A 144,179-nucleotide genomic window follows, 5' to 3' on the forward strand; every position below is an offset into this window, starting at 1 on the left:
ATAACTATACTGTGAGGATACAGAAGGGCATATCTATACTGTGAGGGTACAGAAGGGCATAACTATACTGTGAGGGTACAGAAGGGGAATGACTATACTGTGAGGGTACAGAAGGGCATAACTATACTGTGAGGGTACAGAATGGCATAACTATACTGTGAGGGTACAGAAGGGTCATAACTATACTGTGAGGGTACAGAGGGGCATAACTATACTGTGAGGGTACAGAGGGTCATAACTATACTGTGAGGGTACAGAAGGACATAACTATACTGTGAGGGTACAGAAGGGTCATAACTATACTGTGAGGGTACAGAAGGTCATAACTATATTGTGAGGGTACAGAAGGGTCATAACTATACTGTGAGGGCACAGAAAGATCATAACTATACTGTGAGGGTACAGAAGGGTCATAACTATACTGTGAGGGTACAGAAGGTCATAACTATACTGTGAGGGTACAGAAGGGCATAACTATACTGTGAGGGCACAGAAGGGACATAACTATACTGTGAGGGTACAGAAGGGTCATAACTATACTGTGAGGGTACAGAGGGTCATAACTATACTGTGAGGGTACAGAAGGGTCATAACTATATTGTGAGGGTACAGAAGGTCACAACTATACTGTGAGGGTACAGAAGGGCATAACTATACTGTGAGGGTACAGAAGGACATAACTATACTGTGAGGGTACAGAAGGGTCATAACTATACTGTGAGGGTACAGAGGGGCATAACTATACTGTGAGGGTACAGAAGGTCATAACTATACTGTGAGGGTACAGAAGGACATAACTATACTGTGAGGGCACAGAAGGGTCATAACTATACTGTGAGGGTACAGAAGGTCATAACTATACTGTGAGGGTACAGAAGGGCATAACTATACTGTGAGGGTACAGAAGGACATAACTATACTGTGAGGGCACAGAAGGGACATAACTACACTGTGAGGGTACAGAAGGACATAACTATACCGTGAGGGTACAGAAGGGACATAACTATACCGTGAGGGTACAGAAGGACATAACTATACTGTGAGGGTACAGAGGGTCATAACTATATTGTGAGGGTACAGAAGGGTCATAACTATACTGTGAGGGTACTTAAGGTCATAACTATACTGTGAGGGTACAGAAGGTCATAACTATACTGTGAGGGTACAGAAGGGTCATAACTATACTGTGAGGGTACAGAAGGACATAACTATACTGTGAGGGTACAGAAGGGTCATAACTATACTGTGAGGATACAGAAGGGCATAACTATACTGTGAGGGCACAGAAGGGTCATAACTATACTGTGAGGGTACAGAAGGGTCATAACTATACTGTGAGGGTACAGAAGGGCATAACTATACTGTGAGGGTACAGAAGGGTCATAACTATACTGTGAGGGTACAGAAGGGCATAACTATACTGTGAGGGTACAGAAGGGTCATAACTATACTGTGAGGGTACAGAAGGGTCATAACTATACTGTGAGGGTACAGAAGGGCATAACTATACTGTGAGGGTACAGAAGGGTCATAACTATACTGTGAGGGTACAGAAGGGTCATAACTATACTGTGAGGATACAGAAGGGCATAACTATACTGTGAGGGTACAGAAGGGTCATAACTATACTGTGAGGGTACAGAAGGGCATAACTATACTGTGAGGGTACAGAAGGGGAATGACTATACTGTGAGGGTACAGAAGGGGAATGACTATACTGTGAGGGTACAGAAGGACACAACTATACTGTGAGGGTACAGAATGGCATAACTATACTGTGAGGGTACAGAAGGGCATAACTATACTGTGAGGGTACAGAAGGGGCATAACTATACTGTGAGGGTACAGAGGGGCATAACTATACTGTGAGGGTACAGAATGGTCATAACTATACTGTGAGGGTACAGAAGGGTCATAACTATACTGTGAGGGTACAGAGGGTCATAACTATACTGTGAGGGTACAGAAGGGGAATGACTATACTGTGAGGGTACAGAAGTGCATAACTATATTGTCAGGGTACAGAAGGGCATAACTATACTGTGAGGGTACAGAAGGGCATAACTATACTGTGAGGGTACAGAAGGGCATAACTATACTGTGAGGGTACAGAAGGACATAACTATACTGTGAGGGTACAGAAGGGCATAACTATACTGTGAGGGTACAGAGGGTCATAACTATACTGTGAGGGTACAGAAGGGTCATAACTATACTGTGAGGGTACAGAAGGGCATAACTATACTGTGAGGGTACAGAAGGGACATAACTATACTGTGAGGGTACAGAAGGGCATAACTATACTGTGAGGGTACAGAAGGGGAATGACTATACTGTGAGGGTACAGAGGGTCATAACTATACTGTGAGGGTACAGAAGTGCATAACTATACTGTGAGGGTACAGAAGGGCATAACTATACTGTGAGGGTACAGAAGGGCATAACTATACTGTGAGGGTACAGAGGGTCATTACTATACTGTGAGGGTACAGAAGGGCATAACTATACTGTGAGGGTACAGAGGGTCATAACTATACTGTGAGGGTACAGAAGGGTCATAACTATACTGTGAGGGTACAGAAGTGCATAACTAAATTGTGAGGGTACAGAAGGGCATAACTATACTGTGAGGGTACAGAGGGTCATTACTATACTGTGAGGGTACAGAAGGGTCATAACTATACTGTGAGGGTACAGAAGGGTCATAACTATACTGTGAGGGTACAGAAGGGCATAACTATACTGTGAGGGTACAGAGGGTCATTACTATACTGTGAGGGTACAGAAGTGCATAACTATACTGTGAGGGTACAGAAGGGCATAACTATACTGTGAGGGTACAGAGGGTCATTACTATACTGTGAGGGTACAGAAGGGCCATAACTATACTGTGACGGTACAGAAGGGAATAACTATATTGTGAGGGCACAGAAGGGCATAACTATACTGTGAGGGTACAGAAGGGCATAACTATACTGTGAGGGTACAGAAGGGCATAACTATACTGTGAGGGTACAGAAGGGACATAACTATACTGTGAGGGTACAGAAGGGCATAACTATGCTGTGAGGGTACAGAAGGGCATAACTATACTGTGAGGGTACAGAAGGGCATAACTATACTGTGAGGGTACAGAAGGGCATAACTATACTGTGAGGGCACAGAAGGGCATAACTATGCTGTGAGGGTACAGAAGGAGCATAACTATACTGTGAGGGTACAGAAGGGGCATAATTATACTGTGAGGGTACAGAAGGGCATAACTATACTGTGAGGATACAGAAGGGCATAACTATACTGTGAGGGTACAGAGGGTCATAACTATACTGTGAGGGTACAGAAGGGTCATAACTATACTGTGAGGGTACAGAAGGTCATAACTATACTGTGAGGGTACAGAAGGTCATAACTATACTGTGAGGATACAGAAGGGCATAACTATACTGTGAGGATACAGAAGGGCATAACTATACTGTGAGGGTACAGAAGGGACATAACTATACTGTGAGGGTACAGAAGGGACATAACTATACTGTGAGGGTACAGAGGGTCATAACTATACTGTGAGGGTACAGAAGGGTCATAACTATACTGTGAGGGTACAGAAGGGCATAACTATACTGTGAGGGTACAGAAGGGCATAACTATACTGTGAGGATACAGAAGGGCATAACTATACTGTGAGGGTACAGAAGGTCATAACTATACTGTGAGGGTACAGAAGGGTCATAACTATACTGTGAGGGTACAGAAGGGCATAACTATACTGTGAGGGTACAGAAGGGCATAACTATACTGTGAGGATACAGAAGGGCATAATTATACTGTGAGGGTACAGAGGGTCATAACTATACTGTGAGGGTACAGAAGGGTCATAACTATACTGTGAGGGTACAGAAGGTCATAACTATACTGTGAGGGTACAGAAGGGCATAACTATACTGTGAGGATACAGAAGGGTCATAACTATACTGTGAGGGTACAGAAGGTCATAACTATACTGTGAGGGTACAGAGGGTCATTACTATACTGTGAGGGTACAGAAGGGCATAACTATACTGTGAGGGTACAGAGGGTCATAACTATACTGTGAGGGTACAGAAGGTCATAACTATGCTGTGAGGGTACAGAAGGTCATAACTATGCTGTGAGGGTACAGAAGGGGCTTAATTATACTGTGAGGGCACAGAAGGGGCATACCTATACTGTGAGGGCACAGAAGGGGCAAAACTATACTGTGAGGGTACAAAAGGGGATAGCTATTCTGTTAAGTCTCTAAGGGCTATAATTGGAGTCTCACTACACGGGCCTCTTCTAGTTATCCTTTGCCAGTACACTGGGTCATAAATGTCACTCCGGACTATACACAGACACTAACACATTTGCGATGATCTCTTATAATCTCCAGTGACTCCATGGAGGGCCTTTTGGTTCAGGACCCATCTCAAATGTCACCATATCTTGTCCTCAGCAGCATCCCGGCCTCACACTGTCTATGTCAATCACTTTTGTGGCCTTACCTCTCTCGCGGCCGACCAGAGTGCTCCTTGGTGCCTGCCTAGGCCCAGATCTCCAACCAATCTCACTCACACTCATATATAAGGAACCTCCATCCCGGCTAGGGTTGCCACCTTTCCCTCAGAAAAATACCGGTCATGGGTGTGGCTATGTGGGGGTGGAGCTACAAAAGGGGAGGGGCCAGATTGCACAGGGGCTGAGGGATCAGGGGTTTAAGAAATGGCATGGGGGATGGGAGGGGGGTTTAAGAAATGGCATAGGGGATTGGAGGGATACAATATATATGCGGGGGGGGAATTTTTCTATATCGCACAAAAAAATTTACATTTAGAGAATACCTACCAAAACCCTATTTATGCCGGCGGCGGCGGTAGTGGTGGTGCGCGACAGCAACGCTGGCTCTCCGTGATGACGAGTGACGTCCCCCTGCGCAACGTCAGATAAACAGGCTAATCAGACAGTATCACACATGACAGATTTAGATGCACAGGCTCAGCAGACAGTATCCCACATAACAGGATTAGATACACAGGCTCAGCAGACAGTATCACACATGACAGATTTAGATGCACAGGCTCAGCTCACAGTATCACACATGACAGATTTGGATATACAGGCTCAGCTCACAGTATCACACATGACAGAATTAGATACACAGGCTCAGCAGACAGTATCGCACATGACAGGATTAGATACAGAGCGCAGCAGATAGTTTCACATATTAAAACATTAAATCAGTGTTTCCCAACCAGGGTGCCTCCAGCTATTGCAAAACTACAACTCCCAGCATGCCTGGACAGCCAAAGGCTGTCTGGGCATGCTGGGAGTAATAGTTTTGCAACAGCTGGAGGCACCTAGGTTGGGAAACACTGCATTAAATACACAATTTTGCAGAGAGGTCTCACCAGTCTCTTGTCTTCACTTTCTCCTTTCCCCGGGCGGCTCCAGGATAAGGAATGTCCGGGGTTGAGGAGGAATGGGGGGGGGCAATTATTTATCCCATGGGGCCACATGAGAAACTAAAAATATTGTGGAGGGTCGGGTAGTTTTTCCCCAGATTAGGCAGCATAGTTGTCCCCCAGATTAGGAGCATAGTTGTCCCCCAGATTAGGCAGCATAGTTGTCCCCCAGATTAGGAGCATTGTTGTCCCCCAGATTAGGCAGCATAGTTGTCCCCCAGATTAGGAGCATAGTTGTCCCCCAGATTAGGAGCATAGTTGTCCCCCAGATTAGGAGCATAGTTGTCCCCCAGATTAGGAGCATAGTTGTCCCCCAGATTAGGAGCATAGTTGTCCCCCAGATTAGGAGCATAGTTGTCCCCCAGATTAGGCAGCATAGTTGTCCCCCAGATTAGGAGCATTGTTGTCCCCCAGATTAGGCAGCATAGTTGTCCCCCAGATTAGGAGCATAGTTGTCCCCCAGATTAGGAGCATAGTTGTCCCCCAGATTAGGAGCATAGTTGTCCCCCAGATTAGGAGCATAGTTGTCCCCCAGATTAGGAGCATAGTTGTCCCCCAGATTAGGAGCATAGTTGTCCCCCAGATTAGGAGCATAGTTGTCCCCCAGATTAGGCAGTATAGTTGTCCCCCAGATTAGGAGCATAGTTGTCCCCCAGATTAGGAGCATAGTTGTCCCCCAGATTAGGAGCATAGTTGTCCCCCAGATTAGGCTGCATAGTTGTCCCCCAGATTAGGAAGCATAGTTGTCCCCCAGATTAGGCAGCATAGTTGTCCCCCAGATTAGGAAGCATAGTTGTCCCCCAGATTAGGAGCATAGTTGTCCCCCAGATTAGGAGCATAGTTGTCCCCCAGATTAGGAGCATAGTTGTCCCCCAGATTAGGAGCATAGTTGTCCCCCAGATTAGGAGCATAGTTGTACCCCAGTTGTCCCCCAGATTAGGCAGCATAGTTGTCCCCCAGATTAGGAGCATAGTTGTACCCCAGTTGTCCCCCAGATTAGGAGCATAGTTGTCCCCCAGATTAGGAGCATAGTTGTACCCCAGTTGTCCCCCAGATTAGGAGCATAGTTGTCCCCCAGATTAGGAGCATAGTTGTACCCCAGTTGTCCCCCAGATTAGGCAGCATAGTTGTCCCCCAGATTAGGCAGTTTACCCCCCCCCCCCTACACACACACACACACATATATATACACAGACACATAGAGACACATACACAGACACATGTATACACACACACATATATACACACACACATATATACACACACACATGTATACACAGACACATGTATACACACACACATATATACACAGACACATGTATACACAGACACATATATACACACACACATATATACACACACACATATATACACACAGACACATGTATACACAGACACATGTATACACAGACACATGTATACACACACACATATATACACACACACATATATACACAGACACATGTATACACAGACACATATATACACACACACATATATACACACACACATATATACACACAGACACATGCATACACAGACACATGTATACACAGACACATGTATACACAGACACATATATACACACACACATATATACACACACACATATATACACACAGACACATGTATACACAGACACATGTATACACAGACACATATATATACACACACACATATATACACACACATGTATACACAGACACATGTATACACAGACACATGTATACACACACACATATATACACAGACACATATATACACAGACATATATACACAGACACTCACCCGCCCTGCGCAGCAGATGGAGACAGGATACACGGCCTCTCCCCTCCCTGCTCTGCCTATGGAGGGTTGTAAGACTGCACGGGGCAGAGAGAAGGAGGGGGAGGGGAGAGAGGAGACAGGAGGTCACGCCCCCTCCCCAGCACTGTACAGTCTCTTCCTGTCATCGCACGGAGCTCTCCCTGTCACAGGCTGGTGGTGTCAGACCTGGGCATTGTACGGCCGGTCATGAAAGCAGTGTTCTTCTGGGGATGCTGCTCCGTCCGCCCCTGTCAGTGAATGAAAAATACCGGACATTGCATGGCCGGTATTTTTCATCCAAACTTACCGGCACAGCCCGGAATGTAGATGAAAATACCGGCAGGGTGGCAACCCTAATCCCGGCTATAGGCCACACTTCTATTACCACAGTGTCCACCACCTTCTTCAGGATCTTCCTGACCAGCAGACCAGGAACATTGGGGGAGAATTAGCAAAACCTGTGCCAAGGAAAAGTTGCCCAGTTGCCCATAGCAACCAATCAGATCACTGCTTTCATTTTGCAGAGGCCTTGTTAAAAATGAAAGCAGCTATCACGCCCCCTCCCATAGGCTTGCATTGAGGGGCGGAGCGTGACGTCACATGGGGGTGCAGGCGTGACGTCACATGGGGGTGCAGGCGTGACGTCACACGCCGCCCGCCCTGTGGTCGCCCGTAATCAGACCCGGAGCGAACACGCTCCGGGGACTGATTACAAACGGGGTGCCGCGTGCAAGATCACGGGGGTCCCCAGCGGCGGGACTCCCGCGGTCAGGCATCTTATCCCCTATTCTTTGGATAGGGGATAAGATGTCTAAGCACCGGAGTACCCCTATAAGGCCAAAATGGGCCTGGTCCTTAAGGAGTTAAACTCCCCCATTCTTCTTAGTGTCATCAACTACAGACGCAGGACCACCAACTTGATTGTTGCCACATCATGTGCTACACCACTGACGTACATAGAGGAGCAGGGACTCCTGTCTGAAGCTGGACTCACATTAAACCTTTCACTGACATGGGGGTGAGATATAAGGGTCTGATTACTTTTCAATTCTTTCTTGAATTATTGTCTTGAACTTTTTGTCTGGTGATATTCCACAATATATATATATATATATATATATATATATATATATATATATATATATATAGTACTTTGACTCCAAGAAGCGGCAGATAACACAGAATCACTTAATTTACAAAGAGTGATGACTCCACATCTTCTCCACTCTCTAGTAGTGACCTCTGCACAAGCTACAGAGAACTCCCACATTATTACTCCTCCATATAAGCCAATGGATGCAGGTCACAGCCCACCTCCTCCCTGTACATTGACCTCTGCACAAGCTACAGAGAACTCCCACATTACTCCTCCATATAAGCCAATGGATGCAGGTCACAGCCCACCTCCTCCCTGTACATTGACCTCTGCACAAGCTACAGAGAACTCCCACATTACTCCTCCATATAAGTCAATGGATGCAGGTCACAGCCCACCTCCTCCTTGTACATTGACCTCTGCACAAGCTACAGAGAACTCCAACATTACTCCTCCATATAAGTCAATGGATGCAGGTCACAGCCCACCTACTCCCTGTACATTGACCTCTGCACAAGCTACAGAGAACTCCCACATTACTCCTCCATATAAGCCAATGGATGCAGGTCACAGCCCACCTCCTCCCTGTACATTGACCTCTGCACAAGCTACAGAGAACTCCCACATTATTACTCCTCCATATAAGCCAATGGATGCAGGTCACAGCCCACCTCCTCCCTGTACATTGACCTCTGCACAAGCTACAGAGAACTCCCACATTACTCCTCCATATAAGCCAATGGATGCAGGTCACAGCCCACCTCCTCCCTGTACATTGACCTCTGCACAAGCTACAGAGAACTCCCACATTATTACTCCTCCATATAAGTCAATGGATGCAGGTCACAGCCCACCTCCTCCCTGTACATTGACCTCTGCACAAGCTACAGAGAACTCCCACATTACTCCTCCATATAAGTCAATGGATGCAGGTCACAGCCCACCTCCTCCCTGTACATTGACCTCTGCACAAGCTACAGAGAACTCCCACATTATTACTCCTCCATATAAGTCAATGGATGCAGGTCACAGCCCACCTCCTCCCTGTACATTGACCTCTGCACAAGCTACAGAGAACTCCCACATTATTACTCCTCCATATAAGCCAATGGATGCAGGTCACAGCCCACCTCCTCCCTGTACATTGACCTCTGCACAAGCTACAGAGAACTCCCACATTACTCCTCCATATAAGTCAATGGATGCAGGTCACAGCCCACCTCCTCCTTGTACATTGACCTCTGCACAAGCTACAGAGAACTCCCACATTATTACTCCTCCATATAAGCCAATGGATGCAGGTCACAGCCCACCTCCTCCCTGTACATTGACCTCTGCACAAGCTACAGAGAACTCCCACATTACTCCTCCATATAAGTCAATGGATGCAGGTCACAGCCCACCTCCTCCTTGTACATTGACCTCTGCACAAGCTACAGAGAACTCCCACATTACTCCTCCATATAAGCCAATGGATGCAGGTCACAGCCCACCTCCTCCCTGTACATTGACCTCTGCACAAGCTACAGAGAACTCCCACATTACTCCTCCATATAAGTCAATGGATGCAGGTCACAGCCCACCTCCTCCTTGTACATTGACCTCTGCACAAGCTACAGAGAACTCTCACATTACTCCTCCATATAAGTCAATGGATGCAGGTCACAGCCCACCTCCTCCTTGTACATTGACCTCTGCACAAGCTACAGAGAACTCTCACATTACTCCTCCATATAAGTCAATGGATGCAGGTCACAGCCCACCTCCCCCTTGTACATTGACCTCTGCACAAGCTACAGAGAACTCTCACATTACTCCTCCATATAAGTCAATGGATGCAGGTCACAGCCCACCTCCTCCTTGTACATTGACCTCTGCACAAGCTACAGAGAACTCCCACATTACTCCTCCATATAAGCCAATGGATGCAGGTCACAGCCCACCTCCTCCCTGTACATTGACCTCTGCACAAGCTACAGAGAACTCCCACATTACTCCTCCATATAAGTCAATGGATGCAGGTCACAGCCCACCTCCTCCCTGTACATTGACCTCTGCACAAGCTACAGAGAACTCCCACATTATTACTCCTCCATATAAGTCAATGGATGCAGGTCACAGCCCACCTCCTCCCTGTACATTGACCTCTGCACAAGCTACAGAGAACTCCCACATTATTACTCCTCCATATAAGCCAATGGATGCAGGTCACAGCCCACCTCCTCCCTGTACATTGACCTCTGCACAAGCTACAGAGAACTCCCACATTACTCCTCCATATAAGTCAATGGATGCAGGTCACAGCCCACCTCCTCCCTGTACATTGACCTCTGCACAAGCTACAGAGAACTCCCACATTATTACTCCTCCATATAAGTCAATGGATGCAGGTCACAGCCCACCTCCTCCCTGTACATTGACCTCTGCACAAGCTACAGAGAACTCCCACATTATTACTCCTCCATATAAGCCAATGGATGCAGGTCACAGCCCACCTCCTCCCTGTACATTGACCTCTGCACAAGCTACAGAGAACTCCCACATTACTCCTCCATATAAGTCAATGGATGCAGGTCACAGCCCACCTCCTCCTTGTACATTGACCTCTGCACAAGCTACAGAGAACTCCCACATTATTACTCCTCCATATAAGCCAATGGATGCAGGTCACAGCCCACCTCCTCCCTGTACATTGACCTCTGCACAAGCTACAGAGAACTCCCACATTACTCCTCCATATAAGTCAATGGATGCAGGTCACAGCCCACCTCCTCCTTGTACATTGACCTCTGCACAAGCTACAGAGAACTCCCACATTACTCCTCCATATAAGCCAATGGATGCAGGTCACAGCCCACCTCCTCCCTGTACATTGACCTCTGCACAAGCTACAGAGAACTCCCACATTACTCCTCCATATAAGTCAATGGATGCAGGTCACAGCCCACCTCCTCCTTGTACATTGACCTCTGCACAAGCTACAGAGAACTCTCACATTACTCCTCCATATAAGTCAATGGATGCAGGTCACAGCCCACCTCCTCCTTGTACATTGACCTCTGCACAAGCTACAGAGAACTCTCACATTACTCCTCCATATAAGTCAATGGATGCAGGTCACAGCCCACCTCCTCCTTGTACATTGACCTCTGCACAAGCTACAGAGAACTCTCACATTACTCCTCCATATAAGTCAATGGATGCAGGTCACAGCCCACCTCCTCCTTGTACATTGACCTCTGCACAAGCTACAGAGAACTCTCACATTACTCCTCCATATAAGTCAATGGATGCAGGTCACAGCCCACCTCCTCCCTGTACATTGACCTCTGCACAAGCTACAGAGAACTCCCACATTACTCCTCCATATAAGCCAATGGATGCAGGTCACAGCCCACCTCCTCCCTGTACATTGACCTCTGCACAAGCTACAGAGAACTCCCACATTACTCCTCCATATAAGTCAATGGATGCAGGTCACAGCCCACCTCCTCCTTGTACATTGACCTCTGCACAAGCTACAGAGAACTCTCACATTACTCCTCCATATAAGTCAATGGATGCAGGTCACAGCCCACCTCCTCCTTGTACATTGACCTCTGCACAAGCTACAGAGAACTCTCACATTACTCCTCCATATAAGTCAATGGATGCAGGTCACAGCCCACCTCCTCCTTGTACATTGACCTCTGCACAAGCTACAGAGAACTCTCACATTACTCCTCCATATAAGTCAATGGATGCAGGTCACAGCCCACCTCCTCCTTGTACATTGACCTCTGCACAAGCTACAGAGAACTCTCACATTACTCCTCCATATAAGTCAATGGATGCAGGTCACAGCCCACCTCCTCCCTGTACATTGACCTCTGCACAAGCTACAGAGAACTCCCACATTATTCCTCCATATAAGTCAATGGATGCAGGTCACAGCCCACCTCCCCCTTGTACATTGACCTCTGCACAAGCTACAGAGAACTCTCACATTACTCCTCCATATAAGTCAATGGATGCAGGTCACAGCCCACCTCCTCCTTGTACATTGACCTCTGCACAAGCTACAGAGAACTCTCACATTACTCCTCCATATAAGTCAATGGATGCAGGTTACAGCCCACCTCCTCCCTGTACATTGACCTCTGCACAAGCTACAGAGAACTCCCACATTACTCCTCCATATAAGTGAATGGATGCAGGTCACAGCCCACCTCCTCCCTGTACATTGACCTCTGCACAAGCTACAGAAAACTCCCACATTACTCCTCCATATAAGCCAATGGATGCAGGTCACAGCCCACCTCCTCCCTGTACATTGACCTCTGCACAAGCTACAGAGAACTCCCACATTACTCCTCCATATAAGTCAATGGATGCAGGTTACAGATCATGTCCACATTACTCCTCCATATAAGTCAATGGATGCAGGTCACAGCCCACCTCCTCCTTGTACATTGACCTCTGCACAAGCTACAGAGAACTCCCACATTACTCCTCCATATAAGTCAATGGATGCAGGTCACAGCCCACCTCCCCCCTGTACATTGACCTCTGCACAAGCTACAGAGAACTCCCACATTACCCCTCCATATAAGTCAATGGATGCAGGTCACAGCCCACCTCCTCCTTGTACATTGACCTCTGCACAGGCTACAGAGAATTCCCACATTACCCCTCCATATAAGTCAATGGATGCAGGTCACAGCCCACCTCCTCCCTGTACATTGACCTATGCACAGGTTACAGAGCACATCCATATTACTCCTCCATAAAAGTCAATGGATGCAGGTCACAGCCCACCTCCTCCTTGTACATTGACCTCTGCACAAGCTACAGAGAACACCCACATTATTCCTCCATATAAGTCAATGGATGCAGGTCACAGCCCACCTCCCCCCTGTACATTGACCTCTGCACAAGCTACAGAGAACTCCCACATTACTCCTCCATATAAGTCAATGGATGCAGGTCACAGCCCACCTCCTCCCTGTACATTGACCTCTGCACAAGCTATAGAGAACTCCCACATTACTCCTCCATATAAGTCAATGGATGCAGGTCACAGCCCACCTCCTCCCTGTACATTGACCTCTGCACAAGCTACAGAGAACTCCCACATTATTCCTCCATATAAGCCAATGGATGCAGGTCACAGCCCACCTCCTCCCTGTACATTGACCTCTGCACAAGCTACAGAGAACTCCCACATTACTCCTCCATATAAGTCAATGGATGCAGGTCACAGCCCACCTCCTCCTTGTACATTGACCTCTGCACAAGCTACAGAGAACTCCCACATTACTCCTCCATATAAGTCAATGGATGCAGGTCACAGCCCGCCTCCTCCTTGTACATTGACCTCTGCACAAGCTACAGAGAACTCCCACATTACTCCTCCATATAAGTCAATGGATGCAGGTCACAGCCCACCTCCTCCCTGTACATTGACCTCTGCACAAGCTACAGAGAACTCCCACATTACTCCTCCATATAAGTCAATGGATGCAGGTCGCAGCCCACCTCCTCCCTGTACATTGACCTCTGCACAAGCTACAGAGAACTCCCACATTACTCCTCCATATAAGCCAATGGATGCAGGTTACAGCCCACCTCCTCCCTGTACATTGACCTCTGCACAAGCTACAGAGAACTCCCACATTACTCCTCCATATAAGTCAATGGATGCAGGTCACAGCCCACCTCCTCCTTGTACATTGACCTCTGCACAAGCTACAGAGAACTCCCACATTACTCCTCCATATAAGTCAATGGATGCAGGTCAAAGCCCACCTCCTCCTTGTACATTGACCTCTGCACAAGCTACAGAGAATTCCCACATTACCCCTCCATATAAGTCAATGGATGCAGGTCACAGCCCACCTCCTCCCTGTACATTGACCTATGCACAGGTTACAGAGCACATCCAATTTTACTCCTCCATATAAGTCAATGGATGCAGGTCACAGCCCACCTCCTCCTTGTACATTGACCTCTGCACAAGCTACAGAGAACTCCCACATTATTCCTCCATATAAGTCAATGGATGCAGGTCACAGCCCACCTCCCCCCTGTACATTGACCTCTGCACAAGCTACAGAGAATTCCCACATTACTCCTCCATATAAGCCAATGGATGCAGGTCACAGCCCACCTCCTCCCTGTACATTGACCTCTGCACAAGCTACAGAGAACTCCCACATTACTCCTCCATATAAGTCAATGGATGCAGGTCACAGCCCACCTCCTCCTTGTACATTGACCTCTGCACAAGCTACAGAGAACTCTCACATTACTCCTCCATATAAGTCAATGGATGCAGGTCACAGCCCACCTCCTCCTTGTACATTGACCTCTGCACAAGCTACAGAGAACTCTCACATTACTCCTCCATATAAGTCAATGGATGCAGGTCACAGCCCACCTCCTCCTTGTACATTGACCTCTGCACAAGCTACAGAGAACTCTCACATTACTCCTCCATATAAGTCAATGGATGCAGGTCACAGCCCACCTCCTCCTTGTACATTGACCTCTGCACAAGCTACAGAGAACTCTCACATTACTCCTCCATATAAGTCAATGGATGCAGGTCACAGCCCACCTCCTCCTTGTACATTGACCTCTGCACAAGCTACAGAGAACTCCCACATTACTCCTCCATATAAGTCAATGGATGCAGGTCACAGCCCACCTCCCCCCTGTACATTGACCTCTGCACAAGCTACAGAGAACTCCCACATTACCCCTCCATATAAGTCAATGGATGCAGGTCACAGCCCACCTCCTCCTTGTACATTGACCTCTGCACAGGCTACAGAGAATTCCCACATTACCCCTCCATATAAGTCAATGGATGCAGGTCACAGCCCACCTCCTCCCTGTACATTGACCTATGCACAGGTTACAGAGCACATCCATATTACTCCTCCATAAAAGTCAATGGATGCAGGTCACAGCCCACCTCCTCCTTGTACATTGACCTCTGCACAAGCTACAGAGAACACCCACATTATTCCTCCATATAAGTCAATGGATGCAGGTCACAGCCCACCTCCCCCCTGTACATTGACCTCTGCACAAGCTACAGAGAACTCCCACATTACTCCTCCATATAAGTCAATGGATGCAGGTCACAGCCCACCTCCTCCCTGTACATTGACCTCTGCACAAGCTACAGAGAACTCCCACATTACTCCTCCATATAAGTCAATGGATGCAGGTCACAGCCCACCTCCTCCCTGTACATTGACCTCTGCACAAGCTACAGAGAACTCCCACATTATTCCTCCATATAAGCCAATGGATGCAGGTCACAGCCCACCTCCTCCCTGTACATTGACCTCTGCACAAGCTACAGAGAACTCCCACATTACTCCTCCATATAAGTCAATGGATGCAGGTCACAGCCCACCTCCTCCTTGTACATTGACCTCTGCACAAGCTACAGAGAACTCCCACATTACTCCTCCATATAAGTCAATGGATGCAGGTCACAGCCCGCCTCCTCCTTGTACATTGACCTCTGCACAAGCTACAGAGAACTCCCACATTACTCCTCCATATAAGTCAATGGATGCAGGTCACAGCCCACCTCCTCCCTGTACATTGACCTCTGCACAAGCTACAGAGAACTCCCACATTACTCCTCCATATAAGTCAATGGATGCAGGTCGCAGCCCACCTCCTCCCTGTACATTGACCTCTGCACAAGCTACAGAGAACTCCCACATTACTCCTCCATATAAGCCAATGGATGCAGGTTACAGCCCACCTCCTCCCTGTACATTGACCTCTGCACAAGCTACAGAGAACTCCCACATTACTCCTCCATATAAGTCAATGGATGCAGGTCACAGCCCACCTCCTCCTTGTACATTGACCTCTGCACAAGCTACAGAGAACTCCCACATTACTCCTCCATATAAGTCAATGGATGCAGGTCAAAGCCCACCTCCTCCTTGTACATTGACCTCTGCACAAGCTACAGAGAATTCCCACATTACCCCTCCATATAAGTCAATGGATGCAGGTCACAGCCCACCTCCTCCCTGTACATTGACCTATGCACAGGTTACAGAGCACATCCAATTTTACTCCTCCATAAAAGTCAATGGATGCAGGTCACAGCCCACCTCCTCCTTGTACATTGACCTCTGCACAAGCTACAGAGAACTCCCACATTATTCCTCCATATAAGTCAATGGATGCAGGTCACAGCCCACCTCCCCCCTGTACATTGACCTCTGCACAAGCTACAGAGAATTCCCACATTACCCCTCCATATAAGTCAATGGATGCAGGTCACAGCCCACCTCCTCCCTGTACATTGACCTATGCACAGGTTACAGAGCACATCCATATTACTCCTCCATAAAAGTCAATGGATGCAGGTCACAGCCCACCTCCTCCTTGTACATTGACCTCTGCACAAGCTACAGAGAACTCCCACATTATTCCTCCATATAAGTCAATGGATGCAGGTCACAGCCCACCTCCCCCCTGTACATTGACCTCTGCACAAGCTACAGAGAACTCCCACATTACTCCTCCATATAAGTCAATGGATGCAGGTCACAGCCCACCTCCTCCTTGTACATTGACCTCTGCACAAGCTACAGAGAACTCCCACATTACTCCTCCATATAAGTCAATGGATGCAGGTCACAGCCCACCTCCTCCTTGTACATTGACCTCTGCACATGCTACAGAGAATTCCCACATTACCCCTCCATATAAGTCAATGGATGCAGGTCACAGCCCACCTCCTCCCTGTACATTGACCTATGCACAGGTTACAGAGCACATCCATATTACTCCTCCATAAAAGTCAATGGATGCAGGTCACAGCCCACCTCCTCCTTGTACATTGACCTCTGCACAAGCAACAGAGAACTCCCACATTATTCCTCCATATAAGTCAATGGATGCAGGTTACAGCCCACCTCCCCCCTGTACATTGACCTCTGCACAAGCTACAGAGAACTCCCACATTACTCCTCCATATAAGCCAATGGATGCAGGTCACAGCCCACCTCCTCCCTGTACATTGACCTCTGCACAAGCTACAGAGAACTCCCACATTACTCCTCCATATAAGTCAATGGATGCAGGTCACAGCCCACCTCCTCCTTGTACATTGACCTCTGCACAAGCTACAGAGAACTCCAACATTACTCCTCCATATAAGTCAATGGATGCAGGTCACAGCCCACCTACTCCCTGTACATTGACCTCTGCACAAGCTACAGAGAACTCCCACATTACTCCTCCATATAAGTCAATGGATGCAGGTCACAGCCCCCCTCCTCCTTGTACATTGACCTCTGCACAAGCTACAGAGAACTCCCACATTACTCCTCCATATAAGTCAATGGATGCAGGTCACAGCCCACCTCCTCCCTGTACATTGACCTCTGCACAGGTTACAGATCATGTCCACATTACTCCTCCATATAAGTCAATGGATGCAGGTCACAGCTCACCTCCTCCCTGTACATTGACCTCTGCACAGATTACAGAGCACGTCCACATTACTCCTCCATAAAAGTAAATAGACGCAGATCAGAGCTCACTTCCCTGTACATTGACCTCTATTCAGGTTACATAGCATGCCCAGATGCCCAGATTACGGAATATATATATATATATATATATATATATATATATATATATATATATATATATATATATATATATAAAAACAGATGAGTAAAGAAAGTTATTCAATATGAATGTATAAATGTTTTAAAAATTCAAAAAGGGCTATATATATATTTCTGTATTCTGTAGATCCAAAATTTTTAATAAAATAATTTTATTTAATTAAATAAATAATTTAATTATTATTATTAGTATTATTGTTATTTATATTGTTACTATAAATATTAATAATAATAATAAATAGATAAAAATGAATACTATAATTATTTTTCATTTTACCTAATGTTTATTCTAAACTGTATTTACTACAATACAGTGTTTTCCAAGCAGTGTGCCTCCAGCTGTTGCAAGGGTACAACTCCCAGCATGCCTGGACAGCCGAAGGCTGTCCAGGCATGTTGGGTGTTGTAGTTTTGCAACAGCTGGAGGAACATTATTTGGAAAAACACTGCTGTAATACAAGCTAAAAAAAACAAGAATTGGATTTTTAAATTTGGAATTTAGAATTGATATTAATGACAATAAATGTGTTCAGTCAGGAAAACCTGAAAAGTAAGAGACCAGAGTTAGTTGTAGGAGTGATATCACAGCTCATTAAAAATAACAAAAACAACAACAATTCACTGAAGACCATAAAAGAGCAGTTAAGATGGTAATGTGATGACACTGCTGATGGCGCCCTATGAGACCTTATTAACCCCCGTCACAGTATCATTAATGACCTCCCCCCTGACTGCTCAGTGTAGATGTCACTGTCAGGGTAATGAGGCTCCGTATTGGGACATTGAGCCTCAGGAAGCCATTTGGGATTATTTAGCAACGTTAAACAAAAAAGAACAAAACAATCTGCGACCTCCGATGATCATTAGCGACACTATTTCCTCTAACGTTTCCTAATGAGTCTTTATCCCCGGTGGAGGAAAGACATGACGGCCACAAGGGGGCACCGCGGCTCAGCAGTGTCAGCTGGTTTATTAGCTTTCTTTTAGAGTTTTGTGCAAAAATGTATTCCTCGAGGTGATTTCTTTTAGTATTTGTTATTAAATTGTACTTAGTATTTGTTATTCAATTGTTGTTATTTTTAGTATTTTGTTATTAAATTGTAATTTTTTAGTACTTGTTATACGTTTTTTTTTGTATTTTTTATTTAATTGTTGTTATTTTTTGTATTTTGTTATTAAATTGTCATTTTTTTAGTACTTGTTATACGTTTTTTTAGTATTTTTTTTTAATTGTTGTTATTTTTAGTATTTGTTATTAAATTGTTATTTTTTTAGTTTTAGTTATTAAATTGTACTTAATACTTGTTATTTAATTGTTGTTATTTTTAGTATTTTGTTATTAAATTGTAATTTTTTCAGTACTTGTTATACATTTTTTTTGTATTTGTTTTTTAATTGTTATTTTTTATTATTTGTTATTAAATTGTTATTTTTTAGTATTAGTTATTAAATTGTACTTAGTACTTGTTATTTAATTGTTATTTTTAGTATTTTGTTAATAAATTGTATTTTTTTTTGTACTTGTTATACATTTTTTTAGTATTTGTTATGAAATTGTTATTTTTTTTTTTTTAGTATTTGTTATGAAATTGTTATTTTTTTTTAGTATTAGTTATTAAATACATTTTTTTTTGTATTTGTTATTAACCTCTTAAAGGGGTACTCCATCCCTAGACATCTTATCTCCTATCCAAAGGATAGGGGATAAGATGTCAGATCGCCGGGGTCCCGCTGCTGGGGACCCCGGGGATCGCTGCTGCAGCACTCCGCTATCATTACAGCACAGAGCGAGATCGCTCTGCACGTAATGACGGGCAATACAGGGGCCGGAGCATCGTTACATCACGGCTCCGCCCCTCGTGACGTCATGGCCCGCCCCTTCAATACAAGTCTATGGGAAGGGGGCGTGGCGGTCATCACGCCCCTTGCCATAGACTTGCATTAAGGGGACGGGCCGTGATGTCATGAGGGGCGGAGCCATGACGTCACGCTGCTCCGGCCCCTGTATCGCCTGTCATTACGCACAGAGCGAACTCGCTCTGTGTAATAATGATGGCGGGGTGCTGCAGCAGCGATCCCTGGGGTCCCCAGCAGCGGGACCCCGGCGATCTGACATCTTATCCCCTATCCTTTGGATAGGGGATAAGATGCCAGGGGCGGAGTACCCCTTTAAGGACTCAAAACAATCTTCGTTTTTTGCACTTTCGTTTTTTCCTCCTCCTCTTCTAAAAATCATAACGCATTCAATTTTGCACCTACAGAGCCATATAAGGGCTTGTTTTTTGTGTCACCATTTGCACTTTGTAATGACATCACTTATTTTATAACATAATCTGCAGCGGAAAAACATTTTTTGTGGCATGAAATGAAAAGAAAAAAAGCCATTTTGCTAATTTTTAGGGCTTCTGTTTCTACGCAGTGCACTTTTCGGTAAAAATGTAAACTTATCTTTATTCTGTAGGTCCATATGGTTACAGGGATACCTAATTTATGTAGGTTTTATTTATTTTACTACTTTAAAAAAAATTATAACAACATGCACCAAAATTAGGTGCATGTAGTTATAATTGCGATGTGAAGTGTATGGGGTAGACGTTGTAGCCCAGGGGCAGATGGTGTTAATGCCTAATGTTCGTGATGCCAGGGCACGGTTTTAACGAAGAACCACCCGAACGGTAGCACCGCTAGTCCTAGTTAGGCAGGACAAATAAGAGTCCAAGCCCAGGTCAGGGTTAATGGTAGCTTTACTGAGGTAGACAGATGGTCCAGTCTTTACAGCTCGGCCAGGATCCCAGAGAGGTGACCAGTAACACAGGGGACCTCACAGCTTCTGGGACTTGCAGTGACTCTGACACATGTTAGGACAGCCACGCTGACTATAATAGACTTGACTTGACTGAAGATAGTGTGGGTTTTGTTTTTTGTTCGTTTTTTTGCCTATATCATGCACACTCACTATCATTAGTCTTACAGCGCAATCTGATTTACACCTCTCCTCCAGTTATATCTGTATACTGCTGCTATCTATGGGATCAGTATATATAATAGTTATACAACTCATCCCCCCCCCCCCCCCCCAGATCTATCTGCATACTGCTGCGTCTATCTTTATGGGATCAGGATATTCAGTAGTTACACACCTCCCTCCCAGATCTATCTGTATACTGCTGCTATCCCTATGGGATCAGCATATATAGCAGTTATACACCTCCCCTCCAACTCTATCTGTATACTGCTGCTGCTATCTCTATAGTATCAGGATATATTGTAGTTATACACCTCCCCTCCAGCTCTATCTGTATACTGCTGCTATCTCTATAGTATCAGGATATATTGTAGTTATATACCTCCCCTCCAGCTCTATCTGTATACTGTTTCTAAAAAAGCAAAGGAAAGTGAGGTAAGGCACAGTGGAGGACTTATAGTCCAGAGTGGGTGCACAAGCTCCAGGGGTCCGACTCAAGATCCCAGATAATTGAAGAAAACACGGAAGAAGCGGCACTCCAGGGATTGTAATCCAAAAAATTGTTTTATTCACCCATCAGTGAGATGCAACGTTTCGATCCACAATCCGGATCTTTATCAAGATCTTGATAAAGATCCGGATTGTGGATCGAAACGTTGCATCTCACTGATGGGTGAATAAAACAATTTTTTGGATTACAATCCCTGGAGTGCCGCTTCTTCCGTGTTTTCTTGTATACTGTTTCTATATTTATGCCAAGCCCTGGCTTAACAGATGTACAGTACCTCACATAAGTGAGTCCACCCCTCACACTTCTATAAATATCTTATTCTATCTTTTTATGTGACCACATTGAAGAAATTACCCTTTGCTACAATGTCAAGTAGTGAGTGCACAACCTGTTTTACAGTCAAGGCTGCCATCAGAAATTTTGGGGTCCCTTACACAGCTCAAGGCCTGCTTCCCCCCCCCCCCATAGGTAGTAATCAGTAGTCCCCTTAGGTAGTAATAGCAGTAGCCCCCTCAGGTACGAATCCATACCTCCCTTAGGTATTAATAGTAGTAGCCCGCTTAGGTAGTAATCAGTAGCCCTCTTAGGTAGTAATAGCAGTAGCCCCCTCAGGTACAAATCCATAGCCCCCTTAGGTATTAATAGTAGTAGACCCCTTAGGTAATAATCAGTAGCCCTCTTAGGTAGTAATAGCAGTAGCCCCCTTAGGTAGTAACAGCAGTAGCCCCCTCAGGTACAAATCCATAGCCCCCTTAGGTATTAATAGTAGTAGCCCCCTTAGGTACTAATTGGTAGCCCCCTCAGGTATGAATCCAAAGCCCCCCTTAGGTAGTAATTAGTAACCCCAATATGTAGTAATCAGCAGCCCCCTTAAGTAACTATAGGTCTAAAAAAATGCATATTTACCTGGCTCCGGCACGGTCCATGGCCTCTTCTCTCCTGTCTTCTCTGGTCTGTGCTCCGGCACATGATGATGACGTCATTCATGTGCCGGAGCGAAGAGGAAGGACGCCGGGGCCTCTTGTCGGAGCCTGCATATTGTGGGCGGGCCACAAGAATGACTGACAGAGCGAGGAACCAATGGCTCTTCACTCACCCGAGCCCGAGTGCCGCATTAACTATAGGTATGACTTTCTGTAAGACACACTTAATACGTCCTGGACCGGCCGGCCCTGAAAGCAGGAGATCACTCTTTAAACAGTGGTCTCCTGCTTCTGTGAAGCGGCGGCTGCAGGGGGGGTGCAGCGAGGGCCCCTTACTGGAGTACTGGCTGTACCCCCCTGATGGTGGCCTTGATTATAGTGTTTAATGCAGTGCCTCCTTAAAATAACTCAACACACAGCAATTAATGTCTAAACCTTGGCAACAAAAGTTAATACATTAGTGGAAATGTCCAAATTGGGCCCAAAGTGTCAATATTTTGTATGTCCACTATTTTCTGGCTCTGCCATAAACCTTTCGGACATAGAGTTTACCAGAACTTCATATGTTCCCACTGGAGTCCTCTTCCACTCCTCCATGACCACATGAAGTCATGGACCACAGGGAACAGGTGGATGTTAGAGACCTTGCCCCCCCCCCTACCTTCCTTTTGGGGATGCCCCACAGATGCTCAATAGGGTTTAGGTCTGGAGACATGCTTGGCCAGTCCATCACCTTTAACCTCAGTTTCTTTAGCAAGGCAGTGGTGGTCTTGGAGGTGTTTGGGGTCATTATCATGTTGAAATACTGTCCTGTGGCCCAGCCTCCGAAGGAAGGGGATCCTGCTCTGCTTCAGTAGGTCACAGTATATGTTGGCATTCATGGTTCCTTCAATGAACTGTAGCTCCCCAGTGCTAGAGCACTCAAGCAGCCCCAGACCATGACATTCCACCACCATGCTTGACTGTAGACAGGACACACTTATCTTTGTACTCATCACTTGGTTGCCACCACACACGCTTGACACCATCTGAAACAAATACGTTTATCTTGGTCTCATCGGACCACAGGACATGGTTCCAGTAATCCATGTTCTTAGTCTGCTTATCTACAGAAAACTGTTTGTGCTTTCTTGTGTTTTATCTTTAGAAGAAGCTTCCTTCTGGGACAATAGCCATGCAGATCAATTTGATGCAATGTGCGGCTTATGGTCTGAGTACTGACAGACTGACACTCCCACCCCTTCAACCTCTGCAGCAATTCTGGCAGTGCTTATACATCTATTTCACAAAGACAACCTCTGAAGTGGTGCTGAGCATGTGCAGTCAACTTTGGTCAGCCATGGCCGGTTCTGAGTGGAACCTGTCCTGTGAAACCGCTGTATGGTCTTGCCACCGCGTTGCAGCTTAGTATTAGGCACTTGACAATCTTCTTATAGTCTAGACCAGGGGTACTCAACTACTTTTAGGAGGGGTCTGCTTTTTCCAGGTCTGCCATCCGGTGAAGGTCCAATCTAAACGCTAAGACCTGGTTCACACCTGGTGGTCGCAGTGCAATGCCAGAAATAGACGCTGCCTATTTTAGAACATAATTAGTACTCAATAAGTCATAATCGTTCTTCAACTGCCACAGACTGTGCCCCTGAATATAATACTGCCACACCCTGTACTCCTGAATATAATATTGCCACATGCTGTATACCTAAATAGAATTATGTAAAACACTATGCCCCTGATATAATATTGCCACACATCGTGCCCCTGAGTATAATACTGCCACATGCTCGGTCCCCAAATATTATATTGCCATTGTGCCCTGAAGGGCATTATACATTATACCTCTGTGTCCATCAAACAGTGAATCAGGTGCCCCCCCATATGAACCCTCCAACTGTTACAAAACTGTATTATGCAGACAGAAGAAAATGATGGGAGCTGTAGTTTTGAAACAACTGTAGAGATAAAGGTTGGGAAATTCCTGTAATACACTTACTTCCAGGGCCGGACTGGGAGCAAAAATAAGCCCGGGCAGACCATTTTTTTTTTTTACGGTTGGTGTCGCAGAAGTCAGACACCCATTAAAATAAAATAGGCTGCATACTCTAGAAACACCTTGGTTTAAGTGCTCTCTAGCTGTTGCAAAGCTTCAGGTATTATGGGAGTTGTAGTTTTGTAACAGTTGGACAGCCACAGATTGGGGGTACAGTGTCACCTATCATCACTGCAGAAATTAGAAGTGACCCCAGCTCTGATGGGACAGTCAGGAGAATACACAACTGTATAATGACTCACAGGAGACGTCTTCTCTGTAGTCTTTACTTTTCTTGGCGTAATGTCAGCTTGATGCAGGCGCCACCAAACCCATTGGCAGTAGGACTGCACGGATGTGCGCCGTCTCTATAGATGACAATGCAGTCTGATGGAATTTCACCAGCAGAATGGACGTCCACCCAAAGAACAAACATGTTCGTTCTTGGGGTTTACGTCCATTCTGCTGGGGGAATTCCACTGTGGTGATTCCACAGTATGCACAGAAAACCATTGAAAACATTTGGACTCTGCTGCAAGGAGATTTCCGCTAGCAGAATGTCCTCAATGTGGATGGGCCTTAAGTCCCCCCAGATCCCTAAGTCCTCTTCCAGACCCATATTTCCCCCCTCCTTCAGATCCCCCCAGACTCCTTTACCCTCCTGACCCCTAATTACTCATCCAAACTCTTCTGTCCCCCTGACCCATAAGTCCTCCTCCAGACTCCTTTGCTCCCTAAAACCCCTGCATCATCCTTTTTTACATTTTTCTGTCCCCCCCAGACCCCTCAATCCCCTTCTGCCATAACACTCTCCACTCGCCAAGACCCCTGCATCATTCTTCTTTAAACTTTTCTGCCCCCTCAGACCCCTCTGTCCCTTCTGCCCTAATATCCCCCACCCCCCGAGACCCCTGCATCATTCTTCTTTACACTTTTCTGCCCCCAAACACCTTCATCCATTTCTAACCCTAACACCACCACCCTCCGCCCCCTCCACCAAGACCCTTGCATTGGGAAATATTCACAGAAGCGATAACTACTGACCAAACCCAGCCTATACAGATTCAGATTGCTCAACACTAATAAAGATGTCATAGAGGGAGCTGTAGGAGTCATCGCCTGGCAAAGTTCGAAAGTTCGGTGAGCAGCTGTCACCCCAAAGTTCTGAGCTAGAGCAGGTTCACCAGGCTTGACACGCTCATCTCTAGGGATGATGATGGCAACACAGATACTGTATTGCCTGTGGATGAGGCCTGGCTACCGGACGAATGTTAGGGACTGGGAGCTGCAGCAGCACTGAAAGGGGTCTCTGTTGTCGCATGAACTGCAGGTGACATCTTAAACAGTGTGAATTAGACAATATGCTCTGAACTTACAATATATATATATTTTTTTAATGATTATTCATCAACTAAAATTTACTTGTATATATACACTTAAGTCTGCAGTGGTGATTATTACGTAACCTGTTTCCTTAGTTCACAAAAAACACCATAGCACTTAAAGGGGCATTGTCAGATTTAAAAACTTTTTATATGTTGTAGATCTTGGCAAAAAATTTACCTATCTAACATACTTCATAAGAAAACTTTATTTTCGATTTAAATCATGGCTTGTAAAAAAAAGACCACTAGGGGTCCTCATACCATCCAGAACATAATCCAGTCTGGCTGCAGCATCATCTTTGTCCCAGCTGAAGCACAGGCTGGGACTAGCACTCCTCTGTGCTCATTCCTGTTCTATCAGACTGCAGCAGGGAGGAAGAGGGGGTTACAGAGCAGCCTGTAGTGATTGGCTGAAGAGACCCAGCACAACACTGCAGACTCAGGGAGGAAGATGAGTCATGCAGAGTGAGGACAAAATATAGGTGCTAGACACATAGAAATTATATGCACAAGATAGGGATGTGGTACTGAGTAACATATAAAACATTTTTATGGATATGACAGGTACATTTTAAATCTTTGCTTACACAAGTTTACGCAAATGTGACACAAAACCCATGTTTGCACACCTTCTTCACACAGTTTGGCATATAGAAAATGGGACTTTATGCAGATGCAGGAGTTGTTCTGTTGGCTCTCAGCAAGCACTGTTACTAAGTCTAACTGTCCCTCAGAGATCTTCTTCTCACCATGCTCTGGTAGTGTAAAAATGAACTGTAGCACTGGTCATTGGTCATACACTGTCCCTCACAGAGATCTTCTTCTCACAATGCTCTGGTAGTGTAAAAATGGACTGTAGCAAGGTCATTGGTCATCCACTGCCCCTCACAGAGATCTTCTTCTCACAATGCTCTGGTAGTTTAAAAATGGACTGTAGCACTGGTCATTGGTCATATACTATCACACACAGAGATCTTCTCACAATGCTCCGGTAGTGTAAAAAATTGACTGTAGCACTGTTTGTTGGTCCTACATCATTCTTTCATCAGCTTCTCTCCATAAAAATGCCTCTGCAGCTTTGTACATAGTTTTATCTGGTGCCTCTGCCCCACCCCTATATTGCCTCCCAATTGGCTGGGTGCTGTAGGCAATCCATTAATGGTTTGCCTGAGGTCATCTGATATTGCTAGTGGCAATGTTTTGTGGGCTACTCTGACGTCATATCTGTGACCCTTTTACTATGCTAAAATGATGCCAAAAAAATCCCCATGTGTTCGGTTCCCATCCCACATGGAGTTTGTGCCATGTGATACACGCTTCGACTGAAGCCAATTGGGAAATATTCACAGAAGCGATAACTACTGACTGAACCCAGCTTCTACAGATTCAGATTGCTCAACACTAATAAAGATGTCAAAGAGGGAGCTGTAGGCGTTACTGTTGATAGTCTGACATGGCTGCAGCAAGATTATTGCAATTGGGGTAGTCTTATTATTTTCTCTTAAAGGGGTACTCCGCTGCTCAGCATTTGGAACAAACTGTTCCAAACACTGGAGCCGGCGCCGGGAGCTTGTGATGTCATAGCCCCACCCCCTCATGATGTCACGCCCCAACCCCTCAATGGAAGTCTATGGGAGGAGGCGTGAGGGCTGTCACACCCCCTCCCGTAGACTTGCATTGAGGGGGAGGGGCGTGATGTCATGAGGGGCGGGGCTATTACCTCACAAGAACCAGGCGCCGGCTCCAGTGTTTTGGAACCCCTTTAATTGTCTCTTATGTCCCCTGATAAATTTTACCAATTTAGGATAAAAGATGTTGGGATATGTGTCTTGATAATAGGAATTTTTTTGCTAGGGCCACATTTTGTTAATTTTTGTGTGATACCCCCATTATGTAACCGTATATTATCTGTGATAAATAATTTTCACCCTATTGGTGCATTTTCAATTGATTTAGTATCTGAAATAGTATATTTCTAACAAATTTATATAAAGTGTCCCAGTGGTTCTATGTAACATCTGCTTTGTGCAATTTTCTAGTTAAAGAATTTTCATTATTTTGCATAGTTTACTTGACATTACTCTTAAAAAATTATCAACAATATCACAAAATAAGTTGTATCCAAAACGGAATGATTGGGACTAGTGAGATCACATAACACGAGACACTCAAGTGGTCAAGTGTGAAGAGGGTTCTGCAGAGTTTAAGGCCATAAACTAAACTAACAGCATCATGTACCAGATAGTTTTGTCATCTGCATTTGGCAGAAGGATGCCCTTTTGGCCCTCAATGGCATTGCCCGATCACCCATCACTCCATCTTCTCCAGCCCAATGAATCTACCATTAGATAATTTTGAGGGTTGTGCATCTCCTAAGGATTGGTTTGATTATCTGCCTAATTTCCTTGGTCCGTAGACAATATATTATAGGGTTGGCCACGTGGGGTAAGAATGTATACAGGCAAAGGATCAAAACATTGACATCGGCATTGAGGGTTAATTTGGTTTGGTTTGTTATATAGACAAAAAGTCTAGGAATGTAGTATGTAGCAATGACTAAGAGATGGGTGGTGCAGGTATAAAAGGCCTTTTGACCATTTCCCAAGTGGGTCGAAGAATGCAAGATCCTTATTATAGCAGCGTAGGAGAACACAATGAAACTTAAGGGTAGAAGCAGAGCCACCATTGCGTTGCAGAAACCCACCAGTCTTGGGTAAGTGACATCTCCACAAGCCAAACCATAGACGCTGCTGCTGGAACAAAAACAGCTATTGATTCTTGTCCGACCACAAGTAAATACAAGAGTAAGAATCACAGAAACACCAATTAAACCTGCAATGGATGATACAAAAAGACATAAAGTACAGGCTACCACCATCTGTTTGTTGGAGATTACGGTGGAATACTGCAGAGGCCTAGAAATGGCGACATAACGGTCCATGGCCATCACCATGAGTATGAAAGCATCGAGAGTCCCCAGAAAATGGACCCAGAAGACTTGGAAGAGACAGGCCGAGAGGGGCATTGTCCCGTCCTCAAACCAATACTTAGAAATAATTTTAGGTAACGTGATTGTATCAAACAGAAGATCGGAAGCTGCCAGATTGGCGATGGCCATGTACATCGGCTTATGTAGGCTTTCCTTTAGAATGATCAACAGGATCACTGTGCCATTGGCAGATAGGGAAGAGATGTAGACCAAAAACATTATGAGGGATACAGGAAGGTAGAACCTCAGCGGGAGACTCGGGAAACCCACCAGCACAATTTCAGAAGTTGTAGACTGGTTTGTCATCCTCTAATTAATATAACAAATGTGAGAAAATCCTAGAAGAGAAACAAAATGATAAAAAGTGTCAGAATTTTCATTTAAATAATAATCACCCGGAGTCCATCATAACTTTTATAAAAATTTAGAAGGGGTTGGCTGTCCAGGAACAAACTGGAGGTAACATAACAAACAGGTATTTGTTTCTATGGGTCCGGTCTCCACCATGGCCCTCTTCCTCATTACTTCAGGGGACATGCTGTGAGGACATGAAATGCCAACATAGCATAGACAGCATAGAGAACAGCCATTGAGCTGGCATTTCCTGTCTACACGGTATGTCACCGAAAGTAGTACAGAGGAGGGCCGTGGAGGGGGTGCAGGCAAGGTAAGTAAACCTGTTTGTTATGTTTCCTCCAGCCTGGGTCACATGTTTAAAAAGGGGTACTCCAGCCCTAAGAGATCTTATCCCCTATCCAAAGGATAGGGGATAAGATGTCTGATTGCAGGGATCCCGCCACTGGGGACTCCGTCTATCTCGCATGCAGCACCCACCTCTGGGAGCTGCACGCAGAGCTGCAGCCTCGGAGTCTGCCGGGTCACGACTACAGGGCCGGAGTATCTTGATGTCACAACTCCACCGCGTGTGATGTCACGCCCCGCTCCATAATGCAAGTCCATGGGAGGGGGTGTGACGGCCATAGTCGTGAACTGGCAGACTCCGAGGCTGCAGCGCTGCGTGCAGCTCCCAGAGGTGGGTGTTGCATGCAAGATAGTGGGGGTCCCCAGTGGCGTGACCCCCGCGATCAGACACCTTACCCCCTATCCTTTGGATAGGGGATAAGATGTCTTAGGGCCAGAGTACCCCTTTAATAACTGTTCTTGGAGAGGCGACCCATTTTAAGAACCCAACATTTATCAGTGTGCCCCATTATAGGGATGCACTATTACAAATAGAGAGGGCCGCCCGGGCAGGTACAGTGGTAATAATGGGAGATTTTAACTATCCAGATATAGATTGGGGTCCGGGGTTGGCTAAAACTACAAAGGGGAGAAAATTCCTAAGTTTATTGCAGGATAATTTTATGGGCCAGTTTGTGGAGGACCCAACAAGAAGTGATGCCTTGTTGGATCTGATCATTTCCAACAATGCAGAGCTGGTTGGTAATGTAACTGTGTGGGAAAACCTTGGTAATAGCGACCACAATATACAGACAGACGGGGAAAGCAAAAACATATAACTTTAAAAAGGCAAATTTCCCTGGGCTGAGATCTGCACTACAGGACATAGACTGGGGGGAGGTGTTCTCAAATACTGATACAGAAGGTAAATGGGACATCTTTATATCAACTCTAAATAACTATACAGCTAAATATATACCAAAGGGGAACAAATATAAACGATTAAAACTAAATCCTACATGGCTGACAAATGAGGTTAAAAGAGCAATAAACAACAAAAAAATAGCCTTCAAAAAATACAAATCTGATGGGTCAGCTATAACATTTAAACAGTACAAGGAGCTTAATAAAATCTGTAAAAATGTAATAAAAACATCAAAAATTCAAAATGAGAGACATGTGGCCAAAGAAAGCAAAACTAATCCTAAATATTTTTTTAGATATATAAATGCAAAAAAACCAAGGACAGAGCATGTAGGACCCCTTAATAATGATAATGGGGAGGTTGTCACGGGCGATCAAGAGAAGGCGGAGCTACTGAATGGGTTCTTTAGTTCTGTATATACTATGGAAGAAGGAGCTGACATTGGCCAGGTCAGTGCTGGTAACACATCATGTACAGGTCAGTGCTGGTAACACATAATGTACAGGTCAGTGCTGGTAACACATCATGTACAGGTCGGTGCTGGTAACACATCATGTACAGGTCAGTGCTGGTAACACATCATATAATGTATTGAACTGGCTTAATGTAGAGATGGTACAAGGTAAGTTAAGTAAAGTAAATGTAAGCAAATCTCCAGGGCCGGATGGACTACACCCAAGAGTTCTTAGAGAGGTAAGTTCAGTAATATCTGTACCCTTGTTCATGATATTTAGAGATTCTCTGGTGTCTGGTATTGTGCCAAGGGGCTGGCGCAAGGCTAATGTGGTACCAATCTTCAAGAAGGGCTCTAGGTCTTTGCCAGGCAATTATAGACCGGTAAGTCTAACGTGCATTGTGGGTAATTTGTTTGAAGGACTTATAAGGGATTACATACAGGAATACATAGGGAATAATTGTATTATAAGTGATAGTGGGTTTACTAAAGATAGAAGTTGTCAAACCAATCTAATTTGCTTTTATGAAGAAGTGAGTAGAAGCCTTGACAGAGGAATGGCTGTGGATATAGTGTTTCTGGATTTTGCCAAAGCGTTTGATACTGTCCCTCACAGACGTCTGACAGGTAAGTTAAGGTCCTTGGGCTTGGAAACTTTAGTTTGTAACTGGATTGAACACTGGCTCATGGATCGTACCCAGAGAGTGGTGGTCAATGATTCGTACTCTGATTGGTCCCCGGTTATTAGTGGTGTACCCCAAGGTTCTGTACTGGGCCCGCTGTTGTTTAATTTATTTATCAATGATATAGAGGATGGTATTAACAGCTCTGATTCTATCTTTGCAGATGACACCAAGCTTTGTAGCACGTTACAGTCTATAGAGGATGTGTATATAGTGGGGGGGGGGCTGTGTATATAGAGGGGGGTACAGTCTATAGAGGATGTGCATAAGTTACAAGATGACTTGGATAGACTAAGTGTCTGGGTATCCACTTGGCAAATGAGGTTCAATGTGGATAAATGTAAAGTTATGCATCTGGGTACTAATAACCTGCATGCGTTGCATGTCTTAGGGGGGATTAAACTGGCAGAGTCACTGGTAGAGAAGGATCTGGGTGACTTGTAGATCACAGACTACAGAATAGCACAATGTCAGGCTGCTGCTTCAAAAGCCGGCAGGATATTGTCATGTATCAAAAGAGGCATGGACTCAAGGGACAGGGACATAATCCCCCCCCTTTATAAAGCATTGGTACGGCCTCACCTGGAATATGCTGTTCAGTTTTGGTCGCCTGTTCATAAAAGGGACACTGCGGAGTTGGAAAGGGTGCAGAGACGCGCGACTAAACTAATATGGGGCATGGAACATCTTAGCTATGAGGAGCGATTAAAGGAGTTACAATTGTTTAGTCTTGAGAAGAGACGTTTAAGGGGGGATATGATAAACGTATATAAGTATATAAATGGCCCATACAAATAATATGGAGAAAAACTGTTCCAGGTTAAACCCCCCCAAAGGACGAGGGGGCACTCCCTCCGTCTGAAGAAGAAAAAGTTTAGTCTAAAGGGGCGACACGCCTTCTTTACCGTGAGGACTGTGAATTTATGGAATGGTCTACCTCAGGAACTGGTCACAGCAGGAACAATTAACAGCTTTAAAACAGGGTTAGATACATTCCTGGAACAAAATAACATTAATGCTTATGCAGAATTATAAATCTACATCCCTTTCCCTTATCCCCTTACACCCCTCCCTTCAATCCCCTGGTTGGACTTGATGGACGTATGTCTTTTTTCAACCATACTAACTATGTAACTATGTAACTATTGCAAGAAAGAGTCAATAAACCTTTTAGAATTATCCAGATTTCTGCATATCTTGTAAGTCATAATTATAGGCAACAATTATAGAAAGACACAATGGAACTAAACTAATAACACACAGAGAGTTGTACTGTCCATGTCTTTTATTGAGAAAATTTAGTAAACATCCACAGTTCAGGGAGAAAAAATCAACTGACTATTTAAAGATGAAGATTATTCCCATTATGTAGAGGCACACAAAGCCTGGCTACTGACAATTATGTTACTCTAGAAAGACTGGTTGGTATGAACCATCCCTCGATGCAACAACTTCCAGAAGATCACATATGATGTGTAATAAAGATGCATGAGGCTTGGTGTATTGATGTGATGTAACGAGATCTTGGGTGATGCAACAAAACAAAAAAATGGTCTAAAGCGCACAAGGAAAACCAACTAATGATGAAAAGACAAATAATATTTATGTTTTTGAATGCCCAAACCTAGTTGAATATGCTGTAGCCTGACCTGAAGAGGGCGTCGCACATATGACATCCCAGTAATACTGAAATGAAACACATTTGCAGAGAATTGTCCACAATTTCCCCGAATCTTATCTGCAGCTACAGAATACATTTTAAGGAGGTGGTTTCTGATAAAGGTTTATTTACAGGGTATTAAACACAAGGCTTCACTTACTTTTTCTCCCTGCACTACGTATGTTTACCCAATGTGCTCATTAAAAGACATGATCAGTACAACTGTCTGTGTGTTATTAGTTTATTTACATTTTAGGTGGAATTGGAAGAATTTCTAAAGACTTTCACCAGAAAACTGTAAAAAAAAAAAAAAAGTCTTTAATATTTTTATAATGCTTAAGTTTTTTGCGCAAAACAGAGACACAAATAATTTTTTTTTAACTTAGTTAAAAATATTATTATTATTATTATTATTATTATTATTATACTAATAATAAAAGTTATTGTTGTTATTATCATTATATATTGTGATAAAAATTACTATCATAATTGTTGTTGTTGTTATTATAAAACAATAATAACAATAACTTATATTATTAGTATAATAATAATAATAATCATAATAATCACCCCTCAATTTTATATAAAATCATTAAAAATAAATAAACATAAATATTAGAGTTTAGCGAACTTACAGTAAATTGGCTCGTAGCGAACCTCCCACCTCGGCTGTTGATTACTTTCGTCTGCATAAATTAGTTCAGCTTTCCAAGGGCTTCAGTTGCCTGGAAAAGGTGGATACAGACCTATGAGACCTAAGACTGTCATCCCGGACTTTTCCAGGCAACCAGAGCCCTTGGAAAGCTGAACTAATTTACACAGACTAAAGCAATCAACAGCCGAGCTGCGAGGTTCGCTTCGAGACAATTTACAGTAAGTTCGCTAAACTCTAATAAGTATATGTGGTATCACCACATGCCGAAATGTCCGAACTATTCAAAAAGGGAAAAAGATAGAAGTGAAAAAGAGGATGGTTGCAGCGAGGGTCGTGAGGGTCATGTGTACAGTCACAGGTCTGATATAGATTCATACAGAGCTGTAGTCTGGAGTCATTGGAGTCTATTCAGCCATAGTGTAATGTAAGGAGATACGTGGACTGTGTATGGTCAGGGATGGTCAGTAACATGCTTCACGACAATAACCTAATGTAGAGTTACATTTTCCTCATCCCGAAATCTAATAGATGATAAATAAAGATATAAAACTTACTCAGCCAATAGTTCAGGTCAATGAATCTCCAGGAAGGTGAGAAGGAATAAAATAACCCCTCAGATCTCTGCTGTATTTATACCCTGCAGAGCTGCGTCATACAGTCCCCGGGGCCCAACTCTCATATGGACGTCACAGCTCATGGAGTTATCGTCTTATCTCATCTTATCTCATCTGATAGCATCATATTTACAGTTGTGCTTGTGAAAGTTTGTGAACCCTTCAGAATTTTCTATAGAAATATTAACTATAGATAGAGAACTAAATGAAACATATTAGACTAAGTTATTTGTTTATTTATTACTGGGACGCTCCCTGGCACATAGTCTAAGAGATATTAACCCCTCAGTTAGTGGACGACATAACCATGTAAATTTGGTGCTTTAGGGCAGTGTGTGAGAGCTAGGAAGACATTAAGATCTGCTTTGAAACAGGCACGCCCCTGAGGAGCATTACTGGTGAGAGCAGAGGGGTAGCTTAAAAATTCTGAGCTCCAATTCAAAATCCACAACAGGACCCTCAACTATAATGCTTCATTTATAGGGCTGGTCTCCTTACATAAGTGTAACCCCTGGAATTATTGCTGTGATGTATCCTGCAATGACATGAAGTGTCCAGTAGATGGTGGACTGCACAAGCAAATTAACTGTGTAGTGACTAAAGCTGGAGAATGGGGAGTTTTGTGGACATGTGCTCGTGGCCATCTTGGATTTTTCAGTTCCAGAAGAGTCAGCAGAGAAAAAGACCATAGAGGGACAAACTGTGTGAAGAATTGAAAGCAGGACTGACCTGATTTACAGCCTTTGTAAGGGTAAGCCTGAAACTCTTCTTCCCTGTGCAATAACAGGGCACAATGAATTAACATACCAATTAAAAGACCTTTGAAAGACATTTAAAGAGTTTCAGCCTACTCCAGGTAACATGGTGGAGAAGGACTTTGTATGGACCCATTTATTTAATGTGCACCAGCTGAAGGTACCCATTGGCCACTAAAGCAAAGATCCGACTCTTGGGTCACAGGTGTGCTTGTGGGTGGATGAGACCCATATAGACATATTGCATCTGTCTGATTTTGTGCTATGCTATACCTTAGCACTGCCGCAGATATATACACCACCTACCAGGTGGTGGAGTCTAAGCCCTGCCAAGCAGGGAGAAGTAATAAGGGTAAGAGATCTAAGGATAAAGGTGGACACCCCAAAAACCCTGTTACATAAGAAAGAGAGATCTAATGGGCCCCTCAAGCTATTGGCCCCCTCTGTACCCCATATAATTACACCACTGGTTGAGAGGAAGAAAAGGTCAAAGGAGTGATAGAAAGCCTGAGGAAGAGTGGACTCTGTGAAGCTGCTGTGTGAGGTCGATCCCGGACTTGGAAACCCGCAGAAGCTCAGAGACAAGTAAAAAAATTTTGATCACTCGGGGTCTGGGTGCTGAAACCATCACTAATGGCTTAAATGACCCAGGAGACGCGCTCAGCTGAGCTCTTGTTCTCCCTGCCTTTTCGTCTGTGCAGGAGTAGTGTTGCTCGCGAATATTCACAATTCAAATTTTATTCGTGAATATCGCATATTCGCGAATTCGCGAATATTCGCGAATATAGCACTATACAGTGGTCCCTCAACATACGATGGTAATTAATTCCAAACGACCCATCGTTTGTCGAATCCATCGTATGTTGAGGGATCCGTGCAATGTAAAGTATAGGAAGCTGTACTCACCTGTCCCCGCCGCTCCGCACCAGGTCCTCACCGCTCCCGCTGCTGTTCCAGGGGCTCCCGATGCTGTCCCGCTGCTCCGGTGTCTTCTTCGCGATCCTCCGGTGTCTTGCGCATCTTCTGCAGGGTCCGGGCCTCACTTTCAGGTGACGTTATTACGCCGCTGCGTCGGCGTGGCGTGCGTAGTGATGCAATAACAACGCCGGAAAGCAAGGCCCGGACCCTGGAGAAGATGCGCAAGACACCGGAGGATCGCAAAGTGGACCCGGAGCAGCGGGGATAGGTAAGTGAACCTGCCAGGGATGCTTAAACTGCTATCCGACAGCAGCTTAAGCATTTTGCGCTGTAGGATAGCAGTTACTGCGATGGCCCCGACATATAAAAGCATCGTATGTCGATGCTGACATCAACATGCGATGGCCTCTGAGAGGCCATCGTATGTCGATTTTATCATATGTCGGGGCCCTCGTAGGTCGGGGGGTTACTGTATATTCGTAATTACGAATATTCTTTATTTTTATTAATTTTTTCTCACAGTACACATCACAGTGATCATCCCTCTCTGCTTCCAGCTTATGTGGTGTAAGAAGGCTCTAATACTACTGTGTGCGAATATGCAAATTTTTGTATATGCACATTTTCGCATATGTTAATTTCCGCACACGCGAATATTCGCATATGCGAAAATAAAACAAGAATATTACGAATATGCAAATATTCGCGAATATGACGAATATTCGTCCATATATTCACGAATATTCGTGAATTCGAATATGGCCTATGCTGCTCAACACTATGCAGGAGATGGGGTCTATAGACTTTCTATAGAATTATCTCCTGCATCGAGGAGATGGCAGAAAGAACAAGTGCTTGCTGTAGCGATCAGTGGGGGGTCTCAGCATCCAGACCCCAACCAATCAAAACTTTTGATCGCAACACTTTAGACTGTGGACAGAAACTGTAAAAATACAACATTGTAGAAAGATCAAGTAAACCCGGACCTGGCATCAGCGAGAGGAAGCGCAGCCGTTCCGCTTTGTACGGCCGATCCTAATAATCTGGCAATACGAGGAAGCTGGTGTGCTGAAGTGGTGGTGCTACTATGCTGAGCATATACACAGGTAATCCAACATAACAAAGGAAAAGAGTATAAACAAAGCACTCACCATTTATACTCTTTTCCTTTGCTATGTTGAAAAAACTGTAAAAAGTTATTGTCTCTTAAAGGGGTACTACGCTGCCCCAGCTTTCAGAACATTTTATTCCGAACGCTTGGAGTGGGCGGCGAGGGGGTCATGATGCCCACTTCTGACGCCCCTTCTGACATCAAACCACGCCCCTTCAATGCAAGTCTATGGGAGGGGATGTAGCGGTCGCATTGAGGGGGCGTGGTGAGACATCATGAGGGGCGTGGCCGTGACATCATTATAAACAAATGCTGGGTGCTGCACAGAGATAGTGGGGGTCCCACCCCCGCGATCAGACATCTTATCCCTATCCCTTGGATAGGGGATTAGATGTCTAGGGGCAGAGTACCCCTTTAAGATCCTGCACCTTACCGGGTACAGTGTGGAGGCACAGAATTAGCCAATCTACAGTGTGGGGCTTAACTGTTGTGTATAGCACAAAGAGGGGCCTAACCGGGAAGGGGGGATGGGGTGATGAACAGTACTACTCTGTGGAATATTATTATTGTTTGGACACTATAGATGAGATAGGCTTGTATGTGTCACAGCAAGCGCTCCGGTCTCCACCTCCGGACTGGAGAGCCCACTGCATCTGTCCTCCGGGCTGGGGTCCCGGCATCTCCCGGTCAAACACACTGACCGGGAGCGCGGGTCTCACTGTGGCAGGGACGCGGCTAGCGTGGCGGCTGGTCCCCGCTCACGCGCCACACACCTCCCATTGTGATTTTCCAATAAAAAGCACATGCCCCTTCCTGCCCTTGCCGGATCTTTGTGCCTTGTGCCACTGAGAAAGCGTTCCCTACAATGTTTATTGCATTGCCAGTTGCCGTACCCATTGCTACCATATACTAGCCTGTGAACCCTTGCTGCCTGCCCTGACCTCTGCTACGTCCGACTACGCTCTTGCCTGCTCCCTGTGTACCACGACATATCAGCCACCAGAGAGGTCGAGTTGCTACTGGAGGATACGACCTGGTGGTTACCGCCGCAGCAAGTCCATCCCGCCTTGCGGCGGGCTCTGGTGAAAACCAGTAACCACTTAGAACCGGTCCTCTGGTACAACCCGCGTCATCGCCTCTCTGGTTCAGAGGATCCACTACCAGTCCTGCCGGTACGTGACAGTAAGATCCGGCCATGGATCCCGCTGATGTTCCTCTGCCAAGTATAGCGGACCTCACCTCCATTGTGGCCCAGCAAGGTCAGCAGCTGGCCCAGTTGACCGCCATGATGCAACAGCTCCTGCCTGCTCAGCAACAGCCTGCACCTCCGCCTGCGGTTGCCACTGGAGCCAGAATGTGCTCCCTGTGTACCATGCCATATCAGCCATCAGAGAGGTCAAATTGCTACTGGAGGATACGACCTGGTGGTTACCGCCGCAGCAAGTCCATCCCGCCTTGCGGCGGGCTCTGGTGAAAACCAGTAAACACTTAGAACCGGTCCTCTGGTACAACCCGCGTCATCGCCTCTCTGGTTCAGATGATCCACTACCAGTCCTGCCGGTACGTGACAGTATGGAAGTGAGAAGGGTCTGGAAAGATGAGGAGCCTAATTATTTCCATCTACAGACAAGTTTTTTTTTCTAGCCTGTAATGTGTTTAAAAAAACACAATTTGTCCATTTGTTTTTTCTTTAGTTTTATGCACAATTGCATGCGTGGTGATACCAAATATGTTTCTTTAAATTTTGTTGAATTTTTTTGTTTAGAAAATGGGAAAAGGGGGTTAATTTGAACTTTTCTTATCATTATTTTATAATTATTATAATTTTTTTTTTTTTTTACATATTTGGCTTGGTTAGTCCCCCATGGGGACTTTTTTGAGCCATCATTAGATTTTTTAAACTGATTAATTCAGGACATGTGCCTGCATTTATCCATCAGATCTGAGTTCTATTAGTAGAGCCTGCCACAGACTGGTCCTATCAATAGATGACCCCCAGGAGTCATGGAGGCTTAATTAAGCATGGCCAAGAGATCCGACCCACTGCACCATCAACAATGCTTTTAACCTTTATTTAGATGCCTCTGTCGATTCAAGACACCTATTCTTACATGTTTCTCCACCTAAAATGGCAGGGTTCTTCAGGGGACGTAAGACAGGATCAGGAGAAGATGATAACAGATAAGATTCCATGGTAAAGTGCACGAGAAAAACCATGTGCAGAAAAGTGAATACTGAGGTCCAAAATTGTATTACCCACTCCAACATAAAGATTATTACCCACTCCAACATAAAGATTAGTGTTGGGGGTGTGGCTTAGCGAACAAGCAGAGCGGTCGCATGGCAGAGTAGCTTCTGCTCTGAGCCCATAATTTTAGCCTGCTGCAGAGTATCCTGACCCTCTGAATGCCCGCAAATCAGTCTACTACGATGAGCCAGACTACCAGAACAAAGTAGGCTCACGGCTGCGAGGTCAGACACTATGCCCGGGTTGCGAGTCAAGATGGCGCCCATGGCCCTGAGGGGCAGAAGGATCCGACGGCAGATGCTGCAGCGGCCTGCTCTCACTTACACACAGAGCCCGACTCGCTCCCGAACCGGCACTGAAGCAGTTAACAGCACAACTCTATAAGGCAAGATCTCACAATCCTGGGTGTTGCCCTGGAGGACATGGAGGACAAAATAGGCCTCTATGCTGATGACATGGTTCTTTTCTTAGATGGTCCGCTCTGCTCTGCCTCTGGTGATATCCATAATCAATGAGTTTGGGGACTTCTCCAACCTGTGTATCAATTGGTCCAAATTCCTACCACTCTCAACCTCCTTCTGGCCAAACTCCATGTGCGGGCTGCAGGTGTTTGACAGTTTTAAGTATTTGGGGATACTGATACATAGAGATCCTGGTCAGGACTTACGTCTTAATGTTCTTCCATTACTGGCTAAAGGTGTGGAGCTCTCTCCCTCTTTCCATTCAAGGACAGATAAACTTAATTAAAATGATCATACTAACCAAATACTTTATATATATATATATATATATATATATATATATTTTTTTTTTTTTATCTATCTATCTATCTATCTATCTATATATATATATATATATATATATATATATATATATAGCCATATATAGCCATATATATATATATATATATATATATATATATATATATAGCCACTCTGGTTCCCACATCTTTCCTTAAATCCCTTATTTCCCTCCTTATTTCCCTCCTACCAGACTTTAGGATCCAAACCAAAGTTGTCGGTCCTCCAGCGATTGAAGGACATGGCAGGTTATGCCTGCTCCCTGATTTTCATGTTTTTTACCTGGTGGCCGCTACGCTTACTCTGCTCCTGGTTTGCCTCAGACTCCCGTCCCAATTCAGAATATCACCTTGCTCACTTGACTTAAAGTAGATACTTTTAGGGTTTGACTGGAGAATCAATACAGTATTGGGCATCACCTTCTCCCACTCCACCGCTTGGCTCCTCAGGTGTGGGGGGCGGTGAAGTTGCTCCACTCCTACACTGACATTATGTCTGATTTGTCTGTTCTAACAATTAACGCCTGAACTAGATCGTCCATTCTGGAAGGAGCATAATGTCACTACATTGCAATCTGTCTATGCTAACAACGCTATTAAGTCTTTCTCCCAGCTTCTAGAGGAATTTAGTCTCCCCAGAGCCTCCTTTTATAAGTCCTCAACAGTCAGTTGCCTCGACTGGGACCCTCGATCTCAGAATACCATCTGATTAGTTTCTCACGCTCTCAGGGACCTAGGGGCATTATTTCTGTGTTGTGTACTCACTTTATAATTACCAGACACTCGGGCTCTCCCCTGGCGGTTGAAGATTACTGGAAATCCTTCCTGCCCTCCTTAAAGGGGTACTCCACTGATAGACATCTTAGCCCCTATCCAAAGAATAGGGGATAAGATGTCTGATCGTGGCGTCCCCTCCGCTGGGACCCGCTCTGAAATTTGCTGGGTAAGGAGATGCCCGGAGCTCATGTGCGCGCACGTCCTGGGGCCGCCGCAATGATATGAAGGGGTGCTCTCACGGCTGAGCTGAACAGCTGGAGCATTGCCCATAGCAATGCCCGGGGCTCACATGCGGGCACGTCCCGCACCGCGAGTCCCGGAGCCACTGGTATCGACAGGGAGGAGGCGCTCACGGACAGAATGAATGGCCGGAGCGCTGCCCATAACACATGTGAGTACTTGTTTTTTGTCGGACCAATTGTACTTTGCAGTGAAACCTTTCATTTTACCATTACATTTCTTTTCTCAACTAACAATTTATATTTTTTATCAAATATTTCAACATATCGATCTTTTCCAAAAGGGGCACGTTTCAATCAGCAACAATAGGAACATTTGTTTTAACAACTATTATGTTTATTAGTTTTTGTGTAAATTACATAATGAATAATTAACAAAAATGTTTCAATTATAATCATTGATAATATAAGGTGTCATGCCTCAGTCATTAACAATTAGACAAAAAATGTGTTTGTTTTGATAATAAAATCTGACCGAAAAAAATGTCCCCCTTCAATTTCCAACAATAAAACAATATGTTTTATCAAATCTTAAAATGTTTGGAGGTGGGGGGGACATTAGGTGACAGTCAATGAAGATAATGACAACACGGAGACTGTATTGCCTTTGGATAAGCCCTGGCTTCCAGACATATGACAGGGATTGGGAGCTACAGCCAAAACTGCAAGGTGTCTCTGTTTTCACATGAACTGCCACTAACTTTTTAAACAGCGCTTAGTAGACAATATGCTCTGAACTTACAAAAAAAAAAAAATAGTTTGTTTGCCATGATTTTTTTTACTAACTAAAATAAGTGTGTGTATACACTTAAATCTGCAACGGTGATTGTTACATAATACCATGACACTTGAATCTTCGCTTGCACAACTGTAAGCAAATGTGACACAAAACGTTTGTTTGCACACCTTCTTCCCTCAGTGTGCCACATATAAAAAAAATCACCCTTTGCAAAAATGCAGCAGTCGTTCAGTGGGCTCTGAACATATACTATTGCTAAGTCTCACTGTCCCTTACAGATCTTCTTCTCACCCTGACTTGACAATGCAAATGCAGCCCATGAGCATGCAGCTGCTGTATTGCTGTATTGCAGGAAGGGCTTTGTCTGTGGCTGGGCTATGAAAACTTACAAACTGAATTGACTCTATAGTCAGCTACTATAATGTGCAAAATGGAGTACGGCAAAGCTTTTCTGGCCTCTGATCACACACACTGTCCCTCACAGAGATCTTCTTTCATCAGCTCCTCTCCCTAAAATGGCCACTGCAGCTATGTGCATAGTCTTATTTGGTGCCTCTGTCCCACCCCTATACTGCCTCCTAATTGGCTGGGTGCTGTAGGCAAGCCATTATTGGCTAACCTGAAGTCATGTGATCTTGCTATTTGCAAAGGATTGTGGGCTATCCTGACATCATATCTGTGTCAATACTTCATCTTCCTATGCTAAAATGGCACCAACAACACTATGTTTTCAATCCTCATCCTTTCTCACATAGAGTTTGCTCCATGACTTACTGGCTTCGGAGGAAGCAAATCTGGAATTATTTACAGAAGCAACAAAGCAAATATTTCCAAAACTCTTGACTGTACCCAGCTTCTACAGGTTCAGATTGCTCAACACTAATAGAGATGTCACAGAGTAAGCTGTAGGAATTACCGTTGATAATCTGGCATGGCTGCAGCAAGAGTGTTGCAGGTGGGGTATTATTTGAGTTATTATTTTCTCTCGATTCTGTCTATTGTTTCCTGATGAATTTCTCCATTTTATGAAAAAAAAAAGACTTTGGGATAAGTGTCTCAATAACAGGAATTTTTTTGTTAGGGCCACAATTTGTTAATTTTTCATTCACTGAGGTGCGATACCCCCATCATCTAACTGCAAAATTATCTGTGGTAAATAATTGTCACCCTGTTGGTTCTCCGGCGCTTAGACATCTTATCCCCTATACAAATGATAGGGGATAAGATGCCTGATTGTGGGGGTCCTGCCGCTGGGGACCCCCGTGATCTTGCACGCCACACCCCGTTATAATCAGTCCCCGGAGCGTGTTCGCTCCGGGTCTGATTACTGTCGATCACGGGGCCAGAGCGTTGTGACGTCAATCCTCCGCTCCGTGTGACATTGTGCTCCGCCCCCTCAATGCAAGCCTATGGGAGGGGGCGTGACAGCTGCGGAGCTGACGGGGCAGAGTCTTGACATCACAACGCTATGGCCCCGTGATCGACAGTAATCAGACCCGGAGCGAACACGCTCCGGGGACTAATTTTAACTGGGTGCGGCGTGCAAGATCACGGGGGTCCCCAGCGACGGGACCCCCGCGATCAGGAATCTTATCCCCTATCCAAAGGATAGGGGATAAGATGTCTAAGCGCCGGAGTACCCCTTTAAGTAAAACAAGTGTTGATAACATTGAGAAGGAATTTGTGTAAAATGTCCCAGTACGTTTATTAGACATCTGCATAGTGCAATTTTCTTGTCGAAGACTTTATATTATTTGGCATTCTTTACTTGAAATTTACTCTTAAAATTATCCATAGTGGAAAGAAAGATCATAGTGAGATCACATGATGTCCCATACTCTAGTGGTCGAGTATGAAAGGGGTTCTGTAGAATTTAAGGAAATTTACTAAACTAACAGCATCATACAGACATGAAAATGTTCGATGTCGGGTTACCCAGCACTCGTCTTCTCCTGCTCAATGAATCAACCATTAGATAATTTTGAGGATTGTTCGCCTCCTAAGGATTGTTTTGATTATCTGCCTAATTTCATTGGTCCGTAGACAATATATTATAGGGTTGGCCATGTGAGGTAAGAACGTATACAGGCAAAGGATCAAAACATTGACATCGGCATTAAGGATTAATTTAGTTTGATTTGTTATATAGACAAAAAGTCTAGGAATGTAGTATATAGTAATAACTAAGAGATGGGTGGTGCAGGTATAAAATGCCTTTTCACCATTTCTCAAGTTGATCGAAGAATTCAAGATCCTTATTATAGCAACGTAGGAGAACACAATGAAACTTAAGGGTAGGAGTAGGACTACCGTTGCGGTACAGAAAGTCACCAGTCTGGAGTAAGTGACATCTCCACAAGCCAAACCATAGACACTACTGCTGGAACAAAAATAGCTATTGATTCTTGTCCGGCCACAATTTAATACAAGAGTAAGGATCACAAAAACACCTATTAAACCTGCAATGGATGATACAAAAAGACATAAAGTACAGGCTACCACCATCTGTTTGTTGGAGATTATGGTGGAGTAATGAAGAGGCCTAGAAATGGCGACATAACGGTCCATGGCCATCACCATAAGTATGAAAGCATCGAGAGTCCCCAGAAAATGGACCCAGAAGACTTGGAAGAGACAGGCCGAGAAGGGCATTGCCCCGTCCTCAAACCAATACTTAGCAATAATTTTAGGCAACGTGATTGTATCAAACAGAAGATCGGAAGCTGCCAGATTGGCGATGGCCATGTACATCGGCTTATGTAGGCTTTCCTTTAGAATGATCAACAGGATCACTGTGCCATTGGCAGATAGGGAAGAGATGTAGACCAAAAACATTATGAGGGATACAGGAAGGTAGAACCTGACCGGGAGACTCGGGAAACCCACCAGCACAATTTCAGAAGGTGTAGACTGGTTTGTCATCCTCTAGTCAAAATAACAAATGTGAGAAAATCCTAGAAGAGAAAAAAAAATGTTTAAGAGAATCAAAAATATTATCTAATAAATATTTACATTACAGTAACCAGAGACCATTGTAACTTTTATCATTTACCCGGCAAACTCCTTTTTCTCCCGGCACTATGGCTGTTTAGCCAATGTGCTCAAAAAAGACATGAACAGTAGATCTGTGTGTGTGTGTGTGTGTGTGTGTGTGTGTGTGTGTTATTCATTTAATTAAATTTGGGGGGAATTTATAATGGCTTTCACTGTAAAACTGTTGAAAAAATTGTCTCCAAGTATTTACGCAAAGGATGGTATTGGACAGGTGATGGGCAGTGCCTGGTTTCCCCCAGACATGATGCTGCCCCCACCACGATCACTGTAGGGATGGTATTGGGCAGGTGATGGGCAGTGCCTGGTTTCCTCTGGACATGATGCTGCCCCCACCATGATCACTGTAGGGATGGTATTGGGCAGGTGATGGGCAGTGCCTGGTTTCCTCTGGACATGATGCTGCCCCCACCATGATCACTGTAGGGATGGTATTGGGCAGATGATGGGCAGTGCTTGGTTTCCTCCAGACATGATGCTGCCCCCACCATGATCACTGTAGGGATGGTATTGGGCAGGTGATAGGCAGTGCCTGGTTTCCCCCAGACATGATGCTGCCCCCACCATGATCACTGTAGGGATGGTATTGGGCAGGTGATGGGCAGTGCCTGGTTTCCTCCAGACATGATGCTGCCCCCACCATGATCACTGTAGGGATGGTATTGGGCAGGTGATGGGCGGTGCCTGGTTTCCTCCAGACATGATGCTGCCCCCACCATGATCACTGTAGGGATGGTATTGGGCAGGTGATGGGCAGTGCCTGGTTTCCCCCAGACATGATGCTGCCCACACCATGATCACTGTAGGGATGGTATTGGGCAGGTGATGGGCGGTGCCTGGTTTCCCCCAGACATGATGCTGTCCCCACCATGATCACTGTAGGGATGGTATTGGACAGGTGATGGGTAGTGCCTGGTTTCCTCAAGACATGATGCTGCCCCCACCATGATCACCGTAGGGATGGCATTGGGCAGGTGATGGGCGGTGCCTGGTTTCCCCCAGACAGGATGCTGCCCACACCATGATCACTGTAGGGATGATATTGGGCAGGTGATGGGTAGTGACTGGTTTCCCCCAGACATGATGCTGCCCCCACCATGATCACTGTAGGGATGGTATTGGGCAGGTGATGGGCAGTGCCTGGTTTCCTCCAGACATGATGCTGCCCCCGCCATGATCACTGTAGGGATGGTATTGTAAAGGTAATGGGCAGTGCCTGGTTTCCTCCAGACATGATGCTGCCCCCACCATGATCACTGTAGGGATGGTATTGGGCAGGTGATGGGCAGTGTCTGGTTTCCTCCAGACATGATGCTGCCCCCACCATGATCACTGTAGGGATGGTATTGGGCAGGTGATGGGCAGTGCCTGGTTTCCCCCAGACATGATGCTGCCCACACCATGATCACTGTAGGGATGGTATTGGGCAGGTGATGGGCGGTGCCTGGTTTCCCCCAGACATGATGCTGCCCCCACCATGATCACTGTAGGGATGGTATTGGACAGGTGATGGGTAGTGCCTGGTTTCCTCAAGACATGATGCTGCCCCCACCATGATCACCGTAGGGATGGCATTGGGCAGGTGATGGGCGGTGCCTGGTTTCCCCCAGACAGGATGCTGCCCACACCATGATCACTGTAGGGATGATATTGGGCAGGTGATGGGTAGTGACTGGTTTCCCCCAGACATGATGCTGCCCCCACCATGATCACTGCAGGGAAGGTATTGGGCAGGTGATGGGCAGTACCTGGTTTCCTCCAGACATAATGCTGCCCCCACCATGATCACTGTAGGGATGGTATTGGGCAGGTGATGGGCAGTGGTTTCCTCCATACATTATGCTGCCCCCACCATGATCACTGTAGGGATGGTATTGGGCAGGTGATGGGCAGTGCCTGGTTTCCTCCAGACATGATGCTGCCCCCGCCATGATCACTGTAGGGATGGTATTGTAAAGGTAATGGGCAGTGCCTGGTTTCCTCCAGACATGATGCTGCCCCCACCATGATCACTGTAGGGATGGTATTGGGCAGGTGATGGGCAGTGCCTGGTTTCCTCCAGACATGATGCTGCCCCCACCATGATCACTGTAGGGATGGTATTGGGCAGGTGATGGGCAGTGCCTGGTTTCCCCCAGATATGATGCTGCCCCCACCATGATCACTGTAGGGATGGTATTGGTCAGGTGATGGGCAGTGCCTGGTTTCCTCCAGACATGATGCTGCCTCCACCATGATCACTGTAGGGATGGTATTTGGCTATGATTTGTTATTCTTTTATTTTTTATTTATTTTCTTATTTTAGTAACATTATCCGATTTAGTAAGTAACAAAAACAAACTAAATATTACAGTAAAAACAACAGCTAAAAGAGGAAATGAAAAACAGCTTCACTATGACTGTTATTGATAGAAGTGAAAAAGACAGTGGTTGCAGTGAGAGTCATGAGGGTCATGTGTACAGTCACAGGTCTGATATACAGGGTGGGCCATTTCTATGGATAAACCTTATATACACCCTATATACTCTATACAGTGCGCCATTTCTATGGATAAACCTTAATAAAATGGGAATGCTTGGTGATAACTTCATGTTTGTGGCACATTAGTATATGTGAGGGGGGAAACTTTTCAAGATGAGTGGTGACCATGGCGGCCATTTTGAAGTCGGCTATTTTGAATCCAACTTTTGTTTTTTCAATAGGAAGAGGGTCATGTGACATATCAAACCTATTGGGAATTTCACAACAAAAACAATGATGTGCTTGGTTTTAATGTAACTTTATTCTTTCATGAGTTATTTACAAGTTTCTGACCACTTATAAAATGTGTTCAATGTGCTGCCCATTGTGGTGGATTGTCAATGCAACCCTCTTCTTTATATACTGCTATATACTACTATATACACAGCAGGAGAAATGCTAGCACAGGTTTCCAGTATCTGTATACACTGCTATATACTACTATATACACAGCAGGAGAAATGCTAGCACAGGCTTCCAGTATCCGTATACACTGCTATATACTACTATATACACCGCAGGAGAAATGCTAGCACAGGCTTCCAGTATCCATATACACTGCTATATACTACTATATACACCGCAGGAGAAATGCTAACACAGGCTTCCAGTATCCGTATACACTGCTATATACTACTATATACACCGCAGGAGAAATGCTAGCACAGGCTTCCAGTATCCGTATACACTGCTATATACTACTATATACACTGCAGGAGAAATGCTAGCACAGGCTTCCAGTATCCGTATACACTGCTATATACTACTATATACACTGCAGGAGAAATGCTAGCACAGGCTTCCAGTATCCGTATACACTGCTATATACTACTATATACACCGCAGGAGATATGCTAGCACAGACTTCCAGTATCTGTATACACTGCTATATACTACTATATACACCGCAGGAGAAATGCTAGCACAGGCTTCCAGTATCCGTATACACTGCTATATACTACTGTATACACCGCAGGAGAAATGCTAGCACAGGCCTCCAGTATCCGTATACATTGCTATATACTACTATATACACCGCAGGAGAAATGCTAGCACAGGCTTCCAGTATCCGTATACACTGCTATATACTACTATATACACCGCAGGAGAAATGCTAGCACAGGCTTCCAGTATCCGTATACACTGCTATATACTACTACGGATACTGGAAGCCTGTGCTAGCATTTCTCCTGCGGTGTATATAATAGTATATAGCAGTGTATATGGATACTGGAAGCCTGTGCTAGCATTTCTCCTGCGGTGTATATAGTAGTATATAGCAGTGTATACGGATACTGGAAGCCTGTGCTAGCATTTCTCCTGTGGTGTATATAGTAGTATATAGCAGTGTATACGGATACTGGAAGCTTGTGCTAGCATTTCTCCTGCTGTGTATATAGTAGTATATAGCAGTGTATACGGATACTGGAAGCCTGTGCTAGCATTTCTCCTGTGGTGTATATAGTAGTATATAGCAGTGTATACGGATAATGGAAGCCTGTGCTAGCATTTCTCCTGCGGTGTATATAGTAGTATATAGCAGTGTATACGGATACTGGAAGTCTGTGTTAGCATTTCTCCTGCGATGTATATAGTAGTATATAGCAGTGTATACAGATACTGGAAGCCTGTGCTAGCATTTCTCCTGCGGTGTATATAGTAGTATATAGCAGTGTATACGGATACTGGAAGCCTGTGCTAGCATTTCTCCTGCGGGGTATATAGTAGTATATAGCAGTGTATACGGATACTTGGAGCCTGTGCTAGCATTTCTCCTGGGGTGTATATAGTATATAGCAGTGTATACGGATACTGGAAGCCTGTGCTAGCATTTCTCCTGCGGTGTATATAGTAGTATATAGCAGTGTATACAGATACTGGAAGCCTGTGCTAGCATTTCTCCTGCGGTGTATATAGCAGTATATAGCAGTGTATACGGATATTGGAGGCCTGTGCTAGCATTTCTCCTGCAGTGTATATAGTAGTATATAGTAGTGTATACGGATACTGGAAGCCTGTGCTAGAATTTCTCCTGCGGTGTATAAAGTAGTATATAGCAGTGTATACAGATACTGGAAGCCTGTGCTAGCATTTCTCCTGCGGTGTATATAGTAGTATATAGCAGTGTATTTGGATACTGGAGGCCTGTGCTAGCATTTCTCCTGCGGTGTATATAGTAGTATATAGCGGTGTATACGAATACTGGAGGCCTGTGCTAGCATTTCTCCTGCGGTGTATATAGTAGTATAAAGCGGTGTATATACGGATACTGGAAGCCTGTGCTAGCATTTCTCCTGCGGTGTAAATAGTAGTATATAGCAGTGTATACGGATACTGGAAGCCTGTGCTAGCATTTCTCCTGCGGTGTATATAGTAGTATATAGCAGTGTATACAAATACTGGAAGCCTGTGCTAGCATTTCTGCTGCGGTGTAAATAGTAGTATATAGCAGTGTATACGGATACTGGAAGCCTGTGCTAGCATTTCTCCTGCGGTGTATATAGTAGTATATAGCAGTGTATACGGATACTGGAAGCCTGTGCTAGCATTTCTCCTGCAGTGTATATAGTAGTATATAGTAGTATATAGAGAAGAGGGTTGCATTGACAATCCAACACAATGGGCAGCACATTGAACACATTTTATAAGTGGTCAGAAACTTGTAAATAACTCATGAAAGAATAAAGTTATGTTAAAACCGAGCACATCATTGTTTTTCTTGTGAAATTCCCATTAAGTTTGATGTGTCACATGACCCTCTTCCTATTGAAAAAACAAAAGTTGGATTCAAAATGGCCGACTTCAAAATGGCCGCCATGGTCACCACCCATCTTGAAAAGTTTCCCCCCTCACATATACTAATGTGCCACAAACAGGAAGTTATTATCACCAACCATTCCCATTTTATTAAGGTGTATCCATATAAATGGCGCACCCTGTATAGAGTATATAGGGTGTATATAAGGTGTATCCATAGAAATGGCGCACCCTGTATAGAGTATATAGGGTGTATATAAGGTGTATCCATGTAAATGGCGCACCCTGTATAGAGTGTACAGGGTGTATATAAGGTGTATCCATATAAATGGCGCACCCTGTATAGAGTATATAGGGTGTATATAAGGTGTATCCATATGAATGGCCCACCCTGTATAGAGTATATAGGGTGTATATAAGGTGTATCCATATAAATGGCGCACCCTGTATAGAGTATATAGGGTGTATATAAGGTGTATCCATATAAATGGCGCACCTTGTATAGAGTATATAGGGTGTATATAAGGTGTATCCATATAAATGACGCACCCTGTATAGAGTATATAGGGTGTATATAAGGTGTATCCCTATAAATGGCGCACCCTGTATAGAGTATATTGGGTGTATATAAGGTGTATCCCTATAAATGGCGCACCCTGTATAGAGTATATAGGGTGTATATAAGGTGTATCCATATGAATGGCCCACCCTGTATAGAGTATACAGGGTGTATATAAGGTGTATCCACATAATTGGCGCACCCTGTATAGAGTATATTGGGTGTATATAAGGTGTATCCCTATAAATGGCGCACCCTGTATAGAGTATATAGGGTGTATATAAGGTTTATCCATATGAATGGCGCACCCTGTATAGAGTATACAGGGTGTATATAAGGTGTATCCACATAATTGGCGCACCCTGTATAGAGTATATAGGGTGTATATAAGGTGTATCCATATGAATGGCGCACCCTGTATAGAGTATATAGGGTGTATATAAGGTGTATCCACATAATTGGCGCACCCTGTATAGAGTATACAGGGTGTATATAAGGTGTATCCCTATAAATGGTGCACCCTGTATAGAGTATATAGGGTGTATATAAGGTGTATCCATATGAATGGCCCACCCTGTATAGAGTATACAGGGTGTATATAAGGTGTATCCCTATAAATGGCGCACCCTGTATAGAGTATATAGGGTGTATATAAGGTGTATCCATATAAATGGCGCACCCTGTATAGAGTATAATGGGTGTATATAAGGTGTATCCATAGAAATGACCCACCCTGTATAGAGTATATAGGGTGTATATAAGGTGTATACATATAAATGGCGCACCCTGTATAGAGTATATAGGGTGTATATAAGGTGTATCCATATAAATGGCGCACCCTGTATAGAGTATAATGGGTGTATATAAGGTGTATCCATAGAAATGACCCACCCTGTATAGAGTATATAGGGTGTATATAAGGTGTATTCATATAAATGGCGCACCCTGTATAGAGTATATAGGGTGTATATAAGGTGTATCCATATAAATGGCGCACCCTGTATAGAGTATATAGGGTGTATATAAGGTGTATCCATATAAATGGCGCACCCTGTATAGAGTATATAGGGTGTATATAAGGTGTATCCATATAAATGGCGCACCCTGTATAGAGTATATAGGGTGTATATAAGGTGTATCCGTATAAATGGCGCACTGTATGGAGTATATAGGGTGTATATAAGGTGTATCCATAGAAATGGCCCACCCTGTATAGAGTATACAGGGTGTATATAAGGTGTATCCATATAAATGGCCCACCCTGTATAGAGTATATTGGGTGTATATAAGGTGTATCCATATAAATGGCCCACCCTTTATAGAGTATATTGGGTGTATATAAGGTGTATCCCTATAAATGGCGCACCCTGTATAGAGTATATAGGGTGTATATAAGGTGTATCCATATAAATGGCGCACCTTGTATAGAGTATATAGGGTGTATATAAGGTGTATCCATATAAATGGCGCACCCTGTATAGAGTATATAGGGTGTATATAAGGTGTATCCATATAAATAGCGCACTGTATAGAGTATATTGGGTGTATATAAGGTGTATCCATATAAATGGCGCACCCTTAATAGAGTATATAGGGTGTATATAAGGTGTATCCATATAAATGGCGCACCTTGTATAGAGTATATAGGGTGTATAAGGTGTATCCATATAAATGGCGCACCCTGTATAGAGTATATAGGGTGTATATAAGGTGTATCCATATAAATAGCGCACTGTATAGAGTATATTGGGTGTATATAAGGTGTATCCATATAAATGGCGCACCCTGTATAGAGTATATAGGGTGTATATAAGGTGTATCCATATAAATGGCGCACCTTGTATAGAGTATATAGGGTGTATATAAGGTGTATCCATATAAATGGCGCACCCTGTATAGAGTATATAGGGTGTATATAAGGTGTATCCATATGAATGGCCCACCCTGTATAGAGTATATAGGGTGTATATAAGGTGTATCCACATAATTGGCGCACCCTGTATAGAGTATATTGGGTGTATATAAGGTGTATCCCTATAAATGGCGCACCCTGTATAGAGTATATAGGGTGTATATAAGGTGTATCCATATGAATGGCGCACCCTGTATAGAGTATATAGGGTGTATATAAGGTGTATCCATATAAATGGCGCACCCTGTATAGAGTATATAGGGTGTTTATAAGGTGTATCCATATAAATGGCGCACCCTGTATAGAGTATAATGGGTGTATATAAGGTGTATCCATAGAAATGGCCCACCCTGTATAGAGTATATAGGGTGTATATAAGGTGTATCCATATGAATGGCCCACCCTGTATAGAGTATATAGGGTGTATATAAGGTGTATCCATAGAAATGGCGCACCTTGTATAGAGTATGTAGGGTGTATATAAGGTGTATCCATATAAATGGCGCACCCTGTATAGAGTATATAGGGTGTATATAAGGTGTATCCATATAAATAGCGCACTGTATAGAGTATATAGGGTGTATATAAGGTGTATCCATATAAATGGCGCACCCTGTATAGAGTATATAGGGTGTATATAAGGTGTATCCATATAAATAGCGCACCCTGTATAGAGTATATAGGGTGTATATAAGGTGTATCCATAGAAATGGCGCACCCTGTATAGAGTATATAGGGTGTATATAAGGTGTATGCATATAAATGGCGCACCCTGTATAGAGTATATAGGGTGTATATAAGGTGTATCCATATAAATGGCCCACCCTGTATAGAGTATATAGGGTGTATATAAGGTGTATCCATATGAATGGCCCACCCTGTATAGAGTATATAGGGTGTATATAAGGTGTATCCATATAAATGGCGCACCCTGTATAGAGTATATAGGGTGTATATAAGGTGTATACATATAAATGGCGCACCCTGTATAGAGTATATAGGGTGTATATAAGGTGTATCCATATAAATGACGCACCCTGTATAGAGTATATAGGGTGTATATAAGGTGTATCCATATAAATGGCGCACCCTGTATAGAGTATATAGGGTGTATATAAGGTGTATCCATATAAATAGCGCACTGTATAGAGTATATTGGGTGTATATAAGGTGTATCCATATAAATGGCGCACCCTGTATAGAGTATATAGGGTGTATATAAGGTGCATCCATATAAATGGCCCACCCTGTATAGAGTATATAGGGTGTATATAAGGTGTATCCATATAAATGGCGCACCCTGTATAGAGTATATAGGGTGTATATAAGGTGTATCCATATAAATGGCGCACCCTGTATAGAGTATATAGGGTGTATATAAGGTGTATCCATATAAATGGCGCACCCTGTATAGAGTATATAGGGTGTATATAAGGTGTATCCATATAAATGGCGCACCCTGTATAGAGTATATAGGGTGTATATAAGGTGTATCCATATAAATGGCGCACCCTGTATAGAGTATATAGGGTGTATATAAGGTGTATCCATATAAATGGCGCACCCTGTATAGAGTATATAGGGGGTATATAAGGTGTATCCCTATATATGGCGCACCCTGTATAGAGTATATAGGGTGTATATAAGGTGTATCCATATAAATGGCGCACCCTGTATAGAGTATATAGGGTGTATATAAGGTGTATCCATATAAATGGCGCACCCTGTATAGAGTATATAGGGTGTATATAAGGTGTATCCCTATAAATGGCCCACCCTGTATAGAGTATATAGGGTGTATATAAGGTGTATCCATATAAATGGCGCACCCTGTATAGAGTATATAGGGTGTATATAAGGTGTATCCATATAAATGGCGCACCCTGTATAGAGTATATAGGGTGTATATAAGGTGTATCCATATAAATGGCCCACCCTGTATAGAGTATACAGGGTGTATATAAGATGTATCCATAGAAATGGCCCACCCTGTATAGAGTATATAGGGTGTATATAAGGTGTATCCATATGAATGGCCCACCCTGTATAGAGTATATAGGGTGTATATAAGGTGTATCCATAGAAATGGCGCACCTTGTATAGAGTATGTAGGGTGTATATAAGGTGTATCCATATAAATGGCGCACCCTGTATAGAGTATATAGGGTGTATATAAGGTGTATCCATATAAATAGCGCACCCTGTATAGAGTATATAGGGTGTATATAAGGTGTATCCATAGAAATGGCGCACCCTGTATAGAGTATATAGGGTGTATATAAGGTGTATGCATATAAATGGCGCACCCTGTATAGAGTATATAGGGTGTATATAAGGTGTATCCATAGAAATGGCCCACCCTGTATAGAGTATATAGGGTGTATATAAGGTGTATCCATATGAATGGCGCACCCTGTATAGAGTATATAGGGTGTATATAAGGTGTATCCATATAAATGACGCACCCTGTATAGAGTATATAGGGTGTATATAAGGTGTATCCATATAAATGGCGCACCCTGTATAGAGTATATAGGGTGTATATAAGGTGTATCCATATAAATGGCGCACCCTGTATAGAGTATATAGGGTGTATATAAGGTGTATCCCTATAAATGGCCCACCCTGTATAGAGTATATAGGGTGTATATAAGGTGTATCCATATAAATGGCGCACCCTGTATAGAGTATATAGGGTGTATATAAGGTGTATCCATATAAATGGCGCACCCTGTATAGAGTATATAGGGTGTATATAAGGTGTATCCATATAAATGGCCCACCCTGTATAGAGTATACAGGGTGTATATAAGATGTATCCATAGAAATGGCCCACCCTGTATAGAGTATATAGGGTGTATATAAGGTGTATCCATATGAATGGCCCACCCTGTATAGAGTATATAGGGTGTATATAAGGTGTATCCATAGAAATGGCGCACCTTGTATAGAGTATGTAGGGTGTATATAAGGTGTATCCATATAAATGGCGCACCCTGTATAGAGTATATAGGGTGTATATAAGGTGTATCCATATAAATAGCGCACCCTGTATAGAGTATATAGGGTGTATATAAGGTGTATCCATAGAAATGGCGCACCCTGTATAGAGTATATAGGGTGTATATAAGGTGTATCCATATAAATGGCGCACCCTGTATAGAGTATATAGGGTGTATATAAGGTGTATCCATAGAAATGGCCCACCCTGTATAGAGTATATAGGGTGTATATAAGGTGTATCCATATGAATGGCGCACCCTGTATAGAGTATATAGGGTGTATATAAGGTGTATCCATATAAATGACGCACCCTGTATAGAGTATATAGGGTGTATATAAGGTGTATCCATATAAATGGCGCACCCTGTATAGAGTATATAGGGTGTATATAAGGTGTATCCATATAAATAGCGCACTGTATAGAGTATATTGGGTGTATATAAGGTGTATCCATATAAATGGCGCACCCTGTATAGAGTATATAGGGTGTATATAAGGTGTATCCATATAAATGGCCCACCCTGTATAGAGTATATAGGGTGTATATAAGGTGTATCCATAGAAATGGCCATCCCTGTATAGAGTATATAGGGTGTATATAAGGTGTATCCATAGAAATGGCCATCCCTGTATAGAGTATATAGGGTGTATATAAGGTGTATCCATATAAATGGCGCACCCTGTATAGAGTATATAGGGTGTATATAAGGTGTATCCATATAAATGGCGCACCCTGTATAGAGTATATAGGGTGTATATAAGGTGTATCCATATAAATGGCGCACCCTGTATAGAGTATATAGGGTGTATATAAGGTGTATCCATATAAATGGCGCACCCTGTATAGAGTATATAGGGTGTATATAAGGTGTATCCATATAAATGGCGCACCTTGTATAGAGTATATAGGGTGTATATAAGGTGTATCCATATAAATGGCGCACCCTGTATAGAGTATATAGGGGGTATATAAGGTGTATCCCTATATATGGCGCACCCTGTATAGAGTATATAGGGTGTATATAAGGTGTATCCATATAAATGGCGCACCCTGTATAGAGTATATAGGGTGTATATAAGGTGTATCCATATAAATGGCGCACCCTGTATAGAGTATATAGGGTGTATATAAGGTGTATACATATAAATGGCGCACCCTGTATAGAGTATATAGGGTGTATATAAGGTGTATCCCTATAAATGGCCCACCCTGTATAGAGTATATAGGGTGTATATAAGGTGTATACATATAAATGGCCATCCCTGTATAGAGTATATAGGGTGTATATAAGGTGTATCCATATAAATGGCGCACCCTGTATAGAGTATATAGGGTGTATATAAGGTGTATCCATAGAAATGGCCCACCCTGTATAGAGTATATAGGGTGTATATAAGGTGTATCCATATAAATGGCGCACCCTGTATAGAGTATATAGGGTGTATATAAGGTGTATCCATATAAATGGCCCACCCTGTATAGAGTATATAGGGTGTATATAAGGTGTATACATATAAATGGCGCACCCTGTAGATTCATACAGAGCTGTAGTCTGGAGTCATTGGAGTCTATTCAGCCATATTGTCATGTAAGGAGATACGTGGGCCGTGTATGGTCAGGGATGGTCACGACAATAACCTAATGTAGAGTTACATTTTCCTCATCCCGAAATCTAAAAGATGATAAATAAAGATATAAAACTTACTCAGCCAATAGTTGAGGTCAATGAATCTCCAGGAAGGTGAGAAGGAATAAAATAACCCCTCAGATCTCTGCTGTATTTATACCCTACAGAGCTGCGTCATACAGTCCCCGGGGCCCAACTCTCATATGGACGTCACAGCTGATGGAGTTATCGTCTTATCTCATCTTATCTCATCTGATATCATCATATTTACAGTTGTGCTTGTGAAAGTTTGTGAACCCTTCAGAATTTTTGATATTTATGCATAAATTTGAACTAAAACTACATCAGAAATATCAACTAAAGATAGAGAACTAATTGAAACATATTATACTTGGTAATTTCTTTCTTTATCACTGGGACGCCCATAGTAGAAGAGATATTAACCCCTGAGTTATTTGATGACACAAGGATTTATGTTCCTGATCCTGCAGGAGGTTCCAGTCAGGAAGGGACATTACACCATGGGGCCTTAAATCTGAATTGTTGGTGGACGTTGTGGCTAATGGAATATTTCCCCATGACCTCTGTAGGTGGCATTGAAGTGTATCCATATAACAGGGTGTATTTGGTTCTTTAGGGCAACGTGTGAGTGCTAGAGAGACCCTAAGATCTGCTTTGAGACAGGTCCGCCCCTGAGGATCATTACTAGTGAGAGCAAAGGGTTAAAGAAAAATGGTCATGCTGTTAACCCACACTATACCCAATTCAATGGGTAATAGTGTTGGTGAACAGATGACCGATGAGGGGTCACTGACTCCTCTACATACCTTTACTCCGGAGATCCATCCCTCCAGAGAACTGCTTACATCTTCTGTGAACTGTGCACTGGGGGAGGGCCCACCGGCTGAATATGAATAATCATTGTTTCTGGCCACGTGAGCATTGTGGGACAGATCTCTAGAGTAAAGGTATGTATAGGAGCCAGTGACCCCTCATCGGTCATCTGTTCGCCAACACTATACCCTAGTGTATTAGGTTTGTGTGGGTGAACAGGATGACCGTCTTCCTTTAACCTTAGGATGCCAGGCTCGAGTAAAAAAATCTGTGCTTCATGTTTAGTACTGGTCTCTTTATGTCAGAAAGACCTTATGGGCCCCTCAGACTCCTGACGCCCTGTGCGCCCCCTATAGTTATGCCCCGGAGGAGTGATTGGAAGTCTGAGGAAGAGTGGAGTCTGTAAATCTGCTGTGTGAGGTCAGGATATGCTCCAGTATGTGATGGATCCTGGACCCTCAGAGTAGGGCCAGACTGGCTACTGGGCACACCGGCTATTTTCCCAGTTGGTTAGGTCGTCTGCAGGGCCTTCCATGTGTCTCGGTGCCAGACTTTTCAATTTTCAATTAAATTAATTCATCTTTTTCAATAAAAACAAATGCGGCTCTGGACACCTTCTCCCCCCACAAGGCCCTGTTCCCCGGGCACTCCAGTCCGGTCCCCTGGCAGTAGGCGTCCATACACAAGCACGTCCATGAACCATGCAAGAGGAGAATCCCCCAGTGCCTTGCTCACGGCAGCCCTCTGATCCTCCATTACAAGGTGAAGAGAAGGACAGGTCGGGGCAGAGGCTTTTGGAGAAGGGGAAAGAGAAGTTTGGGGGGGGGGGGCAGAAAAGTGTTGAGCAAGATGACAGACTGGAGGGAGGTGTCATGGAGGAAAAGGAAAAAAGAGGGGTCTAGGAGGATATACAAGTATAGAGGGATCTGGGGATAACTTTGGAATCCAAAAGAAAATGTTGGGGTCTGGGGGGCAGAGGGGTCTGTAGAAGGACTTAGGGGTCTGCGGGGGAAGAGGGGTCTGGAAGAGGATCTGCGGCCTGGGATGGCAGAGGGGTCTGTGGGGACTTAGGAATCTGGAGAAGGACAAAGGGTCAGGGGCCCGGGGGCACTTAAGGCGATAAAGGAGGAGGGTAAGAATGGGTCTGGAGAAGGACTAGGGGGTTTGTTCTTTCACACTGCTGACATTCCGCTGGTAGAATTCCTCTGCGAAAATCGGTTTGCAACAGAGTCTCATTGTTTACAAATGGATTCTGCTGCTCTGTGCATACTGGACATCCGCCCAAAGAATGAACATGTTCATCCTTTGGACAGAATTTCGTGGTGCTGCTTTCAGGTCTTTGAGACTACGCACATCCGCACCGTGCTGCTGCTTATGACTTTGGCGCACCTGCCACAAGCGCACATTCTGCTGGTTAATTGTATGCAGTTTGAGCCCTTAAGGGTCTGAAGGAAGAGGGGAAAACTTTATCTGGTGGGACTTAGGGTTCTGGGTGTACTTAAAGGGGTACTCCGGTGGAAAACTTTTTTTTTTTTAAATCAACTGGTGCCACAAAGTTAAACAGATTTGTAAATTACTTCTATTTAAAAATCTTAATCCTTCCTGTACTTATCAGCTGCTGTTAGGATCCACATGAAGTTGTATTTCTTTCTGGAGTTCTTTTCAGTCTGGCCACAGTGTTCTCTGCTGCCACCTCTGTCCATGTCAGGAGAGGTTTGCTATGGGGATTTGCTCCTGCTCTGGACAGTTCCTGACATGGACAGAGGTGGCAGCAGAGAGCACTGTGATCAGACTGAAAATAACTCCATAAAGAAATACAACTTAATGTGGAGCATACAGCAGCTGATAAGTACTGGAAATATTAAGATTTTTAAATAGAAGTCATTTACAAATCTGTTTAATTTTCTGGCACCAGTTGATTTAAAAAAAAAAAAAAAAAAAAAAATCACCGGAGTACCCCTTTAAAGGTCTGGAGGAGGACAGTACAAGGAATGGGATTTTGCCAATATAATGGTTTATATTTATTGGGCAAGGTGTATGTCAGGGTTATAATTAGAGGTCAAAGTGTGTGGCAGGGTTAGGCCAGGTTTCCACACAAATTTTTTTTCTGGTGTTTTTTTGGATATCTGCCACTTTCACTTGTTGCTGGATCTACTTCTGACTTTGGCTCAAAAAGTGCAGTGGCAGATATCCAAAAAACGTCAGAAAAAAATGTGCGGAAACCTAGCCTTATATTGATAAATGTATTCATATAAGGATAAGGATCTGCTGACAATGTGAGGAACCAATGATGTCTGAGTAGCAGACTCTGCAGAAGAAGCTATAGCTGGAAGAAGTCCTGGTGGTCTGGACCAGATATAAATAAAAATAAAAGGAAAGACAACAGAGAATATGTCATCTGTGAGTCACTGATATCATTGAGTATTCTCCTGACTGTCCCATCAGAGCTGTAGTCACTGATATCATTGGTATTCTCCTGACTGTCCCATCAGAGCTGTAGTCACTGATATCATTGGTATTCTCCTGACTGTCCCATCAGAGCTGTAGTCACTGATATCATTGGTATTCTCCTGACTGTATCCATCAGAGCTGTAGTCACTAATATCATTGTGTGTTCACCTGACTGAATCCATCAGAGCTGTAGTCACTGATATCATTGATATTCTCCAGACTGTAGTAATCAGCTATGTAGTCACTCATATTATTGGTATTCTCCTGACTGTATCCATCAGAGCTGTAGTGACTGGTATCAGTGGTATTCTCCTGACTGTCCCATCAGAACTGTAGTCACTGATATCATTGTGTGTTCTCCTGACTGTCCCATCGGAGCTGCAGTCACTGATATCATTGTATATTCTCCTGACTGTATCCATCAGAGCTGTAGTCACTGATATCATTGTGTATTTTCCTGACTGTATCCATCAGAGCTGTAGTCACTGATATAATTGTATATTCTCCTGACTGTATCCATCAGAGTTGTAGTCACTGATATCATTGGTATTCTCCTGACTGTCCCATCAGAGCTGTAGTCCCTGATATCATTGTGTGTTCTCCTGACTTTTCCATCAGAGCTTAAGTCACTGATATCATTAGTATTGTGCTGACTGTATCCATCAGAGCTGTAGTCACTGATTATGTTGTGTATTCTCCTGACTGTCCCATCAGAGCTATAGTCATTAATATCATTGTGTATTCACCTGACTGTTTCCATCAGAGCTGTAGTCACTGATATCATTGTGTGTTCTCCCGACTGTCCCATCAGAGCTGTAGTCACTGATATCATTGGTATTCTCCTAACTGTATCCATCAGAGCTGTAGTCACTGATATCATTGTGTGTTCTCCTGACTGTCCCATCAGAGCTGTAGTCACTGATATCATTGTGTATTCTCCTGACTATCCCATCAGAGCTGTAGTGACTGATACCATTGTGTATTCTCTTGACTGTCCCATCAGAGGTGTAGTCACTTGTATGTTCTGCAGGGATGATGGGTGAACTACCCCAATCTGTGGCTCTTTAGCTGTTACAAAACTACAACTCTCATCAGGCCTAAAGCTCTCCAGGCATGGTGGAAGTTGTAGCATTGCCACTTGAACCAAAGTGACGTTAGACTATGCAGGCCATTTTGTTTTGTTGGCGGTCCAACTGCTGGGACCTCCACCCCAAAAAAGGGGGCTTCATAGCCAAATATGCCTGGCCTTTTTTTGGTACCAGTCTTGCCCTACATCAGAGGCCGCTTAGTCATAGAGACATGTCAAAAGTTTTGTTTGTCCAGGGTCTATAGTAGTACTCTGTAGTTCTCTGTAAGAATCGGCTACAAACTGTGGACTGGAACTTTACTAAAGTTATTGTCCCCGGATACTGTGTTAGGGCACAGAATGGGCAACAGTGTAGGGTCTCAACAATTGTGTGGAGTACAAAGAGAGGCCTCCTTTGGGGGTCACTATAGATGGGGGGCTTGTATGGAGCTGGAGAAGGTCTTGAAAGATAAGGATCTTGAAAACATTATTTTCTGATGACACATTCCCTTTAAACTATTTCTTCACATTGCTGCAATTTATAGCTTTCTTGTCATGCAGAGATTGAAATGCAGGTACTGCACCTGTCAGGGGTCCAAATGGCACCCCAGTAACACAATCAGCGGGTGCCCGTTTGTTACCAATGCAGCCAAAGGTCTTCTGAAGGTCTCTGTGCCTCTGGAAGGCATTCTTGTACAGTCTGCTCTCTCAGATGCAGACCTTAGGGTTCCCCTCTGTGCCCCATAAAGTTGATAGACCCCCTCGGTGCCCCCATGTAGTAATTAAATCCCACCTCTGTGCCCCAATGTAGTGAGTTAGCCTCCCTATCTGTGCCTCCCATATGGTAGATAACCCCCATGCTTCCATATAATAGATAGGCTTCCCCTCTGTTCCCCTATATAATAGTTAGGCCCGCTCAATGCCTGCATATAGTAGTTAAATCCCCCTCTCAGTGCCCGCATGTAGTGAGTTACCTTCAGCCCTCTGTGTCTCCATATAGTAGTTTTGCTCCCACTCACTCTCTGTTTCACCATGTAATAGTTAATCCCCGCTCTGTTCCCCTGTAGTAGTCAATCGCCCCCCATCTGTGCCTCATTTAGTAGTTGGGATCCCCCTTCTGTGCCCCATATAGTCTTGTGGCCTCCTTCTGTGCCCACATATAGTAGTTAGACCTCCCTCTCTTTGTGCCACCATGTAGTAGCTAGGGACAATGTGTGGTGAATTTGTTGGATGTGGGTCCATACCTGTATCTTACTCATCTTCAGGCTGGTATATTAGACTAACTCATTTGAATGCCATAACATTTCTTGCACCTCCACCACTATTTTACTTAATTTCTTTGTACCTCTAGGTTCATGCCCTTATTTTTGCTGTGCATTATTATACTGCTTTCTATTTCGTGTTGCTGTATGTAATTCGTAATCACAATGAATGAGCAGACAGAATACGTTTGGCACTTCTCTAGGAGATATAATAACTACGGTAAGGTGAGGACGGCAGCAATGAAGGGGGGATGTGAAAGCCGACAGCTAATGGTGCCGAGCAGTCGAGGAAAAATAAGTTCCAAATGTATATATATTATATATTATCTTATTCTTTTTATTATTTTTTATTATCTTCATGGGTAGATATATTTTATTAAAATCATTTTTTATCATCTAAATGTTCTTTGGTTAGATTCTAAATGCTGCAATATAGCCATATTGTTTAATACTTGTTATCTAAGTTTTCCTAGTATTATATAACATATTGTATGTTTCTGGTTACAAATCCATTCCATTTCTTGCTTTTTACAAAGAAAACAGCTTATGTGCAGCTACTTTAATTGCAAAATGTGTATATAAGGATTTACTAGTCAGTTTGACTCACATCTCTACTGAGGAAAGGGCCGTTTTGAATTGTTAAGGGCCCTGAAACGTGTCTAGAGCTGATTTTAATGCGTCCAGAATTCACTTCTATGATTCCATCAGAGCTGTAGTCATTAATATCATTGTGTGTTATCCTGACTGTCCCATCAGAGCTGTAGTCACTGATATCATTGGTATTCTCCTAATTGTATCCATCAGAGCTGTAGTCACTGATATCATTGTGTATTCTCCTGACTGTCCCATCAGAGCTGTAGTCACTGATATCATTGTGTATTCTCCTGACTGTCCCATCAGAGCTGTAGTCACTGATATCATTAGTATTCTCCTAACTGTATCCATAAGAGCAGTAGTCACTGATATCATTGTGTATTCTCCTGACTGTCCCATCAGAGCTGTAGTCACTGATATCATTGTGTATTATCCTGACTGTCCCATCAGAGCTGTAGTCACTGATATCACTGTGTATTCTCCTGACTGTCCCATCAGAGCTGTAGTCACTGATATCATTGGTATTCTCCTGACTGTATCCATCAGAGCTGTAGTCACTGATATCATTGTGTATTCTCCTGACTATCCCATCAGAGCTGTAGTGACTGATACCATTGTGTATTCTCCTGACTGTCCCATCAGAGGTGTAGTCACTTGTATGTTCTGCAGGGATGATGGGTAAACTACCCCAATCTGTGGCTCTTCAGCTGTTATAAAATTACAACTCTTATCATGCCTAAAACTCTTCAGGCATGATGGAAGTTGTAGCTTTGCCACTTGAACCAAGGTGACGTTAGACTATGCAGGTCATTTTGTTTTGTTGGAGGTCCAACTACTGGGACCCCCACCCCAAAAAAGGGGGCTTCATAGCTAAATATGCCTGGCCTTTTTTTGGTCCCAGTCTTGCCCTACATCAGAGGCCGCTTAGTCATAGAGACATGTCAAAAGTTTTGTTTGTCCAGGGTCTATAGTAGTACTCTGTAGTTTTCTGTAAGAATCGGTTACAGACTGTGGACTGGAACTTTACTAAAGTTATTGTCCCCGGATACTGTGTTAGGGCACAGAATGGGCTACAGTGTAGGGTCTCAACAATTGTGTGGAGTACAAAGAGAGGCCTCCATTGGGGGGTCACTATAGATGGGGGGCTTGTATGGAGCTGTAGAAGGTCTTGAAAGGTAAGGATCTTGAAAACATTATTTTCTGATGACACATTCCCTTTAAACCATTTCTTCACATTGCTGCAATTTATAGCTTTCTTGTCATGCAGAGACAAGTCTGCACTGAACTTATAAAGCTACACTGAACCGAAGATCCGGCAAATACCGTTTCAGACAGTTGCAGCCTCCCAATATTCAGCCCACGGCCTCTAGTTAATCCGGCAGTCTGTTTCATCTCACCCGGCAATTTATCATGTGTCTCTGATGTCAGACGCCACCGAAGTACACGAGGTCCGTGCCGGGCATCGATAAGGTGCTACTCATACCATCTTCAGAAAAGCTCCATTACTGCAGCGGCACACAATAGGTCTGTGGAAGGCAGACCAGCCGCGGAGACGCATGCCAGCGTCCCACACCAGCGTACTAAACAACAGTCCGATAATACATCTGAGGACACCTGTTTGCTGGGATAACATCTACAGCCGGTAACTATACAGCAGTCCCTCAACATACGATGGTAATCCGTTCCAAATGGACCATCGTTTGTTGAAACCATCTTATGTTGAGGGATCCGTGCAATGTAAAGTATAGGACAGTGGTCTACAACCTGCGGACCTCCAGATGTTGCAAAACTACAACACCCAGCATGCCCAGACAGCCGTTGGCTGTCCCGGCATGCTGGGTGTTGTAGTTTTGCAACATCTGGAGGTCCGCAGATTGAAGACCACTGGTATTGGAGGTTATACTCACCTGTCCCCGCCGCTCCGAACCGACACCGCTCGTCACCGCTGCCCAGGATGTCGCCTTCCATCGCTGTCGCTGCGTCCCCGGGGTGTCGCCGATGCTCCGGAAAGGCCTCTGCTTCCCCGGCATCCTCGCTCTCCGTCGCCGCCATCATGTCGCTACGCATGCCGCTCCTATTGGATGACGGGACGGCGTGCGCAGCGACGTGATGACGACGATGGAGAGCGCCGACAATGCAGAGGATCCCGAAGAGGACGTGCCGGAGCCCCGAGGACAGGTAAGTGATCGTCAGCGGACCACACAGGGCACCGTAAACGGCTATCCGGGGGCAGCTGAAGCAGTCTGCGCTGCAGGATAGCCGTTTATGCGATGGCCCCGACATACAAAAGCATCGTATGTTGATGCTGCCTCTGAGAGACCATCGTATGTTGAAATGATCGTACGTCGGGGCCATCGTAGGTCGGGGGGTCACTGTATTCTACTTATTGGACTGGGATACATTATATAAGAAATTGTGAACTGTTATTATACCATTCTGTACTATCAGATGCCGGACTACTGAATACTGAGAAATCATACAGGTAAAGGGGTACTCCCGTGGAAAACTTTTTTGTGTTAAATCAACTGATGCCAGAAAGTTAAGCAGATTTGTAAATCAGGAACAATATATTAGTAAAATAAATAAATAAAATGTCAAAACATAATAAAACTACTTAATTGAGACCAATAAGAAATATGTCATAAAATGTATCCAAAGTTTGCAAATCAGCGAGATCAAAAAAAGGGATACAAAAAATTCTAGGTACTTGCCTCCCTAGATAAATGAAAGTTCAAATGGGATACATTGTATTAGGGTAGATTCATTCCTGTAAGAGTCATTGGAACAATGTTTCATTAGGCAGTTAGTTACTGTAGCAATTCCAAGTTCACTGACACGGTCAGCTGTGCTGACATTAGAGATACAAATCCTTTGATGCTACAGAACAGTGGTGCAACAATGATGTAGTAAGTAAATAGTCACTGTAATTGTGTCAAATAGCTGGGTCTGCTGCACTAACAGCCCGTTGAGGTATATTGAGGAATATTAGCCTTGAGGTGGTGATTTACATATTTTTTTCCCTTTCTATGTATTTATGCCACACCTGGGTGTAGGTGTAAAATTATTATACCTCGGCTGGTACCGTATTTTTCGCCGTATAAGACGCACTTTTTCTTCCCCAAAACTGGGGGGGGGGGGGGGGGGGGGGAGTTGGTGCGTCTTATACGGCGAATACACACCTATCGCGGCGGTGCCTGCAGCCATCAACGGTAGGGACCCGCGGCTAATACAGGACATCACCGATCGCGGTGATGCCCTGTATTAACCCTTCAGACGCGGTGATCAAAGCTGACCGCCGCGTCTGAAGGGAAAGTGACACTAACCCGGCTGCACCGGGAGGGACCTTACCTGCCTCCTCGGTGACTGCTCCGTGCCGGGATCCCCTGCATGGCCGGCGCTCTCCTTTGTCGTCATCACGTCGTCGCGCACGCCGCCCCGTCATCCAATAGGAGCAGCGTGCGTAGCGGCATGTGTAACAACGTGATGGCGGTGACGGAGAGCGAGGATGCACGGCAGCAGAGACGTTCTGGAGCGACGGGGACACCCCGGGGACACGGCAACAGCGGTGGAGGGCGACATATAGGGCAGCAGTGACAGGTCCGGAGCGGCGGGGATAGGTGAGTATAACCTCCAATACCAGTGGTCTTCAACCTGCGGACCTCCAGATGTTGCAAAACTACAACTGGGAGTTGTAGTTTTGCAGCATCTGGAGGTCCGCTGGTTGAAGATCACTGTGACCTATACTTTACATTGTATTCTAGATTTTCCTCATTTAAAATTGGGTGCGTCTTATATGCCGAAGCGTCCTATAGGGCGAAAAATACGGTAAATTGTGAGCTGCACTGACTTTTATACTAATTTACAAATCTGTTTAACTTTCTTACGCCAGTTGATTTAAAAAATAATAAGTTTTCCACTGGAGCACCCTTTTAACGATAGAAATGATTTAAGTTAATTTCTATAAGATTTAGTTTTTTGCTTAACGGTATGCCATGTTTTGTATTGTCAGTCGATGTTTTCGTGTGTACCTGTGATTACACCCACCTGTCTGAGCATCCGGACTATTTCCTCCTCCTCCACTTTGCTCAGTCAGTGTTAAAGTTAAACATATTTGTAAATTACTTCTATTAAAAAATCTTAATCCTTCCAGTACTTATTAGCTGCTGAATACTACAGAGGAAATTCCTTTCTTTTTGGAACACTGATGATATCACGAGCACAGTGCTCTCTGCTGACATCTCTGTCCATTTTAGCAACCATGCACAGCAGATGTATGCTAAGGGCAGCATGGTGGCTCAGTGGTTAAAACTGCTGCCTTGCAGTGCTGGGGACTTGGGTTCAAATCCCACTAAGGAAAACAATAAATAAAGTGTTGTTATTATTATTATAATAACGTCAGCAGAGAGAACTGTGCTCGGGATGTCATCAGAGAGCATTCCAAAAAGAAAAGAATTTCCTCTGTAGTATTCAGCAGCTGATAAGTACAGGAAGGATTAAAAAAATTTTATAGAAGTAATTTACAAATTTGTTTAACTTTCTGCCACCAGTTGATTTAAAAGAAAAAAGCTTTTCACATGAGTACCCCTTTAATGAAGAGCTGACCAGAGGTGTGAGTGCGACAGTCTCTTTTCTTCGCTGTACTATATGTAATTTGTATTCATTTAAAGGGGTACTCCGCTCCTAGACATCTTATTCCCTATCCAAAGGATAGGGGATAAGATGTCAGATCGCCGCTGTCCCGCTGCTGGGGACCCCGGGGACCACCGCTGCGGCACCGCGTTATCATTACTGCACAGAGTGAGTTCGCTCTGCGCGTAATGACGGGCAATACAGGGGCCGGAGCATCGTTACGTCCCGCCCCCTCAATACGAGTCTATGAGAGGGGGCATGGCGGTCGTCACGCCCCTGCCATAGGCTTTCATTAAGAGGGCGGGCCGTGATGTCACGAGGGGCGGAGCCATGACGTCACGCTGCTCCGTCCCCTGTATCGCCCCTCATTACGTGCAGAGCGAACTCACTCTGTGCAGTAATGATAGCGCGGTGCCGCAGCGGCGATCCCAGGGGTCCACAGCAGCGGGACCGTGGCGATCTGACATCTTATCCCCTATCCTTTGGATAGGGGATAAGATGTCTAGTGGCGGAGTACCCCTTTAATTCTTTGCACATTGTTGAGTAGTTGCAGTTCCACTGTGATTTGCAGTGAATTTGGATGAGAGATTGGGAATGTTATTTTATATACCATATTTTTGTTGCAGTGAGGCTTGGTTAAGCCTTTTTAGGGTTTTTACCTTTGTGTCTTTTTTGTTGTTTTCTTACGTATAAAGATTTTTCAGATGCTTTCCACTATTTGTGTGTGCATCCTTTTTTGTGCTTTGCCATTGTTTTTGATGCCCATATAGTAGTTAGGCTGCCCCTCTGTGCCCTCATATAGTAGGATTCCCCTCTATGCCCACATGTAGTGGCTAGCAGACCCTCTGTGCCCAAATATAGTAGTAAGGCTCCCCCCTCTGTGCCCTATTATTGGAGTAAGGCTCTATTTGTTCCCCCATATAGTAGTAGGACCTCCCCATATGTGCCAAGATGTAGTAGTTAGGCCCCTCTCTGTGCCTCTATATATAAAGTAGTTAGTGCCCCCCCCCCCCCCCGTGTCCCGTATAGTAGTTATGTCCACATGCAGTATTTAAGCCTTCCTCAGTGCCCCATGTAGAGGTTAGCGCCCTTTCTGCCCCCATATAGTAGTAAGGGCCCTCATTAAACCCCCATATAATAGTAAGGACCCACACACTGCCCATATATAGTAGTTAGGTCCCCCACATTGCTCCTTATATAGCGGTTAGGTCCACCACACTGTCCCCATACAGTAATAAGGCCCAAATAAGGCCTCAATATAGCAGTAATGTCTACCACACTGTTCCATTTAGTAGTTAGGTCCCTTTTGTGACCCCATATAGAAGTTAGGCTCCCTTTGTGGCCCCATATAGTAGTTAGGCCCGTTCAGTTTTCCCATATAATCAATAGGCCATTCTCTTTCCCCCTATATAATTGGCACCCTGGTCTGTGCCCGCATATATCAGTTATGTTCCCCCTTTGTTCCCCCATATTGTAGTTAGATCCCCCCTCTGTGACCCCATATAGTAGATATACAAATAAAGTGAAACATCAACAGAGCCACTGGACGGTCACAGTTAAATCCAAGCAACATATTCGCCGATGGGCAAAAAAATGGCCTCAGTTACCAATGACAACTGAAATCTTACATAGTTACATAGTTGCATAGTTAGTACGGTCGAAAAAAGACATATGTCCATCAAGTTCAACCAGGGAATTGAAGGGTACCAAATAAAACATAACTTTTATTTGTCTAATGTTAAAATGATGATTGTAGTGAGATTTGGCCCTTATATAGCCCCCATATTGTAGTAAAGCCCCCAAAAATGTCCCATATAGTAATAAGGTCCCCACACTGCCTCCATATAGTAGTTACATCCCACACACTGCCCCCATCAATTAGTAAGACCTTTTAAACTGCCTTATAGTAGTAACTGGTAAGGCCTCACACACTGTCCCTATATAGCAGTTAGGTCCCCAAACTGCTCCCATATAGTAGTAAAGCCCACATACTGCCCCATTTAGTAGTAAGGCCCCCAACACTGCCCCATATGGTAGTAAGACCCCTTACCCTATAAAGTAGCAAGGCCTTAAACATTTCCTCCATATAGTAGTAAGGCCACCACAATGCTATATAAATAGTAAGGCCCCAAGTAGTTAGGTCCTTTTTGTGTTACTATATAGTAGTTAGGCCCCCTGTGTGCTCCCATATATTAATTAGGTTCCCTTTGTGCCCCATATAGTAGTTTGGCCACCCTGTGCCTCCATAAAGTAGTCAGACCCTCTTGGACCACTATATTGTAGTTAGGCTGCCCCTCATTGCCTCCATATAGTACTTAGATCATCCCTATGTGCCCCCATTTAGTAGTAAGGCTCTGTGCCACAATATAGGATTTATGCTCCCCCTCTGTGCCTTCATAAAGTAGTTAGTCTCCCTCTCTGTGCCCTAATATAGTAGTTAGATCCCCTCTGTGTCCCCATATAGTTGTTAGAGCTCCATCCTTTGTGCCCACTTGTTTGTCAATTGGCTTCTCTGTGCCCCCAAGAAGTGGTAAGCAACCTGTATAGTACCTAGGCTCTCCTCTCTGTGCCCCCATATAGTAGTTAGACCCCCGCTATGCCCCCATGTAGAAGTTAGCTCCCCCATACTGGATTAGTCTGAACAAAAAGGAGTGTCCAGCACTAGGTGCGGTAAAAACAGGTACGTTATTGTGGGATCATCGGACGCAAACTTGCATCAGGATAGACACCGACGCATTTAGGACCGTTACAGGTCCTCAATCATGGCATAACACATAGATTAAAATGCAAGCTTTAAATACTTATGTGTTATGCCATGATTAAGGACCTGTAACGGTCCGAAACGCGTCGGTGTCTATCCTGATGCAAGTTTGTGTCCGATGATCCCACAATAAAGAATCTGTTTTTACCACACTTAGCGCTGGACGTTCCTTTTTGCACAGACTAATCCAGTCCGAGGACGCTGGCTGCCAGTCCGCACGCTTGTGTTGGAGGTACGAGTGAGAGAGCTGTCCACACAATGTACAACTCCCCCATACTGTCCCAATAAGTGGTAAAAACTAAGACTAAAAGAAAAATCCCCACAAAACTCACCCGTCAAACCTCTCTGTGAGTGTGTATATGCGTGTGTACAGTTCAAGCATTCTCTGCACCATTCACAAATATTAACAGAAAGAAAAACATTATAAGCATTTAAATAGTTAAAGGGGTTATCCAAGAATCGAAAAACAGAGATAATTTTTTTCAAAGACGGCTCCCTGTCTGTCTCCAGGTTTGGTGTGGTTCTGCAGCTCAGTTCCATTGAAGTGAATAGAGCCAAGTCGTAAAACCACACCCAAAGTGGAGACAGACAGGGAGAGGTCTTTGAAAGAAAATAGGTCTGGTTTTCGATTCCTGGATAACCCCTTTAAATGGGCACTCTCATTAAAGTGAACTTTGAATATGTTATAGATTACTAATGACTAAAAATTTTCCTAATATATGAAAAAAAAAATATATTTTTTTTTCATCTTTGCAATGCTGTCCACTAGGTGTCACCCTTCTGGGTCCAGGATGCCTTCCCCCCCCCCCCCCCCCCTCTCACGCAGAGCATGTTCGGACCACTGCTGGCCAGGCAGTGGTCCCATTATAGAAAATCATGTCCGTCCACAGCTCACTTTCTGCCTGTATATGAAACAGGCAGAGAGCGAGCACAGTGCCCGTGCGGGAGCACCTAATTTACATATCCCCACCCACTGCATCTCCCCTTTCTCCTCCTGTTTTTACTTTTTGAAGACATTACAGGGCTTCAAAATATAGCAGCAATTTTCAAATTTTTCACAAAAAATTTCAAAATCGGACCAGTTCAATTTTGAAGTGAATTTGAAGGTCTTTATGTTAGAAATTCCCCATAATGGACCTCATTAGGAAAACTGCACCCCTCAAAGTATTCAAAATGACATTCAGAAAGTCTGTTAACCCTTTAGGTGTTTCACAGGGTAAAAGGAGAAAAAGACCCCCGAAATTTGTAATCCAATTTCTCTCGAGTAAGGAAATACCCCATATGTGGATGTTAAGTGCTCTGCGAGCGCACTAGAGAGCTCAGAAGGGAAGGACCGACAATGGGATTTTGGAGAGCGAATTTTGCTTAAATGGTTTTTGGGGGGCATGTCGCGTTTAGGAAGCCCCTTTGGTCCCAGAACAGCAGAAAAAAACACCCATAGAGAAAAATTATTGACAAACTTTCGTTAAAGTGGGACATGAAAATGAAAGATAACATTTTTTTCACTGGTGTTACCCCAAATTTTTCATTTTCACAATGGGTAATAGGAGACAATGCCCCCCAAAATATGGAACCCTCATATTTGGATGTAAAGTGCTCTGTGGGCACACTACAGGGCTCAGAAGGGAAAGAGCGACATTGGGCTTTTGAAGAGCGAATTTTGCTGAAATGGTTTTTGGTGGGCATGTCGCAATAAGGAAGCCCCATGGTGCCAGAACATTAAAAACATTTTTTTTAAAAAGGCACAGTATTTGGAAACTACACCCCTCAAGAATGCAAAAAAAGGTTACAGTGAGCCTTTACACCCCAGAGGTGTTAGATGAATTTTTGCTAAAGTTGGACATGAAAATTACATTTTTTTCACTTAAATGCTGGTGTTACCCCAAAGTTTCACAAGGGGTAATAGGAGAAAATTACCCCCCTAAATTTGTAACCCCATTTTTTCTGAGTATGGAAATAACCCATATGTGGATGTAAAGTGCTCTGCGGGCGCACTATAGGGCTAAGAAGGGAAGGAGTGCCATTGAGCTTTTGGAGAGAGAATTTGTTTGGAATGCTAGTCAGGGGCCATGTGCTTTTACAAAGCCCCCGTGCTACCAGAACAGTGGACCCCCCCCCACATGTGACCCTATTTCAGAACCTACACCCCTCATGAAATGTAATAAGGGGTGCAGTGATCATTTACACCCCACTGGTGTTCTTTGGAACAGTGGGCTGTGAAAATGAAAAATTGTATTTTTAATTTTCACGGACCACTGTTCAAAAAAATCAGTCAAACACTTGTGGGGTGTATATGCTCACTGTACCCTTTATTGCATTCCGTGAGCGGTGTAGTTTCCGAAACAGGGTTACATGTGGGAGGGTCCACTGTTCTGGAAGCATTGGGGGCTTTGTAAATGCACATGGCCTTTAATTCCAGGCAAAACTATTTTGCTCCTTCTCTTCTGAGCATTGTAGTGCGCCCGCAGAGCACTTTACATCCACATATGGGGTAATTTTTACTCAAAAGAAATGGGGTTAAAAATGTTAGGGGCTTTTTTCCTATTACCCCTTGTGAAAATGAAAAAATGTGGGTCAACACCAGCATTTTAGTGGGAAAAAAAACACATTTTTCATTTTCACGTCCAACTTTAATGAAAATTTGTCAAACACCTGTGGGATGTTAAGAACCCCTTGTTACGTTCCTTGAGGGGTGTAGTTTCCAAAATGGTCAGATTTGGGTGTTTTTTTTTTAGTTTATGTCAAAACGCTGTAACTATTAGCCTCCCCTGTGAAAATCATCAATTTAGGCCTCAAATGTACATGGTGCGCTCTCACTCCTGAGCCCTGTTGTGTGCCCGCAGAGCACTTTATGTCAACATATGGGGTATTTCCGTACTCAGGAGAAATCGTGTTACAAATTTTGGGGGTCTTTTTCTCCTTTTACCTCTTATGGTAAGTATGGGGCAACATCAACATGTTAGTGTAAAAAATTATAATTTTTTCACTAACATGCTGGTTAGACCCCAACTTTTCCTTTTCATAAGGGGTAAAAGGAGAAAAAAGCCCACGAAAATTTGTAATGCAATTTCTCCCAAGTATGAAAATACCCCATATGTGGCACTAAACTGTTGCCTTGAAATACACAGGGCTCCACAGTGAAAGAGCACCATGCGAATTTTAGGTCTAAATTCGGGATATGCATAGGGGCGGACCCGGATTCACCAAAAAAAAAAAACCCTATGACAAGGTGCCTCTAGCTGTTGCAAAACTCCCAGCATGCCTGGACAGTCAATGACTGTCCGTCAATAATGGGATTTGTTTTGCAACAGCTAGAGGCTCCGTTTTGGAAGCACTGTCATACGTGACATTTTTCATTTATATTGAGGGGGGGGGGGGGGGGGGCGACAACAGTGTAAGGGGTGTATATGTAGTGTTTTACTCTTTATTTTGAGTTAGTGTAGTGTAGTTTAGTGTTTTTAGGGTACATTCCCATGGGTGGGGTTTCACAATGAGTTTCCCGCTGGGAGTTTGAGCCATGGCAGGAAATTTGAAGCAGCTCAAGCTCACAGTGGGAAACTCACTGTAAATCCCCACCTAGGTGAATGCACCCTGTACTTTTTTTTTTTTGCAAATCTACATCTCCCAGCATGCACTGACAGCCGAAGGACATGCTGAGAGTTGTAGTTATGCAACAGCTGGAAGGGCACAGTTTGGAAACCACACTGTAGTGGTCTCCAAACTGTGCCCCTTCAGATGTTCCAAAACTGCAACTCCCAGCATGACCAGACTTTCCAGGGCCAGACTTTCTGAAGGGCCAGATGTTGATGAACTACAACTCCCAACATGCTCCCAACACTGTCTGGGCATGCTGGGAGTTGTAGTTTTGCAATATCTAGAGGAGCACACTTTGAGGACCACTACACAATGGTCTCCAAACTGTGGCCCTCCAGGTATTGCAAAACTACAACTCCCAGCATGCCCAAACAGCCTTTGGCTGTCTGGGCATGCTGGGAGTTGTAATTTTGTAACCTCTAGAGAATGACAGTTTGAAGATCACTTACCGATCTTCACTGACGCCCGCCGTCACCACTCAGCAGGCTGCCGCCGCTGCCTGTCACGTCGGAGCAGCCCACTGATGCCACCACCGCACTGGTAAGATGCCACCATTGCATACCGCTTCCAGACATGTTTCCCTCACTCTGCCTGAACTTCCAAGGGTGGGCATAGCGGGGGATCTTATCGTTACCCGTCCTCTCGCCTCTGCCCTGGGATTGGCTGGTCAGTCCTGACCGGCCAATCGCAGGGGATAGGAGGAGGTGGCACCCCTGCCACCTCACTCCTATCCTACAGGGTGATTGGTGCTGTCTCGGACAACACCAATCATCCTGATTTTCAGGGTCATAGGGTCACCAGAGACCTGATTGGCCTGAAATCCCTGCAAATCGCTGGTCTGAATTAACAGGACCCCCCCTAGGCATTGCAACGGATCGGATGCCTGCTGATAGATATCAGGTACGCCCTCCATCCTTAAGTACCGGGACACGAGGGCCTACCGATACGCCCTCCGTACCTAATAGGTTAATAATAATAATACAATTTTTATTATTGTTGTTGTTGTTATTATTGTTATTATTATTAGTAGTAGTAATAGTAGTAGTATTGCAGAGAGTTTAGGTGCAACACCAATAGGCGCACGCACCAGACGAGGACTTTTTTATAGGACTCCTGAGTAACTAAACAGCAACATTTGCAGAGTGATGTTTTTCTAGATGTTCACATTACAATGACTTCAGTCACCAGGGGCCATTCCCCTTAGGACTTCACAGGTTATAAATTGTACAGTAAGGAAATGATCAGCAGACGGCCGGGAGATCTACTGAAGCTTCTTCTTCTTATTACTGTAAGTAACACGTCCTTTTAGATTTCTAAATATCTCATTGTGTTACTTGTGTAATATTTTTATGTCATTTTATAGAGGGTAAATCTATGGTAAACTGTCGGGTCAAAGACGCGAACAACGTCATCTCTATCCCTAATCATAAGAAGAATAGGAATAGAGGGAATCACTTCCTAATACACTTATAATAGACTTTATTATTCCGTATACAGGGATGGATGAGCGTCATTTCCTGTGCTGTTATCTGAAGTTTTTATCGGTACCATTGTTGTTTTGATAGGACTGTTTGATCACCTTTTTACTCTTTTCATATTAAATTTTTATATTTTTATTATTATTGTTATGTGAAGTGACCAAAAATCCGCAATTCTGGCGTTTGGTAATTTTTATGTTTACATCATTCACCTTGTGCGATCATAAACATTAAATGTTAACCCTTTAAGGATGCAAAAGGTGATATAAAATGCATAGGAAGGTATATTGATGACCTCATTGTAATTGGGAGTGGTGTAGGTTGCGGCGGAACTGCACTAAGAATGACACATATACGAAATGGAGTCTGAACAACTGCATAATAGATTGAGAGATAGGGGCTATGATGATAAATTACTTAAAAAAGCCAAAGACAGGGCGGATAAGTTAAATAGAGAGTCAGTCATTATACACAGAGACAAACGCAAGGAGACACAAAAAAGTGATGAGTCTGCTCCTTTTTTCATCACCCAGTACAGCAGACAGTATAATCAGATAGGACGGATCATGAGGAAATATCTTCCAATATTGTATCAGGATCCGATCCTAGGTAAGATTGCGTCTGCAGGTTTCAAAATGGTCTCAAAACGAGGCCCTTCTTTGGGAAATAAACTGTCACCCAGTATGTTTGGCACTAGTGCACCTTCTAGTAATCCGACCTGGCTACACAGTCCAGGTAACTGGAAATGTGGCCATAGCACGTGTGTCACGTGTAAACACACGCATGTATCGAGGGATTTCAGGTCATATAGTAACAACCAACAATATTGTATTAAAGAATACCTTAATTGTAATTCGAAATACGTGGTATATTTGGCCTCCTGCGAGACATGCATGTGCCAATATGTAGGATGTACGTCCACACCATTGAAAGTGAGAATCAGACGACATTTGTCTGACTGTACAAATTTACAGTTTAACATCTCAGCACTATCCAAACATGTTAGGGATGTACACCAGGGCAATGCAGAGTCCTTCAGAGTGGTAGGAATAGAACGTGTCGAAAAAACGTCACGGGGTGGTGATTTAAGGAGATCTCTCTTAAACCGGGAGTCCTATTGGATTTTCCTACTTGGCACCCGGCAACCAGCTGGCCTTAATTTAAGATATGATCTTATCCTTACATATTAATATACCATGTCCTTTACCACGCTGTGCGCCCATGACATAGTGCTCCAATGCCAACTGCAACATTATTTAGCATAGTCATTATATGGGTTGCATTGGGTTTATTATATTGGAGTTCTGTGCCTCGGATGCACAGTGTGAATCAGATCATACACGTAGAAATTTTTATGGGTAAACCTCATTACGACATTATTCATCCATTTATGACATAACTAATTTGGAAAAGATAGTATTTATGTCCTGCCATGTTAATTTTCATCTTTGCCTTTATGAATGTAATTTAAAATATTTGTAATCCAGTGCCATGTTTTACTTCCATCTGCGGAGGCAGTCACATGACCAATTGCTATACTATAAATTGTTTTACTAATTGGTGTGTTTTATGCCATGACTAAGGGTCTTGTTACCCGAAACGCGTAGGCTTACGCTCTGTTCTGTTCATGTATCGGTTTTTAAGCCAATAAACCACATTGCAACGGATACTGTGTGCTGGACGTCCTATCTTGTTCGTGGCCGATAAGGGGTTAATTTTTTTAAGGCGTTTACTGTGCGGTAAAAATTATGTTATTTTTATTCTGTAGATCGGTACAATACAGCTTTTATATTCTTTTTCCTTTTCACAATAAAATCCTTTTTTCTTCTTCTTTGTCTTGCCATGTTCCGACAGCCATAACTTTTTTATTTTCCGTAGAATGTCATTGTGTGAGGGATTATTTTGAGATGAGCTGTACCTCATTGGTACCATTTTTGCAAAACATGCTACTTTTCGATAATTTTTACTCCACGTTTTGGACTATAATTAGCAATTCTTGCTTGCTTTTTTTTTTTTTTTTACGGTGTTAATTGTGTGGAATAAGCAGGTACTCCGGTGAAAAACTTTTTTTTTTTTTTTTTTAATCAACTGGTGCCAGAAAGTTAAACAGATTTGTAAATTACTTCTATAAAAAAAATCTTGATCCTTCCAATAATTATCAGCTGCTAAAGTTGAGTTGTTGTTTTCTGTCTGGCAACAGTGCTCTCTGCTGACGTCTCTGCTTGTCTTGGAAACTGCTCAGAGTAGAAGAGGTTTGCTATGGGGATTTGCTTCTAAACTGGGCAGTTCCCGAGACACGTGTCATCAGAGAGCACTTAGAAAAGAACAACTCAACTTCATCAGCTCATAAGTACTGGAAGGATTGATTTTTTTTATAGAAGTAATTTACAAATCTGTTTAAATTTCTGGAGCCAGTTGATATGTATAAAAAAGGTTTATTCCTGGATAACTCATTTAATATAATCCCCTGTAAGTTCCCCAGTCAGTCTCCTTCCCCCTCTGCAAGCTGTTAATATAGCCCCCTAGTTAGTCTCCTTCCTCCACTACTAGCTGTTAATGTAGTCCCCTCTACCCTCTAAGTTCCTCAGTCACACTCCTCTCCACTGCTATCTATTAACCCCTTAAGGATACAGCAAATTTTCGTTTTTAGGTTTTCGTTTTTTCTACACTCCATTTTACCCCTTCGCATCTTGGCCTGTTTTGACCTTAAAGGGGTACTCCGGTGAAAACCTTTTTTTTTTTAAATCAACTGGTGGCAGAAAGTTAAACATATTTGTATATTACTTCTATTAAAAAATCTTAATCCTTCCAGTACTTATTAGCTGCTGAATGCTACAGAGGAAATTCCTTTCTTTTTGGAACACTGATGATATCACGAGCACAGTGCTCTCTGCTGACATCTCTGTCCATTTTAGCAACCATGCATAGCAGATGTATGCTAAGGGCAGCATGGTGGCTCAGTGGTTAGGACTGCTGCCCTGCAGTGCTGGGGACTTGGGTTCAAATCCCACTAAGGACAACAATAAATAAAGCGTTATTATTATTATTATAATAAAGTCAGCAGAGAGAACTGTGCTCGTGATGTCATCAGAGAGCATTCCAAAAAGAAAATAATTTCCTCTGTAGTATTCAGCAGCTAATAAGTACAGGAAGGATTAAGATTTTTTAATAGAAGTGATTTACAAATATGTTTAACTTTCTGCCACCAGTTGATTTAAAAGAAAAAAGGTTTTGACCGGAGTACCCCTTTAATGATCGGGCCCCATTTTCCAAATCTCACCTGTGTCTCTTTATGTGGCAATAACTTAAGCAATTTTGGGATCGTTTTTGTAACATATTGAACTTCTTATAAGTAGTAAATTTCGGTTGAGATATTCAGTGATTTTGGTAAAAATTTCAAACTTTTGTGATGAAATGGAAAATTTAGCATTTTTCTAGGATTTACATTTTCTCCCATAGAAGTGAATTATTAATTCTTGCCTACAATATGTAAATGTTATATTGATGTTATTTGTTAAATCCTTTTGCTTGTTTAGGACATTTGAAGGGTCTTAAGTTTAGTTGAAATTTTCCACATTTTTAAGGACATTTAAAAATCAGATTTTTTGAGGTAGCAGTTCAGTATCGTAGTGTACTTGAAGGGCAGAAACCCCTCATAAATTAGCCGATTTTAAAAACTGCACCCCTCAGAGCATTCCGAATGACATTTAATAAGTTTATTAACCCTTTATGTGTTTAGAAGAAATTAAAGCAGAATGTAGGTAGAATTTAAAAATGTAATTTTTTTTGCAGCATTTTCATTTTAATCTTTTTTTCTGTAACACAACAAATGTTGACCGAGAAATAAAAATTGTGCAATCAAATATTTATTCCCCTAATTCTGATGTTTTGAAATATTCCAAATGTGACCCTTAGATGCTACATGGCCCCATTGCTGGTCAGTAAAATTATTATTATTATTATTATTATTATTATTATATAGTTTATTACATTTAGGCTAGGTTTCCACTTGTTTTTTTTTTTTTTTTTACAAAAACGCCAATGAAAACGCCTATTCTGCCGCATGGCGTTTTTTTTTTGTGAAAAAACGCTGTGGTCAGATGTTAGCTGCGAGTCCATAGTAAACTACAAAATGCCAAATCCACTTGGTGTTTTTTTTTTTTTTTATCCTTTTAGCGTTTTTGGGCTCCTTGGCAGTTCTTAAAAAACGACCTCTTGTCGAGACTTTGGCGTTTTTTCGGGAAAATATTGGCGTTTTTCTCCCATAGAAGTCTATGGGAGTGAAAAAACGGCAAGAAAATGTCAGTTTTAAATTTGGCGTTTTTTCAGGCGGTTTTTATTCTCTTTTGGACTTTAGCGATCCCAAAAAGTGTTGGAGATACCTTTTTTATTAAAATTTAGTAGGGTACCATTAAAAAAAAATAATAAAAAAAGATACAGTAGTGATGGAAAAAATTGTATTTAACGAAATTTTTCTTTTTATAACAAAATTTTTATTAATTTTTAAACAGGGATCAATTTATGTGCGCGGGTAGGGCACTAAATGTAGCCGACAATAATAAAAATGTAGTGTGTGTGTATGTTTCACTTTTTTTTTTACATTTTTTAGGTAGTACTACTACTCCCAGCATGCAACACACTGTTCCATGATAGGAGTAGTAGTTACCTGTACTAATTGACAGATCGCCGGGGTCCATTGCGATCCTGTATAATGTATAGATGCGGCCGCTCTTCTATGGTCCCTGCACTGCCGTATATATACACATATTCATATTTCCTGCAGAGAGCTGTGATTGGTCAGATGGTTCCAGCCAATCACAGCTCTGTGGGAAATATGAATATGTGTATATATACATCAGTGCAGGGGACCATAGTAGAGCGGCCGCAGCATCTATACATTATACAGGAGGATCACAGCGGGTGTCAGGAGGAGTGACACTCGCTGTGATCTGTCTATTAATGCAGGTACTACAGCTCCCAGCATGGAGCAGAGTGTGCTCCATGTTGGGAGTATTAGTACCTGCAGTAAGGGACAGATCCCAGGGATGTCACTCCTCCTGACACCCGCTGCGATCAAAGTGACTGTCGGGATCAGCTGTTCTCAAGGCTACAGAGCCGGGAGAACAGCTGATCCTGAGCAGTAGATATACATCGTATACATACTGCCCAGCAAGAACTTACAGTAAGACTGCAATATGTATACAGTATACACATTGCTGGCTCACTTAACCCCTTGCTGAGCTGTGCGCTATGCACCAGCCCAGCAAGGAAAGAGTTAACTTACACTGCTAGACAGTGTAGGTTAACCCTTTGGGCGGTATACACTATATACAGCCATCTATAGATAGCTGTATATAGTGTATACAGAAGATGGAGAAGTCCCCTTACCTCCGTCCAGTCCCCGCGGGTCCGTGTAGCTCCGCCCCTAGTGATGACGTCATTAGGGGGCGGAGCTACAGACACAATCCAGGCTGGCAAGAGTATAAGGCTCTGTTAACATTGTCCGTATTGGATAGTGGGAACAGACCCTTCTGCCAGTGTCTACCCAGACAGGGAGACTCCAGCTGTTGCTAAACTACAACTTCCAGCATGCCCAGACAGCCAAAGGCTGTCTGTGCATGCTGGGAGTTGTAGTTTTGCACCGATTGGAGGCTCGCTGTTTGGGTAGACATTGCATTATGGGCATTCTCACCTGCAGAGAGCACAAAAAATGTCCTAACCTATTTTTTTTTTGTGTTTTTTTCTTTCTTCTCGTTTCAGATCCGTGTATGCAGAGGATTACGACGGATTCGATGGATTACGAAGGATGAACAGGATTTTTTTTATATTTTAATAAAATGGTTAACGAGGGCTGTGAGGGAGTGTTTTTGATTTTTGACGCTCTGGGCCTGTTGGTAATGGCTCTTCCCTGGGTACCAGGGTAATAATTGGGGGTTAGCGCCAGCTGTTTTTGGGGCTAACACTAAGCCCCGGCTTAGTCATGGATTCCGTCTATTAGACAGCCTCCATATCTAAGCCTGAATATTCAATGAAAAAAAGACACAACACATTGGAAAAAATATTTTATTTTAAAAAACACTCCCCCACAGCCCTCGTTAACCATTTTATTAAAATGTAAAAAAATAAAGTTCATCCGTCGTAATCCATCGAATCCGTCGTAATCCTCTGCATACACGGATCTGAAACGAGAAGAAAAAAAAAACACAAAAAAATATATAGGTTAGGACATTTTTTGCGCTCTCTGCAGGGGAGAGCGCCCATAATGCAATGCCTACCTAAACAGTGAGCCTCCAATTGGTGCAAAACTACAACTCCCAGCATGCCCAGACAGCCTTTGGCTGTCTGGGCATGCTGGGAGTTGTAGTTTAGCAACAGCTGGAGTCTCCCTGTCTGGGTAGACACTGGCAGAAGGGTCTGTTCCCATTATCCAAAACGGACAATGTGAACAGAGCTTCAGACTGGCCTGAATATGTCTGCAGCTCTGCCCCTAATGACGTCATCACTAGGGGGCGGAGCTACACAGACCGGCAGTGACAGAAACGAGGAGGTAAGTGGACCTCCTGTTCTGTATACACTATATACAGCTATCTATAGATAGCTGTATATTCTGTATACCGCCCAAAGGGGCTATAGGAGCAGTCAGTCTGGTGACAGGATTCCCGGCGGCTGTATAGTATACACGGGTACACTATGCCCCCTGTATACTATACGGCCCGGGAGGTGAGTAGTGATGCTGTACATCACTCCTCATCTCCTTACACTCTGTGGACCGGGCGCTCAGCATCCGACCCACAGAGTGGTACCTGAAGGTAGTGAGAAAACTGCAACAGGGGACAAATTTGGCTGTTTCCACACACCAGGGAAAACGCCAGAAAAAACGCCAGAAAAACTGCCAAAAAAACCTTTAGGTGTACAAAAAAAAAAAAAAACAAGCGGAAACCTAGCCTTATAGTACTATTAAAAATGTTTTCACCGATGGAGCTGTATGTGGGATGAGTTGACATTGTTTGATGTAACATTTTAAGGGGTTAATAGTCATAGGTCTTTCAGTTGTCCACCTACAGACCCATATGAGGATTGTTTTTATGCAAATCCAATTGTACTTTGTAATCACGTCGCTCATTTCAGTGTAAAATCTACGGCAAAACCAATGAAAACTTATTTGTGGGATGAAATTGAAAAGCGCAAAGAAATTTTGTAACTTTTGGGGGAGTTTACATTTCTACCGAGTGCTATTTGTGGTTACAATGACTTGCTCTCTTTATTCTGTAGGTCCATACAATTACAACTATATAGTCCCCAATTCATATAGGTTTTGTTTACGCCATTTAAAAAATGATTGCGTTTCGTAAGATAATGAGTATATCTAATATTGTCCTCTTCTGACCCCTATAACACATCAGTTTTTTTTTCCACTCATTTATGTTCTTCAACTCTGAAAAAGTGGACAAAAGTTCCACAAAAAAAATCCCATTTACCTCAAAATAGTACCAATAAAAACAACTAAAATTTATTTTTTTGTTATCACTATAATTTTATAGAAATAAAGTAAATGGTGTAAATATAATCACCCCCCCCCTCCCCTCTAAGAAAACATTTAAATAAAATTAAAATAAATAAATAAAAGGCTGAAAAATAAGACCCTATTTGGCTCTCTCGAAGGAAAGAATTTAAATAAAAAAAACACATTTGGTTTTGCTCTTGAGGTATAAATTCTGAAAACAAAATGTTGATCCTAAATTCATTTGCATTTGGTCAAGCTGCAATACGCTCTGCTTGGGTCACACTTCTGTAGGGGCTCCATTTGGGGCCATCTATCAATGAACACTAATGAATCCTAATGGATCCCGAGAAATCCCATTGACTTTAAAGGGGTTTATCCAGGAATAGAAAAGTAGAGCTAGTTTCTTTTTTTTTTTTAATGCTCTCTGTTTTTGAAAGAAATTAGCTCTGTTTTTCTATTCCTGGATAACCCCTTTAATTGCGTCTATTTGGGTTTTCAATTCCTACAAAAATGAATACTACTTTCAATATTATTTTGTCCACTTACTGGCGTAGGAGCCACAAGTGTGAACATGTCCTTCATTAAGTTTCACCTCCACTCCATTTCAAGCCAAGTTTTCGGACCATGTACCATGTGTCCCATGTCCCCTTCATAATATATTTTGTGACCATGTTATTAAATATGTCATTTTTGCTTTGTATATTCTCCTTTTAGGTCTTTTTGAAGAATGGAGAATCAGACTGTAATTTCAGAAGTTTTTTTAGTTGGATTTCCAGGGGTTCCTGAAGACCTCCACAACCTTGTGGCCGCTGTGATGTTTTTGGTTTATGTATTCTCCCTTACCGCCAATGGTAGCGTCATATGTTTGGTCACCCTAAATATGTATCTTCACCAACCCATGTATCTGATAATAGCAAACCTCGCTGCCTCTAATCTCTTGTTTGATACAGTTACATTACCAAAACTCATTGCCCGATACTGGTTCGGGTCTTCTTCTATTAACTTCAAGGTGTGCATCTTCCAAATGTTCTGTGTCCATTTTTTTGGAAGTATTGATTCTTATCTGCTAATGTTGATGGCTGTGGATCGCTATATTGCCATCTCCCAGCCCCTGAGATACACTTTGGTCATAACCAATAAGAGAACGCTTGTTACTTGCTCCTTTTTTTGGATTTTGGCCGCCTCATCTAGAAGTGCAACTGTGTCAACCCAATTTTCTAAAATAGTTTTATGTGGCCCGGATCCCAACAAGATAAACACTTTGTTTTGTACCCATGGGGCAATCATGGACATGTACATGGACTGTACAGACGTAACCTCCATGAGGAATGAGTCCTTTGTCAGCGCTATGGTGGTGCTACTTGTCTGTTTAGGGATCATTGTGCTCTCTTATATCTTGATCATAGTGGAGATCGCCACATCATATCGCTCTGACATTTGGCGCAAAGCCTTTTATACCTGCACAACCCATCTGCTGGTGGTGGCCTTGTATTTTGTGCCTCGACTCTTTCTCTACATTGTTTCTAACATTTCTAGCATTTCGGCAATAATTGTTCAGCCAGATATCAATGCCCTCCTTTTGTTTTTTTACTCTGTTGTCCCACATTTGGCCAATCCCGTTATATATTTCCTCAGAACGAAGGAGATCCGACAAACATTTGCCAAAGTTCTTCAGAGAATCAAATACAGGGTTGGCCATATGTAAATGTGTTAATATAAGGATTGTGTAAGGTCAATGTAGACCTTGTAAGGTCCATTAAAGGGGTTATCCAGGAAAATACTTTATATATATATATATATATATATATATATATATATATATATATATATATCTCAACTGGCTCCAGAAAGTTAAACATATTTGTAAATTACTTCTATTAAAAAAATCTTAATCCTTTCAATAATTATCAGCTGCTGAAGTTGAGTTGTTGTTTTCTGTCTGGCAACAGTGCCCTCTGCTGACATCTCTGCTTGTCTCGGGAACTGCACAGAGTAGAAGAGGTTTGCTATGGGGGATTTGCTTCTAAACTGGGCGGTTCCCGAAACACGTGTCATCAGAGAGCACTTAGACAGAAAAGAACAACCTTAACTTCAGCAGCTCATAAGTACTGAAAGGATTAAGATTTTTTAATAGAAGTCATTTACAAACATGTTTAACTTTCTGGAGCCAGTTGATATATATAAAAAAAGTTTTTTCATGGATAACCCCTTTAAGAGCTTGAAAAATCATTGGAGACCTAAAAGATCAATGTAGACTTTGTAAGTTCTATGCAGACCCCGTAAGTTCCATGTAGGCCTTGTAAGGTCTATGGCTATGTGGTGCTGGGATAGTAAGTAGGATGACAATGAGGGTAGTGGCTAAGTGGTGTAACTCAAAGTCCCTTTGTGAACCCCACTAAATCCTTTTTCAAAGGAAGCTGTTCCCTTATACACAGTCCAGGAGAAAGACTTTGTTGAAGGATTTTGGTGAAAAACTGTAAACTTTACTTAAAGGGGTACTCTACTCCTAGACATCTTATTATCCCCTATACAAAGGTTAGGGGATAAGATATCCGATCACGGTGGTCCCACCGCTGGGACCCCCACGATTTCTGTGTAGCACCTGGCGTTCATTTAGAATGCTGGGTGTGGGAGGTGGGGATTGATACAGCCACGCCCCCTTGTGATGTCATACCACACCCCCTTAATGCAAGTGTATGGGAGCTACTACACCCCTCCCATAAACTTGCATCGAGGGGGCGTGGCCTGATGTCACAATGGGCGTGGTCATTACATCACGGCCCCCGCTGCCTGCTCCAAGCGTTTGGAACAAAATGTTCCGAACGCTGGGGCAGCGGAGTACCCCTTTAAAGGGATATTCCAGCCAAAAACATCTTATCCCCTATCCAAAGTCCCAGTAGTGGGCCCCCCGCGATCTCCCTGCAGCACTCGCATTTTATGTGGGGCATACTTGATATATGAAAAAATAGAAACAAAAAAGAATAGCGCGACAATGTGCCGTAAATGTGGTTCTTAATACACTGGGCAGAAGATGTATGAACAGTTTTTGCTCATCTTGGGGTGTTGTGCACTGGGTACAACACCATGTAGTGCTTGTCTCCCGGTGCAACGGGAATGGCTGAATTTAGGAGGTGCGGCTCACACCGTGGCGTCCTGTGGGTCCGGGACGTCTGGAGGATGCAATGGATAGAGTTTCATGAGACAATCGTGCTCAGGGAAAAAAAATCGGTGTCCAAAAAAGCGCTCTCTCCTCTGCGTCAGCTCGCGGATATCGGATACAAATGGTGGTTATGAAAAGAAATAGCCTTGCTCGGTGGAGTAGTTTAGTAGTTGGTGGGACCCCCCCTTCGTCAGATCCAATGATCATTGGATCTGACGAAGAGGGGGTCCCACCAACTACTAAACTACTCCACCGAGCAAGACTATTTCTTTTCATGACCACCATTTGTATCCGATACCCGCGAGCTGACGCAGAGGAGAGAGCGCTTTTTTGGACACTGATTTTTTTCCCTGAGCACGATTGTCTCGGAGAAACTCTATCCATTGCATTTTATGTGGGGCTGCGTCTCCAGTTTCGTAAACCTCCGGGCTTCCGGGACTGGGAACATGACGTTGCGCCACATCCCCTCCATTCATGTCTATGGGAGGGGGCGTGACGGCCGTCACGCCCCCTCCCATAGACATGAATGGAGGGGGCGTGGCGTGACGTCATGTCCCCAGTTCCGGAAACCCAGAGGTTTCTGAAACTGGAGACGCAGCCCCGCATAGAATGTGGGTGCTGCGTGGAGATCGCGGGGAGTCCCAGCAGCGGACCCCCTGCGATCAGACATCTTATCCCCTATCCTTTGGATAGGGGATAAGATGTTTTTGCCCATAATACCCCTTTAACACCTGATGCAGATCGGTACAATATATACCAGAAACATTGCTTGAATTGGTACAACTGTAATAGTAGGAGAAGCCGAAATCTAGTCACTGTCCCAAGATGAGCTGTTAGCAGATATATGGCTTTGGTGCTTTCTTGCCCTTATACTTTTATAATGCAGATGTGACTCTCTGATGTACTAGCTTGGTGTCCCAATTACTTCAGCTAAACCCATGGCAAAAGAAATTGCAGAACCCCACTCCCCGGCGGCACGAGAATCTGAAAGGCATATCCTGGTGAAGTTTCCCCAACTCAAGTGGACACTGGTCCGACCAGAGGCAAAGCAAGATCCAGTGAGGAGACAACAAAGTCCTTGAGCAACTTAACTTTGCTAAAACTCCTTTAAAGACAAGTTTCATAAATCCTTGGAGCGGGACTGGCTAGGTCTTGGTTGTAATTAGAAATTTCTGATACCATTAAAGGGGTACTCCACTGAAAAAAAAAGAAAAAAAAAAAACAATTTTAATCAACCTGTGCCAGAAAGTTAAACAGATTTGTACATTACTTCTATTTCAAAATCTTAATCCTTCCAGTACTTATCAGCTGCTGTATGCTCCACAGGAAGTTCTTTTCTTTTTGAATTTCCTTTCTGTCTGATACAGTGCTCTCTGCTGACACCTCTGTCCATGTCAGGAACTGTCCGGAGCAGGAGCCAAAATTCATTGGTTGCAGAAGAGAGGAGGGCATGCCCCGCCGGCGAGCCCGTAATGCGGGAAGTGGCCGCAGCCTCAATTAATGTGCACCCGCAGCACAAATCATGCCCAAAATTGCTGGCAAAAGCGAAAATAAAAAGCGTGCCGCAGTGGAGCTGACAGGGGCGGTGGCTGGGGCCTGGACAACTCCGGTAAGTAGTGGTTGGGCGGTTGGGGGAGGGGGAGGATTGCCCCGCTACCCCCCAACATGTGCATAGAGAGAAGACCCGGAGTCTGAAAACCTCTATCCCTAGACTTAATAAAAGGTAGCCATCACCCCCAGGAAAATCCCCCTGGGGGCCCAGGTAATAGGGGGACCCCCAGAGGCAGATGAAGAGGTGCTGTGGAGTGAAAGAGGCCTGGGGGAAGGAGAGGGACATACTCACCCTAATCCGCCATACTCACCTAAGATGTCTTCAGCCAGCTATGGTCACCTGCATCATGTCAGGCTGAGACAGGGGGACGAGCAGGGAAGGAAGGGGGACCCGGACCAAAGGTACAACCCCAGGCGCTGGCCGTTGGCGGGAAGGGATTAACGTTGTATACTCTATGCCCCGTGCCCCATAGCCACATATTATGGAACAGGTAGCGCCATGCTCCTGTACCCCCACCTAAAAAAGGAGAAAATAAAAAGGAGAAAATAACCTACAAACAGGCCCTAGCTATAAAAAAAGAAGACCAGGTCTGGAGAACTCCAGACCTGTGTCTGCCTCCTACTGACACTAAGCTAAAACTGATTAGCTCAGGGTCAGTAGGTGGGGTATATCCTGCCAGGAGGGGCTGGCTTTCTTGTCAGCCTCCTAGTGGCAGCAAGATATACCCACGGTCTCTGTGAATCCCAATGGAGCTGACCGAGAAAATTGCACCACACCTTGACCACAATGCTACCATAATAATACTGAAAAAAACTTCTATACACAGATCTGTATCACCAATAACACCGCTATACACACCCCTTCCCGTAGGCTTGCATTGAGGGGCGGAGCGTGACATCACACGGGGGCGGAGGCGTGACGTCACACACCGCCGGCCCTGTAGTCGTCCGTAATCAGACTGACTGATTACAAACAGGGTGCCGCGTGCATGATACCGGGGGTCCCCAGCTGTGGGACTCCCGCGATCAGGCATCTTATCCCCTATCCTTTGGATAGGGGATAAGAAGTGTAAGCACTGGAGAACCCCTTTAACACCACTATATAAGGGACAAAAATGACCGCCACGCTATTATTACACATTAACACCACATAGTGACTGGGTAATACCAACAAAAAGATACTAAACAAAAACCACTGTGCGCAGACAATTCCTCATACATACAGTATACGGCACAGAACGCTATGAAGTCTTTTTCCAACCATAACTCGTCACCACAGAATCTGCAAGAAAAAAAATACATTTTAGGCTCTGCACATATCCAGCACATTTCCCAACTTTTCCCTACCCCTGGTGTCCCAAATAATGCTCCCCTTGGTGGCCTGCATAATATAAAGGTGGGTAGGATATTTGCCCTATTAGATAGGTGCACCCAGTAAGTAGGTAGGGAATCCCCCAGTAGGTAGGTAGATAACCCCCTCCCAAGAAGTGAGGTAGACAGGTACCCCCCTCCCCCATTATGTAGATGATCCTAGTAGATAGGTAGGGAATCCAAATGGTAGATATTAGGTAATCCCCCTGGTCAGTAGGTGATGTAGGTAATGACCCCTGATGGGTAGGTAGGTAATGTTGTCCTGTTAGATTGGTAATTGCCTCCTGGTAAGTAGGTAGTTCCGGAAGGTAGGTAGGTAGGGGAAAAAGTGAGGCAAGCATATAGGGCAGGTAGGTGTATAGTGCAGGTAGGTAGGTATATAGTTCAGATAGGCAGGTATATTGTTCAGGTAAGTATATAGGGCATGTCAGGTAGGTATATAGTGTACGCAGGCGGGCAGGCAACCCCTCCCTCTTCTCCCTCTTTCCCTCCTTCCCTATTTAAATATAAAAAATCCCACTCACCTTACCTCTGCTCCAGCACTGACACCAGGGCCTCCTCTGGACTTCTCCACGCTGCGCATTGCTTGCCCTGCATGGACATGTGACTAAAACATCTCAGCGTGCTGTGGGATAGGCAAGCAGAACACACCTGCTCCTGTACCTACATCGGGGGGGGGGGGAGGTACCTATGATCCAGATCCTCTGCCAGAGCCCCCTTGCAACCCCTTTAGCTACGCCACTGATGACTGGAGCATGCAGAGAGATTGGAGCCAGTGGAGGCCTATAAGTGCAGGATTAACTATGTGCAGGATACCAACTTGTAAGTCACAGGAGCCATGACGTACTGGACCGGCCATGAGAGTGCTTGACCATTGGTGGATGCCAACAGCATACGTATGAAAATGCAAAGAGATGTGAAGTCAATAGTTGGTGTATATTTCTGTGCCGTATGCAATGGCAGCCATGGCCCGGCTGGATTTACTACAACAGATGTGCATTTTCATACCGGACTGAAAATGGGCGGAACTTTATTAACATGTGGTGGACCAAAACGCTGCAGCTAGTAAATGACCCCCCCCCCCCAATTGTGATACCCAGCATCAAATGATATAAGTCTAAAAATACCATGGGCTCAAAAAATTCACTTGCAGTGGTCCCTAGGCCGGTAGGAAGGTGGTAATATTTTTTCAATACGTATTGATCGCATAAAAAACAACAATAACAATCAACACCAACAACAATATAATTGGTAGAGACAAAAAGAAGGGGGTAGGATGGGAGGCTCAAAAAAACAAAACCTTTAGAAAAGGTTGATGTGGCATATGACTTAAAGGGGTATTGCAGGCCAAAACTTTTTTTTATATATCAACTGGCTCCGGAAAGTTAAACAGATTTGTAAATGACTTCTATTAAAAAATCTTAATCCTTCCAATAGTTATTAGCTTCTGAAGTTGAGTTGTTGTTTTCTGTCTAACTGCTCATTGATGACTCACGTCCCGGGAGCTGTGCAGTTCCTATGGGAATATTCTCCCATCATGCACAGCTCCCGGGACGTGACATCATCATTGAGCAGTTAGACAGAAAACTTCAGAAGCTAATAACTATTGGAAGGATTAAGATTTTTTAATAGAAGTGATTTACAAATCTGTTTAACTTTCCGAAGCCAGTTGATATATATATATAAAAAAAGGTTTCGCCTGGAATACCCCTTTAAAACTCAAAATGCAACCAGGGTATGTGGGTTAAAGGGGTACGCCCCGCCCCCTCAATGTAAGTCTATGGGAGGGGGCGTGACAGCCGTCACGCCCCCTCCCATAGACTTGCATTGAGAGGGTGTGACATGATGTCATGAGGGGCGGGGCTATGACGTCACGAGCTCCCGTCGCCGGCTCCAGCGTTCATAACAGTTTGTTCCAAACGCTGAGCAGTGGAGTACCCCTTTAAGCCTTCATGGACATGGAGTTATAGTTCTGAGAAGTGCGAAATTGTTGCTGGTAGAGCCCGATCTTAGCAAATGAGTCATGAGCTCTGCTGAATATCGCGGCCAATTGGCACAGAAATGTTGTGGCTTCATACATTTTTCATTATAAATCGAGGTTTTCCCAGCTTGTGACGGAAAATATTAGTTATATGAAGACAGGAGGCGAGTATCTTATGCATTATTCTTTCTTTAATAATGCCCATAGCAGAACTATTCAGTAATCAATTCAAAAACAGAAAAAACTTCAACTCCCAGCAGTCCTAGGACCACAGAAGCCACTCCTCGTCTGTAGCCACTATATAAGCACTGCCCACATATAGATCCTCCTCTTTCTTAATGCGAACCAGAACCGCACAGAAGGCAGAACTCCAGACAGGCATCCTCGACGAACAGCAACCTTCGGTCTTTCAGCCCGAGCAGCAGAAACCCGGAGCAAAGGGATGTTCAGCTTCGTCCCAACGGGGACTATAGAGGAACCAAACAGCAGGAACCAAACAGGTCATCCGAACTCAGGAAAACCGCCTCTGCTTTCAATATCCTGCAAAGAGAACAAAGAATCGTAATAGGGTGGGTAGAGAGGGAAGACACTCGCCTCCTGTCTTCATATAACTAATATTTTCCGTCACAAGCTAGGAAAATCTCGATTTATATATCAGACAGGAGGCTCATATCTTAGTTACATAGTTACATAGTTAGTACGGTCGAAAAAAGACATATGTCCATCAAGTTCAACCAGGGATGTTCAAAGTTCAAAGCTAACAACCAGCGATGACAGTAAGAACAATAACCACCAGAGTATTATAAGACCGACATAGACACATGGTCCTCCGGCCTGAAGTAGAAATGGCGAAAGGTGGTCTCTGAAGACCAATCAGCCGCCATCAATAAGTCAGAGAGGGAGCCCCCTGATGTGACGATTTTCGTAGCCATAGCACCCCTGGAAGAGTGAGCTCCAAACAGAGACACATCTATAACTGCCATCTCCATGGCAGAACGAACCCAGCGTGCTAGAGTAGCGGAGGTAACTGGATGATGTGGTCTGACATATGAGACCAGGAGCTGAGAGAAATCCGGAGAGCGCAGATCCGCCGTCTGTGATTCGTACGCCTGTAAACAACGAACCACGCAAAGCCGTGGATGCGCGGGAAAATATGGGTAAAAAACCGAGTGAATACCCGTCTTGGTCCTACGGACCACCGAGAATTTTACTCCCTGAGGCGAAAATTGTCGCCTAGAGATATCCAAAGCTTTCACGTCCGAGACACGTTTGATGGATACCAAACAAAGAAGGACCGTCAGTTTATAAGACAACAGTTTCAGGGAAAGGTCGTCATTGTCCACCCATGAGGCAAACATATCGAGCAATCTGGAGACATCCCAGGTCGATTGATACCTAGGCCGAGGGGGACATTTAAATTTAATACCGCGTAAAAGTCTACAAACTAGTGGGTGTTTGCCAATCGGCAAAGAGTCCACAGGGCAGTGGTAAGCCGCAATTGCCGATCAGTATACATTAATGGAGCTATAGGATTTGCCAGACTCAAAAGAATCTGCCAGGAAGTTCACTACTACGGACACAGGCGCATGTACGGGATCAACCTGCCGTTGATCACACCAACGAACCCAGAGTCTCCAGGCTGATCGATATGCCGATCTAGTCCCGGGGGCCCAGGCCAGGGCGAGGAGATCCCTAGCTGATCTTGAAAGGTCTTGATCCGTGTCCGAGACCCCGAAACCAACCACGCTAGGAGAGGCAGGTTGCCCTCCATTACCAGAGGATGGAGACCCCCGGCCGGGTTGGTGAGAAGGTGAGGAACTTGGGGTAACAGCCGGGGATAATCCATGATCATCCCCAAAAGAAGAGGGAACTATGGTTGTGTCGGCCACCAAGGTGTGATCAGCACAACCGTTGCCCTCTGGTTCGTCGTATGCAAGAGAACCCTGGGAATCAACTGGAAAGGAGGAAAGGCATAGTAGGTTCCCCTCGGCCAGAGGAGGCGGAGAGCATCTACCGCAGACGCTTCTGGATCCGGTCTCCAGCTGAAGAAATGAGGCAGTTGGTGGTTGAGGCGGGAAGCGAAAAGGTCCACGTATAATGGGCCCCAAAGGTGAAGCAACTGCAGAAAAATCGAACGATCCAGACGCCAGTCGCTGGAATCGAGGAGATAGCGAGAATTCCAATCGGCCACCGTGTTGGAGACCCCTGGAATGTACTCCGCTACCGGGATAATGTTGCGGGCTAGGCAAAAGTGCCAGAATTCCTTGGCCAGGTCTGCCAGGATCTTGGATCTGGTACCCCCTAAGCGGTTAATGTACTGAACCGCCGCCACGTTGTCCATGCGTAACAACACACAACAGTTGGACGAACGAGGCATGAAGCTCTTGACGGCAAAGAAAGCCACCAGAAGCTCCAATGCATTGATATGCAGGTCGACTTCCGTGGCGGACCAAGTCCCTCCTGTGGAAATCTCCCCGCAATGAGCGCCCCAGCCAAGACGGCTCGCGTCCGACTCTATGATGACGTCCGGACGCGGGTTGAAAATGGCCTTGCCATTCCACTCGACAGCATGACGAAGCCACCAATGTAACTCCTCGGTAGCCGCCGGACAGAGGGGTACTTTGTCTGCGTACCTGAGGCCCTGGCGCAGATGCAAGATCTTGAGCCTCTGAAGGGCTCGGTAGTGCAGGGGGGCCGGAAAGATAGCCTGGATGGAAGCCGCCAGGAGCCCCACCAGGCGCGCCAGAATCCTTAATGACAAGCATCCTTTGCACAGAACCGCCCTGATTTCCTTGCGGATCAGGGCTAGTTTGGACTTGGGGAGCCGCAGTAGTGCGCGATTGGTGTCCACCAAGAAACCCAGGAACTCCATTTCCTGAGCTGGGACTAGAACCGACTTTTCTCGGTTGACCACGAAGCCTAGAGTATGTAGCAACGATATTGTCCACGACATGTGAAGAGAGGCCTGAGTTTTGGATCGGGCCATGATAAGAAGGTCGTCTAAGTAAATGATCAGACAAACCCCCCTGCTCCTCAGAGCCGCTACCACCGGTTTCATCAGTTTGGTGAAGCACCACGGGGCGGATGATAGGCCAAACGGAAGGCACGTAAACTGCCACAATCTGCCCCTCCAAAGAAAACGGAGGAACTGTTGTGACTCCGGGTGTATAGGAACGGTAAGGTAGGCGTCCTTCAAGTCCACCTTCACCAGCCAGTCTCCTGGCAGTAAAAGATCCCGGAGTGAGTGAATTCCCTCCATTTTGAAATGGCGATACATGACATGTTGGTTTAGGTCTCTCAGGTTTATGACCGGGCGGTAGCCGCCCCCTTTTTTCTTCACTAGGAAGAGGTTGCTTATGAACCCTAGGGAAGATGGGTCGGACTCCATGATCGCATGTTTGGACAGGAGATCTCGCACCTCGTTGTCTATGAGGATCGCGTTTTGCTCTGAGAACCGGATAGGGGTTGGAATTACACCCAGAACCGGCAAGGACTGGAATTCTAGGTGAAACCCCGCCACTGTCTGAAGAACCCACACGTCTGCCGTAATCGCAGACCAGGCGTGGGTAAAATACATCAGTCGCCCCCCCCACAGGTATATGAGAAAGTGGGCTGTAAGGTACACTCACCGGTAGAAGGACGGGAGCGGGGGTATCCACGTCCGCCACGACTTCTCCAGGGTCGACCGCGAGGAGGGAAGAATGGGGATGGTTGGAACACTGGAACGGTGTAGGAAGGAGGAGCCTGGGAATAATGGTATTGGGCAACTGGTCTGCCCTGTGGCCTGTAGGGAGCAGAAGGGCCGGCAGATCGGCCTCTACTTCTGCCGGCCCGGGGAAAAATTTTACTGGACCCCGATTTCTTTAGGGAAGTTTGGGCCTTATCCAAGCCGGTAAAAAGGCCGACAAATCTGTTGACATCCTTCATCAAACTATCTCCAAAAAGCATGCCTACTGCCGAGGGACCGGGTTCGGTCTCGGCCAAATGGGATAGTTGCGGGTCGAGGCGCATCAGGATCGACCGGCGTCTCTCGACTGAGCAGGTGGTGTTGGCAGTACCTGCCAGGCAAATGGCTCTCTGGGCCCAGCCACGGAGCTGACGGACGTCCACGGGTTCGTCCGACGCCGCAGCATGCTCGGCTAAATTAAGGATCTTAGTGAGGGGACCCATTAAATCAAGGATACGCTCCTGTATGGTCTTGAAGGAACGTTCTATTCCCTTCTTAGGAAATTTACCCGATTTTAATAAGTATTTCATCAGGATGGGGTCCACCTCCGGGGTAGCCACCACCTTATTGGGGATAAAGGGTCTAGGGCATTCCGCCCTCAGCTTATTACGGCTGGACCTGTCCAGAGATTTACGAGCCCAAAGCTCTATATATTGGGCCACGTGGGGGAGTGGAGACCAGTCGCCTGATCTCGGATGGGAGATCGCGTCTGGGTGAAAAAGGGGTTCTCCTAGGGAATCCAGGATAACATTGCCCTGCGTGGCAGGGTTGGCGTCGGTGTCGAGCGCCGTATCCCCAGCATCCTGTTCAATATTGGGGTCTGACTCGTAGTCCTCAGACTCATTAGATGAACCCGAAGAGTCCTCAGTAGAGGAGTCTACATAGGAGTCGGGTTTAGTGCGCTTAGCGGACTTACGCCTCTTGCCATGTAACTCCCCGAGGCCCAGGGGTCAAGCGGAGTCAGAGGGATGCTGGGGTTGACAGACCGGGGTAGGGACTGTCTGGAGCATGTTATTATCTTCCCCTGCCGGGGAGTCAGAGATGTGCTTCCTTTTATGGGAAGCCTTGCCCTTTTTAACATGTGGATCTCCACCATGAAGGGGAACCGAGACATTGGAAACCTGCTGTTGCAGGCCAGAGGGCATTATGGACGAGGCAAGGGCCGCTTGGACCGACTTATTAATTAAGTCCTGGATCTGGGTGGCAGTCATAAATTGTGCTACATCCAGGGAAGGACCCTCCCCTCTGAGGGGGACTGATGAGGGTTCCTCAGCCATACTAACTTTAGGATATAGGGTAGCTTATAAAAGATTTTCAAACTGATAATTGGGATAAAATAACTGACTCTGAGGGGGACAGATGTCAGACACAGTTAAAAATCTAATAAGGCGGAATAAATTCTGTTAGATATGGTTACAAAGTTCTACAACCTACTGATAGAAAACAGGCTCCGACCTCCACACCGCTTAGCGTAGCACTGGTGCTGTGGTGTGAGGTAAGCCCGGAGTACTTGAACCCAGGGGACGAAGTTTCGCGAGACTGCGTCCCTCTGGGTCCTGATTGGAGGTCGCAGGAGCACCTCTCAACTACACGCCGAACGCCGCCAATGAGAAGCGGACCAACCAGGGGAAGGCTCCGCCCTAGCCCGCGCGCGCGAACTCGGACGGAGAAGAAGGCTCAAGTAAAATGGCGCAGGGAAAGGAGGGGGAGGGGAAGGTGGATAAAGAAATGAGCGGAAGAGAGACGATGAAGCGGCGACAGAGGACAGAAAACCGGCACCGGAAGGTTTCCGGCTCTCGGCAGCATAGAATACAGGGGAAAAAAGGACAGAAAAATTCTTGGCCCTGTGAGTACTAATCACCTATGGGATAGTACCACACAGGTCTCAAAGAGAGGTAAAATACAGTAATAAAATCGCTATATAAGTAAAACAAAGTAAACCAAATACATATATAGAGTACACTTATCTTAGGTCTGCTATGAGCAGAAAGAAAGAGGAGGATCTATATGTGGGCAGTCCTTATATAGTGGCTACAGACGAGGAGTGGCTTCTGTGGTCCTAGGACTGCTGGGAGTTGAAGTTTTTTCTGTTTTTGAATTGATTACTGAATAGTTCTGCTATGGGCATTATTAAAGAAAGAATAATGCATAAGATATGAGCCTCCTGTCTGATATATAACTGCAGTTATCCCATGAAGTCATAAAACGCCAACACTTAGCTGAAAGGAAAACTGTCAGCTTTCTCCCCCCGCACTAACCAGTGGTACTGGCTGGTAGTGCGAGAGACGCTTATCAGTTTGATCCTTACCGTGCCTGGATCTGCCGCGCCGTTCGGCCTTAATCTTCTATTTTTGTTATATACTAAAGAGGTGATAACTGGCACTCTGACGTCAGTGCCGCCTTCCGCAGCTCCACCCAGCTCATCAATATTCCTCCCCTCCCTCCGCCTCTCCCTCTTCTCCCCACTCTGTAATGAAGGAATATTGATGAGCTGGGTGGCGCTGTGGCCAGCGGCACTGACGTCAGAGCACCAGTTAGCACCTCATTTGAATATACCGAAAATAGAAGATTAACCCCTTAAGGACTGAGCCCTTTTTCACCTTAAGGACCTTAAGGATTTTTTGCAATTCTGACCACTGTCACTTTAAACATTAATAACTCTGGAATGCTTTTAGTTATCATTCTGATTGCGAGATTGTTTTTTCGTGACATATTCTACTTTAACATAGTGGTAACATTTTATGGTAACTTGCATCCTTTCTTGGTGAAAAATCCCAAAATTTGATGAAAAATTTGAAAATTTTGCATTTTTCTAACTTTGAAGCTCTCTGCTTGTAAGGAAAATGGATATTCAAAATAAATTTTGGGTTCACATAAACAATATGTCTACTTTATGTTTGCATCATAAAATTGAGGTGTTTTTACGTTTGGAAGACATCAGAGGGCTTCAAAGTTCAGCAGCAATTTTCCAATTTTTCACAAAATTTTGAAACTCGCTTTTTTTCAGGGACCAGTTCAGGTTTGAAGTGGATTTGAAGGGTCTTCATTTTAGAAATACCCCATAAAAGACCCCATTATAAAAACTGCACCCCCCAAAGTATTCAAAATGACATTCAGTCAGCGTTTTAACCCTTTAGGTGTTTCACAGGAATAGCAGCAAAGTGAAGGAGAAAATTCACAATCTTCATTTTTTACACTCGCATGTTTTTGTAGACCCAATTTTTGCAAGGGGTAAAAAGTAGTGTTGAGCGGCATAGGCCATATTCGAATTCGCGAATATTCGCGAATATATGTACGAATATTCGTCATATTCGCGAATATTCGCATATTCGTAATATTCTAATTTTATTTTCGCAAATGCGAATATTCGCGTGTGCGAAAATTATCATATACGAAAATTTGCATATACAAAAATTAGCATAAGCAAAAATTCGTATATGCGAAAATTAGCATATGTAAATATTCGCATATGCGAAAATTCGCACACCGGAGGGGTGATCACTGTGATGTGTACTGTGAAAAAAATAAAAATACGAATATTCGTAATTACGAATATATAGTGCTTATATTCGCGAATATTCGCGAATATGCGATATTCGCGAATATGCGATATTCGCGAATATGCGATATTCGCGAATAAAATTCGAATCGCAAATATTCGCGAGCAACACTAGTAAAAAGGAGAAAATTTTTACTTGTATTTGAAACCCAATTTCTCTCGAGTAAGCACATACCTCATATATCTATGTTAATTGTTCGGCGGGCACAGTAGAGGGCTCAGAAGGGAAGGAGCGACAAATGGTTTTTGGGGGGCATGTCACATTTAGGAAGCCCCTATGGTGCCAGAACAGCAAAAAAAAAAACACATGGCATACCGTTTTGGAAACTAGACCCCTCGGGGAACATAACAAGGGGTAAAGTAAACCTTAATACCCCACAGGCGATTCAGACTTTTGCATATGTAAAAAAAAAAAAAAAATTCCCTAAAATGCTTGGTTTTCCAAAAGTTTTACATTTTTAAAAAGGGTAATAGCAGAAAATACCCCCCAAAATTTGAAGCCCAATTTCTCCCGAATCAGAAAACACCCCATATGGGGGTGAAAAGTGCTCTGCTGGCGCACTACAGGTCTCAGAAGAGAAGGAGTCACATTTGGCTTTTTTGAAGGAAATTTTGCTCTGGGGGCATGCCGCATTTAGGAAGCCCCTATGGTGCCAGGACAGCAAAAAAACCCACATGGCATACCATTTTGGAAACTAGACCCCTTGGGGGAACGTAACAAGGGGTAAAGTGAACCTTAATACCCTACAGGTGATTCACAACTTTTGCATATGTAAAAAAATAAAATAATAATTTACCTAAAATGCTTGGTTTCCCAAAAAATTTACATTTTTACAAAGGGTTAAATCAGAAAATACCCCCCAAATTTGAAGCCCAATTTCTCCCGATTCAGAAAACGCCCCATATGGGGGTGAAAAGTGCTCTGCTGGCGCACTACAGGTCTCAGAAGAGAAGGAGTCACATTTGGCTTTTTTGAAGGAAATTTTGCTCTGGGGGCATGCCGCATTTAGGAAGCCCCTATGGTGCCAGGACAGCAAAAAAACCCACATGGCATACCATTTTGGAAACTAGACCCCTTGGGGGAACGTAACAAGGGGTAAAGTGAACCTTAATACCCTACAGGTGATTCACAACTTTTGCATATGTAAAAAAATAAAATAATAATTTACCTAAAATGCTTGGTTTCCCAAAAAATTTACATTTTTACAAAGGGTTAAATCAGAAAATACCCCCCAAATTTGAAGCCCAATTTCTCCCGATTCAGAAAACGCCCCATATGGGGGTGAAAAGTGCTCTGCTGGCGCACTACAGGTCTCAGAAGAGAAGGAGTCACATTTGGCTTTTTGAAAGCAAATTTTGCTCTGGGGGCATGCCGCATTTAGGAAGCCCCTATGGTGCCAGGACAGCAAAAAAAAACACATGGCATACCATTTTGGAAACTAGACCCCTCGGGGAATGTAACAAGGGGTTAAGTGAACCTTAATACCCCACAGGTGTTTCACGACTTTTGCATATGTAAAAAAAAATATTTTTTTTTTACCTAAAATGCCTCTTTTCCCAAAAATTTTAAATTTTTAAAAAGGGTAAAAGCAGAAAATACCCCCCAAAATTTGTAACACAATTTCTCCCGAGTACGGCGATACCCCATATGTGACCCTAAACTGTTGCCTTGAAATACGACAGGGCTCCAAAGTGAGAGCGCCATGCGCATTTGAGGCCTTAATTAGGGACTTGCATAGGGGTGGACATAGGGGAATTCTACGCCAGTGATTCCCAAACAGGGTGCCTCCAGCTGTTGTAAAACTCCCAGCATGCCTGGGCAGTCAGTGGCTATCTGGCAATACTGGGAGTAGTTGTTTTGCAACAGCTGGAGGCTCAGTTTTGGAAACAGTGGCGTACCAGACGTTTTTCATTTTTATTGGGGAGGGGGGCTGTGTAGGGGTATGTGTATATGTAGTGATTTTTATTTTATTGTGTGTTAGTGTAGTGTAGTGTTTTTAGGGTACAGTCACACGGGTGGGGGTTCACAGTAGTTTCACGCTGGCAGTTTGAGCCGCAGCTCAAACTTGCAGCCGGATACTTACTGTAATCCTCCGCCCATGTGAGTGTACCCTGTACGTTCACATTGGGGGGGGGGGGGACATCCAGCTGTTGCAAAACTACAACTCCCAGCATGTACGGTCTATCAGTGCATGCTGGGAGTTGTAGTTTTGCAACAGCTGGAGGCACACTGGTTGTGAAACACAGAGTTTGGTAACAAACTCAGTGTTTTGCAACCAGTGGGCCTTCAGCTGTTGCAAAACTACAACCCCCAGCATGTACGGACAGCGGAAGGGCATGCTGGGTCTTGTAGTTATGCAACAGCTGGAGGCATACTACTTTGGCTGGGGATGCTGGGGACTGTAGTTATGCAACAGCTGGAGACACACTGGTTTGCTACATAACTCAGTGTGCCTTCAGCTGTTGCAAAACTACAACTCCCAGCAGTCACCGACAGCCAACGGGCATGCTGGGAGTTGTAGTTATGCAACCAGCAGATGCACTACTACAACTCCCAGCATGCACTTTAGCTGTTGGTGCAAGCTGGGAGTTGTAGTTACACAACAGCTGAAGGTACACTTTTCCATAGAAAAAATGTGCCTCCAGCTGTTGCAAAACTAAAAGTCCCAGCATGCCCATAAGGGCATGCTGGGAGTTGTGGTGGTCTGCCTCCTGCTGTTGCATAACTACAGCTCCCAGCATGCCCTTTTTGCATGCTGGGTGCTGTTGCTAAGCAACAGCAGGAGGCTGTGATTCACCTCCTGCTGCTGCTCCGTCGCAGGACAGTCCCTTGCCGCGGCCGTCGCTCCTGGGGCCCCGATCCCAAAATTGACGCCGGGGATTGGGGTCCCCAGCACCTGGGGTGCACGTCCCGCACCCGCTCACGTCCTCCGGAAGAGGGGCGGAGCGGGTTGCGGGAGTGACAACCGCAGTAGGCGCCCTGATTGGTCGGCCGGTAATCCGGCCGACGAATCAGGGCGATCGTGAGGTGGCACCAGTGCCACCTCACCCCTGCAGGCTCTGGCTGTTCGGGGCCGTCTCCGACGGCCCCGAACAGCCTGTAATTCCGGGTCACTGGAGACCCGATTGACCCGGAATCTGCCGCAGATCGCTGGACTGAATTGTCCAGAGATCTGCGGCCATCGCCGACATGGGGGGGCATAATGACCCCCCTGGGCGATATGTCGCGATGCCTGCTGAACGATTTCAGCAGGCATCGGGCACCGGCTCCCCTCCAGCTAGCGGTGGGGGGCTGGGATTTGACAGGACGTACTCAAACGTCCTGAGTCCTTAAGGGGTTAAAGGGGTTATCCTTCCAATAATTATTAGCTTCTGAAGTTTTCTGTCTAACTGCTCAATGATGATGTCACGTCCAGGGAGCTGTGCATGATGGGAAAATATACCCATAGGAGCTGGACAGCTCCCGAGACGTGAGTCATCAGAAAGCAGTTAGACAGAAAACAGCAACTCAACTTAAGAAGCTAATAACTATTGGAAGGATTAAGATTTTTTAATAGAAGTCATTTACAAATCTGTTTAACTTTCCGGAGCCAGTTGATATATAAAAAAAGTTTTTGCCTGGAATACCCCTTTAAGAAAGAGTAAGTAAGAGAGATGGCTCAAGGCTGAAAATACTTCATGTCCCTAGGGGAGAGCACCCTAAATGAACTAACCCATATTTCTTGTTTTAGTTTCTTCCTATTTCATTATTATTTTTATTATTATTGCTATTATAATATTTTACTATTATTATTTTCATTTGTATGTTTAAAAAGTGGGCATATTATAACATTATAACCAAGTTCGCTGTCACCAGACATAAGAAATGAGGACTCCTGAGTCTAATCAGTAAAGTTTGCGGAGTGATGTTTCCTTAGATGTTCAATGACTTCAGTCACCGGGGACCTTCCCCTTAGGACTTCACAGGTTATAAATTGTACAGTAAGTAAGTGATCAGCAGACGGACGGGAGATCTACTGCAGCGTCTTCATTGTAAGTTACAGAAAGATTATTAACACATTCTTATAGATTTCTAAATATCACATTCTGTTACTAGTTTAATATTTTTATTGTCATTTGATAGAGGGTAAATAAGACAGAAGCCGTGGTAATGTGCAAGAGGGCAGCGTCATCTCTATCATAGGAAGAAAACCTTATTATAGGGGATTTCTGTAAATAAAGCTTCACCTCTACTTTCCATCAGACTTAACTGTAAGTGAATGGGAACATTTGTTTCCATTCAGATGCAGAGAAGTTGTACATGGCTAGTCCTGCAATTGTATCCAGTCTAGACAATGCTCTGTGAGCTAAACATCCTGGACTCCAGACTGATACATTGTATATAGCTAGTCCTGCTCTCAGCTGAGAAGTGATACAATTGTATCCAGTGTAGACAATGCTCCGTGAGCTAAAAATCCTGGACTCCAGACTGATACATTGTACATAGCTCGTCCTGCTCTCAGCTGAGAAGATACAATTGTATCCAGTCTAGACAATGCTCTGTGAGCTAAACATCCTGGACTCCAGACTGATACATTGTATATAGCTAGTTCTGCTCCCAGCTGAGAAGTGATACAATTGTATCCAGTGTAGACAATGCTCTGTGAGCTAAACATCCTGGACCCCAGACTGATACATTGTACATAGCTAGTCCTGCTCTCAGCTGAGAAGTGATACAATTGTATCCAGTCCAGACAATGCTCTGTGAGCTAAACATCCTGGACCCCAGACTGATACATTGTACATAGCTAGTCCTGCTCTCAGCTGAGAAGTGATACAATTGTATCCAGTCCAGACAATGCTCTGTGAGCTAAACAGAGCAGCAGCAGCTGTACACATCTTTCTACTGGTTTGCTACAATGTATCAGTCTGGAGTCCAGGGTATTTGGCTCATCTGTTGGTTTGAGGTTCTGCTATAACGGCAGAATTTGTAGGATACATAGGAAAAATATTTTGGGAAGATTTGGGAGTGGTGTGTTTCCAGTTACTGCGATTTGGGAAGATTATCCACGGTATGTGACTCTATGGGCAGAGAGTGTAGAGAATAACAATATAGAAACCAGGCACTACACAGTATAGGGTTGGGTATAGGGTATAGGGTCACTGGACTCCTCTTTATGGGATATCACAGCAGACTATGCTAATTTATACAATAAAAAAATAAAATAAAAAACATTGGGTAATGGACGTCTTAAAGACACATTTAATATAGGTGACAGGAAAGCTTAAATTCACTATAACCCCTTAAAGGGGTACTCCACTGCTCAGCGTTTGGAACAAACAGTTCCGAACACTGGAGCCGGTGCCGGGAGCTTGTGACGTCAAGTCCCTTTAAGAACCCACCCAATTTTGACTATAAGGACCATAGAAATGTCTTTTTTACTTTGATGTCTATATAGGTTTGATGCCTTGTTTGCTGTATAGAGGAATCACCCAAGGATATTTTTACTGTTAAATGTTTTTAAGCTGCAGTTGTATCTAGCGTATATACTCGAGTATAAGCCGAGTTTTTCAGCACGATTTTTCGTGCTGAAAACGCCCCCCTCGGCTTATACTCGAGTGAACTCTCCGCCTGTCAATCCTTTCATCAGTGGTCTTCAACCTGCGGACCTCCAGATGTTGCAAAACTAGAACTCCCAGCATGCCCGGAGATCCGCAGGTTGAAGACCACTACGGCCTTCGTCATCATCCAGCCCCCCCCCTTTTGTTTTGTACTCCCCTCCCCTCAGCAGGAAGTTAGGGTGAGCTGCTCCGGGCCATCTATGCTGCAGGGACCGTCCGGTGGGGAGGATTAGTCGTTCCGGGCTGTCCATTTTCACAGGGGGGGGCCTCTTCTCCGCTCCGGCCCCAGACTAGTGACATTGCCTTGATGCCGCCCCACAGGGACGTTCATGGCTGTCTGGACGGAAGCAGGGTAGCGGAGTACCCCTTTAATGCGTCACCATACTAAGACAGTGTAGACAATGGTTTGGGTTCAGCCCTTCTTTGTTCCTGCGTCCGAGTGCGAACAGCAAGGTCCATAAAGACATGGAGGGGTAATCTGGTGTGGAGAACTTGACTGGCCAAAGAGAGACAAAAAAAAATGGATTTGCTCTTAAGAGGTTAATGCAAATATTTTGAAAATAAAAATGTAATCCTAAATTTTTTTGCATTTGTTCAAGCTGCAATATATTTCAAATATCTAGAAGTTCTGCTAGGTTCACACTTCCATCCGGGCTCCATTTGGCACCTAAGATGTAGACTCTTTTTAACACCAGGAAATGGAACCAGACAATTATAAAACGGGCACCAGCGGATCCCATTGACTTCACCGGGGTCCGTAATGTTTCCTTCAGGCGTCTGTTTATTGTTTAAGGTTTGACCAGACAAAAAAAAGAGAGACTGCTTACAGAATTGCTTTGTCCCCTTCTGAACTTGTGATGGAGTCTCCTGAATGGATTCCAGCCTTCAATGTCACCTTCCCACCTTTCCAGCCAAGTTTATGACCCATATCCCATGCGCAGCCTTTACGATGTATCTTGTGACCATAATATTAATTATGTCCTTTTTCTTTTGTATATTTTCTTTTAGGTCTTTTTGAAGAATGGAGAATCAGACTGTAATTTCAGAAGTTTTATTAGTTGGATTTCCGGGGGTTCCTGAAGACCTCCACAACCTTGTGGCCGCTGTGATGTTTTTGGTTTACCTTTTCTCCCTTACCGCCAATGGTAGTGTCATATGTTTGGTCACCTTGAATGTGTGTCTTCACCAACCCATGTATCTGGTAATAGCTAACCTCGCTGCCTCTAATCTCTTGTTCGATACGGTTACATTACCAAAACTCATTGCCCGATACTGGTTCGGGTCTTCTCTTATTATCTTCAAGGTGTGCATCTTCCAAATGTTCTGCGTCCATTACCTTGGAAGCATTGACTCCTTCCTTCTTATGTTGATGGCTGTGGATCGCTATATTGCCATCTCCCAACCCCTCAGATACACTTTGATTATAACCAATAAGAGAGCGCTCAGTACTTGCTTCATTTTTTGGCTTTTGGCCGCCACATCTACAAATGCAACTATCGCTACTCAGGCTTCCCAAATTGTTTTATGTGGCCCATCTCCCAAAATGATAAACACACTGTTTTGTACCCATGCATCAATCATGGCATTAGCATGTACAGACGTCACCTTCATCAGGAGTGTGTCCTTTGTCAGCGCTATGGTGGTGCTACTTGTCTGTTTAGGGATCATTGTACTCTCCTACATCTTGATCATAGTGGAGATCGCCACATCCTATCGCTCTGAAAATTGGCGCAAAGCCTTTTACACCTGCACAACCCATCTGCTGGTGGTGGCCTTGTATTATGCACCTCGACTCTTTCTCTACATAGTTTCTAGCATTTTTAACACTTCTGTAATAATTATTAAGCCAGAAATCAATGCCCTCCTCCTCTTTCTTTACTCTGTTGTCCCACATATGGCCAATCCCGTTATATATTTCCTTAGAACAAAAGAAATCAGACAAACATTTGCCAAAGTTCTTCAGAGAGTCAAATACAGGGTTGGCCATATGTAAATTTGTTAATATAAGGATTGTGTGAGGTCAAAGTAGACCTTGTAAGGATCATTTGGATTTTGTAAGATCTGCGTAGACCTTGTAAGCTTTCAGCACTTGCAGTTATTGATTATACATGTCCCAGGTAGTGTTGAGCGCGAATATTTATCGCGAATATCGCAAATTCACGAATTTTGAGAATATATTCGATATATATTCAAAATTGTGCAATTTTCCCGAATATGCACATATTCCTTATTTTTACTTGTGGGCCAATTAGAATGATGCAAATACACTTGTCAGAGGTTATCAACAACATCCATAGCAACCAATAGTAAAGTTGCCCACCCCCTCACTGTTTTCTTCCTCCAATATGCTAATATAACAAATATGTGATATAGGACGAATATTTATCTATATATTTGTGAAATATTGCGAATTTGAATATGGGCAATGCCGCTCATTACTAGTCCAAGGCTGCCGCCTTCTTGTTGTTGCATTCCTCCTTGTTTTTAATAAATATTTTATTGTATGTAACACTATGTATCAATAAAGATTGTCTATTTTTTGCAAACAATTTTGTTTAAATAGTTCCGTTTTTTTCTTCGGGTATATATTATTGTTTGGAGTCTATATACCGTATTTTTCACTGTATAAGACGCACTTTCTCTTCCCCAAAGCTGGGGGGAAAAAGTTGGTGCGTCTTATATGGCGAATACACACCTATCGCGGCGGTCCCTGCTGCCATCAACGGCCGAGACCAGCGGCTAATACAGGGCATCACCGCGTCTGTTGTGTTAACCCTTCAGATGCGGTGATCAAAGCTGACCGCCACGTTTGAAGCGAAAGTGACACTAACCCGGCTGCTCAGTCGGGCTGTTCGGGACCGCCGCAGTGAAATCTTTACGAATAGCTTACAGGACATCGGGAGGGACCTTACCTGCCTCCTCGGTGTCTGCTCTGTGCCAGGATGGCCGGCGCTCTCCTTCGTCGTCATCACGTCATCCCGCACGCCGCCCCGTCATCCAATAGGAGCGGCGTGCGTAGCGACGTGATGGCGGCGAGGGAGAGCGAGGATACCGGGCAGCAGAGACGTTCCGGAGCGATGGGGACACCCCGGCCAACGGCTGTCCGGGCATGCCGGGAGTTGTAGTTTTGCAACATCTGGAGGTCCGCTGGTTGAAGATCACTGTGACCTATACTTTACATTGTATTCTAGATTTTCCTCATTTAAAATTGGGTGAGTCTTATATGCCGTAGCATCCTATAGGGTGAAAAATACGGGAACATACAGGCTTGTCTATACACATAATTGGGAAACTGCCTAACATAGCCCTGTTCATTTTGGGCATTGTATTGAATACCTATGGGTAGCCAATACATAGGCACCCTTTGGTATTATCGTTTATATTTTTTCTTTCCCCAGGTTGTGTAGTTTTCACATGTTTGCTCTGTTCATGTATTTGGAAAGCCTGACCTACTTTGTAAAGTCCATGAAGACCTTTAATGCATCATGTAGACCTTGTAGGCTTCATGTAGACCTTTAATGTTCCATGTAGACCTTGTAGGCTTCATGTAGACCTTTAATGTTCCATGTAGACCTTTAATGTTCCATGTAGACCTTTAATGTTCCATGTAGACCTTTAATGTTTCATGTAGACCTTTAATGTTCCATGTAGACCTTTAATGTTCCATGTAGACCTTTAATGTTCCATGTAGACCTTTAATGTTTCGTGTAGACCTTTAATGTTCCATGCAGACCTTTAATGTTCCATGTAGACCTTAAATGTTTCATGTAGACCTTTAATGTTCCATGTAGACCATTAATGTTCCATGTAGACCTTTAATGTTTCATGTAGACCTTTAATGTTCCATGTAGACCTTTAATGTTCCATGTAGACCTTTAATGTTCCATGTAGACCATTAATGTTCCATGTAGACCTTTAATGTTCCATGTAGACCTTTTATGTTCCATGTAGACCTTTAATGTTTCATGTAGACCTTTAATGTTCCATGTAGACCTTTAATGTTTCATGTAGACCTTTAATGTTCCATGTAGACCATTAATGTTCCATGTAGACCTTTAATGTTTCATGTAGACCTTTAATGTTCCATGTAGACCTTTAATGTTCCATGTAGACCATTAATGTTCCTTGTAGACCTTTAATGTTTCATGTAGACCTTTAATGTTCCATGTAGACCATTAATGTTCCATGTAGACCTTTAATGTTTCATGTAGGCCTTTAATGTTCCATGTAGACCTTTAATGTTCCATGTAGACCTTTAATGTTCCATGTAGACCTTTAATGTTCCATGTAGACCTTTAATGTTCCATGTAGACCTTTAATGTTTCGTGTAGACCTTTAATGTTCCATGCAGACCTTTAATGTTCCATGTAGATCTTAAATGTTTCATGTAGACCTTTAATGTTCCATGTAGACCATTAATGTTCCATGTAGACCTTTAATGTTTCATGTAGTCCTTTAATGTTCCATGTAGACCTTTAATGTTTCATGTAGACCTTTAATGTTCCATGTAGACCTTTAATGTTCCATGTAGACCTTTAATGTTTCGTGTAGACCTTTAATGTTCCATGTAGACCTTTAATGTTTCATGTAGACCTTTAATGTTTCATGTAGACCTTTAATGTTCCATGCAGACCTTTAATGTTCCATGTAGACCTTAAATGTTTCATGTAGACCTTTAATGTTCCATGTAGACCATTAATGTTCCATGTAGACCTTTAATGTTTCATGTAGACCTTTAATGTTCCATGTAGACCTTTAATGTTCCATGTAGACCTTTAATGTTCCATGTAGACCATTAATGTTCCATGTAGACCTTTAATGTTCCATGTAGACTTTTTATGTTCCATGTAGACCTTTAATGTTTCATGTAGACCTTTAATGTTCCATGTAGACCTTTAATGTTTCATGTAGACCTTTAATGTTCCATGTAGACCTTTAATGTTTCATGTAGACCTTTAATGTTCCATGTAGACCTTTAATGTTCCATGTAGACCATTAATGTTCCATGTAGACCTTTAATGTTCCATGTAGACCTTTTATGTTCCATGTAGACCTTTAATGTTTCATGTAGACCTTTAATGTTCCATGTAGACCTTTAATGTTTCATGTAGACCTTTAATGTTCCATGTAGACCATTAATGTTCCATGTAGACCTTTAATGTTTCATGTAGACCTTTAATGTTCCATGTAGACCTTTAATGTTCCATGTAGACCATTAATGTTCCTTGTAGACCTTTAATGTTTCATGTAGACCTTTAATGTTCCATGTAGACCATTAATGTTCCATGTAGACCTTTAATGTTTCATGTAGACCTTTAATGTTCCATGTAGACCTTTAATGTTCCATGTAGACCTTTTATGTTCCATGTAGACCTTTAATGTTTCATGTAGACCTTTAATGTTCCATGTAGACCATTAATGTTCCATGTAGACCTTTAATGTTCCATGTAGACCATTAATGTTCCATGTAGACCTTTAATGTTTCATGTAGACCTTTAATGTTTCATGTAGACCTTTAATGTTTCATGTAGACATTTAATGTTCCATGTAGACCTTTAATGTTCCATGTAGACCATTAATGTTCCTTGTAGACCTTTAATGTTTCATGTAGACCTTTAATGTTCCATGTAGACCATTAATGTTCCATGTAGACCTTTAATGTTCCATGTAGACCATTAATGTTCCATGTAGACCTTTAATGTTTCATGTAGACCTTTAATGTTCCATGTAGACCATTAATGTTCCATGTAGACCTTTAATGTTTCATGTAGACCTTTACTGTAGACATTGTAAGATCTATGTAGACCTTGTAACAATGTGATGTCAGTAATGTGATCACCCTATTGCTTCGGTCTTTCTTATCACTTTCTATATAAAACCAATTTTTGTTATTTTTATGTATGTTTTTCATTGTTTATGTTTTTTTTTTTTATTAATGATGATACATTTTATTCTTTTTTTCTTTCACTTTTTGATCACTTAGTATTCTTCGTATACCAAAGCATTATAATGGTCATGAGTGCCTCTGGCAAAGCCTAATACACATGACACCTATGACAGTCTTGGGGATTTTGTCGGGCTCCCCACTACCATGACAACCATTAGTACGCAGCCATTGTGATCACTGTGTGCCAATTGTGCCCTCTGTCATATCCCACTGTTGCTATTGAGCATGGAATGTAAGGGGGTCAACTGCCAGAAATGGACTCATCTCTACCCCATACAGTCCTACATTCTACTACAGCTCCTGCTTTTTGATTCCGTGAGCAAAGTCACAGCGCCTGCGCGATGGGCCCAAGCTCTGTTTGCACTAAACTGTATTGACAATGGCCTTTAACCCAAGCAGAGCTCAGGCAAAACTGCTTAACCTGCCGTCAGTTTCTCTTTTAGGGTACATTCACACGTAGGCAGATTTGATGCACAGGATTTTCTGCAGCAGATTTCAATGTAAACTAAATGACTGAGCGCAGCGTCTAGTCGGCAGTTACAAATCCTGCGCATCAAATCTGCGCAGGATCCTGTATGTGTGAATGTACCCTAAAGGGGCTATCTTCCATAAGGTGATTTTGAAAAATAAAGAACCAAACAATAGGATCGATATTCATATATAGCCAATTCATATACCAGTAGAGCAATCCTACTTACTTCAGCGAGAGGGGTTTCTCCGTCCTTAAACCCCCCTCTATCCGGCCAGCCTGTGATCGTTTGGTCTTTTTCCACGTCAACCAGGTACTTTGCACGCCGTTATTCACTCTTTCCCCTTTTTTCGGATCCACCCGAAATTTTTTCAAAATCACTGCAGTTCACAATGATTCATGCAGAAGAACAATTTATTCAAATAAAATTAATTTAAAAAAAAACTTATACAATCCGACGCGTTGCGGGGAAAAAAATCCCCTTCTCTGATCCCTGAGGAAGGGGAATTTTTTTTCCGCAACGCGTCGGATTGTATACATTTTTTTAAAATTAATTTTATTTGAATAAATTGTTCTGCATGAAGCATTGTGAACTGAAGTGATTTTGAAAAAATTTCGGGTAGATCCGAAAAAAGGAAAAAGAGTGAATAACGGCGTGCAAGTACCTGGTTGGCGTGGAAAAAGACCAAACGATCACAGGCTGGCCGGATCGAGGGGGGTTTAAGGACGGAGAAACCCCTCTCGCTGAATCAAGTAGGATTGCTCTACTGGTATATGAATTGGCTATATATGAATATCGATTCTGCCCGCTCTCCTATTTTTTGGTTATTTATTTTTCATTTTACTATTCGGAGTGACGAGTCACTTGCCGAGGAGGATTGATGCGGAGAAAAGACCGATATATGAGAGATTACTATTTGCATTTACCGGTCCTATAAAGTCTGTGAGTGGTTTAAATAAGCCACTCACCAAGTGTAAGTGTGAATTCAATTTTCTTAAAAGTGTCTTGCTTCTTGAAGAATTTCTACACCGCTCCCCAAAAAGTTTTTTTCTTACGTACTTTCTATAAGGTGATTTTAGCACTTACCTGCCAGACAGTAATGGACATGCTTAGGAAGGATCCGCACTAGTCTTTGGGTTAAATGGCTATGTTGTGAGTTTACCATTTTTGTGAACTGGGTATTTCCTGTTGGAGTTTTCTCTTTTACTACAAATCCCATAATTCCCCTTTTCTCCTTCTCACACATCAGTCACCCCACCCATTAAACCACAAACCAGCTGAATTCAATGTAAAAGACCAGTGCTTTCTAACCAGGGTGCTTCCAGCTGTTGCAAATTCCCTGTGGTCGCTCCACCCATTGAAGCAGGTGTCTCGGCCGCACTGCATCCTGGAAATACGTGAAACAGGAGTCATTTTGTATGCTGATAAAAATGAACATCCAGAGCAAAGATCACATAAGAAGGCGAGACCGACCATCAGAGACAGGTACAGACACCATGAACTACACTAACTTCACAGCCCCTGTAGCATAGTCATATAAAAAAAAATCCTGGAATAAACCTTTAATGATAGTATTTATTTATTTTTTTAAACATTTTGAACACAGGTCTTCTTCCATTTAGCTACCTGTAGGTGGCACTAGAGAGACACTTTTCTTCCTTCTGGAGGAGAGCTCATGCACATACTATTTTTCCCATTGGGTTATTAGAGTTAAAACCAAAAGTAAGCCCAGCAAGCAGGAGAAGTGCAAGTCCTTCCTTTCTATTTTTCATTCCTTATTTTAATCCATTTTGGAATTTGACTCAAGATAGTAGCATAAAAACCTGCAGGGGTGTTTGTCCAAAAAAACTGGGGGAATTTATCAATACTGTGGGTTTTGCATTCATGTTGTTTTGTTTTCCACTGTAGAAAACCCTTCACATTTATTAATGTGTCTCATGTTAGACAGAATTTGGGCGCATCTCAAATTGTGGCTCATTGCATCCAAATCTCTTACATACATCACATGGTGCATCCTTACCTCACACATTTACCTCACAACATTACCTCACAACATTACCTCACATCATTACCTCACATCCTTACCTCACACATTTACTTCACAACATTACCTCACAACATTACCTCACATCCTTACCTCACAACATTACCTCACATCCTTACCTCACAACATTACCTCACATCCTTACCTCACACATTTACCTCACAACATTACCTCACAACATTACCTCACTTCCTTACCTCACAACATTACCTCACATCCTTACCTCACAACATTACCTCACATCCTTACCTCACACATTTACCTCACAACATTACCTCACAACATTACCTCACATCCTTACCTCACACATTTACCTCACAACATTACCTCACAACATTACCTTACTTCCTTACCTCACAACATTACCTCACATCCTTACCTCACAACATTACCTCACAACATTACCTCACTTCCTTACCTCACAACATTACCTCACATCCTTACCTCACAACATTACCTCACATCCTTACCTCACAACATTACCTCACATTCTTACCTCACACATTTACCTCACCCCTTTACCTCACATATTTACCTCACATCTTTGTCTCTCTCTCTATGATCTACAGTCATGGTCGTAAATGTTGGCACCCCTGAGATTGTTCTAGAAAATGAAGTATTTCTCACAGGAAAGGATTGCAGTAACACAGGTTTTGTTATACACATGTTTATTCCCTTTGTGTGTATTGGAACTAAACCAAAAAAGGAGGAAAAAATGCAAATTGGACATAATGTCACCAAACTCCAAAAATGGTCTGGACAAAATTATTGGCCCCTTAACTTAATATAAGGTTGCAGACCCTTTAGAAAAAATAACTGAAATCAGTGTCTTCCTATAACCATCAATGAGCTTCTTACACCTCTTAGCCGGGATGTTGGACCACTCTTCCTATAACCATCAATAAGCTTCTTACACCTCTCAGCCGGAATGTTGGACCACTCTTCCTATAACCATCAATAAGCTTCATACACCTCTCAGCCGGAATGTTGGACTCTTCCTTTACAAACTGCTCCCGGTCTCTTATTGGAAGGCGCCTTTTCCCAGCAGTAATTATAAGATCTCTCCACAAGTGATCAATGGGATTTAGATCTGGACTCATTGCTGACACCTCAGAACTCTCCAGCGCGTTGTTGTCATCCATTTCTGGGGCTTTTTGATGTATGTTTGGGGTCATTGTCCTGCTGGAAGCTCCAAGATCTCAGAAACAAACCCAGCTTTCTGACACTGGGCTGTACAGTGCGACCCAAAATCCGTTGGTAATCCTCAGATTTCATGATGTCTTGTACACATTCAAGGCCCCCAGTGCCAGAGGCAGCAAAACAACCCAAAACATCACTGACCTCCCCCATATGTCACTGTAGGTACTGTGTTCTTTTCTTTGTAGGCCTCATTCCATTTTCGGTAAACAGTAGAATGATTTGCTTTACCAAAAACCTCTATCTTGGTCTCATCTGTCCACAAGACGTTTTCCCAGAAGGATTTTGGCTTAAGTTAATTTTGGCGAAATGTAGTCTTTCTTTTTTATGTCTCTGTGTCAGCAGTTGGGTCCTCCTGGGTCTCCTCCATAGTGGGGTCCTCCTGGGTCTCCTCCATAGCGGGGTCCTCCTGGGTCTCCTCCATAGTGGGGTCCTCCTGGGTCTCCTCCATAGTGGGGTCCTCCTGGGTCTCCTCCATAGCGGGGTCCTCCTGGGTCTCCTCCATAGTGGGTCCTCCTGGGTCTCCTTCATAGTGGGGTCCTCCTGGGTCTCCTCCATAGTGGGGTCCTCCTGGGTCTCCTCCATAGTGGGGTCCTCCTGGGTCTCCTCCATAGTGGGGTCCTCCTGGGTCTCCTCCATAGTGGGGTCCTCCTGGGTCTCCTCCATAGTGGTATCCTCCTGGGTCTCCTTCATAGTGGGGTCCTCCTGGGTCTCCTCCATAGTGGGGTCCTCCTGGGTTTCCTCCATAGTGGGGTCCTCCTGGGTCTCCTCCATAGTGGGGTCCTCCTGGGTCTCCTCCATAGTGGGGTCCTCCTGGGTCTCCTCCATAGCGTTTAATTTCATTTAAATGTGGACGGATAGTTCGCGCTGACACTGATGCTCCCTGAGCCTGCAGGACAGCTTAAATATCTTTGGAACTTGTTTGGGGCTGCTTATCCACCATCCGGACTATCTGCGGTGACACCTTTCATCAATTTTCCTCTTCCGTCCACGCCCAGGGAGATTATCTACAGTGCCATGGGTTGTAAACTTCTAACTAATGTTGTGCACTGTAGACAAAGGCAAATCTAGATCTCTGGAGATGGACTTGTAACCTGGAGATTGTTGATATTTTTCCACAATTTTGGTTCCCAAGTCCTCAGACAGTTCTCTTCTCCTCTTTTTGTTGTCCATGCTTAGTGTGACAAACACAGACACACAATGCAAAGACTAAGTGAACTTCTCTTCTTTTTATCTGCTTTCAGGTGTGATTTTTATATTGCCCACACCTGTTACTTGCCCCAGGTGAGTTTAAAGGAGCATCACATGCTGGAAACAATCTTATTTATCCACAAATTTGAAAGGGTGCCAATAATTTTGTCCAGCCCATTTTTGGAGTTTGGTGACATTATGTCCAATTTGCTTTTTTTCCTCCTTTTTTGGTTTAGTTCCAATACACACAAGGGGAATAAACATGTGTGTAGCAAAACATGTGTTACTGCAATCCTTTCCTGTGAGAAATACTTCATTTTCTAGAACAATTTCAGGGGGGACAACATTTACGGCCATGACTGTATATGCTATATGCAAGAATATCTGACAATACGTAAGACCAAGCTGTGACAGTTTTTCTGGCATTTTTGCTTGTGGACAAAAAAACTTAATGGAATTTGAGCCTCAAAGCAATAGAACAAAATCTGTGTGTCCACTTTTCCTGTGAGGTGCCGCTCCAGTGTACAAATAGAACTGTGTGGAGATTTAGAACTTTGCACAATGTGGCTTGCACAAGTATGGTAAATCTGCAATTTGGTAAATTGCACCAAATTTAGACAAACCAAAACGATCTACCAAAAACTTCTACCTACACCAACATTGATAAATTTCCAAAAAAGTAACATGGAGCCGCCCTCACCTGGTGTCCAAAGGAGCAGCTAACTGTGGCACAGGTAAAGTGTACACAACATGTAATACCTCCCTGTACTGTAGGGGGCACTACCAGACACCAGTCAGTGCATACACTTCAGTAATACAGGTAAAGAGTGCAGAACATGTAATACCTCCCTGTACTGTAGGGGGCGCTACCAGACACCAGTCAGTGCATACACTTCAGTAATACAGGTAAAGAGTACAGAACATGTAATACCTCCCTGTACTGTAGGGGGTGCTACCAGACACCAATCAGTGCATACACTTCAGTAATACAGGTAAGGAGTACAGAACATGTAATACCTCCCTGTACTGTAGGGGGCGCTACCAGACACCAGTCAGTGCATACACTTCAGTAAGGCTGGGTTCACACTACGTTTTGTCCCATACGGGAGCGCATATGGCAGGGGGGAGCTAAAAGCTCGTGCTCCCGTATGTCACCGTATGCACTCCCGTATGCCATTCACTTCAATGAGCCGACCGGAGTGAAACGTTCAGTCCGGTCGTCTCATTTTTGCGCCGTATGCACTTTTACAACCGGACCTAAAACTGTGGTCAACCACGGTTTTAGGTCCGGTTGTAAAAGCGCATACGGCGCAAAAATGAGCCGACCGGACCGAACGTTTCACTCCGGTCGGCTCATTGAAATGAATGACATACGGGAGCGCATACGGTGACATACGGGAGCGCGAGCTTTTAGCTCCCCCCTGCCATATGCGCTCCCGTATGGGAGAAAACGTAGTGTGAACCCAGCCTAATACAGGTAAAGTGTACAGAACATGTAATACCTCCCTGTACTGTAGGGGGCGCTACCAGACACCAGTCAGTGCATGTACTTCAGTAATACAGGTAAGGAGTACAGAACATGTAATACCTCCCTGTACTGTAGGGGGCGCTACCAGACACCAGTCAGTGCATACACTTCAGTAATACAGGTAAAGAGTAGTACAGAACATGTAGTATCTCCCTGTACTGTAGGGGGCTCTACAAGATACCAGTCACTGCATACACTTCAGTTATACAGGTAAAGAGTACAGAACATGTAATACCTCCCTGTACTGTAGGGGGCACTACCAGACACCAGTCAGTGCATACACTTCAGTAATACAGGTAAAGAGTACAGAACATGTAATTCCTCCCTGTACTGTAGGGGACGCTACCAGACACCAATCAGTACATACACATCAGTAATACAGGTAAGGAGTACAGAACATTTAATTCCTCCCTGTGGCGCTACCAGATACCAGTCAGTGCATGCACTTCAGTAATACAGGTAAAGAGCAGTACAGAACGTGTAATACCTCCCTGTACTGTAGGGGGTGCTACAAGATACCAGTCAGTGCATACACTTCAGTAAAACAGGTAAAGAGTACAGAACTTGTAATACCTCCCTGTACTGTAGGGGGCACTACCAGACACCAGTCAGTGCATACACTTCAGTAATACAGGTAAGGAGTACAGAACATGTAATACCTCCCTGTGGTGCTACCAGACACCAGTCAGTGCATGCACTTCAGTAATACAGGTAAAGAGCAGTACAGAACATGTAATACCTCCCTGTACTGTAGGGGGCACTACCAGACACCAGTCAGTACATACACTTCAGTAATACAGGTAAAGAGTACAGAACATGTAATACCTCCCTGTACTGTAGAGGGCGCTACCAGACACCAATCAGTGCACACACTTCAGTAATACAAGTAAGGAATACAGAACATGTAATACCTCCCTGTACTGTAGGGGGCGCTACCAGACACCAGTCGGTGCATACACTTCAGTAATACAGGTAAAGAGTACAGAACATGTAATACCACCCTGCACTGTAGGGGGCACCACCAGACACCAGTCAGTACATACACTTCAGTAATACAGGTAAAAAGTACAGGACATGTAATACCTCCCTGTACTGTAGGGGGCGCTACCAGACACCAGTCAGTGCATACACTTCAGTAATACAGGTAAGAAGTAGTACAGAACATGTAATACCTAACTGTACTTTAGGGGGCGCTACCAGACACCAGTCAGTGCATATACTGTAGTAATACAGGTAAGGAGTAGTACATAACATGTAGGAACCCTCTTCGTTACCGTACAGCTGATCAGGACACCGTGGAACTGCCCGGTATGGTTTTACTTTCACTTTAGATGCGGCGATCAACTTTGATCGCAGCATTTGAATGGTTAATACCAGGCATCACAGCGATCGGTGATGACTCGTATTAGCCACGGGTCCAGGCCATTGATAGCCGGGACCCGTAGATATGACGTGTGACCCCGCATTAGATAGCGAAAGCCAGCGCAGGACGTAAATATACATCCTGCGTCGTTAAGGGGTTAAGGACCACGACTAAAATAACAAAAGAGGAGGGTGGGTGAAGGCTTCCTAAGTCTTCTCACACTGCCACCGGACTGACTGAGAACCTCTCCTGAGGCCAGGGGCGTTGCTAGGTCTCAAAAAGATCCGGGGCACGGGCCATAGGCGTGGCGGTGCAGGTTGGGAACCGCTCATCTAGAGATAAAGAGCAGGTCCTGATCGGGCAGTCAATGTGCTGTGTGTGGAGATCTCTGCTTCTTAGTGACTGCCTGACCAAGACCTGCATGACAGCTGACATTCGGGGCACCAGGCTTTACATTCAGGGCATGGGCCCCGAATGTTTTAACCTAGTGATGCCCCTGCCTGAGGCAATATATAGAGACTGTATCAGAGATATCAAACGTTTAAAGGGGTACTCCACTGACCCAGCGTTCGTAACATTTAGTTCCGAACGCTGGGTGCGGGCTGCAGGGGTCGTGATGTCACGGCCATGACCTCGCAATGTCATGCCACGACCCCTCAATGCAAGTCTATGGAAGGGGGCAGTGGTGGTCTATGGGAGGGGTTGTGACACCCCCTGTCATAAATTTGCATTGAGGGGGCGTGGTCGTGACATCAAGACCCCTGCTGCCCGCACCCAGTGTTAGAAACTAAATGTTCGAAATGCTGGGGCAGTGGAGTACCCCTTTAAGTTGTGTCACAGAACCTTGACTGCAGAGGTCTCATTTCTAGGCTTTGTGCATGGGAACAGCTTCATTAGGAAAAAGGTTGTGGTACACCAAGAAATTTTGGGTCACACCACCTCAGGGACCCCTATTCTCCTCAAAACCCACAACATCATCCCAGTACTCACCACGTAAAGTTCTGTATAGAGACCCCTATGATCACATGGGATCTCAGCCCAGCAAATACTGCGCGTAACACATAGTACCAGTTTAGTATGAAGGGCACACACTTCCTAATTTTATTCTCTAGAAAGGTGGTAGAGAGGACCACTTTACCATTCATAGTCAGCAAGGAGAAGCTGTGCATTATGCCTCGCTGCACTCCAGCCCTATTAGGGATAAAGGCCAGGCCTGATCATTAACATGGCTACAACATTTTCCTACATGTTACGCCGAGCGCTCCGGGTCCCCGCTCCTCCCCGGAGCGCTCGCAACATTCTCGCAATTGCAGCGCCCCGGTCAGACCTGCTGACCGGGTGCGCTGCGATACCTCTCTCAGCCGGGATGCGATTCGCGATGCGGCAGGCGCCCGCTCGCGATGCGCATCCCGGCTCCCGTACCTGACTCGCTCTCCGTCGGTCTTGTCCCGGCGCGCGCGGCCCCGCTCCCTAGGGCGCGCGCGCGCCGGGTCTCTGCAATTTAAAGGGCCACTGCGCCGCTGATTGGCGCAGTTAGCTTAATTAGTGTGTTCACCTGTGCACTCCCTATTTATACCTCACTTCCCCTGCACTCCCTCGCCGGATCTTGTTGCCATTGTGCCAGTGAAAGCGTTCCCTTGTGTGTTCCTAGCCTGTGTTCCAGACCTCCTGCCGTTGCCCCTGACTACGATCCTTGCTGCCTGCCCTGACCTTCTGCTACGTCCGACCTTGCTCTTGTCTACTCCCTTGTACCGCGCCTATCTTCAGCAGTCAGAGAGGTTGAGCCGTTGCTGGTGGATACGACCTGGTTGCTACCGCCGCTGCAAGACCATCCCGCTTTGCGGCGGGCTCTGGTGAATACCAGTAGCAACTTAGAACCGGTCCACCAGCACAGTCCACGCCAATCCCTCTCTGGCACAGAGGATCCACCACCTGCCAGCCGAATCGTGACAGTAGATCCGGCCATGGATCCCGCTGAAGTCCCACTGCCAGTTGTCGCCGACCTCACCACGGTGGTCGCCCAGCAGTCACAACAGATAGCGCAACAAGGCCACCAGCTGTCTCAACTGACCGTGATGCTACAGCAGCTACTACCACAGCTTCAGCAATCATCTCCTCCGCCAGCTCCTGCACCTCCTCCGCAGCGAGTGGCCGCTTCCGGCCTACGATTATCCTTGCCGGATAAATTTGATGGGGACTCTAAGTTTTGCCGTGGCTTTCTTTCGCAATGTTCCCTGCACTTGGAGATGATGTCGGACCAGTTTCCTACTGAAAGGTCAATGGTGGCTTTCGTAGTCAGCCTTCTGTCTGGGAAAGCTCTGTCATGGGCCACACCGCTCTGGGACCGCAATGACCCCGTCACTGCCTCTGTACACTCCTTCTTCACGGAGATTCGAAGTGTCTTTGAGGAACCTGCCCGAGCCTCTTCTGCTGAGACTGCCCTGCTGAACCTGGTCCAGGGTAATTCTTCTGTTGGCGAGTACGCCATCCAATTCCGTACTCTTGCCTCCGAATTATCCTGGAATAATGAGGCCCTCTGCGCGACCTTTAAAAAAGGCCTATCCAGCAACATTAAAGATGTTCTGGCCGCACGAGAAATTCCTGCTAACCTGCATGAACTTATTCATCTGGCCACCCGCATTGACATGCGTTTTTCCGAAAGGCGTCAGGAGCTCCGCCAGGATATGGACTTTGTTCGCACGAGGCGTTTTTTCTCCCCGGCTCCTCTCTCCTCTGGTCCTCTGCAATCCGTTCCTGTGCCTCCCGCCGTGGAGGCTATGCAAGTTGACCGGTCTCGCTTGACACCTCAAGAGAGGACACGACGCCGCATGGAGAATCTGTGCCTGTACTGTGCCGGTACCGAACACTTCCTGAAGGATTGTCCTATCCGTCCTCCCCGCCTGGAAAGACGTACGCTGACTCCGTACAAAAGTGAGGCAGTTCTTGATGTCAACTCTGCTTCTCCACGCCTTACTGTGCCTGTGCGAATATCTTCCTCTACCTTCTCCTTCTCTGCTATGGCCTTCTTGGATTCCGGATCTGCAGGAAATTTTATTTTGGCCTCTCTCATCAACAGGTTCAACATCCCAGTGACCAGTCTCGCCAGACCCCTCTACATCAATTGTGTTAACAATGAAAGATTGGACTGTACCGTACGTTACCGCACGGAACCTCTCCTAATGTGCATCGGACCTCATCACGAAAAAATTGAGTTTTTGGTCTTCTCCAACTGCACCTCCGAAATTCTTCTTGGATTACCGTGGCTTCAACGCCATTCCCCAACCCTTGATTGGTCCACAGGAGAAATCAAGAGCTGGGGTACCTCTTGTTTCAAGGACTGTCTTAAACCGGTTCCCTGTACTCCCTGCCGTGACCCTGTGGTTCCCCCTGTAACCGGTCTTCCTAAGGCTTATATGGACTATGCTGACGTGTTTTGCAAAAAGCAAGCTGAAACTTTACCTCCTCACAGGCCTTATGAATGTCCTATTGACCTCCTCCCGGGTACTACTCCACCCCGGGGCAGAATTTATCCTCTGTCTGCTCCAGAGACTCTTGCTATGTCTGAATACATCCAGGAAAATTTTAAAAAGGGGTTTATCCGCAAATCCTCCTCTCCTGCCGGAGCTGGATTTTTCTTTGTGTCCAAAAAAGATGGCTCCCTACGTCCTTGCATTGATTACCGCGGACTTAATAAAATCACGGTAAAGAACCCCTACCACCTACCTCTTATCTCAGAACTCTTTGATCGCCTTCAAGGTGCCCACATCTTTACCAAACTGGACTTAAGAGGTGCTTATAATCTCATCCGCATCAGGGAGGGGGACGAATGGAAGACTGCATTCAACACCAGAGATGGACACTTTGAGTATCTGGTCATGCCCTTTGGCCTGTGCAACGCCCCTGCCGTCTTCCAAGACTTTGTTAATGAAATTTTTCGTGATCTCTTATATTCCTGTGTTGTGGTTTATCTGGACGATATTCTGATTTTTTCTGCAAACTTAGAAGAACACCGCCAACATGTCCGCATGGTTCTTCAGAGACTTCGAGACAATCAACTTTATGCCAAAATGGAAAAATGTCTGTTTGAATGCCAATCTCTTCCTTTCCTAGGATACTTGGTCTCTGGCCAGGGATTACAAATGGACCCAGACAAACTCTCTGCCGTCTTAGATTGGCCACGCCCCTCCGGACTCCGTGCTATCCAACGTTTCTTGGGGTTCGCCAATTATTACAGACAATTTATTCCACACTTTTCCACTATTGTGGCTCCTATCGTGGCTTTAACCAAGAAAAATGCCAATCCCAAGTCCTGGTCTCCCCAAGCGGAAGACGCATTTAAACGTCTCAAGTCTGCCTTTTCTTCTGCTCCCGTGCTCTCCAGACCTGACCCATCTAAACCCTTCCTATTGGAGGTAGATGCCTCCTCAGTGGGAGCTGGAGCTGTCCTTCTACAAAAAAATTCTTCCGGGCATGCTGTTACTTGTGTTTTTTTTTCTAGGACCTTCTCTCCGGCGGAGAGGAACTACTCCATCGGGGATCGAGAATTACTGGCCATTAAATTGGCGCTTGAGGAATGGAGGCACCTGCTGGAGGGATCAAAATTTCCTGTTATCATATACACCGATCACAAGAATCTCTCCTATCTCCAGTCTGCCCAACGGCTGAACCCTCGCCAGGCCAGGTGGTCGTTGTTCTTTGCCCGTTTTAACTTTGAAATTCACTTTCGCCCTGCCGACAAGAACATTAGGGCCGATGCCCTCTCTCGTTCCTCGGATGCCTCGGAAGTAGAGGTCTCTCCGCAACACATCATTCCTCCTGACTGTCTGATCTCCACTTCTCCAGTCTCCATCAGGCAAACTCCTCCAGGGAAGACCTTCGTTTCTCCACGCCAACGTCTCGGGATTCTCAAATGGGGACACTCCTCCCACCTCGCAGGCCATGCGGGCATCAAAAAATCCTTGCAACTCATCTCTCGTTTCTATTGGTGGCCGACTCTGGAGACGGATGTTGTTGATTTTGTGCGGGCCTGTACTGTCTGTGCCCGGGATAAGACTCCTCGCCAGAAGCCTGCTGGTCTCCTTCATCCTCTGCCTGTCCCCGAACAGCCTTGGTCACTGATTGGTATGGACTTTATTACAGACTTACCCCCATCCCGTGGCAACACCGTTGTTTGGTGGTCGTTGATCGATTTTCCAAGATGGCACATTTTATTCCTCTTCCTGGTCTTCCTTCAGCGCCTCAGTTGGCAAAACAATTTTTTGTACACATTTTTCGTCTTCACGGTTTGCCCACGCAGATCGTCTCGGATAGAGGCGTCCAATTCGTGTCTAAATTCTGGAGGGCCCTCTGTAAACAGCTCAAGATTAAATTAAACTTCTCTTCTTCTTATCATCCCCAATCCAATGGGCAAGTAGAAAGAATTAACCAGGTCCTGGGTGACTATTTACGGCATTTTGTTTCCTCCCGCCAGGATGACTGGGCAGATCTTCTACCATGGGCCGAATTCTCATACAACTTCAGGGTCTCAGAATCTTCTGCTAAGTCCCCATTTTTCGTGGTGTACGGCCGTCACCCTCTTCCCCCCCTCCCTACTCCCTTGCCCTCTGGTTTGCCCGCTGTGGATGAAGTGACTAGTGATCTTTCCACCATATGGAAAGAGACCCAAAATTCTCTTTTACAGGCTTCATCCCGCATGAAAAGGTTTGCCGATAAGAAAAGAAGAACTCCCCCCATTTTTGCGCCCGGAGACAAGGTATGGCTCTCCGCTAAATGTGTCCGCTTTCGTGTCCCCAGTTACAAACTGGGACCACGCTATCTTGGTCCTTTCAAAGTCTTGTGCCAGATTAATCCTGTCTCTTACAAACTCCTTCTTCCTCCTTCTCTCCGTATTCCCAATGCCTTCCATGTCTCTCTCCTTAAACCACTCATCATTAACCGCTTCTCTCCCAAACTTGTTTCTCCCACTCCTGTTTCCGGCTCTTCTGACGTCTTCTCCGTGAAGGAGATTCTGGCCTCCAAGACGGTCAGAGGAAAAAAAATTTTCTTGGTGGATTGGGAGGGCTGTGGTCCAGAAGAAAGATCCTGGGAACCTGAGGACAACATCCTAGACAAAAGTCTTGTCCTCAGGTTCTCAGGCTCCAAGAAGAGGGGGAGACCCAAGGGGGGGGGGTACTGTTACGCCGAGCGCTCCGGGTCCCCGCTCCTCCCCGGAGAGCTCGCAACATTCTCGCAATTGCAGCGCCCCGGTCAGACCTGCTGACCGGGTGCGCTGCAATACCTCTCTCAGCCGGGATGCGATTCGCGATGCGGCAGGCGCCCGCTCGCGATGCGCATCCCGGCTCCCGTACCTGACTCGCTCTCCGTCGGTCTTGTCCCGGCGCGCGCGGCCCCGCTCCCTAGGGCGCGCGCGCGCCGGGTCTCTGCAATTTAAAGGGCCACTGCGCCGCTGATTGGCGCAGTTAGCTTAATTAGTGTGTTCACCTGTGCACTCCCTATTTGTACCTCACTTCCCCTGCACTCCCTCGCCGGATCTTGTTGCCATTGTGCCAGTGAAAGCGTTTCCTTGTGTGTTCCTAGCCTGTGTTCCAGACCTCCTGCCGTTGCCCCTGACTACGATCCTTGCTGCCTGCCCCGACCTTCTGCTACGTCCGACCTTGCTCTTGTCTACTCCCTTGTACCGCGCCTATCTTCAGCAGTCAGAGAGGTTGAGCCGTTGCTGGTGGATACGACCTGGTTGCTACCGCCGCTGCAAGACCATCCCGCTTTGCGGCGGGCTCTGGTGAATACCAGTAGCAACTTAGAACCGGTCCACCAGCGCGGTCCACGCCAATCCCTCTCTGGCACAGAGGATCCACCACCTGCCAGCCGAATCGTGACACTACAGTATCAGTATGATGGTAATATGAATGGTGACAATATTTATTGTTGTATACTGATATTATTGGTCTCAGTATACAGGATTTGGTCAGTAACAGTATGATGGTAATATGAATGGTGACAATATTTATCCTTGTATACGGATATTATTGGTCTCAGTATACAGGACTTGGTCAGTAACAGTATGATGGTAATATGCATGGTGATAATATTCCTTCTTGTATACTGGTATTATTATTGGTAATATTGGTCTCAGTATACAGGATTTGCTCAGTAACAGTATGATGGTAATATGAATGGTGACAATATTTATCATTGTATACTGATATTATTGGCCTCAATATACAGGATTTGGTCAGTAACAGTATGATGGTAATATGTATGGTGATAATATTCCTCCTTGTATACTGGTATTATTGGTAACATTGGTCTCAGTATACAGGATTTGGTCAGTAACAATATGATGGTAATATGTATGGTGATAATATTCCTCCTTGTATGCTAGTGGTATTGGTAATATTGGTCTCAGTATACAGGATTTAGTCAGTATCAGTATGATGGTAATATGTATGGTGATAATATTCCTTCTTGTATACTGGTGTTATTGGTAATATTGGTCAGTATACAGGATTTGGTCAGTAGCTGTCACGATGCCGGCTGGCAGGTAGTGGATCCTCTGTGCCAGAGAGGGATGGCGAGGACCGCGCTAGTGGACCGGTTCTAAGCCACTACAGGTTTTCACCAGAGCCCGCCGCAAAGCGGGATGGTCTTGCTGCGGCGGTAGTGACCAGGTCGTATCCACTAGCAACGGCTCACCTCTCTGACTGCTGAAGATAGGCGAGGTACAAGGGAGTAGGCAGAAGCAAAGTCGGACGTAGCAGAAGGTCGGGGGCAGGCGGCAAGGTTCGTAGTCAGGGGAGATAGCAGAAGTTCTGGTACACAGGCTATTAAACACACAAAACGCTTTCACTAGGCACAAGGGCAACAAGATCCGGCAAGGGAGTGCAAGGGAGGAGACTAGATATAGCCAGGGAACAGGTGGGAACCAATTAAGCTAATTGGGCCAGGCACCAATCATTGGTGCACTGGCCCTTTAAGTCTCAGGGAGCTGGCGCGCGCGCGCCCTAGAGAGCGGAGCCGCGCGCGCCAGCACATGACCGCAGGAGACGGGAACGGGTAAGTGACCTGGGATGCGATTCGCGAGCGGGCGCGTCCCGCTGTGCGAATCGCATCCCCAACGGCCATGACAGAGCAGCGCTCCCGGTCAGCGGGACTGACCGGGAAGCTGCAGGGAGAAAGACGCCGTGAGCGCTCCGGGGAGGAGCGGGGACCCGGAGCGCTAGGCGTAACAGTACCCCCCCCCTTAGGTCTCCCCTTTTTTTTGTCCGGTGACTGCCTCCCCTGGGATGAGGACACCGGGAAGGAATGGATGGTTTCCTCAATGGCAGGCAGTACAGCAGGAGTAGGAATGGGGAGGGAGGGCAGAGGGCGAGACCTGGCACGGGGCAGTGTGACACCAGGACGAGGGCCATGAGGGGACACAGAGGTTTGCCTGATGGGACTGGGAGGGGGGGAGAGGCATTTCCTGTGGCAGGCAGAGTCCTTAATGACCTTAGGGGGAGCGGATACAGGAGGAACCACAGGGTCACGGCAGGGATTACTGGGAACCGGTTGAAGGCAGTCCTTGGAACAAGAGGGACCCCAACTCTTGATCTCCCCAGTGGACCAATCCAGGGTTGGGGAATGGTGTTGAAGCCAGGGTAGTCCAAGGAGAATTTCGGAAGTGCAATTAGGAAGGACAAAAAATTTAATTTCCTCGTGATGAGGTCCGATGCACATTAGGAGGGGCTCCGTGCGGTAACGCACGGTGCAATCCAACCTGGCTCCGTTGACCGCGGAAATGTGGAGTGGCTTGACAAGACGGGTCACCGGAATGCGGAATTTATTCACTAAGGACTCCCGAATAAAATTCCCAGAAGCTCCAGAGTCCAGGCAGGCCACGGCTGAGAGGGGAGAGCTGGCTGAAGTAGAAATCCGAACAGGCACCGTGAGACGTGGAGAAGCCGACTTAGCATCAAGAGACGCCACACCCACGAGAGCTGAGTGCGAGCGTGCGTTTCCCAGGCGTGGAGGACGGATTGGGCAATCCACCAAAAAATGTTCAGTACTGGCACAGTACAGACAAAGATTCTCCTCCTTACGGCGATTCCTCTCTTCCAAGGTCAGGCGAGACCGATCCACTTGCATGGCCTCCTCGGCGGGAGGCCTAGGCGCAGATTGCAGTGGAGACTGTGGGAGAGGTGTCCAGAGATCTAAGTCTTTTTCCTGGCGGAGCTCTTGATGCCTCTCAGAAAAACGCATGTCAATGCGAGTGGCTAGATGAATGAGTTCATGCAGGCTAGCAGGAGTCTCTCGTGCGGCCAGAACATCTTTAATGTTGCTGGATAGGCCTTTTTTAAAGGTCGCGCAGAGAGCCTCATTATTCCAGGATAGTTCAGAAGCAAGAGTACGGAATTGTATGGCGTACTCGCCAACGGAGGAATTACCCTGGACCAGGTTCAGCAGGGCAGTCTCAGCAGAAGAGGCTCGGGCAGGTTCCTCAAAGACACTTCGAATTTCCGAGAAGAAGGAGTGTACAGAGGCAGTGACGGGGTCATTGCGGTCCCAGAGCGGTGTGGCCCATGACAGGGCTTTTCCAGACAGAAGGCTGACTACGAAAGCCACCTTAGACCTTTCAGTAGGAAACTGGTCCGACATCATCTCCAAGTGCAGAGAACATTGCGAAAGGAAGCCACGGCAAAACTTAGAGTCCCCATTAAATTTGTCCGGCAAAGACAGGCGGAGGCTAGGAGTGACCACTCGCTGCGGAAGGGGTGCAGGAGCTGGCGGAGGAGATGGTTGTTGCTGCTGTAGCTGAGACTGAACTTGCTGTAGCTGTGACTGTTGCTGCTGTTGCTGTGACTGGAGCTGCTGTAGCTGCGACTGGAGTTGCTGAGTCATGGTGGTCAAGTACGACAGCTGGTGCTCTTGTCGGGCGACCAATGTAGGGAGGTCGGCGGCAGCTGGCAGAGGAACTTCAGCGGGATCCATGGCCGGATCTACTGTCACGATGCCGGCTGGCAGGTAGTGGATCCTCTGTGCCAGAGAGGGATGGCGAGGACCGCGCTAGTGGACCGGTTCTAAGCCACTACAGGTTTTCACCAGAGCCCGCCGCAAAGCGGGATGGTCTTGCTGCGGCGGTAGTGACCAGGTCGTATCCACTAGCAACGGCTCACCTCTCTGACTGCTGAAGATAGGCGAGGTACAAGGGAGTAGGCAGAAGCAAAGTCGGACGTAGCAGAAGGTCGGGGGCAGGCGGCAAGGTTCGTAGTCAGGGGAGATAGCAGAAGTTCTGGTACACAGGCTATTAAACACACAAAACGCTTTCACTAGGCACAAGGGCAACAAGATCCGGCAAGGGAGTGCAAGGGAGGAGACTAGATATAGCCAGGGAACAGGTGGGAACCAATTAAGCTAATTGGGCCAGGCACCAATCATTGGTGCACTGGCCCTTTAAGTCTCAGGGAGCTGGCGCGCGCGCGCCCTAGAGAGCGGAGCCGCGCGCGCCAGCACATGACCGCAGGAGACGGGAACGGGTAAGTGACCTGGGATGCGATTCGCGAGCGGGCGCGTCCCGCTGTGCGAATCGCATCCCCAACGGCCATGACAGAGCAGCGCTCCCGGTCAGCGGGACTGACCGGGAAGCTGCAGGGAGAAAGACGCCGTGAGCGCTCCGGGGAGGAGCGGGGACCCGGAGCGCTAGGCGTAACAGTAGCAGTATGATGGTAATATGTATGGTGATAATATTCCTTCTTGTATACTGGTATTATTTGTAATATTGGTCAGTATACAGGATTTGGTCAGTAGCAGTATGATGGTAATATGTATGATGATATTATTCCTCCTTGAATACTGGTATTATTGGTAATATTGGTCTCAGTATACAGGATTTGGTCAGTATCAGTATGATGATAATATGTATGGTGATAATATTCCTCCTTGTATACTGGTATTATTGGTCTCAGTACACAGGGTTTGGTTAGTAACAGTATGATGGCAATATGTATGGTGATACTATCCCTCCTTGTATACTGGTATTATTGGATAATATTGGTCTCAGTATACAGGATTTGGTCGGTAACAGTATGATCCTAATATGTTTGGTGATAATATTCCTCCTTTTATACTGGTGTTATTGGTACTATTAGTCTTCATATACAGGATTTGGTCAGTAACAGTATGATGGTAATATGAATAGTGACAGTATTTATCCTTGTATACTGATATTATTGGTCTCAGTATACAGGACTTGGTCAGTAACAATATGATGGTAATATGCATGGTGATAATATTCCTTCTTGCATACTGATATTATTATTGGTAATATTGGTCTCAGTATACAGGATTCGGTCAGTAACAGTATGGTAGTAATATGTATGGTGATAATATTCCTCCCTATATACTGGTATTATTGGTAATATTGATCTCAGTATACAGGATTTGATCAGTAACAGTGTAATGGTAATATGTGTGGATCTGTCCCTTGTAAACTGTTATTAGGTAACTGTATGGCCATTATTAAGACGTAGACAGTATTATCATACTTAGAGATTATCTTATTAAATGTTGACTTTGAGATATTTTGAAAAGAGATTGCAAAACATAACTCTTCATACTCCAAATGTCACCCCAGAGCCGATAGGACGACACATGAATTATATTGGAAATATAACTTATGATGTGATTCTATCAGACTAACACTAGATGGCAGGAGAGCAATGTCATATGCTCAGAAGAAGTTATACTAATGTGTGACAGTGAAGAGAGTTCATATCACTCTCATTTCTAATATGTGTCTATATTGCTCTCTCTGTCTTGAATGCATAATATCTTCAATAGGTGGCAGCAGAGAGCTCCTTTCCTGAAATCAGACTAAATTCCCCAAGTAGTCTGTAATAATAACACCATGTATAGCTTATAACGATGTACAGCATGTGCGATGTGTGTGCAGCAAGTGTGGTGATGTGTGTACAGCGTGTGTGGTGTGTGTGCAGCATGTGTGGTTATTTATGTACAGCATGTGTAGTGTGTGTGTGCAGCATGTGTGGTGATTTATGTACAGCATGTGTGGCGATTTATGTACAGTGTGTGTGGTGTGTGTGCAGCATGTGTGGTGATTTATGTACAGCGTGTGTGGTGTGTGTGCAGCATGTGTGGTGATTTATGTACAGCGTGTGTGGTGTGTGTGCAGCATGTGTGGTGATTTATGTACAGCGTGTGTGGTGTTTGTGCAGCATGTGTGGTGTGTGTGCAGGGTGTGTGGTAATTTATGTACAGTGTGTGTGGTGTGTGTGTGCAGCATGTGTGGTGATTTATGTACAGTGTGTGTGGTGTGTGTGCAGCATGTGTGGTGATTTGTGTACAGCGTGTGTGGTGATTTGTGTGCAGCATGTGTGGTGATTTGTGTACAGCATGTGTGGTGATTTGTGTGCAGCGTGTGTGGTGATTAGAGATGAGCAAACTTTTCCAAAATTCGATTTGGCCGATTCGCCAAATTTTCCGAAAAAGTTTGTTTCGTTTCAAATTTTTTCATGGCGAATCGCTATTAAAAAAGGCTATTTCTAGTCTACATACAGCCTCTATAGGGGTATAGCACACTTTGCTGTGTTCTAAAACGCATATGGAGTGTGCTGGGGTAGTGAAATAATACTGTTATTCAGAATAGCATGAAGATTACCGGCATCGCTTTTAGAATCACTGCCGCACAGCAGCACAATGACAGAGCCTGGGGGTGGCATCAGTGTCAGGAGACCATATAGTGACTGAATGGCACAGTGTGGAGGTGTTGGCAGCATGAGGACACATATAGTGGCTGAATGGCACAGCGTGAAGGTGTTGGCAGCATGAAGACACCATATACTGGCTGAATGGCACAGCGTGGAGGTGTTGGCAACATGAGGACACCATATAGTGGCTGAATGGCACAGCGTGGAGGTGTTGGCAGCATGAGGACACCATATACTGGCTGAATGGCACAGCGTGGATGTGTTGGCAGCATGAGGACACCATATAGTGGCTGAATGACATAGCGTGGAGGTGTTGGCAGCATGAGGAGACCATATAGTGGCTGAATGATACAGCATGGACAGGTTATCAGCATGAGGAGACCATATAGTGGCTGAATGGCACAGTGTGGAGGTGTTGGCAGCATGAGGACACATATAGTGGCTGAATGGCACAGCGTGAAGGTGTTGGCAGCATGAAGACACCATATACTGGCTGCATGGCACAGCGTGGAGGTGTTGGCAACATGAGGACACCATATAGTGGCTGAATGGCACAGCGTGGAGGTGTTGACAGCATGAGGACGCCATATAGTGGCTGAATGACACAGCCTGGAGGTGTTGGCAGCATGAGGACACCATATAGTGGCTGAATGACACAGCGTGGAGGTGTTGGCAGCATGAGGACACCATATAGTGGCTGAATGGCACAGCGTGGAGGTGTTGGCAGCATGAGGACGCCATATAGTGGCTGAATGACACAGCATGGAGGTGTTGGCAGCATGAGGAGACCATATAGTGGCTGAATGACACAGTATGGAGGTGTTGGCAGCATGAGGACACCATATAGTGGCTGAATGACACAGCATGGAGGTGTTGGCAGCATGAGGAGACCATATAGTGGCTGAATGATACAGCATGGACAGGTTGTCAGCATGAGGAGACCATATAGTGGCTGAATGGCACAGTGTTGAGGTGTTGGCAGCATGAGGACACCATATAGTTGCTGACTGACACAGCTTGGATGAAGCAGAAGCATGAGTACACCATATAGTGGCTGAATGACACAGCATGGAGGTGTTGGCAGCATGAGGCGACCATATAGTGGCTGAATGGCACAGCGTGGAGGTGTTGGCAGCATGAGGACACCATATACTGGCTGAATGGCACAGCGTGGATGTGTTGGCAGCATGAGGACACCATATAGTGGCTGAATGACATAGCGTGGAGGTGTTGGCAGCATGAGGAGACCATATAGTGGCTGAATGATACAGCATGGACAGGTTATCAGCATGAGGAGACCATATAGTGGCTGAATGGTACAGCGTGGAGGTGTTGGCAACATGAGGACACCATATAGTGGCTGAATGGCACAGCGTGGAGGTGTTGACAGCATGAGGACGCCATATAGTGGCTGAATGACATAGCGTGGAGGTGTTGGCAGCATGAGGACACCATATAGTGGCTGAATGACACAGCATGGAGGTGTTGGCAGCATGAGGAGACCATATAGTGGATGAATAGCACAGCCCGGAGTTGCCAGCAGCATGAGTAGGCACTAGGCTTTCACAATCCCTAAATTTAAAAGAGGAATTAAGAAATTTAAACCAAAGATTTTGGATAGCGGGTGCTACCTATGAGAAAATTTGAAATTCCCAGACCCAGGCCCCACAGCGGCATCAGTAACCCATATATTGCCTGAATGACACAGTCTGGAGTTGGCTGATTCACGAGTACACTGCAGGGCTTCACAATCCCCCCCAAAAAACACAACATTTTTTGAAATTTTTGAAAAAGATTTTGGCTACCTATGAGAACATTTGAAATTCCCAGACCCAGGCCCAGCAGCGGCATCAGTAAACCATATATTGGCTGAATGACACAGCCTGGAGTTGGTTGATTCATGAGTACACAATAGGGCTTCACAATCCCCCCCAAAAAACACAACATTTTTGACATTTTTGAAAAAGATTTTGGATAGTGGGTGCTACCTATGAGAAAATTTGAAATTCCCAGGCCAAGCAGCGCCATCAGTAAACCATATATTGCCTGAATGACACAGCCTGGAGTTGGCTGATGCATGAGTACGCACCAAACCTTCACAATCCCTACGAAAAAAGACAAACATTTTTGATGGAAATTTTTTACGAAAATTTAGGACAGTGTGTGCTACCTATATATTGCCTCAATGACACAGCCTGGAGTTGGCTGATGCATGAGTATGCACCAAAGCTTCACAATCCCTATGAAAAAAGACAAACATTTTTGAAAAAAAATTTTGACGAAAATTTAAGACAGCGGGTGCTACCTATATATTGACTGAATGATGCAGCCTGGAGTGGGCTGAAGCATGAGGAGACAATTGAAATGTCAATTTTTTTTATTTTAATTTAGATCAAAATTGGTGTCCCGGACCCCGCCGTGTGGGTACAAAGGACGTAATGTCACAAGCACCCACAGGGCTCATGTGGCCGTGAGATGTAGGCGCAACGTCTCCATTGCCCTGACCGGCCATTTTTTGTTTTTGTACCTTTGTTTAAGAACAAGCACATATCCAAGAGTCCAGAAGACTCTATAATGCAGGACGGTGGACCACCAAAAGACATTCTTCTCTAAAGTAATTTTTCTGAAATAAAGAAGCAGAGTTCATCCCTCTCCGTATTATTTTTGAAAAAGTAAATTATAAAAATCATACACAACAAGCGTTCCATGGTGTAATGGTTAGTACTCTGGAAAATTCAAGGTTATTACCAAAAATAGTATCAAAAACTTTTGAAAAAACAGTACCCAAGAGGGTTTAATAACCCAATACATTGCACCATAAATGTTGAAATTTAAATTAAGCATGTATGTATCTATTTCAAAAATCCTAAAATTGAAGGGCCAATCCCAGAAGCATCATGAAGGCAAGTAGTTCCTGAAAGACACAGGAGCAGTCAGGAGTAGGCATCAGCAGTACCCAAGAGGCTTTCATAACCCCTTACACTGCAGCATCAATCGTGAGATCGAGCAATAACAGGTATGTTATTCCCTCAGATGTCCGGGGGTGCACGCGCGCTACACTGAACGGACCAGCCTGTGTGTATCCTTCAAGCGACAGGTGCGGGTAACCTGCTGAACCATGTTCGTGATAGGGATTGGGGATTGCAATTATTTGCCATGACAGAAGAATTCCAACTAAGTGCGGGTCATAAGCTCGGGTTCATTAAGTCCCTGACCTTTGTACACACCGCCTGTCTCTACTACCGATTGGATGGTTTAGTGAGTTCCTCGGATCGGCACCGGCGGGGTAGGCCACGGCCCTGACAGAATGCCGAGAATTTAAAAATCATTGTTGAAATTTGCATTAAGCATGTATTTAGCTACTGCTAAACATCCAAAAATTAAAGGCCCAAGGCACCAAGCATCAGTGAGGCAAGAAGTTCCTGAATGACATAGGATGAGTCAGGAGCAAGCATTCGCTGTACCCAACAGGGTTTCATAACCCCTTACATATAAAGATCAATGTTGAAATTTGCATTAACCATATATCTAGCTACTGCTAAACATCCAAAAATTTAAGGCCCGAGGCATCAGGGAGGCAAGTAGTTCCGGAAAGACACAGAATGAGTCAGGAGCAGTCATTCGCAGTACCCAAGAGGGTTTCATAACCCCTTACATTTAAATATCAATGTTGATATTTGCATTAAGCATGTATTTAGCTACTGCTAAACATCCAAAAATTAAAGGCCCAAGGCCCCAAGCATCAGTGAAGCAAGTAGTTCCTGAAAGACACAGAATGAGTATGGAGCAGGCATTCGCAGTACCCAAGAGGGTTTCATAACCAACCCCTTACATTTAAAGATGAATGTTGAAATTTGCATTAAGCATGTATTTAGCTACTGCTAAACATCCAAAAATTGAAGGCCCAAGGCCTGAGGGCAGGGAGGCAAGTAGTTCCTGAAAGACACAAAATGAGTATGGAGCAGGCATTCGCAGTACCCAAGAGGGTTTTATAACCCCTTACATTTAAAGATCAATGTTGACATTTGCATTAAGCATGTATTTAGCTACTGCTAAACTTCCAAAAATTAAAGGCCCAAGGCCCCAAGGCCTGAGGCGCCAGGGAAGCAAGTAGTTCCTGAAAGACACAGAATGATTCTAGAGCAGTCATTCGCAGTACTCAAGAGGGTTTCATAACCCCTTATATTTAAAGATCAATGTTGACATTTGCATTAAGCATGTATTTAGCTACTGCTAAACTTCAAAAAATTATAGGCCCAAAGCCAGAAGCATCAGTTTCCCCCATATTAGGAGCATAGTTTTCCCCCAGATTAGGCAGCATAGATGTCCCCCAGATTAGGAGCATACTTGTCCCCCAGATTAGGCAGCATAGATATCCCCCAGATTAGGAGCATACTTGTCCCCCAGATTACGCAACATAGATGTCCCCCAGATTAGGCAGCATAGATGTTCCCCAGATTAGGAGCATACTTGTCCCCAGATTAGGCAGCATAGATGTCCCCCAGATTAGGCAGCATAGATGTCCCCCAGATTAGGCAGCATAGATGTCCCCCAGATTAAGCAGCATAGATGTCCCCCAGATTATGCAGCATAGATGTCCCCCAGATTAGGAGCATAGTTGTCCCCCAGTCAGTGCGGGCCGGTCAGAGCCAATCAAAGGACCATATATGGCCAGCGGGCCATACAATGCCCAGGTCTGCCCCAGAGGGTTTCATAACCAACCATAATTGAGAAATTTTTGTTGTGGGGGCATGGTCAATCTACTCCGAGCCATCTGGCATTGGTGTCTGGAAATCCTGGATGATCCATCCCGGATTCATCTTGACATACGTCAGTCTCTCCACATTTTTAATGGACAGACGAGTTCGCCTTGGGGTGACTATGGCCCCGGCCGCACTAAACACCCGCTCTGATGGCACACTACTGGCCAGGCAGGACAGCTTTTCCAGGGCAAACTCTGCTAGTTGTGGCCATAAATCAAGTTTGGCTGCCCAGAAGTCCAGCAGATCTTCAATGGTTGTTGGCATGGACATGTCAAGGTATGCCACCACCTGCTGGTTCAGGTCCTGCTCCATGTCTACCTGCTGCTGATGAGTTGGTTCACTGCGGGTGAAGAAAGCTACTCATCAGCGACTGTAGACTCAGGGTGCTGCTGATTGAGCTGGTACTGCTCCTGCCACCCCTCCCCTCCCCAGCTGCCATGGCAGTGGAAGGTGAGCGCAGAGGGCCCCCCCGAGTCAGACCTGCGAGTGGATGGACCATGTGGCCGATAGGCATCAGCCAACTGACTACTTAGAAACTCTCTGTAGTAGGTCAGTTTGTCCTCCCTCTCAGTGGGTGTAAAAAAGGCCCCCATTTTGGGACGGTAGTGAGGGTCTAATAAGGCGGATATCCAGAAGTCATCCCGCTGATGAATTTTGACAATTCGGGGGTCACTACGCAAGCAACTGAGCATGCATCGTGCCATTTGCGCCAGTGACTTGGAGGGACTACCTGCCTCCATTTCCACTGCATACTGCCACGGTGTGTCTGGGTTCTCTGTCTCAACTTCCTCATAACCCTCCAGCTCCTCTGGCTGCTCCTGCTCCTCCTCTCCTGTCCGAAGACTAGAAACACTGGCCATCTCATCCAACCTAAACTGTGCTCCGCTCTGCCCCTCATCATCCTCCTCCTCCAATTCAGCCCCCATAGGGCCCATGTAGCCTGGAGATGTAGGCGCAACGTCTCCATTGCCGTGACCAGCCATGGTTTCAATCATTTGTTGTAGGAAATGTAGGAGTGGAATTACGTCGTTCATGGCGTAATCCAGGCGACTCACAAATAATGTGGCTTCCTCAAAGGGCCTCAGCAAACAGCAGGTGTCACGTATGAGCTGCCACTGGTTCACATTGAAGTTACACAGGGGAGTACTCCTATCTGCTTGGATCATCAAAAAATCGGTGATGGCTTTTCTTTGTTCGTATAGTCTGTCCAACATATGGAGGGTGGAATTCCAACGTGTGGCGACGTCGCAAATGACTATGTTGTGGGATACCGTTCTGACGCTGCAGCTCAAGGTAGGTGTGCTTGGCGGTGTACGAGTGGCTGAAGTGCATGCACAGTTTCCTTGCATTTTCAGGATGTCTTGCAAATGGGGTGAAGACTTGAGGAAGCGCTTGACAACCAGATTCAACATGTGTGCCATGCAGGGCGCATGTTTCACACTTCCTTGTCACAGCACGGACAATGTTCTTCCCGTTGTCGGTCTCCATGGTTCCCATTTCCAGATTTCATGGAGTAAGCCATACTCGGATTTCTTTACAAATGAACTTTAGCAGTTCCTCCCCTGTGTGACTCCGTTCGCCAAGGCAAACCATGTGAAGAACAGCTTGACACCGCCGTGCCCTACACACATGGTACGATGAAGGGCCACCGAGATTTGGCCGTGCAGTGGAGGCCGAGGACAGGGTGGAGGACGAGGAGGCGGCGTCGCACACTGTAACAGGACCAACTGCCTGGGAGCGAGAGCGTGGAGGAGGAAGCGGTGTGACCTGTCCAATTTGCTGTTGTGGCTGTGCAGGAACCACATTTACCCAGTGAGCCGTAAAAGACAAGTAGTGTCCCTGCCCGTAGTTACAGCTCCACACGTCGGCGCTGCCGTGCACTTTTGAACACATCGACAGGCTCAAGGACTGGCCCACCTTCTCTTGTACAAACTTATGCAGGGCTGGTACTGCCTTCTTCGCAAAGAATTGTTGGCTTGGGACTCTCCACCTCGGCTCGGCACAAGCCATCAGTTCTCTGAAAGGTGCAGAGTCCACCACTTGAAAAGGTAGGGACTGCAACACCAGCAACTTGGACAGGAGCACATTCAACTTCTGCGCCATTGGATGAGTGGGCGCATACTGTTGTCTCTTGGACATGGCTTCGCCGATGGATTGTTGGCGGAATGGCTGACGAAAAGCGGAAGAAGCAGGAGCAACAGAAGGAGGGTTTGACAAACAGCTCCCTTCGGCTGAGGTCGTGGAGCCTTGGCTGGATGAAGGAGGGAGCGGATGGCCACTGGGTGATGCAGCAGGCTGGACCACTACATCGGAGCCACGGTTCTCCCAGGCCGCTTTATGGTGGCGAAGCATGTGTTGACGCAGGGCCGTGGTGCCGACATTGGGACCCTGGCCACGCTTCACCTTCTGCCGTCAGATCTTGCATGTGGCTACGTGAACCTCCTCCGGATGCCTTATGAAAAACTTCCACCAGGCGAGTAGCTGATTTTTTGAACCTTGGTTCCTGAATTTCCACTATTTCCACTACGCTGACTGCCGACCGTTCTACCGCCTTGCTGCCTCAAGGGCAACCTGCAACTCTCTTCTCCTGATGATGATGAAGCCCCTTCTGCACCCGGCTCCCAATTGCGATCGGCTTCATCATCATCAACAGTTGTGTGCACGTCACTGATGTCCTCCTCAGGTTCCCCAACAGTGTCTGCTTCAGGACCCTGAACACTTGCAACACCGCCTCCCACGTCACTCTCCGCATCACTTCTTGGCCGCCTAGCGGAGCAAGCAGCGCATGTCTCCTCCCCTTCTTGGCTGTCCAGTAGCTGCTGACGGTCCTCAATTAGATCGTCCTCAGTAAATAGTGGAGCTGAACCCACAGCATAAGATACTTCTTTAGGAGAGGGAACAGCATAGGACAAAGGCAATGGGAGGACAGGGACTGCACCCGGGCCGTGCCAACTGAGGGTTGTGTCTGAGGAACCCACCGACTGTTGGCTGGGGATGTCAGATGTCACTTGTGATGATGTGGATGAGTGTGTTAACCAATCGACGACGGTAGATGGGTTGCTGGTGGAGACACGACCGCTGGCTGATAAAGGGAGCTCAGGCCTCTCGCTGCGACTCCTGCTGCCACTCGCCCCAAGTCTGCTGCCAACTCTGCCTGAAGTATTTAGGCCTCTGCCACTCCTCTGTGCACGTCCTGGCACTTCTCTGCCTGACATACTTAGTGTGTTTATGAGGGTATTACAATACGCTACACTACTCTTTAAACAGTATTTGTCTAGAACAGCAGCAGGTGATTACTTATGGCTGTCCTTTCACAGTATGTAGGCCCTTGACAGATTAACAGGTACTAGATGGTACAATACTTGGATGTACCTATGCGGTATGCACTGATGAGGGCAGTTATATGTGCGTAACTATACGCAGAAAAAACTATTTAACCCCTTAAGGACGCAGGACGTAAATGTACGTCCTGGTGAGGTGGTACTTAACGCACCAGGACGTACATTTACGTCCTGTGCATAACCGCGGGCATCGGAGCGATGCCCGTGTCATGCGCGGCTGATCCCGGCTGCTGATCGCAGCCAGGGACCTGCCGGCAATGGCCGACGCCCGCGATCTCGCGGGCGTCCGCCATTAACCCCTCAGGTGCCGGGATCAATACAGATCCCGGCATCTGCGGCAGTGCGCGATTTAAATGAACGATCGGATCGCCCGCAGCGCTGCTGCGGGGATCCGATCATTCAGAACGCCGGACGGAGGTCCCCTCTCCTTCCTCCGTCCGGCTCCCGGCGTCTCCTGCTCTGGTCTGTGATCGAGCAGACAAGAGCAGGAGATGACCGATAATACTGATCTGTTCTATGTCCTATACATAGAACAGATCAGTATTAGCAATCATGGTATTGCTATGAATAGTCCACTATGGGGACTATTCAAGTGTTAAAAAAAAATGTAAAAAATGTAAAAGTAAAAAAAAAGTGAAAAATCCCCTCCCCCAATAAAAAAGTAAAACGTCCGTTTTTTCCTATTTTACCCCCAAAAAGCGTAAAAAACATTTTTTATAGACATATTTGGTATCGCCGCGTGCATAAATGTCTGAACTATTAAAATAAAATGTTAATGATCCCGTACGGTGAACGGCGTGGACGAAGAAAAAAAAAAGGTCCAAAATTCCTACTTTTTTAATACATTTTATTAAAAAAAAAATTATAAAAAATGTATTAAAAGTTTTTATATGCAAATGTGGTATAAAAAAAAAGTACAGATCATGGCGCAAAAAATGAGCCCCCATACCGCCGCTTATACGGAAAAATAAAAAAGTTAGAGGTCATCAAAATAAAGGGATTATAAACGTACTCATTTGGTTAAAAAGTTTGTGATTTTTTTTAAGCGCAACAATAATATAAAAGTATATAATAATGGGTATCATTTTAATTGTATTGACCCTCAGAATAAAGAACACATGTAATTTTTGCCATAAATTGTACGGCGTGAAAACAAAACCTTCCAAAATTAGCAAAATTGCGTTTTTCGTTTTAATTTCCCCAAAAAATAGTGTTTTTTGGTTGCGCCATACATTTTATGATATAGTGAGTGATGTCATTACAAAGGACAACTGGTCGCGCAAAAAACAAGCCCTCATACTAGTCTGTGGATGAAAATATTAAAGAGTTATGATTTTTGGAAGGCTAGGAGGAAAAAATGAAAACGTAAAAATTTAATTGTCTTAGTCCTTAAGGCCAAAATGGGCTGAGTCCTTAAGGGGTTAAAAAATCAAAAAAGACAGTGAATAGTATTTTTTGGACTTGCACAGTATGTAGCCCCTTGACAGATGAACAGGTACAAAATGGTACAAATGCACTACAGTCCACTGAACAATCACGTATTTCTGAACAGCAGCAGGACCCAACAGTGCAGCACCACAAAAAAAAAAAAAATAAAATAAAAAAAAAAAAAAAAAAAAAAAATCCGGGGATTAAACCCTAAATTGCACTCTGTCACACAATTCTGAGCAGCAGATGATTTGTGGAGCGAATAAAAATAAACTCAATTGGGCTGAACAATGAGGAGATGAGATGCTTGATAAAGTTGAGGCAGCTTGGAGATCTGTATGAGGCAGCTGACAGCTATCTGCCTCTCTCTGCTGCAATGCTCTATAACGTGAATAGGAGGTTTAGCAATCAATGATCCTTCTCAGAGTAACAGCACAGCACTCTGCACTCCTGCCTTTCCCTAATGCTGATGTGACTAGCAGTTGCAGTGTAACGCTGTGGTATGAGCTATTCACACACACAGTCCCGTCCTCTCCATCTGAGTGTATAGATGAAATGAAGAGAGGCAAGATGGCCGACGATTATATAGGGGCTGTGACATCACAGGGGTCAGTGGTCACTGATAGGCTGCATCTCACATGTGGTTCAGGGTCAGCCCGCCTACCTTCATTCCCGCCGCTGTTTCCCGCCCTCCCATAATCCCCTGCCCCATGTAATCACATGTGGATCCACCATCCGGTCCCCAATAGCCTGGAACGCTGTAAAATGGAGTTTAATGAAGCGATTCGCGCAATAGAATGGCGGCGATATTCGCATTCGTTGCGAATCGAATTTTTCATGAAATTCGTAACGAATTCGGGTTCGTCAACTTCGATTCGCTCATCTCTAGTGGTGATGTGTGTGTACAGTTTGTGTGGTGTGTGTGCAGCATGTGTGGTGATGTGTGTACAGTGTGTGTGGTGTGTGTGCAGCATGTGTGGTGATGTGTGTACAGTGTGTGTGGTGTGTGTGCAGCATGTGTGGTGATGTGTGTACAGTGTGTGTGGTGTGTGTGCAGCATGTGTGGTGATGTGTGTACAGTGTGTGTGGTGTGTGTGCAGCATGTGTGGTGATGTGTGTACAGTGTGTGTGGTGTGTGTGCAGCATGTGTGGTGATGTGTGTACAGTGTGTGTGGTGTGTGTACAGTGTGTGTGGTATGTGTGCAGCATGTGTGGTGATGTGTGTACAGTGTGTGTGGTGTGTGTGCAGCATGTGTAGTGATGTGTGTACAGTGTGTGTGGTGTGTGCAGCATGTGTAGTGATGTGTGTACAGTGTGTGTGGTGTGTGTGCAGCATGTGTAGTGATGTGTGTACAGTGTGTGTGGTGTGTGTACAGTGTGTGTGGTATGTGTGCAGCATGTGTGGTGATGTGTGTACAGTGTGTGTGGTGTGTGTGCAGCATGTGTAGTGATGTGTGTACAGTGTGTGTGGTGTGTGTGCAGCATGTGTGGTGATGTGTGTACAGTGTGTGTGGTGTGTGTGCAGCATGTGTAGTGATGTGTGTACAGTGTGTGTGGTGTGTGTGCAGCATGTGTAGTGATGTGTGTACAGTGTGTGTGGTGTGTGTGCAGCATGTGTAGTGATGTGTGTACAGTGTGTGTGGTGTGTGTGCAGCATGTGTAGTGATGTGTGTACAGTGTGTGTGGTGTGTGTGCAGCATGTGTAGTGATGTGTGTACAGTGTGTGTGGTGTGTGTGCAGCATGTGTAGTGATGTGTGTACAGTGTGTGTGGTGTGTGTGCAGCATGTGTAGTGATGTGTGTACAGTGTGTGTGGTGTGTGTGCAGCATGTGTAGTGATGTGTGTACAGTGTGTGTGGTGTGTGTGCAGCATGTGTAGTGATGTGTGTACAGTGTGTGTGGTGTGTGTGCAGCATGTGTAGTGATGTGTGTACAGTGTGTGTGCCGTGTGAATAGTGATTTGTGTAGGGCTGCAGCTTACGACTATTTTAATAATTGATTAGTTGTCGATTATTTCATCGATTAATCGTTTAATCTAAAAAAAAACGTCAAAATGGCAAAAAAGGGGTTCAGCTGATTCTACTTATTCTATTATGTACAATGACCACATTAAAAGTTTCTAGCATGTCATGTGACCAAACAGCAGCAGGATTTTATTTATTTATTTTTATGTTTACTCCGGTTGCTGTACAGGATCATTATTCATTTGATACTGCCGCATGGATAACTACCTGAACTATTAAAATAAAATGTTAATGATTCTCTAATATTTGGTTTTAATAGTTCGGACAGTTATAGCCGTGCGGCAGTATCAGATATGTAAACATTTTTTTTACCTTTTTTTGTATAGCAAAATTGGTTGAGCGGTTTATTGACATTTTTTTTTTTTACTTTTTTTATATAGCACTCATATACACATGGGGGTATGTGCAGACTGCAGAGCATTGCACCCGACCCATGTCTGTAGTGCAGACTCTGTAGTACTACAAATACTAGGATGCAATGCTCTGCACATACCCCCATGGATAAAGTGGTATGCACTGCACACATTTTATTAAGTAGGGCCATTATATTACCCCCTCTGATGCCCCCTGTGCCATTATACCCCCTCCCCCCTCTAATGACTCCTGTGCCATTATATTCACCCCTTCTGATGCCCTCTGTGCCATTATATTCCCCCCCCTGATGCCCCCTCTAATGACTACTGTGTCATTATATTACCCCCTCTGATGCCCCCTGTGCCATTATATTCCCCCCCGATGACCCCTCTAACGACTCCTGTATCATTATATTCACCCCCTCTGATGCCCCCTGTGCCATTATACCCCCTGCCCCCTCTAATGACTCCTGTGTCATTGTATTCCCCCCTGATGCCCCCTGTGCCATTATATTCCCCCCACCTGATGCCCCCTCTTTCTCCTCTACCACATTAGTTACCAAACCTCCCCTCCGATCCCCTGCTACCTGTACTCCGGCCCCATGTGCGCTCCGGCAGGCTCAATGGCTCGGCGGTCATTGTTGTTACTGGAGCGCATCCTCGGTCCGGACAGAGGTGCGCGTGATTAGTGACGTCATCGCGCGCGCCTACCCCGGGACGCTGTCCTCCTGCACAGCTCGCTATAGGCTGCAGTCTATAGGAGTTTAGTTACAGGGCAAAACCGATTCCCCGTTATATGTGAATTCTTCAGCCCGAAGCATTCACCTGCCCCGCACCCAGAACTGCATGTCCCGATACAATTTCCACAGGGACTGATTATCACTGAGGCTGCTGCGGGATTTTGAGGACTCGCGCCTGACCGCAGCAGGCTCCTGGCTGCGGACAACAAATTGGGCGATTATTCGGTAACGGGATTCGTCGACAACAAATCCCGTTATCGAATGTAATTGATTTTATTGATTAATCGTTGCAGCTCTAGATTTGTGTGCAGTGTATGATGTGTGCACAGTGTATGATTGATGTGTGTGTGGTATGTGTGTACAGAGTGTGTGGTTATGTGTGTACAGAGTGTGTGGTGATGTGTGTACAGAGTGTGTGGTGATGTGTGTACAGTGTGTGCA

General features: G+C 44.8%; 4 protein-coding genes across 4 annotated transcripts; 2 read left to right on the top strand and 2 right to left on the bottom strand.

Annotated features, from left to right (window-relative positions):
- Positions 1 to 28,192: 28,192 nt before the first annotated feature.
- Positions 28,193 to 29,149, bottom strand: LOC130356714 (olfactory receptor 2AT4-like). Its single transcript, XM_056558598.1, has one exon. It carries the CDS (start codon positions 29,141 to 29,143, stop codon positions 28,193 to 28,195), a length of 951 nt encoding a protein of 316 aa, XP_056414573.1. The 5' UTR covers positions 29,144 to 29,149.
- LOC130356721 (olfactory receptor 6B1-like) lies at positions 29,147 to 45,017 on the bottom strand. Its single transcript, XM_056558617.1, has 4 exons — positions 44,106 to 45,017; positions 43,736 to 43,767; positions 35,239 to 35,282; positions 29,147 to 29,175 (listed from the first exon to the last, which is right to left on the bottom strand). The coding sequence occupies exons 1-4, from the start codon at positions 45,015 to 45,017 to the stop codon at positions 29,147 to 29,149; spliced, it is 1,017 nt and encodes a 338-aa protein (XP_056414592.1).
- On the top strand, positions 42,891 to 85,404 carry LOC130356735 (olfactory receptor 10G4-like). Its single transcript, XM_056558643.1, has 2 exons — positions 42,891 to 43,050; positions 84,414 to 85,404. Exon 2 carries the CDS (start codon positions 84,427 to 84,429, stop codon positions 85,402 to 85,404), a length of 978 nt encoding a protein of 325 aa, XP_056414618.1. The 5' UTR covers positions 42,891 to 43,050; positions 84,414 to 84,426.
- Positions 85,405 to 105,670: 20,266 nt separating this feature from the next.
- LOC130357569 (olfactory receptor 2AP1-like) lies at positions 105,671 to 106,669 on the top strand. The gene has a single exon (XM_056560272.1). It carries the CDS (start codon positions 105,671 to 105,673, stop codon positions 106,640 to 106,642), a length of 972 nt encoding a protein of 323 aa, XP_056416247.1. The 3' UTR covers positions 106,643 to 106,669.
- The last annotated feature ends 37,510 nt before the right edge of the window (positions 106,670 to 144,179 follow it).

Source organism: Hyla sarda, chromosome 2, assembly GCF_029499605.1.
Source record: "Hyla sarda isolate aHylSar1 chromosome 2, aHylSar1.hap1, whole genome shotgun sequence".
Lineage (NCBI taxonomy): Eukaryota > Metazoa > Chordata > Amphibia > Anura > Hylidae > Hyla > Hyla sarda.

What these genes read in the sequence shown, in the direction of transcription:
- LOC130356714 (XM_056558598.1), bottom strand. Translation starts at nt 29,143, where the DNA reads ATGACAAACCAGTCTACAACTTCTGAAATTGTGCTGGTGGGTTTCCCG.
- LOC130356721 (XM_056558617.1), bottom strand. Translation starts at nt 45,017, where the DNA reads ATGACAAACCAGTCTACACCTTCTGAAATTGTGCTGGTGGGTTTCCCG. An exon ending in CACTTGTTTTACTTAAAGGG is followed by an intron (nt 35,283 to 43,735) that starts GTACTCCGGCGC and finishes GTTATTGCACAG; the next exon opens with GGAAGAAGAGTTTCAGGCTT. An exon ending in TTACAAAGGCTGTAAATCAG is followed by an intron (nt 29,176 to 35,238) that starts GTCAGTCCTGCT and finishes TTTCTCTTCTAG; the next exon opens with GATTTTCTCACATTTGTTAT.
- LOC130356735 (XM_056558643.1), top strand. Translation starts at nt 84,427, where the DNA reads ATGGAGAATCAGACTGTAATTTCAGAAGTTTTTTTAGTTGGATTTCCA.
- LOC130357569 (XM_056560272.1), top strand. Translation starts at nt 105,671, where the DNA reads ATGGAGAATCAGACTGTAATTTCAGAAGTTTTATTAGTTGGATTTCCG.